The following is a 144179-nucleotide window of genomic DNA, read 5'->3' as shown; positions in this document are numbered from 1 at the left end:
CCACAGCCATCACCACCAGGCAGTGAGACCGATGTGAAATTACAGTGTGAGTGGTATGGGCTTGCAGAGCCTTGGTGGTTGCAATCAGGATGATCACTCAGAAAATCTAAGGATTTTCTCTAGAGAGCACAGCCAGGTCACAGTACTGCCTGCTTTTTATTAATGACAGCAGCATGCCCGAACTTGGGACCCGGACTGAGATCATGGTGAAAAAACACTACGTGGAGAACCCAAATAGAAACAGAGATTGTTCTTTGCCCCAGGGAAAGCATCTTTCTGATGGAGCTGTACAAATTCCTATATTTCCCTGAATGTTTTTTGGGGTGGTTGCTCGTGAGTGCAATGCCCACTCCAGATCTGCAGCTTTGTTACAGGCATTGTAATGTTCATACCAGCCTTTTGCATTTGATGTTGCTGCTCAAGATTTTAAATGGAAGTGGCTCTTTCAGATGCTGTCACTGAATTTCAAACGGAGCTGCAGGATTTGGCACTTCTACAAGGAATGAAGTTTTGGAAAGATGTCACATGCATCGGTGAATACTGAACCAGGGAGAAGGTTTGAGAAATGTGTGAAGAAACTGTGTTTTCCAAGTTAAAGATGCACTTTCAAAGGACTTGTGGAATCCCTCACTTGAGACTACCCATGAAGGAGAATGGGCTCTACCAAAAAACAGGCACTCTCAGAAGGAGCTTATGAAAATACCTTTATTTAAACTTAGAAAAAATGATCAGAATTTGCTAGGCTGCAGAACATAGCCAGGGAAGACCATGAGTTTTGGATGGAAAACAACATAACAGTAGGTCAAGACCAAAACCTAACACCACTGAGGACATGAGGAAGCATGGGAAGTGGAAGTCCTGCAGGTAATAGGATACCTATATTTGAATCCACAATGCACAAATATTAGAGGTAGAATCCACCTCACCTGGCCTTACTTGTGGACAACCAGCTTAGACTTGCAAGGAGAGAAAGGAGTGCTCTCACCACTCAGTCCACCTACCCTGGGGCAGGCGTGATCTGAACTGCCCTCTGTAAGTGTCCATCTCTCTCCATTGACTACCGAGGGAGCCTGGATGCCAACCTTAAATTAGAGACATAATCCTTGGGTAGCTGCATTTGATCAATTGAATTCTACCCTAATTCTCATTGAGGGAGTTGAAACAACATCAGGGCATCCCTGGAGTGATGTAGATAACATCTACAGCATCTATAGCATCTACAGAAAGTTAAACTGGAAGTATAGAAATAGTTAAAAAAAGACCAATTTCCCTGTGAAAAGAGTATTATCACCAAGAATATATCATGATAAAAAAAAATGTTATTCTGCTGAAAAATTTGGTGACAAAGCGAAGCTGAAAAATGCAATTAAGAAAAGGGAGAGCTAAGGTGGTGGCAGTTATAATAAAGAAGGATGATGGTTATAAGCTCAGCTCATTCACTTGTTGCCCCTAAGGAGGCTGCAGCACCTTCCGTCTGGGTTTTTTTGATGTCCAAGACCATTAAGTACTGTTCTCTCACTCAGACCCCAGTATCAGTGGGGTGGGATTCGTCTCAGTCAATTTTAGCTGTCCAAAGTTAGACCATTAGTTTAAGTTAGCTGTCTGAGCTCCCTCCAGTGCCCACAGAGGGAAACAGAGTTCTCTAAAGAACATTCGTCTCCTTTTAATAGTGCTGTCTGAAACAGTGAGATGAATTGCTGTCAGTGTGATCTCTCTCCACTCGATCTAGACACCTTGCTTCTAAACAGCTACATTTAGTTGAGAAGAACCACAGCCTTTGGCTAGAAATCCCAATCTGTCCCCTTCCAGCAGCTGCCTGAGTGCATTGCAGACTCCCCCATCCCCCTGATGTATTTTGCCAGGTTTGACCCTCTGAAAATCAGGACAAACCGCGTTGCAACTTCAGCTTGTATTGTTACTCCAGCTCATATATCTGTGCATCTCATCTGCTTCCTCTTCCTTCAGTAGCTTTTCATTCTCTGCTACAATGAGGTGCCTAATATTAGATGGCCACGATCTCTCACAGTGTGGGAAATAGCACAGCTTTCAGAGTAAGGGTGGTGGCCTCACCCATGCTTTGGAGGGAGCCTTGGTCATACGGTACCTGGAGCTGTGCACGGCTTCCAGGAATAGCTGAATTGTCCAAGGCTAGAAGGGGTGGGGAAAAGCCTGAGGCAGAGGGTGTCTTTCCCTTCATTGTGAAAGAAGGACAAAACCAAGCATCCCTCTAACAGAACCAGTACACTCATTTTACAACGTGACAAGGTGTTTCTAATTGCTTTTATTCATTTATTTGCTTGCTATTTGGACAAGGAAGATGTAGTATCATCTTCTTAATGTCCTATCTAAGCCACCAAGGACCTTTTCTTGAAGACAACCATACAGTAGGTAAGCAGTTCTGTACCCACACAGCTCCTCAGCAAATGCTTCTGGGCTCTGCCAATTGGTGACAAATAGACATTGATTTTCTGATCCAGTGTTTGGTCTCTGGGGAAGCTGAGCAAAGGTTATTCTATTTAGGGACTGATTTGACATATGGCTCTTGGAAGCTGGGAAGTTTCTGTAGGTAAATCGGGGTTTATTGCCCGAGTGGTTCATTCAGGAACACAATTAGGTGAGCACGCACATGCACACTCGTGGAAAGATGCCCATAGGCTTTTCATAAATTATGCAAGTAGCATTCACAAGGTGGTTTTTCCCATAGTTGGTTCAGAAGGAAAAACCTGAATATGCTTTTCATAGCATAACATAGTAAGAAGTTCTTTTCGTCTATCACAAAAAGTGATAGAAAATTGATGTTTGTCAGTGATTTACAGATCCCCAGTCACTGTATGTGTCTGAGACCAGGCCTACTCTTTAAAAGTTTTTCTGATGGTGTTGCATCAGCGAAGGGGTAAAGTTTTACAACCGTCTTCCTGTGGTACATGCAGTTGAAAATGAGGCTTTAACTGCCCTAAATTTTACTCATTGCACCAGGATAGTAACTCCACAGGCTGGAAACCTGATTTTTTGCAAGGAGATCTGTGCCTAATGACTTTTGCCATCTGTTCCCACATGACCTCCGCTGAGATCTTAGCTTTTGGTATGGCTCATGGTGGGGTCCCAAAACTGAGATTTTTCCTCTTCACCTGGGAGGAGTAGGTCTGTTATTACATACCATTCAATAAGGATTTATTCTTGAATTCAATGCTTATTTCGGACTCACCCTAAATGGTGTTTCTACTTTCTTCTACTATTTCTTCTACTTTCGCTCTTGCCCTAATAAAAGGCTGCTGCTGTAGCAGGTGACCTGTTAGCTTAATGCTGACGTAGAACATATATTCTTGTCCTTCTGCCTCGTCACTTCTGGATGTTACAACTGAAACACAAACTCCTGAATGCCCAGGGATTTCCAAAGGCCAGAAGACATCTGCTTGCAATCACAGATGTCTGCAAGTTGACACATGGGAGAAATAATACTGGTCAGTGAGATTCAGAACTGACTCAAATTCTTGAAATCAGACATAAAATTATGCTTTGATGACGAATTAAACAGGGATGAAAGAATTGGAACACAGTTAACAGTAAGAAGTCATGTTCATCATGACGGAACCTAAATAACATCAGCTTTTCTTCCCCTGACCCACACCCTTTGGCAACCTCAGGCTCACGGATACACCACAAAGGATTACAGAATGGGGATGGTGGGCTTGAGTCCACCCAAAGACAAAATGCCACCATGTAGGCACTGCAGGGACACTGGGGGACTCTTACTGAGAGCCAGGAGAAGCTGGGCATCTAGCTTAAGCTTGTTGTCTAGACTGCTCTTTCAGGCAAAGAGCAGAATACATACCTCCAGCATGTAATTCCTCCTGTGTGGGACAAGTATCTAGAAGTGTTTGGGATAACTCTCCAGAGGCGCCTGTTTATCCATAATGGTCATCTGGGCAGCCTAGATCAGGCAATTACATACTGCAGCGGTGAATTTAGGATGCAAGCTTGTGTGTGCAATGGTCCTAAATAACCAGGGAGTCTTTACATCACAGAGTATCATTTCAGAAGACAACGGTTGCCAAATATATCTCCACTATTCAGCCTAGAGTGAAGACACCCAAGCTAACTTGGTTACAGGAACAATCTTGCTGTAGTAGGAAGAAATGCCTGTGTGGGCTCACTTTACTCTGTTTTCAACAGGGAATGTATTACAGCAGCTTTATGGTTTCTGGATAGGTGTGTCTGCATCGGGGCGCAGCATGGATGCAAGCATGAATTGGGAACCTATATGAAACATAAGAGCTGAAGAGTGGTGGCTCAGGGATGCAGTGCATGAAAAAGGGAGATGTGACAGCAGAGATGAGTCCCACAGGGAGATGTGAGTGGCACAAATGTCACCTTTCCTGGGGAAGCCAGCACGACTGCCTTCAAGAAAGGTGCAAAGTGAGCTTGTCTCTCCAGTAAAGCTGGTATTTTCTCTCTCCGTAAATAAAGAGCACGCCGTTCACTTGCTGTGTCTATACTGAACTCCACAAGAAAACATCCTGTTTTTTTCAGCGTGATTCTATCGGCTAAGGCAAATACCTTTCCAAAAGTCATTTATTTCTTTAGAAATTGTGGGAGTGCTTGTCCCTGCTGCTGTCAGTTCCCATCCATCCCTTTTATTGGGCAGTATCAACGCACACTCTTCCAGCAAGGACTGCTCAACGGCACATAATAAAATTGATTCATTACTCATTTTCTTCTTATTATCTTTCAATTGCTCCAGCTCTTGGTACCACTTAAAGTGGACATTAGCTCTTTGTAACCAGTATGTGCCGCTAATGTGATAACACTCCTAGAAGAGAATGCTTTTCCTCCAAGTTTTCATTACATATATTTTAATTTAGTCTTATTACACCATGTGTCTTTCTCATGAACTTCTCATAATGCCTTTGTACAAGTTTGCTTTACCTGGAGGTAGACCACCATGGTAAGCAGTGAGAACACAAATACATTTCTTGGAAAAGCTGGCTCAAGTGATCTGTGGGTGTAAATGAGAAGCCTTTAGTGCTGGGAAGTGGTTTTATTCACAGGAGCTGGCTCTCGAGCTCTCTGGAAAGGAAAAGGTTGAAACCACTAAGAGTGAAACTCAACTTTTGTGCTCCTCTTTGGCATGAAAGCAAAACTGTTTAAACTCCAGGAGAAGTAAGACTTTCTGTTTATAATCAGCCTAGGAAAATGAAGATGGGAGCTGATAGCTTTGCTTTTGGATAGGAGGGAGGATGATTTGAACTTTTGTATGCATTGGGATGGACAAGGCTTTTTACAAGGACAAGTAGTGACAGGATGAGGTGGAACAGTTTTAAACTGAAAGAGGGGAGATTTAGTTTAGATATTAGGAAGAAATTCTTTGTTGTGAGGGTGGTGAGACACTGGAACAGGTTGCCCAGAGAAGTTGTGTCTGCTCCCTCCCTGGCCATGTTTAAGGCCAGGATGGATGAGGCTTGGAGCAACCTGGTCTAGTGGAAGGTGTCCCTGCCCGTGGCAGGGGTGTTGGAACTAGATGATCTTTAAGGTCCCTTCCAACCCAAACCATTCTATGATTACAGCGACAAGGAATTTAACTAATCCTGTAGTTTTACAGGATCTAGTTTGTCTTCTGGAAGGAAAACTCCTCCCAGTTATGGCACTCATTTAGGGTTTAATTCAAAGAGGTTCAAAGCAGTGTAGACCCAGTGCAGCAAAACTCATAAGCACATGTATAATTTTGTGAGATAAAGAGTGACCCTATGGGGAGTCTCTGCTCCCTGGAGTCTGTGGGACCAGGATTTCTTCTTGGCTTTGGGTTGGATTTGGGACTCTTTCCACCTAAAGGTCCAGCCCAAGGGGCCTCACAGACTGCTTTGGTCCTGGGAGCCAGTTTTCCTTACACTGAGACAGGGCATGACCAGTGTGAATACTCAAAGGTGGAAGTTAGTAAGTCTCAAGCATAGATATAACATTTGCTATGCACCCAAGAGTAATATGAGCTTCCCATCCAGGTCTCTACAGTGATTTTCTCCACCAATTACAAAGGGGATTAATACTTCAGATGCAGATATCTAAATAAATCCTAGTTCAGACAGATGAACACAACTTTAAACATTTTTTGGGATCAGCATTCTTTTTAATTAAAAGAGCCCATTGTTTTACATAACATAAAGTCTTATTTATCATTACATTCTTTAGGAGTCTCTTAGGAAAATAATTTCCTGATATCGTTTTTACTCATTCTTTGGATCTTCTGTCCCTTGTCACCTGTAATGAAGTGCTTTAGGAAGGAGTGCTGCTATATTGCTTTCATGTTGTCCATCATCTCTGATAGGGATGGTTGTTATAAAGCTTCATACATAATATATGCCGTGTTTTAAAGCAGCCCTGTAAATGACTGTACAGCTGTAAAGGTTTCTTAACTCAACTATCCCCCAACTACCAGCTATAAAAAGGCATTTAAGCAGATTAACATTAAAACTACCTGGTGAGATGAAAAATGGGGAGGCAGAATGGCCTAATGATGGACGATTGGGCTGTGACCAGTCACGTGGGAAAGTCACCTTTCTATTCCTCCAGCATGCAAGCTCTGGCACTAATCTTTTTTGGAAATTGTTCTGTAAGTGCATGGTTTGCCCTCACAATGGCCATCTTTCTGAGCACACACAGGGAGGATTTTCCAAGCAGTCCAAAGGAAATGTTGCCCCTCTCCCACTGGGTCTGAGTCTGCTCTGGCTCCTTTGAAAATTCTACCTTTGCTGTGCAAATGCCTTTGAATGACTTTGCATGCTGTGTTTCCTGCCTTTGTGCTGCAGCAGAGTGCTCTGAAACAGCTGGGAAATGCCTTTGGAGCCTGTTCTGCCAGGAGATGGGGTCCCATCCATGCCTGGAAAGCCATTTATAGTGGCTCGAGTTTTTGAAAATTCGAGCTGAAAATCAAGTCCATTTTAAAGCTTGTCCTGAGGAAAATCAAATTCCTTCCCTACCTTGGTTCCTGTTGCCACTCAGCAGAGGAGGAACATGAATTTTCTGCCCTGTGTTGTCGCATTGATCAGGTCAGGATCTGTCTCCATGGACATAGCTCACCAGTCCCAACCTACCACTGGGCTGGACACAAGTCATTTTATAAGAATAGAAGAACATAAGAAAAGTCAGACCAAAGGCCCCAGACACTTCATTTTCTTGATTTTCCACAATGCTCATAATAAATTACAACAATTATACATTGACATTTCCCCAGAACAGAATCTCATTTCTTGCTTTGGGGCTGTGGTCTTGGGTACCCCAGAAGCTCTCAAAGGTGTTATTGAAGTATGTAAAGGGTAAGATTAATCTGAAGAATCCACTTGAGATGTTTTCATATGACTTGGATGCCTGAAGTCCCATTATACTTGGTAGATACTTGGCCAATGCAGCCAGTCAAGTCTAGAAAGCAGTTCAGCTCGCTCCTAACTTTGGTACCTGCATTTGCTCAGCATTGCTGTTCTACGGATCCCACTGACCAACTGGCTGCTGGTCTCCATTGACCTTGATTTTGGACACCTGGGGTAGGTTTCGGTGACCTGAACTAGAAGACTTTCTAGAAGATGTGGCAGAAGACATGTCAGATATCCAACCCTTTCAGAGCAGTAGTTGGAGACCAGGTGGGACACCCTGAGACAAATCAAATGGCACTGGACATCTCCATTTGAAACCATCTCCTGACCCACATTGAGGTACTGACGTTGGTGACACCTAGATTTAGGCGTGATAATCTAGAGCTGCATCTCAGGAAACTCGTCAGACTAATTGTCCAGACTCTGTAGCCAGTCAGTGGAGGTAGATAGGCAGTGCAGAACAACCTGACCACAGCCAATATCACTCCCCTCTCTCACTGCCTGCTCTGCCTTGCTCTCCAGAAGGTTTTCCTAGGCCAATTGGGGCTGGTCATGCTAAGAGAAAAAACCTTCTCCCCTGGTTACAAATATGCGAAGCTTGTTTTCTGCTTATCACAGAGTTATGCTTGGAGAAACCTTGTTAAAAGGCATCATTACAAGCACTGGCAGGGTTTGTAGATACGCTTCTTGTAAAGCCAAAGGGAGTCAAGAGCACTGGCTGTGAAGCTTGCATTGTACTGATGGAGGGAGGTGCAACAAACCCAAATAAACCTTTCAGGCTCATCCGTTGACACATTCCAACCATGCAACAGTGACATTCCACTTGCCAGTTTAAGAAGGCATTGTCACATGAGCTTTCATCCCTGACATTTCTAACTGCTTGCTTTTCAAACAGAAAATATTTGCTCTGGCCCTGACTTGTTGGCACCTCTTCCAAAGCCCCCCTTTGTCATGGCTCCTGCTTTGCACTCGTGGTTTATGCTAATGTAATGAGCTGCCTTTTGTGTATCCTGAATAAGTAGGATATTTCATAGACAGTAATGTAATCAATTAATACTAGACTGTGAGCGTGATTTGTTTACCTAAACACTACTTCAAACCAAATGCTTTTCAACAAGCACTTCCTCTTGACAGGACTGGGCAACATCCTTTGGTTTGTAAGGAGGCAAATTAAAAGTCATTGAGATGAGGACTAAGAAGATTTGTCAGGGTAAAACCTTCTCTCGTTTTACAATATGAAATTGTGGATGTTAACAAGAAACTAGAAGTTGTTTGCGCTGAGCAAAGAAAAATGCAATTCCCTCTGTGTGGAGAGACATGTTCCTTTAGACAGAAACTTTTTTCAGAGTACTAGAACTTATTCTTTTCTCGAAATACCATGCCAAGAAGGTTTTACATTTATACCTCACATTTATACCTCACATTTATAATGCAAGGTGGTCAAAAAGGTGGGAGGGAGGAGAAATTTTTCATGTTAAAACATCATAGCAGTTGGCAATACACCTTCTCCAGTGAAGACGCCAAAAAAAAGAGTCCAGTGCCAGTGCCAGTGAAATATTAACTGCATCTACCCTGCTTGTGTCATTTGCTGCAAGGGGAGATCTCCAGCCTCCAGGCCAAGTCGTGTCCATCCAACTCATGGCTGGCCTCTTCCTAAGGCCACTGACCATGTTGACCTTGCATTGGCACTAGGCCATGTTCTCCTCTGGGATTCACACGGCATCTCTCTGGCCCTAAGATAAGAGTTAATTTTCAGTGCAAAATGCCTGAAAATGCAGCTCACCGGAGTGGCACTTAAGTGGCACATCCCTCCCATGGGATCTTGGCAAATTGTACTTGAGTTTGAGGCTTGCTGGGGTAGCGTTGGAGAACCGTGTAGAACAGAGACAGGTAAATTTATCATGGGTCATACTGCCTATAAAGGGAAATCCTTCAAGCAACCTGTGAGTGCACCTGGGTTTCATCTCACAGGGAACTGGTTGGTTCAGTTCAAAAGAAAATCTGGGAGAGGGTTATTTATGGTGCGTAGATGGTCAATATTTATGGTGCAAGAGTGGCAGGAACAAGCTGGGAAAGTAGTTTTTCACAGTACAGCTGAGCCCATGGAAAAGTGGGGCTAGCATGAATGTCAGGAGCTTCTCCTGCCCTGCTCCTTGGCTTCGAGGCAGGATTTAGGAGATGGCCAGATGTGCACACTGGCCAACTGGAAAACAGCTGGACAAACAGCACTGTCCAGAGATCCCGCTGTCATTCCTGGCCTCCAGCCATGCCAGATAACGAAATCAAAAGGGAAATTGCAATATGGTTGGACTGCACAAAATCTATGTCTTATTAAATGTCATCAACTCTCACTGACCATGTCCCATGCCATGTTTTACAGTATCACATCAGTGTCACCATATAAATCAGAGTGGCTGACTCAGATGGCATGGCTGGGTGACTGCTGGCATCTTCTTCTGCTGGCACCACAGGGTCTGGGTGAGGATGTCTGCACGCTATCAAAATCCAGCTTTCTTTCCATGGTTCCTCCAGGGTCTATGGGTGGGTTATGGGAGAGCACAGCCTTCATTGTGCCCAGTGGGCATAGTGGGGTCCAGCAAAACCCAAGTCACTAGTCACAGGGGGTGGTACATGGGAAGGAGTCCTACATTTGGGGCTGAAGTTGTATCTCACTCCCTTTACAGGTTGTTCTGGGCAGCCAGAATGGGTGTTGTAGACTTTAACCCACCTCTGGCTGCCTGACTCTACATGTGGCAGCAGCTACAATTTTTTTTCAAGCTTGAATTTGCTGGGTTTGGCTGCGACTTTGTGACAGACATAAGAGCTGAGACTCTGCATGGTTTCAAAGTGAATGTGAATTTCAAATAGACCAGATGCTGCTATCAGACCAAATCTTACTAAGGCTCCATACAAGCCTGGGGGTGCTTGAATGTAACCAGACATGTCCTGGGCAGGCTTACTGAGAGTCCAAAAGTGGAGGAAAGGGTATCAATGTCATAATAAAAGCAGGGACTTTGAGGAACTGCCTTGAGCAAAGATGTTGCCTAGAAGGTGAGATCCTGGGGTCACTTCCACAGTTGGTTACAGCCTTTTGAATTTCTTAAAAATGTTCCTACATTCCTAAAACCTATTGTTTACAAAAGAAAAACAAAAAGGATTTAAATTCTTAAACACCTCTATGGACCCGGCTTTTAATTTCCCTAGATTTCAGTCTCCAACCTGTACAGTGCTTACTTTCTAAAGGCAAGATTTTGGGGGAAGAGAGGATTATTCCTTCCTCTGGGTCCTCTGCATCCAAACAGCACCAGAGCAGAATCAGGCTCTTGCTCCAAGTGTCTTTTACTATATTTGCCATTGAAACTAAATCCATGTGGTTTGATTGCCCAACAGTCCATTGAGAGCTCCAGGGCACAGTGAAAGCGAAGTCCCACACTGCTAACTGTGTGTAGGGACCTGCAAGGATGACATCTGCTATCTATCCTCTAGCTGCAAGAATGAGAATACATCTAATTTAACAGGGATGTACTTTATTTTCTGTTAAAAAAATCCATCTATAGGGGCTGAAAGCTGATGTGGGTCATCATAACTACTACCTTACTCATCCTCAGTGACCTCCCCAGCCCTGCACACCTCAGTGAGCTGCCCAGCAGCCAACCTTTGCCAAGACTGAAGAATAGGAAAAGCTGGAGAGCAGAAATAACTGTGCTACAGCTGGGGATTATCTGTGCATGCAAGTTGGCCAGGAATATTGGTCAAAAAACTGTATTTTTAAGGCTTGGGGTTATCAGAGGTGCGGGTCAGACCCATGAACATAAGTTGTTTTTAAAAAAGTTGTGTCTTCAGGAATATTTCAGATATTTTTCATTATCTCAGGAGAGAGTAGATCTTGCATAGCTGCAGAGTGGAAAACTGGAGAGAGGAGAAGAGGGATGTAACAGGAGAGGGGCTGCAGGATTTGCTTTGGAGTAAAAAGCTCACTGGGTTGACAAGACTCAGTTACAAGGTACAAGATACCTGCATTTTTCAGCAGTGAATCTCCAAGCAGTTTATAAAGCCAGAGCACTATTCCTCTCTCCCTTTTAGAGGTGGGGAAGCTGAGGCACAGAGGCCATCACTTGACAAGAGGTCAGCCAGGGTCTGGTATCAGTCTAGAGTAAAACCAAGGTCACCTGTAGGTAGGACAAGAACTACCAAAGGGGTATGGTCTGAAATGAGATTAAAAAAATCTACTTCATGAGAAAAAGCTCCATTTCCTTCTTTTATTTTATTTCCTTCTATCTTTTATTCTTCTGGAGCACCTCTCCTATGAAGACAGTCTGGGAGAGTTGGGGTTGTTCAGCCTGGAGAAGAGAAGGCTCCAGGGAGACCTCCTAGCAGCCTTCCAGTACCTGAAGGGGCTACAGGAAAGCTGGAGAGGGGCTTTTTACAAGGGCATGGAGTGATACGATGAGGGGGAACAGTTTTAAACTGAAAGAGGGGAGATTTAGATTAGATCTTAGGAAGAAATTCTTTGCTGTGAGGGTGGTGAGACACTGGCCCAGGTTGCCCAGAGAAGCTGTGGCTGCCCCCTCCCTGGCAGTGTTTAAGGCCAGGTTGGATGGGGCTTGGAGCAACCTGGTCTAGTGGAAGGTGTCCCTGCCTGTGGCAGGAGGGTTGGAACTAGGTGATCTTTAAGGTCCCTTCCAACCCAAACCATTCTGTGATTCTCTGATTTATTAACCCACAGCCATGTCTTGGTCGACAGAGTCCTAGTAAGGAAAGTATTTATACACCTTCCCTCCTGAGCCCTGGACTGAGATACTTAGTCCTCAGCTCATTATGACCTTAAATGTTACCTATTACATTTAATGGCATATTGTAGACTCCTCCACTCATATGCATTCTTATTAAATGTGCTTAGCAACCTGGCAGTGAAGAAATAGAAGTGTCAAATTAAAATAAAAAATCAATTATGCTCTTAGGGGCAGATGGAGATTAAGCTGAATACAATGTACATTTACACTGTTGTGGAAGCCGGGGCCTTTATGAGCAATTAGTGGCATTTCATTCTTAATCTTTCTCCTTCATACAGAAGGAGCCATTATAAGAGTAAAAGCCATCCACAAGCCTGTTTCGCAGTTGGCTTCAGAGAAATGCTTCCAAATGCACCATTTTAATATTTTTTGTTGTTGTTGATCAAAAAATTTACTTATATGCTCTTTTAATTCTTCACTGTTGTTTTGGGGGTGCTGGTGAATGGGGTGTTGGAAGGAGGGAGGAGAAGGTCGAGGGTATAATTGCAAGATTAGTTTTTGTTGCAAGGGGCAATGTTTGCAGAGAAACTTGAGCACAAAACATGTCGTGGATGGGCTTTTGGGCTGGGAATGTGCCAGGACATTTCTGCTCACAACTGACCAGCTCATAAATCTGATTCAGTACCAAAACTGTGGAAGCGCCTGGGCTGGCTTTCGAGTCTGCTGGGCAAGCAGGATGCATGGAGAGCCAGAACGACTCAATATTTTGTGTACCATGATACAGAATGCACTCAACGTGCAGCAACTGCTCTGGTCCCTCATCGGGGTGCTGCAGCAATGACGAGAAATGCAGATGCAAGGCACAATTTACATTTTTTAATAAGACATGAGCTCCTGGTCATCCTTGTGAGTCAGAGGTTTTGGTCTTGTTCTGCCCTTATGGAGACTCCTGTACTAAAGGGAAAGAAGGGAGATGGAGAAATAGAATCATAGAATCACAGAATGGTTTGGGTTGGAAGGGACCTTAAAGCTCATCTCGTTCTGACCCCCCTGACACGGACAGGGACACCTTCCACTAGACCAGGTTGCTCAGAGCCCCATCCAGCCTGGCCTTGAACACTGCCAGGGAGGGGGCAGCCACAGCTTCTCTGGGCAACCTGTTCCAGTGTCTCACCACCCTCACAGGAAAGAATTTCTTCCTAATGACTTGTTTAGCATCACAAACTTGGGCAGAAACACCCCTGTAAGTGAAAGCTATAACCACTGCGCTCTGCTGCCCTGCTTCAGAGGTCTACATCCGTTTACGTTACTGCAGCCTTTCACTGGGACTGCACATCTCTGTGTGAAAACTCAGCTCCTCCTGCCTCAGTTTCCCCAGCTTCCCTTCTCAACATCAGCTCTTAGAGGCTAAACAAGCCAGGATGTGTTTTCCTGCTGAGGAAAAGCCTGCAAGTAATCAAAATAAATAAGGAAGCTGTTAATAAATGGTAGAAATGACCTACTTCTTGATATGGGAGTGTATCTCTTCTGTAGTGCAGGCATGATCAATAAGACTCAGTATTGAACCTCAGCGCTGTGATTTATTGGATATAACATGTGCTTCCTTTTCATTTACTGCTGAGGTGGAAGAGCTATTGTTTAGCACTGAGATCGTGCTTTCTAGGCATTCTTGAGCTGCAGACATGATGCACTGGCTTAGATATTTCAGTTAATGTTAAAGCCAGTCATTGCCTCTCTGCTGAGTAGTTACAACTCTTACGCAGCAATTTCTAGTCAACAAGACAATAAAAATAAATAAAATTTGATAAGTAAGCTGTAATGAAGACTGCTTTGAGCTGTGGAGTTGATGTGTGGATCTCCACGTGCTGTGTGTGTCCCAGGCAGCGGTCTGCAGGGCAGCAGCTGCTGGAGACGGTGGGGATGCCTGGCCCTGAGACCTCCCACTTGAGAGGTGACGATCCCTTCACCACAGTATCCCTTGAGTTGCTGCAGGAGCAGAGGTACAGCAAGGGACAGGCTTTTTACCTCTGCAACCACTGCACGCAGGGCTGGTGCTGCCAAGGGAGAGGTGCAAAGCGGTGTGAGACCATAACCCCGTGAGTGTTTTATGAATCCTGAACCAGTAATCTCATTGCAGGTCACAGCATTTAAGAAGCAGGACTTTTACTGCGAAGTGTAACGAGGGAGTTTAAATTTTGGATTAACTTCACTTATGCTAATCTCTTCTTTAGATCATGCCTTAAACACCTGCCTTCAAAGCGCTCGGCAGTCAACGGTAAATTGGACGAAAAAAGGTATCTTATCTGCAAAATGCAGCCTAAATGTGATATCCCTCTCCAGGAGATGGCACTGTGAAACTAGGCTTTCAGCATCCCAGTGCCAGCTTCCAGGGATCAACTTCTCTCTGAATTAGGGCTGATGAAGAAAAAGAAGACAAAGGTATAAGTGATAGCCCTGGCCCTGAGACACCATGTCAGCCTCAGCTGGCATGAAATAAGGGCCTTATGCTGTCCTTTCCTCTTGTAAAGCTTGAGTATAAGGTGAGTTGAATACTGTAAGACTTAGAAGCTGAAGGCCACGGTTTGTTGTACGGAAGGGAGAAAATGCAGAGCAGCTTCACTGTGACCCCGGGAGCAGTCCCGCAGAGTGGAGATGTCTATGGCAGAGGAACGAGTAACAGAAGCTGCACTTGGCAGTGGCGATGGCCCCAGATGATGTCCCGTCGCTCTCCTCTTTGACACCAACTCCTGTTAGAGTCTCCCTGCTTCGGCTCACTCAGGTTGGATACCTGTAACCATCTCCAAATAACTGTCAAATTCCCCCCAGAAAAGGTAATGGAACAGGCTGCCCAGGGAAGTGGTGGAGTCACCATCCCTGGAGGTACTTAAAAGACACGTAGATGTGGTGCTTAGGGACATGGTTTAGTGGTGGACTTGGTAGTGTCAGGCTAACAGTTGGAGCTGATGATCTTAAAGGTCCTTTCCAACCAAAATGCTTCTACGATTCTATGACTGGATGATTCTAATTCACCAGTGTCAGCTGCACAGCCTTGCCCCTTTCTTCAGCGCAGTGTGGCTTGATGGCAGCATCCCAAAGCAGGCAAATATCTCCCCAAAGTGGAGCTCCTTTGGGTATACACCTGGCTGCTATCAAATAACTCTTGCCCAGTCTGATAGTATTTGTCACAGATGAACCTCCAGAGTCTGAGTTTTGCCATTTTACCTATAAAAGGTTGGCTCAGATCCTACCATTTGGACTATCCGCAAGGCTAATGCCATTTATTCATGAACACGTCTAGACACTGCGTGCAAATACAGATCTCATCTCACCACCATGTTAAGCTTGTGGAGTATTCTGAGTCCTTCAGGCACCTGGCTACATTGGGGCCAGAAATAGATACCCAAATGCACATCCATCTACAAATCCTATAATATCCCCCAGGGCATTTATCTTCCTGAGCCAGGAGAAAAGAGAGAAATTGGGAGTGTTAATGCCATAACAGTTGTGTGTGTGTACATGCTTGTGTCTCTTTGTGTAGGGGATCTTTTTACAACCCAATCTCTCCTCCAAAAACCTGAATGTGCTGAAGACGACAGCCTGGAAAATGGGAGAGGTTTTGTGTATTGATAATCTATCCCGGAGATCAGAAACTGCTGATAACTGTTGTAAAGTAATGGGACTGGCTGAATTTCACTGGGTTGAACATGTTTCTCTTGTTCAGCTATGGAAAACCTGGGGTGTGAACAGTTATATCCTTTGGGGGGGATCATCAGAGGTGAGGGCAGATGGATGATCATCGCAACTTGGGTACTTGGTGCTCCGGTAAATCTCATTTTTTATCAGTGCTATTTGCATAAAAGTATTTTTGTTAAAAAAAAAACAACTTTCAGACGTGAAACTTCTATTCCCAACTTGAAATACAAGTTTGGGTGTCACGCAGCTGCCAACAGATGTGGCATTAAACAGCATGGATAGCAGTGAAATTAATGGAGCCAAGTTGCTTTTAATCAGTTGAAGATACATCCCTGAGAACACAGTGTCACTGAGACTAAAACTGGAGCTAACCTCAGTGTGTTTTTTTTCACCAGGGATTAAATCCATTTTATATCTTGGGATACTATGCTGGGACAATTCAGTATTTCTCAAAGCACTTTCTTTTTTCCCAGTGATGCTCTTAAAGGCAGTATTATAACAAAATCTCTCAGCTATTACCGCAGTTCATGTCCACTAAACCAATTTGTATTCTCAGCTATGAGCAAGATCCAAAGTCTTTGCTGCCAACAGGAGTTGTTACAGTCATCTGCAGATCAGAACTGATATAAATCTGCACCTTTTCACTCATATCTGGAAGTCTTATTGTAGCAGCCGCTTAGAAAAAATTCTGAAGGTATTTTCTTCCTCAGCCTTGACTATTTTGTTTTTTTTTTTTAATCCACCTCTTTGGACACCTTCCACAGAGCTAATTTAGATCACAAACTCTTTGAACAAGGATAATGATTTCTCCTACATCTCTATGTACAGGGCCAAATGCACTGCGAGTGCTTCAGAAATAGTCTCTAAATAAAAATAAAAGAGGGCAGGGCAGAGAAAACTGAGGCCAGGAGGGAAGAAGAAGCTCCAGAGAGGTCAGTGGAACCAAAGCTCCTGCAAAGAGCACTTAAGGGTGAATGGAAATAAAGCCCAAAGGCATCTGGTGTTAACGGAAAGGAGATGGAGAAACATCTGAAATGCACAGTGAGACCCGCTGTGGCTGTGTCCCTAAAATGGATGATGGTAGTGTCACCTGCCACCAGCTTTAGATCAAAATATGTTGCAGCGAGAGGAATCTCAGTGTAACCTAATTTAGAGCAGGTTAAAAAGAGCGAGAACACAGACATCGTGTTTGCAGAGCATCTTCCTTTCAAAAGTATGTTGAAAATCCGAAATGTCACCACACTGAAAATGTCAACCACTTCCACGATCATCTGGAGAAATGGGACTTCAATGCTTTCCTGGCATCTGTTGGGTTTTTGGTCTTATTTTGAAGTTCTGACAGTGTTCCCTTGCTGTTTTGAAATCCCATCCAATCAGAAGCCTGAAAAATATGAACTACTTGATTTGTATGTTTTACAGGAACTCTACTGGAACAGGAGGGGCTGAACCCATCTCCTTGACCTTTCAGAGATGGACCATGAATCGCAACAAGGTGGATTGTGGTGAAGAAATGCACCATCTGCAGTATTTGCTCTTTTCTCCTGTCTTTGGTATCTTCTCTCTGCATCCCAGAAAAAAATCACCTTTCTTCATCTCTGTTGCAGTCCTCACTTGTCTTCGTGCACAAAACCCCTGTGGTGTGCTAATATGCCTATGAGAGGCTGGTGGAAAAGAAAGATTATGGGGAGAGTGGAAGGGAAAGGGGATGGGGAGGTTCTGCAGTGAATCCCCAGCAAGAACCAGTGCAAAGGGTGCTGGTGATTGCAACGGGACAGAGGAGAGCTGGGGCCACACGTGGGAAATCAGTGCCACCGCTCTGCTGTGTCCTGAGGTGTGAGACCACCCCTCCCTGAAGCACTCCCCTGCCTCTACAAGAAGGGATGCTCAGAAGATCACCTGGAAACTTCAAACCTCGGCTCAGGAATGACCTGAGAAAAGCAAGTGGAGACAGCGATGGCATCTGAGTCTGTGGGGTGAGATGCAAATTTGACAGCCCGGGCGTGGGGGAAGACACACCAGCGTCTGGGGTGATTTCACGGTGGAAAGGACAAAGCCCAGGATGGGTTGCTGTCCCACAGCAACGATGCCCCTTCCCTCCGCTGTCCTCCAGACCTGTTGAATATGTGTGCCAGCCCCCATCCCTGAGGATGCTCCAACTGCACCCACCTGCATCCTCAGCCCTCTCAGGGCTGCGGTCCCCGCCTGCCCCCAAGGACAAGGGAGCTGGGGCTCCAAAAATCCCCAGCAAGGAGCATTGTGCAGCCTTTGGGCAGGGCTGCAAGAGAGGGAGCGAAATCCCTGCAAAATACACCCACAGCACCGCTGCTGAGCAAACCCGGGTAGGGAAAGCTCCGGAGTCGGCTGGGATCCACCGGTGGGAGCATCCCAGTAACCCCGGCTGCCAGGGGGGCTTTTATCCCCATTCCGCCCCCGGGGGCTTTTCTGTCATTCCCAGCAGCAGGAGCAGTCGGGGCAGGGGGGATGGGCGGGGGTGTCCGTCCAGCCTTTCCAGCCCTGCATCGGGACCGGTTTTCTCGAAAGGCAAAAAAAAAATATATATATATAATATCAGTAAAATCCCGCAGTGTGGTTGTACGTGCAAACACCCCCACCCAAGCACAGCCGCGCACACCGACGTGCAGCGCAGTTCTGCCGTGAAGCCCCTGCAACTGCTAAATAAAGAAATAACCAGAAAAAAAATAAATAAAAAAATTAACCCAACGTGCGAACGACAGAAAGTTGTGCGTGTGCCTGCGCCGGGCGGGGCGGAGGGGTGCGCACCAGTTGATTTTCCATCTTGCTTTGTGCCTTCGCCTGCTTTTTTTTTTTTAAAAAAATAATTTTCTGCAACGGGGAATAAACAGGTAACGCAGGAGCCCGGCGAAGCGGAGGGGACGGGCGGCTGGAGGGGACGCGGTGCAGTTTTGTTTTCCCTTCTTTCTCCATCTCCTACCCTGGAAGTTTCTTCGCGACACGAAATAAGGGAAGAAACCGAAATAAAAGGGTGCGGGGAGCGGTGGGGAGGGGAAGATGGGAGGCAGAGCTCCCACTTTACTGGCGGTATAAAACGCTTTATGGTATTTTATCGTATTTAAAGAGCGCCCGGCGAGACCGCGTTGCCGCTGCGCGCTGCCCCGCACCGCGGAGCGCGGCGGAACCGCGGCATCAGTTTCACGTGTGGATTTCAGTCCTCCCCTGGGTTATTTAGTCCATTTCCCCGGCGGAGGCACGGCTCAGGGCGCGGAGGCACCGCGGGCGCGCAGCCGGGGCGATGGTGCTTGGGGCTTGTATATGATTTTTTTTTAATTTTTTTTTTTTTTTTGAAACTGCTGAAAAAGGTCACCGAAGGAGTTGGCTGCTAAATTAAAAAAAAAAAAAAAAAAGCCCTAAAAAAGAGCGGCAGGCATGCGCACTGCGCGGATGCCATATTGGAATGAGTGTGCCGCGGGTGCGGGCGGAGGGACGGGTGGGCTCCGCGCCGCGCAGCGCTGCGCGACGCGGGGGTCTCGCCGCTGAGGCGCGGGGGAAAAAAAATAAAAAAAAAAGAAAAACACCCCCCAAAAAAGCCAAACTTGTCCAGGTAAGGCACCGCGCCCGGCACCCCCCCCCCCCCAAGCCCTCCCGGCTGGCATTTCCCTTTATTTTATTTATTGGCTTTCGCACCGCTCGGGTGGACAGAGTCGCTTTTCCCCTCCCAAGATTTATCAAAAAGCTTTTATATTTATTTTTTTTCTAAGCGGGGGGAAGGTGGGTGTGGATTTTTTTTTTTTTTCCCTTTTTCTTTCCAAAGGAGGGGAAAAAACGCGGTGGAGTTTGTTGGGAAGTGTTTGCGTGCGGGTGACGGGGCGGCTCGGGCAGGTCCCCCCCGCCGGCACCAGGACCTGCGCCGGGCTCCGCGGGTGCCGGGGCACCCGGACTTGTCACGGGCAGGGTTTGCAGTGCTTGGGCAATTAACCGCAGGTTTTCTTTTTACCTCAGCGTATCGCATTTTCGATGCTCTCATTTCTCTCTCTCTTCCTCCCCCTCCCCTTTTTTTTTTTAAGTGATATCAATCGTTTCGGTGCTTTCCTGAGAAATACATGTGCGACCTCCTTTCAAATTTACTAGGCTGATGCGCTGTCTCGGAAAAGAGTTATTTTGGGTGTGCGGGTGGGTTTCTTCTGAATCTGAAGGGGAGAGGGGGGAAAAAAAAGCTACTGCAAAAGGCGGAGGGGATGAAAAGAAAAGAAAAGCGATCAGCTGTGCCAAAATGTGCAGCCCTGATCTATACGTATTTTCCCGTAGCGCTCCCGACCTGCGGTAAATGAATATTTATAAAGCTTGTCAGTTCAACATGGCGGGTTAAGGTGTCTTTAAAAACTGAAAATAAACATTTTGAGAGGAGAAAAAGAGGAAAGCCGAGGTGCCGCACGTTTGGTTCAACTCTTCTTTTGTTGCTTGGAGAGGTGCGCTGGTGAATTAAATGGGAGGGGAAGGGGATGGGATCCGTCCTCGGGGTCCCCCCCCCCGCAGGACTCACTGGTGGGAAAAAGTGTAGGGCATTGATGTGTGCTGGGGAGAAACCATGAGAAGGGGCATGCGGACTTCGGAGCCCGGCCGATGTTCCTTTGAATGCCAAAAATTGCAGACGTGACATGAGGGGGGAAAGAAGAAAAACCCTAAAATGCCGAGAGACAGAGCGGTGATTTATTTTGCATGAACAGGAGACGTGTCGTGGGATGAGATGTCCTGTTGGAGCTGTCACGCCTTCCCTGCTCGCCTGGGCGCAGGCAGCTGGCGATGTGGGTTGATTTTTTTTCTTCTATTCTTTAGTAAAAGTGCCCTGAAATTGCCGTGCACGAAAATTTGGGCAGCCAAAGAAGTGGCTTTACTCGTGCGTGCCGCAACGAGCGTCTCTTTTGTAGAGACACCCTAAAAAGCCCACGAGGATAGAGGCGAATCGCAGCTTTTGCAAAGCAAGCACATGAGAGTTTGCGAGGAGTTTGCAGGGAGTTGTTTGTGCCCTTCCCAGCTGCCTTTTGCAAATGTATTTTCCAGGGGAGTGGGGGAGTGAGGCTGCCTCAGAGGCAGGAGAAACTTCCTCGTTCCCGCGCAGGGAGCATTTCGTTACTGCTCTTCTGCGATTGTTCCACCGTGGTTGCAAGATGTTAACTTTGGAGTATCTGTGTTTTGCAACCGTGGGAGGCGATGGGAAGCTCCCGCATCACAGGCTGTCAGTGCTAGGTTGAGATGGAGGAGCCAAGGAGGATCCTGGAGGGGGGGAAGAGAGCTGATCTGCCCCCCCCATTTCCTTGCACCTCTTGGAGATGCTCTCCAGAAACCCACCATGCTTTTATTTAGCAGGAGTGGTTGGAGATGCTGTTTGTACACCTTGTCATGAAGCTTAAAGTTTCCTCTTCCAAAAGGGCTCTGCTCCATCTTTCCACCCCATTTCCCCCCGCCTCCTCCTCTCTCCAGCTCCCAGCCCCTGCCAGGACCAAGCTTTGCTGCTCAGGGACCCAGCAAACTCACATGGCAGAATGTGGTGGTGGGGAGGGCAGCAGAGGAGAAGACTGGGGGCGGGGGGGGGAAGGATTGTGATCTTTTATCAAAATAGCAGAAAACAGCATTAATTATAAGCAGAGCAGCTTGGAAGGCGGTTGTTAAACAATGGTGGGACTTGGGTGGCAAAATCCAAGAGCTGCAGCGGAGTGGTGTCAGGCTGTGGGGTTTTCTGTGGGGTGGGAAGGGATGGAGCCATTGCAAAATGGGAAGCTATGTCCCCCCTCCACCCCCCATGCATCTCTCCATCCCCAAGTGTGCTGCCCCTTGGACAGGACAGCTTTGAAAATCAGTTTGTGCCCCTGGTGCTCTGAGGAAGAAAATGTAGCAGAGTGAGCTGGTGTCTGAGCAGAGAAGTTCGCCTGGTTGCGTGCTGTGGACGGGGGGATGGAGGGGGGTTGCAAAGGTCTCTGCAGATCCTTCTGTACCTGGGGTCTCGCCCCTCTTCCCTTGCTTCACTTTTTTTTTCTTTCCCTTGGAGGGATCTGCTTAAAAATGGGAAAAGCAGCTTAAAATGGCTCTTTCCTTGCAAACTGTGCTTTCTGATGGGAACACCTTGCTTTGCGTCAGTGTTGCTGCTTTCAGGCTCTGCAGCCTGAAAAGATGGCACCAAAGACACCCCACCAAAGATGGGGTGACCTCCCCGCACCTTCTGCCCTTGTCTCTTTGCCAGCCAGGGGACACCCACATCAGGTGGAGCTCTGGTTGCACCAGGCAGACCTCCTCCGAGGACTTTTTTTCCTGCAGTGGCAGGGGGGTGCTGGCCAGGATTTAGTGCCAGGATTTGCTTTTCCTCCCAAGAAGCCTCTAGGTACAAACAAGTTTGATTTCCTTTGCTGGGGGCGAAGGGGGAGCAGGCGAGGAAGGTTTGCTCTCTGGGGTTGGGAGTGTTGTCTGGGGGAGCAGGGATGGAAGTGGCTTGTTTTTTTCTTCTTTTTTTTTTTTCCTCCCCAACAGATTATTTACAGAAGGGAAGAAAATATTCTCACGAGTCTAATAACTTTAGTGCTTATAAAGGATTAGGTCCTAATAACTCCTCTGATAAGATGGAGGCTTGGTGTAATCTGTTACTAAGTGAAAATCTAAAAGCCATTTAAATAGATACAGTAAAGAGCTATCAGGAGAGTAGTACATTGTAAACAACTACGAAATACCTTTTTACTGATTTTACGGGGCACACAGGGTAGTGGGACAGTAGATGCATTATAAGCAAGACTATAATTTCATTTCTATATTGAGGAAACATTTACAAATATTCAACAGATGCTATAAGGATGTTGCAGAGGTGGAGAGTGTGTTTCGCACAGATGTAAGAACATCTGTAGAAGCCAGTATATAGTTACATAGCTGTGATTATGAGTGATAATTGATTGGCTGGACAGACAGTTGATGTTTTAATGAAGCATTTATTAAAACTTTATAGGAGTGTTACTAGAAATAGAATAAACACTGCAACCGTCAGCTCGTTAGACTGGGAATGCTTTTCCCCCCGCTCTTGGCTTGTGCTGTGCTGTGTGCTGCTGGCCCATTAAAAATATATATTTATTCTGGGTCACTGTTTCTGGCCTTTTTGCAGCTGTGGCGTTGCTGGTCTGATCTAACGAGAGCATCAGTGAGGGGATGTGACATTACCATGCTGAAGGACAGGACGTGGTAGAGAGGGTGCTGACATGTTTCTTTGAGAACTTTTTGCTAAATTCATGTTGATATGGGGTAAAGGGAGGTGTGGAGAGCGTCCGAGGAGGTTTTCAAGGGTGGTAGTGGCTGAAGGAGGTGGCTGGTCACTGACTGTGTCCAAGTGACAAAGTAAAGGAGTTGTGGAAAGCTCCAAAACCTGGGACAGGTAACCAAAACTTGAAGCAGAGGAGCCAGATGTGTGTTTTTGAAGGTGCACAGAGAAAATTAACGTAGTGACCACAGGGTCACAGATGACCTGAAGGCAATAGAGGTGTCAGAGGTCTTTTGTCACTGTGAATATTGACACATACAGTGTATATCAGCTGGTGCAAGAGGGTCCTCGGTGCTGAAAATTAAATGCTGTTGCTGTTGTTAATAGCGATGCTATTTGCAAATACTGAGTTTGTTCCATCGCTGTAATGTGCTGGTCCCTGGGAGCAGTTTTTTTTAGAATTAGACTGTTGTGGAGTCTCCTTCTCTGGGGGTATTCAAAACCCGCCTGGATGCAACCCTGTGCAACCTGCTGTAGGTGACCCTGCTTTGGCAGGGGGTTGGACTAGATGATCTCCAGAGGTTCCTTCCAACCCTTAACCATTCTGTGATTCTGTGTAGCCGATGGTACCTTGTCAATATTCAAATCTCATCATTTGAAACTGTCAATCTTTGCACGACAGTCATCTCTGATGGAACCAGTCAAATCCATCCTATGGGTTTGCTGCCAGAAGATTTCTCCTTATTTTCTGTGTCTCAGGTATGACTCCTACAGTGATTAAAAAGGTTTCGGTTGCAAAACAGGGGAATGCAGAAATATGAGCAAACACTCTGTCAGTGACATTTAAAAAAACTCCTGAAAAAGTTTATTTTGAGTTTGGCCTTTTGCAAGGCCTAAACAAAGCATTCTTGAGAGGGTTGGTTTGGAAAATGTGTTCACAGTTACTCCATTTTTATGAATCAGAAGCATTTGCTCTAAAATTAAATTGTAATAAAAAGAAAGGGAAAAAAAAAAACCCCAGGCAGTTCTTGACAGCTGACCAACAGATCATCTCTGAGTAGGTGTGAAGCTTAAAAAAAGGTATGTGCAGAATCCTTGCTATTTTTACTCTCACTCATGATTCTTGCTTTCATGATTAATACTCTTAAGATCACTGGGTGGCTTGTGCAAGCGCGTCCTGTTTTCTTGGGTAAAGTCTTGAGACCCAGTTTGAATATAAGTTATTGGAAATTTTTGTGTTTATTTGCTTGGCAAGAAAGATTAATTCCCTCCTCTAAAGTCCAAGAGGTGACACTATTCTTGCCCCTGCAGTATAGGGGATGAGGCAAGATGACCATGGGCTGAGGCTCCTTAAAGTCTAAGGAGCCATAAGTCCCTTGCTGGGACTTTTGGGTGGAAAGCAATAGCTTTCCTGGATGCATTAAAAATATCCCTTTAAAGAAAGGACAAGCAAAAATAATATTTAACTGGTTCTTGGAAAGTGTTTTGAGCAAGGTGCAGGTGTAAGACCAGACCTGGATGTCCTGGAGCATCTCACATGTTCACTGTGGCATCTCTTAGAGGCCACTTGTGGCATGAAAGGGAATCCAGTTTGTTTCTTCTTAGAGAAATGGGGTGGAATTAGCACCATAAATGTGACTTGCAGGACTCTTCAGTTAAAATGTCTTGCGGAATTTAGTTCTGGATAGACCTTGGCAGGGGTCTGCTGGCTGCCCTCACATGCCCTTGGTGAAGGGAAGGGTCCTCCTCTTCCTCCTGTTGTACCGAGGAGTGTCACGAGACAGCTGTAAGGGCCGGAACTTTATTTTTCTTTGGCAAATCCTGCCAGTGAAGCTGCTTCTGGATGTAAAGCGCTGAGAGGGATGTAAGCGCATGTAGGACTAAGCCCAAATGCTGATCAGCTGTGCTGTTTAAATGAACCAAACAGTGCCAAGACCTAAAATGTCATTTTTCCTAAAAAGTTTTGGAATCAGATGGCAGATGTTTCCTGGATTCTGGTTTGCAATTCGTATGTTTTTTTGGAAAACATCTCCGACTGCTGCAAAGCACCATGACATAGAAGGCAGAACTGATTGCCCCAGGCAGTGGGAGTTTTGGCTGATGAGGGACTCGTGAATTGGGCCCTAAATTAAGTTCATGAAAACAGTGTTTTGTGTTTCCTGCTGGGTGACTTCTATGGCTTGGCTGATCAGTCCAGTTCAGGGGGTCTGACTGATTTTTTTTGATCCACGCGGCTGGTGTTTTGAGATGGTAAGCATCAGATGAGATGTTTCAGGATGATAAGCAGTTGTGTGTGTGTTCAAGTTACCCATCTAAAAGGCTTCCTTGTTTCAACTCCATTTCAAACACGGAGGTGGGAGAAGACAGGGCGTTGCAGGTGGTTGATGTTGCCACTGTGCTTCTTCCCTGTAGTTCTTTTACCTGTTGTAAATGGCATTGGGGGTGTTGATTTGGTCTTCTTCATGGCCCTGATTTAGCTGAAAGATGATTTAGAAGATGCCTAATCTTAAATATGCCATATTCCCAAAGTAGGTGGTGTATGTTGAATTGTTAGCATGGGTAGAAGTGCTTTGCCAAAGCGGGGCTACATCATGGAAATTACCCGTTGAATCATGGAGAAGGTAACAGCCACCTAGTAGGTGACAGAACAGCTGGAAACGAGAAGTACATGGTGACCTCCTTCTAGCCTGGCACCTTACGCTGACATTTATATCTATGGAAAGAGGATATAAAATATCAGTGCTGTGACAGGAGGGGATTTTACAGCTGCTTGGAATGAGTGTCAGTAATGCAAACGCAGGGCAGGGGAGAGGCACCCGCTCGCCTTGCCTGGCTGTTCGGGGCAGCGCTGCGGGGTGGTTTGGGGCCGGACCCTGCTGTTGGCATCCCAGTCTGGGGGGCTGCCCCAGCCGGCTGACTGGGTGCTGAGGGCAGGGTCATGCCACGCACGTGTGCTTCATGGGATGCTGAAGGTGGGGACGTCCAGGGTTAGCAGGGGCGATGGCGGGGGTAGAGGTGCGGCAGCAATGCATTATAGCCCTTGGATATAAACCATCCAGCTCACTCGGAGAAGGGAAATTTAATGAAAAAGTGCTTTTAATTTTAGAGGTTTGATCTAGCTCTCAGTGAAGTTTGTGGCAGGTTTTTACTTTAAGTCCAGCTCCAGGTCCTTAGGTTATATTTACACATAGGGCAGCTGAGAGTGGGATGCGTACCTAAGTCTGTGTGCTTGCCTGTCATCTGCTCTCTTTTTTTTTTTTTTTCCCCCTAATACTACAGGGCTCTATGCTGTAAACAAGTTAGTTGCTCTAATTAGGTTTATTTTACTTTCTGTTATCTTATTTTACTGCTGTTTGTGTGTATCCTGCACTCCAGGGTGTGCAAGGTAGGGAGGATGAGAAAATTGCTTTGTGAAACAGGTTTGTCTCTTGACATAAAAAGGATGAGGCATTCAGCACCACTGCAAAAAGAGAGGAGAGCAAGGACCTGCTGAGTTGTCACGACCTCACATGATCCCTTCTCCACCATGTGTCTTCAGAGAAGTTTGGTTCCTGTCATTCTTCCCCTTCAGGATGGACAATCCAGACCATCCCTGCTCTGGTGTTCCTCTAGTTCACCATTTTTGCATGTTTTCCCTCCAGGCTCAGTCATTTATTTTCTGTGCTGCTGCACAAATGATACTGATGTTTGACTTCAAGAGCAGAAAGGTCAGCCCTATTGAATGGCTGGAGCAGGAGGGCTGGAGGGGACCTCCATGGCTTGTACAGACCATCTCTTGTCCCAGGGTGGGATTAACTGTACCAAGATCTCTTTCTGGACAGATCAGCATCCTAACCCCTCCAAAAAGCTCTTTGCCCTTCCCACAATCTATCCTACTTCTTCACCAAAATCATTATTAGTGATTTCTTCTCATGCCCAAATCAAATGTCCCTTCCTTCAGTTTAAACCCAAGCCTTCCTTTTCTATCCACCAAGAACATGGAAAACAGATTGTACTCTTTCCCCATTCAGCTGTTTCTTATATATTTGAGTATTGGGAACATTCCTAGTTCTTCAGATTAGATGGGATTTGTTTCTTCCACCCCAGAGTACATCTGAACCAACACAGCACTGTTCAAAGCAGTAATTTGCCCCTAATAAAATCCTGTGGGGTGTTCAATATGAAAGAGAAATTGTCACTTGATATAAGTGAAAACATTTGGTGAGGGAAGCTCTCAAATAGATAATAATAATATAAAAAAAAAGGACAGGAATTTGGAAGAAGTGATCCTTCAAAGGTTTCCAACTGGTACTTTGAGAAGAGAGACAGGCTCTTTCTCTAGGAGGTGGAAGCTGTTCCTTGATGTGTTCGATAGTCCTTCCAAATGAGCCTTCATTTGCATCGTGCAGATGCTCGGGGGTGTAAATATTGTGGCAGGCTGCCACTAGCAATTCTGCCTGAAGTATGGTTTTATTTAGGGACCTCTGCCTAGAGGAGCAGACTTTCTTCTCAGTCACAGTGTTAGTCCTGTGCGTCCTTACGTTAAATGCAACGGCATGATTTGCAGCATTGCCCATGAAGTAGCTTTTTGGGGAACTGGAGACTGCATTTATTGCCTTACGTTGCCTGCATGCTCTTGGAGGTGGTCTCTGAGCATTGAAAAAGGTCACCTGCATTGCTTAAAGCAAGGAATGGAGATTAGACTTTTAGACCCAGAAGGGAACTCTGCTAACTTGACTTGAGCTGTAAAAATCAGAGGTTGTGGATGTTGTGATTTGCAGTGTGGCTACTGGGAAGACTGATCTCAGTGTTTATTGGGGCTGGGATCCACTGGGACATTGGTATCTCCAGGCTAGCAGGCAATGGAGGCAACCAGAAGGGATGCAGGAGTGCAGTGTTGGGTCAGAGTCCCAAGGGGGAAAGGAGATGCCATGGAGATGAGTGCTTGAGTGTGGGCAGGATACCAACTTGGTATTTTTTGCCCTAATTCTTGGGTGATGCCTGGTCTCGTATTGTGTTGGGTGGATGAGAGGATGCCTTGGTGGGTCACCTGAGGAGGGAGAGCATGATTCAGGCTCAGTCTTGTGGCAGCCAGCTCACATGCATCCTAGATCTAGTCCCACAGGGCTGAGTCGCCCTTCACCCTGCTCCACATACAGGGTCAGTACCATATGGCATATGAGCATCTCACTTATTCAGTTTGTTTGCTGGCAAATTTGGATGTCTAAAGTCTTAGCAGGAGCTGTGCAAGCACAGGCACCCCCTGAGGAGTTGTTAATCTCATCCGAACTTTGGGTATCCGACTTGGACCACACACATTGTCCTTTGGAGATGCTTTCTCTCAGTTAGCTACAAATGATTGACTAAGTGAAGCAAATCCCACCTGAGGTGGTTAGGATTGGTGGGCATCATTTCTTGTAGTACTGTTTCATGGGGATTTGCTGTGCTGGAAAACCCCAAGGTGAAGTCAACAATGGAGTCAGGACCTAGTCAACTGTGTCCTACCTAGGCTTTTGCTCCATCTGCTCTGGCCTAGGTGCCCCCCGTTTTACCTGATGTAAAGCCATTTGGCGAGGTGGGGAACATTAGTGGGGACATAAAAAAAATTATGTGTTCTGGAAATAGGATGAAAGAGGAGACAACTGGATTTGTCTCAGCTCCAGGATTGGGTTGAGGCAGGGCAGGTCTCAGCATAGTCCTGTCCTGCTTCCTGTCCTGCACCAATTGATGCAGTTTCCTAATTGTTCAGGCAGGTAGACCTGGTCTCTTTTTTTTTCAAAATGGTTTCCTTGATCGCTTTGCAGTGGCTTTTTCAGTCATGGTCCTGCAAAAGGCTTGAAGATGGTAAAGGCTTCATGAAATTGCACATGGTAGTGCCTGGCTTTGAGGGGACTGGATGAAATCAGCAGACGTTTTCACCAGGAAAGTCTGCTGGGGCCACCCCATGTTCATCTTCCATCCAACTTGGCTGGAAAAGAGATGCAGATTCCTTATGTCCCAACATACCTAGGGTTGAGCTCTGGAAATGCAGCGGGCCCTGGAGCTCCCCATGGACTCACCCTCCCACTGGCCGCATCCCTGGTAGGGGCTCTTCACCAAAGACATAGGATCGTGCTGGCAGCCCTTACTGCAGCCCTGCTGTAGTCATCAAATGGCTCCTTACTGAAAGGCGGGACCATCTCAAGTCAATGGATGTTACTGAATGTTGGATGCAGGGGCCAGATCCTTGTGAAAGCAGTGGGATTTCCTCTTCTCCACCATTCAGGACTCAGCAGTACATTGGCACAACTGACGGACTACCCAGGCAGAAGCTTTCAAGGATGTAGGATCTGTTTTCCATCCTCTGTTCCATTAGCCTGCCTTTTTTTATGTCAATCCCAATTAACCAAGCATATATTGGAGGGAGAATGTAAATTTTTCAGGGCTAACTCTAAGGGAGAGCCGTAGGGTGCTGGAGTTGTGTGTGTGGGTAGGGGACCTCTCCTTACAGGGGCTTTCTCCAAAGGAAGGAAAAACAGGGTGGAGTCGACAGGAGATGAGAAATATAAAATGGTGCGAGGATGCCAACATTGGTGCTTATACAAAGAGCCAATGTTGATAGAGATGACAAGGCAGTGTGTTTGAGATAATGGTGCGGCTGAGACTGACAGCCGTGGGAAGAAGGAAATAAAAGAGATTTTTTTTTTTACATTGGCTGGCTTTTTCTGCCTGTGAATTAAGAGTCTGGATCTGAATTAAATACCAGGGGAACGGGAGCTGCGTGGGGGAAGAATTGGGTCGGTTTGAACCACCACTGTGCAGAAACAATGAACAAGGGATCTGAAACCAGGGAATTTCCCCCCTTCCTGCTCTTTCAGATGCATTTCGTACTATTTTTCTTTGTGCTTCTGCCTAGCGTAGTGTCACCTTGAGCCTCTTTTGCTGCTGTTTCCCATCCCCTGGTTTACAGGCTGGCGATGTGGCTTGTGGTCCTCAGTTTGGTTTCCAGTGGACACACGTTTCTTCAGACTGACAGAGAAATCAGGGTACGGCGGTGTGTGCTGCTTGTTTAGTGTTGATGATTGCAGGCCAGTCAGCACGCTACTGTTAACAGGATGGCTGGGGACTCTGTTTGAAGTGTTAATTAGCAGCAATTAATAAGAAGTGAAAAATTAATACCCTATGTCAGCTTTCTTTGCTAGTTAGTTATATCAACACCAAGGCTCAGAGCTATCTTGGAGCTTATGTTTGCATAAGAGTTTGGTCTTGTTGTCACATAGTATTGGGAAAATACTTAAATGCTTTCCTGCCATAAATGATAAACTAGTTATTCCCAAAATAAGAAGATAAGCTATAGCCTCTGACAGATCCAGTTTTCTTGGGATGTGGGTGCTCTCCACGTGACATTTCAAAACCAATAAGTTGTCCATAGCTGAAGCAAAAAATATATTAAAACAGAGTTAAACAAACAAAAATGTTGATGACATTGCTGAATCTGACTAAGAGATTCTGCATTGCCCCGTTTTAATCAAAGTGGGCTCAAGCCCAGCCCCAGACGTGGCCACTGCGGATGCATCCCAGGCATGTTGCAAACACCTCAGACAGGTTCCTACTGGTTTTCCCATCCAGTTTCCCATTTCTGATGGGAAGTTCCCTGACCCAGCAGAACAGGCCTTTCTCATGGGTCTGGTGGCAGGTTCGGGGCTTGACTGCATAAGAAACAGCAAATACTGATGTCGTCTGGTTGGGCACCTTCAGCTTTTTATCAGCTCATGACTTGGTCTTATCAGCATCATAGGAGCGTCAGAAGATTTAACTACACTATCAAGTATCTTATCTTTCTTCTTGGTATTTATGTTGTTACCTCTGAGTTCTGTTTAAGATGATTGATTTGTTGTGCTTAAGTTGATCTCTCTGTTTCTCTTCGTTCTTTGAAATATTTTTTAATAGACCAAGATTACCTTCCATCATTGTCTGGTCCTGGGCAAAAATGGAAGCAGCTGAATCCACCCAAGGTTTAGCTTCTGCTGACACCTCCCCTCCTCTCACATTTAACAAGCTTGGTGTAAAATCCAATTTATTATTAATGATAATTATGGAAGTATTCTCTATCAAAGGAGAAGTGTTTTTTGACTTTCAGTAGAGTGATTGCTTCTAGTTTCATAGTTAATTGAAGCTTAATATACACTGGGGATGAGTGATATATATGTTCTGAGGTTCGCTGCACTCAAAATACTCATAGTATGTAATACACTTCATTCATTATCAAGTCTCATGTCAACAAAGAATAGAGATGAAGTGCTGTAGTGGCCATCGCAGTGGAGAATTGATCATTATTATTTATTGAGTGCTTGAAGTATACTAAGCATTTGCTGAGAGACCAACAAGCATATTGCTCTGAATTGGTTTACAGTCTCCTTTTTTAAAAATATATTTTTCCTTTCATTAGCACATTCCTTTGGGGTGGGAAACACAAATTGCTGATGGGGGTCTAACTTTGCCCAAACAACCTTCAGTTGGGGGTTGTACCTGCCTTGGTAATTTGCTTTTACCAGTGATGCTTTGTGAAACACCCATGGTTTTAGCATGGTTTAATTGCAGTCGTCACGATACTGTTGTGATTGCTCCAGCAGACAGTCCTACATTGGTTCAGTTAATGGATATCACACTTACACTTGACATGCTCTTCATCCTTTTCAGTTCCTCCTATAACTGCTCACACATGTCCATTTCTTCCTCACAATTTTCATTGGAACAGCCTTAAAAACTGGGAATGAAAAATCTACGACAGAACACTCTCCCTCTTTCTATTTTATAACCACCGTATCTGGCCTTCCTGAATATGCCTTCTGAGTAGTAAAAGTTGAAAAAATCCCATAATATTTTTACAATCTTATTACCTACTGCTTTGCTTGGCCTCTTGATGGTAAACTTTTTCTCTACTTTTAGTCACGCTTCTTGCAGAGCATTTGGTGTCGGTGCTGCCAGCATAGTCCTCTCTGTCATGCAGGTCTTGGAGGCATCCACTAATAAGCAGGACCAGTCCTCCACATGGTATATTCTGGACACACACTTTCCCCACTCTCTGTCTTTGCTTTAGAACATGTTGTGTGAATAGCTGGTTCCCTCTGTGCCCATAACCCGAGCTCTTGGTTTCTCTTTTTTAGTCCTCCTTCGACACCTCGTAATTCATCACCATCTTACTGAAAAGCTCACTTTGGAGTTGTTTTTAAGCTACACCTAAAGGTGTATCTCTAGGTATTGCTTGTCTGGTAGCTTGCTGTAGCTAGAAATACGATTCTCATTTAGTCTGGTGTCTGATTCAAGATCTAGTTAGTCTGTATCCCCTTTTTTGTATAATTTTTCCTCCTGTGTGTTTTTATTCCACTCTGTATTTACTATAGTAATTCCTTCTAGGAGAATCTCTTATGCCAACATAACTCAATCTACACCTGAATTAGTATTTGCTACCCTGCATGTTACTAACTGGTGCAGTTACCTTAGGTCAGTCTTCATTCAAAAAACAGTTGTGGCCAGCACTGTTTCATTGAAGTATCTGCATTTTGCATGCTGAACTTTATTTTCTAGAGCTATTCCAATCTTTTCCAAGTGTTTTCCCTTCATTGTTTCCTCTGTTTCATTACCACAAGTCTCCCCCTTTGGAAGTTTGAATATTTATAGAGTGAGATATATCTCACACAGTGTTCGCCATCAAAAAGTTGGAAGTCAAGGGTTGGACTGCTGGAGGGTGGTTGAGTTGACCTTTCCTGCCTTATTTTTTTTTTTTTGGCATGGATTGTGCCACCTTATGGGCTGGTCCTTCCCTCTCTGTTGGTGGTACAGGGAGCTGGACTGAACTTTGAGATGTGAATCCTGTGGATGCTGTTTATTACCTCGTTATCTTCTGTTTTTATTATTTTGTTCTTGCTGTTATGATATTATTGCCACTGAGGTCCTTCGTTGTGGTTCCTCATCCAACTCTAGCTTCACCTTGGAGGAGAGAGCAAGATCAAAGGGTTACAATCAACACGGGATAACTTGAAAACCATTAGGAAAGGCTGAGGGAATGGGTTGATGTAGGTAGAACAAATCACTCATAGAATCACAGAATCACAGAATGTTAGGGATTGGAAAGGACCTTGAAAGATCATCTAGTCCAATCCCCCTGCCAGAGCAGGATTGCCTAGACCATATCACACAGGAACGCGTCCAGGCGGGTTTTGAATGTCTCCAGAGAAGGAGACTCCACAACCTCTCTGGGCAGCCTGTTCCACTCATTGTTTTTTTCTTTTTCTTTTAGCTTGTCCTCTAGGCGCTCCCTGCTGCAGGATGAATTAGGAAGGCAAGGCCTCTTCCTCTGAACCATGGAGACAAGGGCGTCTTTCATCGCCACCATGCAAGAGACCCAGCATCTCTCCCCAGAAGAGGGAACGGGGAGCCCGGCTAATGGCAACAGGGAGCAGTTTGATTCAGGTGAGCTCTCCTTCATCCCATGGGTTGTCTTCACTGTTAACAACCCTCCAACTGATCACTGGTAGAGGTGGGGACAGACATGTTGCCAGGGGAGCATTAGGAATAGCTGTACAGCTTGAAGGCATTTTTTGAGTCTTATGGATTGGGCTGTGTCCCACGGTTGATGGGTTGCGAAATTTGAGCTTTTTTTCTTCTAGATCTCTTCTACACTATGTAGCAGCTATTCAAAACGTAGACAAAAAGCAATGGAAAACCTTTCCTAGGACATCTTATTGTGTTCTTCTAGTTTCACCACCCTTTTTTATTGTGTTGAAGTTTTGTGGTTAAAGAGAAGAAATGAACGTTCAGAAATCACAGCATTTCTCCTTTGGTTTGACCTTCCACCCGCATTTCATTCTCAATTTTTTTGAGTGCTTCAGGTGAGAGGGCTTCATGAACGTTAGACCAGCCAGCAGCTTCACGAACATTAGACCAGCCAGCGGAGAGCTGGTCGCATGTTGTCCTTGTGCTCATGGGTGTGACTGGATGCCCTGTGATGCTCTGGGATGGGCACCTAAAGGTGACGATTCACTGCACTAAATTTGGGCATCGTCATGTAGATACAGAAAAATAAATGCTAGCTTCTGGTGATTTCTGCTGGAATTAGCTGCTTTAACTTCCCATATCTAGCCTTAACAGGAGGAGACTGTATCTTATGGTGAAGTTGCACGTTATGGCTAGACCCAGTCTACTTTCTTTCTGATGCCAAAATGGCATCAGAAAGATCACTCTTTATACCATCTCTTCTCTTGCACCGCCTCTGCTGCCCATCACGCCCTGGGCTGAGTCAGTCAACTGGCTAACCCAGCAGAAAGATAATTCAGAAAAAAAAGCCTGAATAATTGTGTATTGCATCTTTTCTCTTCGGAGATGCTGTTTGTGCTTTATTGGTCAGTGCTGTGCTGAAGTCCTTTGCAAAGCTGTGTCTTTCGTCTGCTTTTCACTGGTTCTCCCTCAGCACCTCAGAAATTTGGCCGCCCAGCCTTTAGTTTCTTCACTTCTCATAGTGACTCAGTGATTTTCCCATTTCCCTGGACACTACCCATTGGAAAGCTGTGACCGGCCTTTGAATCTTTGCCACCTTCACTAATGAGCCGGGAGGGGGAAGACTCGCAGCAATGTAAGACCATGCCAGTTAAACTATGAGCTGTGGTTCTTGAGGTGGCTTTGTAACCTTTTTAGGGTGAGGATGGGCTGTTTTGCACAGCCCCTTGTGCAATGAAACCATCTTCTGCAACTTTTGCCATGAAAATAATAAACAAGCATGGCACAGTTGGCCTGCGGGTTGCCCATGCCTGTGGGCAGCTCTTAGCAAGCAACTGTGTTATGCTTGTGCAATTGAGATGGAAATGCAGGTCGGCTTTCAAGAGTTCAGCAGGGGTAGGGAAAAATGTGAGGGATGTCCTATAAAAAATGCAAACTGGCTGTGTTGCACTGAAAATGTGTCTGAGATGTGGGGTAGTCCATTTGATCTTGCCATGATGCTTATAGGTTCAACTAGGCTCTTAAGATCTGCATGTTAGGTGGGACACAGAGGAGTGGAAGCTCTGCTGTGCTGTGGGGTTGTTAGCCCAGACGAAGTTTTGTTTTTATATGCAGTGGTTCTGGTTGTTTCAGACGGCTTTGAAGGGAAATTGGACGTGCTTATGGAAGAAAGGTGCAGCGTACTAACTGCTTGGAAACCATGTTTGTCTCAAGGAAACTGCAGAACCAGAAGTAGTTGCATGATAGGGACTACCTGGGGGCAAGTGTCACACATGGTTGCCCTCGTCTAATGGATGTCTCTAGACATACAGGAGGAGGCAAAGCATACAGGAAGAGTGCACTGCTCCCTCTGTGAAGAGGAGGATGTGTAGGTATGGAGGGGTTGTGATGAGAAGCCTGGATTCATCCCACCTAAGGGAAGCAGGGCACTCTTATGTTACCTTAGGTAAGAACATAAATATTGCCCTGGGTTCTCCCATAGACATGGAAGAGAAAGAGTCTCCCTTCTATAGTGTGACTCATAGAGATGGCTCCTGAGGGTCCTGTAAAGTTAAACATCTGAATCTGGAGCTGAGGTGTCTTGAAACACCTTACAAAACCTAGTCATCTGATGCTGCCTGTATCACCAGGAAGAGAAAGATACAGCTCCAGAAACAAGTCATCCCATTTTAACACAGGTGCCGGGTTGCCTTTGGGTTGAGTTGCCATCCGGAGCTGCCTCTTTCTGCACACTGAGGATGAAGAAAGCTAACCCTGTCTGGAGCAGAGGGAAACATCTCAATACTTGTTGCTCACATGATGCAGACCCCTCTGTTGAGGTGGGATTCATGTCCTCTAATTTTGTGGACACCTGCAGCCTGATCTAGTCACTGTTGGATCCATTTCTATCCATGTGAGAGAGGGAGAAGCTTCTAGGATGAGATTCAGTTGGCCAACCATAGACTTTGGTTTTGGAATGAGGTGAACTGGCCTATAGTGCCTAAATTTCTCTGGGGATATGGATCTTGGTGACTCTCCCAAGGCCATGCCAGAGGTTTGTGGTTGATCAGGTTCCCCCCCACCCTGCATCGCTTGGTGTGTTAACTGCTAAAGCCTTTCAGTTCTCTATTCACTCAAAAAGTCATGAATGTATCTATGTGCTATAAATGATGTGGCTAAGCAATTTGCAACAAGTACGTTCTCCTTCAGTGAAGCCTGGGAAAAATCTTTGTTTCTGGAGCCACAGGTTTTGGGTCTTTTATCCCCTTTATTTCCCATAGCCAAACCTCGTGGGAGGCTGTTAACAGCTGGAGCAGCTGCATTTTTATAGTGTCAATGCATGAGCACTTTAAAGCCATTGAGAGGCTCACAGATAACGACTTGTTGATTTTATTTGCGTCCTGAGCTTGTTTATACATCACCGTATTATAGGCTAGCCAGCCTTGACTCTTTCATTGCAAAAGAGCACCGAGCCTAAGTACCAATAATTGGAAAGGGAGCTGATATGTAAAATAGTCCTAATGCCAAATTTGTCATCTCGCAGGGTGCTCTGTGAAATGCTGGCATCTGGGGTTTTGCAGCTCTCCAGCAGAGCCAGGACTTTGTTCTTGGAGAGCATGACTTGAGGAGCGACGAACAGATCGGCTCTGTGATAACCGCTTCTCAAGTGGGCGCAATCTTCGTTGTCATATATTAAGAGAGACTTTGCATTTCTCTATCTGCATTTTAATCGAGGGATCTCCAGGCAATTGAGAGAGATCGACAAGAAGTGTCCTCTCCTCCTCAGCAGTCGGGCTTCTCTGATGGATGAGGAGATTTGTGTACAGCCCTGTACGTGCACGGATGGGGTTGGGTCCCTTGGGCTGATCTCATCCCTGGGCCATGTTGTCTCTACTCTGGGTGCCCCCTGCCAGATTTCTAGAAGGGAACAAAGTCCATAAAAAACATTTTGAAAACTTACAGTTCCTTCAGATTCCTTTGTGATAAAACGAAGCAAAATAAAACACTGGTACTGTGATAAATGAGTCCTATGACATTATTTTTGCAGACCTTGTAAAAGTAATTTCCTGATAAAATCTGCAGATAAAACACGCTAGCGGAGTCAGACTTGTGATGTGTCAGAGAGAAATGAATTGACAGGGAGGGAAGGCTGCAGCTCTCACGCTGCCTCTCCCTGGGGTCTTAGAGCCTCTCTATTTGGGTTTAGAAAGGAGTGATCTGGGTGATACTTTTTTAAACAGGTGCTGTTGTGAGCTTTGCTGGACTGCATGTGAATGAACTGGCTGGTGGGGCTGTGGGAACAGTGGGGCCAGTGAGTCTCTCTGTGTTGGCACATGGCAGAGTAGGTCAAGATTATGAAGTACAGGAGAACCTGTTGCATCCCTAACTAGCATCTGTAATGCTAACATAATTAGCATGCTGTTGGCAAATTCTGGAGGAGATTTTGTCACCCTGGAGACATTGCTCCCTGCAAGGGCTGCAGGTTATCATAGAATCATAGAATTGTTTTGGCTGGAAAGGACCTTTAAGATCTTCAAGTCCAACCGTTAACCTAACACTGCCAAGTTCACCACTAAACCATGACCCTAGTCCACTAAACCATGTCCCTAACCACTAAACCATGTCCCTTATATACTGAACTGCCTAAAAATCCCTGCTTCCCCTGCTCTCTGGAATGACTCCTTCCCGTAAGACTACTGAGGAAGGCTGGAGAAAAGGAGATGCTTGCCTGGACTCACCCAGCAGGTTAGAGCAAAAAGCAGTAATAAAAACTGAGAATATACAGAGAGCATTGTGGGCTGAGGGAAATGCCTCATGCTCTGCAGTAGAAGAGAGCCCAGGGCTGACCTGGAAACGTCCTGTTCATGTCAGGTGTTGTGAGGTGAAGATGTCCTTGGCGTTGTTGAGCAGCCCATCCCAACACAACAAGCACAGTTGGGTGCAGAACTGGGGAGGCAGAAGGGAATGCACTTGTAGCTTTTCACCTTTACTTTTCATGTCAGATGTTGCAGACTTTTAGTGGGACGGGGTTTGGTTGTGCTCAGGGTAGAAAGTTGCTTAAGCATTGGAGTAATTTTAAGCCTGGGATGGATAACCATATCTGCCCATCTACTCGTGGACTAGCATACTTTATTTTAGAGGCTCAGCCTTTGAGATCTCTGGACCTGGCTCTTCTCTAAAACATTAACTCCACAGGGTTGCAGACATTAAGGCTGAAAAATTTCCCTGATCATCTAAGTTGCCTGCCTGCATGATATAGATGAGGGAAACTCTTAGCAATTTTTTTCACCAAGCTCCTACCTTGTGGTTAAGCTGTGGCTTATCTTAGAGTCAAGAATGAACAAACCCCTCATTTTGGGTCAGGTATCTCAAACAGAGTCAGTCTCTATGCCTGGAGGTTTTTGTAATGATTACAAGAAACAAAACAAGGCTCATCACTTATTCTACATTGAATTTGTCTATTGTCAGGTTGTAATCATGGAGTTGGGTTATTTCTTGTCTTACTGAGTTGAAAAGTCATCTGGTAGCCACTTTATCACGGGAGTAAATGTTGATTTACGTCTTCATATTTAAGCAGGTTAATTGAGTTTAAGGCAAGGAGTCAGACCTTAGACTTGATGCAGCAGTGTGCAAAGTGTTTAACAGCGATGACAGCTCAGCGCTCCTCTTTGAACTCCCAGACAGATCTTTACCCTCCACCAGCTCTGTCTCAAAAACCCTCTTCTGATCCACTTTTTTCCCCCTCGCCTATGGATGTCTGGCTCCACAGACAGAAAATAAAACCTATGTTTTCTCCTTTTAATAATGAGAGATTCCCATTGCACAACATAATTTTCTGGTCCTGAAAACTGGAGACCTGTAGCAATAATTGCAATAAATTAACCCAGCCGTTTTCTTCATAAAGCTGTCTGGGGAGGTTTCTTAATTCAGTTTGTCATGAGTCACTTTAATTACATCATGACCACGCTGATGAATGTTTGGGCAGGTAAGGGTCTCGCAGAGTTTGCCTGATAAATGCTTATTGCAAAGAGCTCATTGCCAGACTGTAAATATTTTTGCTCTGGGGATGAAACTGGGTTTGCGAGATTGCTTGGGAACAAAATGAAAACAATCAGATTTGGCTGATTTTCTGTAAGTGAAAAAAGATTTATTTTTAATTGTTGCTGTGTGTGTTTCAGCGATGGTTTGAGGCCTCAGCTCTGGTCTACTCAGTGTGATTTCCAGTACCTGAAGGGGGCCTACAGGAAAGCTGGAGAGGGACATTTACAAGGGCATGGAGTGATAGGACAAGGGGAAATGGTTTTAAACTGAAAGAGGGGAGATTGAGATTAGATATCAGGAAAAAATTCTTTCCTGTGAGGGTGGTGAGACCCTGGCCCAGGTTGCCCAGAGAAGCTGTGGCTGCCCCCTCTCTGGCAGTGTTCAAGGCCAAGTTGGATGGGGCTTGGAGCAACCTGGTCTAGTGGAAGGTGTCCCTGCCCATGGCAGGGGGGTTGGAAGTAGATGATCTTTAAGGTCCCTTCCAACGTAAACCATTCTGTAATTCTGTGATTATTGTGCCTTCACTGTGGGGAAGGATTGTGTGGGGCAATGGTGCAGATGGTGGAGGCATGATGCAGGGCCTCAAATCTGAAATGGGGCAAGGACAAGCGCAAGGAGCAAGAAGGCTGTAGCGGTCTGGTGAGGGGTGCTGGGGGATTTGGGGGAAAGCACCTGCAGTCTTGGGGGAAGAGGGAGGCGTGGGGGCCTTGGCTGAGATTTCTGGGTGGAGGGATGCTGAGGAAGGAAAGTACGGGTGGCAGGACTGAACCTGGGGCTCCCCAGCCCCAAGGGTTGTTGGGGTGTTTGCTCTACACGCTGCTCAGCCAACAGAAGCAACTTCTGATATTATCACCAGGGCACTGCTGTAATTAACAGTGCTGGGTGACCTGATTTTGGGGCATGAGCAAGGCCATTGCACTCTCGTGATAGCGGACAGGCAGCCACCTCCCTTGCAGCAAAGGAGTAATCAAATACAAAATAAAAGAGCACAAGTTGCAGTATGACAGGTTTGTTCCCCCACCGCGGTGAAAGCAGAGTCATTTCTGGTTTCAAAGTGTTGGCTGCTGAAGTCACAAAGTCTGCTGAAAGCATAGTAAGAGTGGGTCAAACTAGATAAGCACAGATCTTTAAACCATGCTTTCTGTTTTCCCTTGTGTTGGTGTTTATGCTGGTTGCTAGTCTCACCCTGACCAATTTGACATAACTTTTGCCTTCTTTGGCTGTGTTTTAGGCTGCTTTTCTTTCTTTTTTTTTTTTTTTTTTCTTTTGAACAGATGAGGGCTCCAGCATTGAGGACACAGACTTCAACTGGGATGAGTTCCTAGAGGAAACAGGGGCCAGCGCTGCTCCCCACACCTCCTTCAAACACGTATGTTCTTCATTTGAGCTTTGCTGGTGTTGCATGCGTTCCCTCTTCTTGTTTTCAGGTGGCCTCTGGAGAACTGAAGTGGGGTCTGACCATTTTGGGGAGAAATTGTCCCTCTGTGCATGCGGTAACCTGCATAGGAATGGCCCCCAGCTGGTGTTAGGTGAACTTGGGGTGTTTGCATCATCTGCAATCACAGCTCGGAGCGCTGTGTCTATGCCACTGCCTTATTCTCTGCCTTGGATTCAAATTTTCCATTTTTGAGGGCTTCTGTTGCCCTCCTTTTGCTTATAATGCACTCATTTTTCACTCTTCCTGTATTTTTTCGTCTCCATTCATTGATGTCCATCCCAGCCTGTAGAAATTAATCTCACAAGAGTGCTTTATTTCTGCAAAGCTGTCCTCTTAACGCAAGGTTTACTGACTAGCAGGGTCACTCTGCACTAGAGTCCATCATGGCCCATAGGAAACTATTCTTAGCCTCCTGCATGGAGATGCTGTCTCAGGAGTGTGAGAACCAAATACTTCGGTAGGTGATGCTTTTCCTGGGTAAACGTGGCTCATATAGGCAGCCGTGGTAATTACAGCATGGTCTATGGCTCTGGTCCTTGTTAATGCAAGTAGCATTCGAAGTCTCTGAAGTTTTGACTGATGAAGAAGATCAGAGCATGCTTTGAAGAAAGAACTCCCTCTTCAAGCAGAGCCCATCACATTCAGGGACCTTGTTGTTTGGGACCAGCTTCTCCATCCACCACCAGTTGTTTAATCTCTTCAGCTCTGTGTGTGTGATGTCACATGAGGACATGGGATGGAAATTAAGCTGATGTATGAGTTCTTCATCACAGTCAAGGGTGTGCATGTGTGGCCATGTTGGTAGATTTTTCCAGGGCGTCTTTGTCATACAACCACAAGACTGTGCTGTCAGGGATGTTGAGGCCTAGTGGGAAGGTGTTGTGATGCCTTCATCTGAGTAAAGCCATGACAAGTCATGGTGGTTCTCTGTCCTCGACTGCAAGTCCCATGAGGATGGTACTGCCCATCCTCCTACCTGGCCCGTCAGATACAGGTAGCAGCCTGTTCTGCTACAGCTGCTCATCAGTCGTGCTGGCTCTTCTCTCAGCTTCACTTGGCTGGTCTGCATGCTCTGGAGGATGTGGACATCTTCAGCAGGAAGGGAGGGATTTTAGCTGTGATGCTCTAGCTTGCCTTATACTGAGTCTGTTTGCTGGCAGAGGTGCCCTTTGGGAACAGTGTAGTTCTGCTGCAGCGAGAATAAACATTCCAAAAGAACCTCTTGCTACCTTAAGAGAAGTCTCTATTTGGATGACTGCATTCATGCCATTAAACCAACTTTGTCTCCAGGTGGTTCCTTGACTTGTTTTTGAAGGGGTAAGGAGATGCAATGATGAAAAGCCTGTCTTCCATCTACATCTGAAAAAATAATACAATCCTCCATCCCCTATTTTGCTTCCATTTTAACAACAGCGGAGTATTGCAGGACAAAGGACTGTAAGGAGAATTACAGGGCAATGCCAAAGTTTTATTGTAGAGTTTATCCTTGGTCCAGCAGCTGTCTGGAGAGAGCATCTTGTGCCAGGCTTGGGGCCCTAACCCAAATACCAGATCTAGGTGAAAGTTTTGTGCTTCATGAAACCCTTAAGGTGCATGGAGATGCCCACCTCATCCTGCTGATCCTGCTCATTGTGGTGTCTCACAGCACCTCAGACACCTGGGACTGTCAATGTGAGACAAGTTAGTGCTGGGAACAGTCCTTAGTGACTATGCTTCACAATCTGAAACTTGATCCTCAAAAAACCCTGGGTTGACCAGGAACCTGAAGGCCATTAGAGAAGATTATATTATCTGTCTTGTTTGTTTCCCCTCTTTGTGTAATTTCCAGTTGCACGTCCTTTGCCTCTAGGGTAGCACTTTGGTCTTATGGTGTAAGTGGAAGGAGAAAAGCTACAAATGAACATGTATACGGGATTATTTATGAGGACCCTTAGATCACAAGAGCTAAGATCCTATTTTATGACTATGTAATAAATGTCACAGACCTTCTTCAACCTTAGACGATCTCTAAAGGTCCCTTCCAGCCTCAACTATTCTGTGGCTCCAGGCACTGATGCTAATGGAAGTGCCCACACAAGTAAAGGCACGTGAAATGGTGTTAACTGCAAATAATAAATGGCTTTGGCTGGGCAGCACTTGTGTTGTAAACTGGAGTGAGATGATAGAGGGAGTACTGGTGATGTCCCAGAGGAGCTCAGTGTTTTCTCTGCAGCTTGGCATCCCCAAGTCTGAGAAGTCCTAAGGTGGCCAAGTAGACCGTATTATGTTTATCTTTGGGAGTAAAAGAGGCATTTTGACCTGTCATTTAAATGAGAAGTTACTCAGAGACAGGCTTAAACCAGAGTTTATAATCTCTCTGGTTTCAGTAGGAGATAAGGTACTAAGAAACCTGAAAGACCTTGTCCTTAAGCATCTCATAAGGAGTAACAGGCTACGTTTTGGATGCTCTTCTGAAGACAAGGCTAGCACCTGAACCAGAGAACTGTCATCCACCTCTTCTGTATCAACAACAGCTCGAGATGTCACACTGGCCCTTGAAAGATATGTTACAATGTGCCTACAGCAGGCGCTAGTGTTTAACAGCAGTCCCTGCGGTATCCTAGAAGAGATGCAGTGGCATCTCCAGTGTCCTAAGGCAAGTTACATGTGACCTATCACTGGTGACATAAATGGAAGTGACATCTCCATCAGATGGCAGGACAGTGACCCAAACCATTTGCTTCTTTCAGTGATGGGTCATACCTTATTTACCAGGGTGCTGGGAGAGTGAATCAGTTGAGGCTTGAGCTGCTGGGGATGGATTTAGTGGAAACGCTCTCCTTGGTCTGCCTGGTACAGCATTCAGCCTTCGATGTTTGTCAAGCCTCAAGAGGTGCTTCAGTGTTGTTATATGACTAATTATAGTTGGGCTTAACTCCTAGAGGTGCTTAGTACCTGCCTTTCTACTTTGGATATGTCCTGTGATTTGCCTGATGGAGCTGTGCAGTGGGAAGTGCAACTTCATTTGAGTTACACCACCTTTCTCCCAGGCATTAGTGAGATTTATGATGCGAAGATGGGTACCAGTCCTCTCAGATGTAGTGCACCTGAGGTTACCACAGCTGGAGGGCCTCTTTGGAGCATGTGGGACCTTGCATGATATGCCAGTGAAGTAGGAATGGTCCTGCCCAGACAGATTGTGAAGGAGGTGCTGGGATTAAGGAGCACAATCAACTTGTGCTATCCCAGAGCTGCTCTTTAAGGGCAGCATTATCTTGCTTAGCTGGGGAGGCGGGTCTCCCTGCAAAGAAGAAAAGGTAACACCATGCCTTTCTCATTTTGTAAGGTTGAAATCAGCCTTCAAAGCAGTTTCCAACCAGGGATGAAATTAGAAGTGGCCAACAAGAGCAATCCGGACACATATTGGGTGGCTACGATCATTACAACATGTGGACAGCTCTTACTGCTTCGTTACTGTGGCTACGGAGATGACCGCAGGGCGGATTTCTGGTGTGACGTGATGACAGCAGATCTTCACCCCGTTGGCTGGTGTACACAGAATAACAAGGTCCTGATGCCTCCAGATGGTGAGTTCTGTGTGTTTTGTTAGGGTCATGCTCTAGTATTGGGCTGGTGGTTAATCTCCAGACTTGCAGTTGATCTGGAATGGGTACTCCAGATCCTCAACTGGTGTTGAGTGATGCAGTCAGGGTCAGGTCCCCACGGGTCAATGGGTGATTCACTTTGCCAGTCAGTCTCTAGCAAAGGCACTTTTGCTCTAGTGGATAACAACAGAAGGCGTTTCTATAGGAAGCTGTCTTAACAAGGAAACTTACTGCTAAATTGCAAAGCTGCGATTTTCAGTTAGGAGGGAAAATTGTCCTGTTCTTGTAGGAAGGAAGGATGAAATTCAGAGTGAGAATAAGCTAAAATAAGCAAGATCAGTTTGTAACCAAAACCAGAAGTTGGCTATGCAGTCAAGTGTTTTGCCCTGAAAGTTTAAAACCTTCCACTGACAGATTCTTTCAGCTTTTAATGCCAGTGGTAGATACACACCATTAAAGATAGCAAAATTTGGTCGTCATAGGTTAGGGCATGTCCTGATTATCAGCTCTGAGATGCACAAAAGCTGAGCTGTAGGTTACTGAGTGGCCTGTGTGGAACAATTTGTTAATAATACATTTTGATTCCCAGTGTTAAGAAAAATGGGGGGTTTTTGGCTGCATACAGCAATGGAACAGCTGTGTAGCCTCACCACTACATAGCTCCAAGCAGAGGCATGCTTGTCGCTGATGCTCTTACGTATTCCTACCATATATCCCATTTGTTCTGGATCAGGGGAAGAAGAGATGAATATTTAGCCTCCAGCTTGTGCATTCATTTAAGAAAAGTCCCATTGAGGGATTCTGCTGCTGAAGTTCTTTTTCTTTCTGTTGCGTGTGACCATTGAAAAAAGTATATGTGCCCTTTGTGTGCCATGTGTGATATCTCCTGGTGTAGGGTTGCCCGACTTCCCACTGAAGCGAGCTGTAGACACGGTCTTTGAATCAGAGCTGACGTGGGCTTGTTCCTGCCTTGCGTGTGCCGAACTCTGAGCTAAGCTTTTTTTTCTGGTCTGTTTGAATAAACAGAGGATTGACGTCTTGAAGAAAATATGGCTGAGAAATCTGTTAGCTTAGCACTAGTAAATCAAACTGATGTGAGAAGGGTTAGGTATTTTATTGGTCTCTTAAACTAACTTGTATGACGTGGATTATAATTGATGTTACCAGGAAGGTGTACAGTGCTGTAAACTGAATCTCAAAATGCCAGGGTCAAGGGGTAAGAGAGCTTATCAACTGTTGTAATAGAAAATAACGATTGTTTTGTAACCGGAGGCAACTGCTTTGCATGGAAATGTTGGAATCTGCCCTTCGGGTTGTGGCTACTCTGTGTGAATTGTCTTGCTTGAATGACTGCAAATGTGCAGTGCGTCATACCTCCTTTCTCCTCTGGCTGGGTGATGTAACTGTATAGCAGGGTCTGAAATTTGGGCGACTGCCCTGTTTTGTGTTTTTTTTTCCCCACTCCCATTTTCAGTGAATGAACTCTATTGAATATCTCTTAGTATATTTTTCAGAAAGAATAAATTAAATGCGTAGGTTGTAATTTCAAAAGAGATTTAAGCATTTTAGAGCTTGAGTCGTATTTTGAAATGAGGCATCTAAAGTACGCAGGAGGACTTGAGCCTTCAGGACTTCTCTCACTTGGGAAGGAGAGAGGTCCTAAACGTGCTCGTAAATCGCAGAGCTCCTCTGGGTGTTTGCCCACAGGGTTCAAAGGTGGGTTTCCAAAAGATCATAGCTCCCATTGGGACACCACAGGGAAGAAAGCTGAATTTTCAAGAGTGTCCCTTGTCTTCTGTAGGGAGAACTGAGCTCTGACCAGCTTTTAAAAGTAGCTTCTGAGTACTAGACTTATTGTACGCAGATGTCTGGAGTTTGTCCTGTGCTTAATTGCTTTGCTGATCAGTGAATGTACCTTAACAACCCAAACGTCATCGCAGTGCTGAGAGTTTTAGCTGGTGAAGGCTGCAGGATCGATCAGACTTTGCATTGGTTATAGAGAAGGGGATGTTCTCTATGAACTCTGTGGAGTTTTGCCTTTTTAGCATTGCACGCTATTTTGTTGCCAAACTTTTGCGTTCAGTTCTGGGTTCCCCAGTTCCAGAGGGACGGAGATCTACTGAAGAAAGTCCAATGGAGGGCTACGAGGATGATGAAGGGACTGGAACACCTGCCTTATGAGGAAAGGTTGAGAGACCTGGGGCTTTTTAGTCTGGAGAAGAGAAGACTGAGAGGGGATCTGATTAATGTGTATAAATATATGAGGGCTGGGTGTCAAGAGGAAAGGGGCAACCTCTTTTCACTTGTGCCCTGCGATAGGACAAGCGGCAATGGATGCAAGCTGGAGCACAGGAAGTTCAAGCTCAACATGAGGAAGAACTTCTTTACTGTAAGGGTTACAGAGCACTGGAACAAGCTCCCCAGAGAGGTTGTGGAGTCTCCTTCTCTGGAGACTTTCAAGACCCGTCTGGATGCGTTCCTGTTTAACCTGCCCTAGCTTGGTCCTGCTCTGTCAGGAGGTTTGGACTCGATGATCTCCAGAGGTCCCTTCCAACCCCTAACATTCGATGATTCTATGATTCTTTGGAAGAAACGAAAGCCAGCTTCAAATCGTATGGACCCATTTTCTAAGGGCCTGATTCTGCACATCTTGATTACAATGTGGATATCTGTTTGGGAAGACCATGCAAACAGCATGGCCAGTGCCAGTTATCTGTCATTAGGATTTGATTTTAATCAGGAGCTGAAGGCTTTGGTTAAAAAGCAGATTTGCTAAGAAGCATTTGTTTAATGGGCAAAATACCAGCACTGGGACAGTGCTCTGGTTCTGCTTACGAATCAGATCGGACTGATGGGCACTCATCTTGTAAATGTGATGCCAGACAAGAATGGTGCAGAGACAAAAGAGTTTCATTAGATGGGAGGGAGATGTGAAAAAATGGGCCCGTTCAGTTTAGCAAATCAATAGAGCTTGATTTAATGTTCGTCACACAGAGAGCTTTTAAGGGGCAGCTGCCAAATAATTATTGTTGATGATCCCAATAAAAGGAAGTAATTTAATTTACAGACTGTTGCATGATTATTTATTGGGTGACGTTAGTATTGCATCATGGTGCCTGTGAGTATAATGTCAAGTCATGTTGTGTCCTCCCATGACATCGTGGTGCAGTGCGCTAGAATAGGACTGCTCCAGCCAAATACTTGAGTTTGCAATAAAATGCATTGGCTTCTGAAAGGACAGTGTGAGTGCGTGTGTGCCTGTGAGCTTCGCCCTCCACCCCCTCCTTCCCTGCAGGAAATCAAAGGAGTAAAATTGTAGTTACTTCAAGCTTTGCCATTAATTATATTTTTCTCATTACAAATCGGTGTGTAATTTGAATTGCAAACTCAACTATCCTGGCAGAATAGATCTGTTTACCATTCAAGGCAAAATGAAAATTATTTAAATTAGTTAATATAGAACTCATTTGAATGAACTGGATGTTTATTCATGAACTAGCTGAGGCAAGTGTGAAGCTGTCCTTATGGTCTGTAGCTTTGGCACTGATCAGCTCTAAAGTCACGTCCTGGGACAGAGATTTCTTTTTTTATTGCATATTAACTGTGCTGTAGAGCAGTGGGTAGCTACTGCCTGTTATAGCTGAGTGTGAAATTTTCGTCCTTTCTGACAAGGCCCCTCAGCAATTGTAATTCAGATGAGGAAGGACAACCTGCTTCAAAGTTCATTGACAGTGCCAGGGCTGTGGTGGTATCGTAGGATTTTTCTGTACCATCAGGATGGGATGTGACAGAGACTTTCTATCAGTTAGTTAAAATTTCCCCTTTATATTAGTCTGCATGGAAACAGGGACAGCCTTTATCCTCTCCTGTATCTTACCCAAGCACTGTCCTACTCCTCAGCACAGAGCCGATGTAGTTGTTTTTCAACATCCTCCATCCCTTGGGATGATTTACTCATTGAGCATTAAAAATTAAAGTCTAACTAAACTTCCCCTTACTAGCAATTCCTTTGACTGTGAAAGGAAAAGAGGTCTCTTGCCTCCTTTAGCCTGTTACTTCCATGTGCTGTTTGCCTTTGTTGATGACAGTTGGGTTCATGAACACATTTACCATCGTGTAGAAGAGCAGCGTGGAGAACCTGACAAGCGTAGTAGCTAAATTATGCATTGTGAACCACGCGGAGAGCAGGAACGTCTTTTGATTGACACTTGGGTGTTTTTTGTACAGATTGCAGATTTACAGCTGAGCCAACAGACCCGAATCTCTCCTGGCACTATCTTAATGCATTCTGGGATACGTTAAAGACACTGGATGACAAGATTATTGTGTACACTTGTAATTGCCGAGGTGGTTCTGCTTTAATGTTATTGACAGATGGAAATTCAAATAGGGCATTTCTGTGTGCAGATCCGTGCGGTGAGCTTGAGTCTGCTCGCTGTGTAAACCAGGAGACAGAGGAGACTGGAGATGTAAAGAAATACAGCAGGGAGAGAACCACGTCTGTATTCTGATTTTATAATGAAGTGGTACAGACGGAAAAACCTCTGAACGCTGTCTGTCCATGGATTTGGTGATCAAGATGATCAATTGTACTGTGATTATGTGTAGGAAAGCAGCCTTTACTTCTCTGTTACACCAATATAAGGATTAAAGCAGAAAAGCCTGATCCTGGGGTGAAGTGAGTGCCTGATAACTGGTATTGAGCTTCATCAAGTGAAATATGCCATTAAGGGCGGTGGACATAAAGCATTTTGCTTGCCCAGCCTTTCTGTGAAGGCGACCATCATCATTTGGTCACTATTTGAAATAGGTTTTTGTGTTTCACTCAGGTTAGGTTAACTTTTAGCTTAGATCCAGGCCAAAGGAGGGGTATTTCACTCCGATTCAAAGTGCTGGATCTAATCTTGGGCAGGGTATGGATGAAGAAGGAGATAAAACTTGTGCCACAGCTAGCCGGGTTGCCTTCAAATGACAACTTGGCGGGGTTTTTTTTTTGTATCATTATCTGGATCTATCACAGAGCCAAATCCTGCTCTTTGAGATCACTGGTGTAAGGAAGGGGAGAAGTGGGTCTGGTTGGCAAAGTCAAACTTATGGCATCAGGACTCACCAGATTCTGCGTAGTCAAAAGATAGTTGGCTGTGTTGCACAGCCTATTTGGACCAGTACTATTCAATATATTCATTAATGACTTGGATGAGGGAATAGAGTGCACTGTCAGCAAGTTCGCTGATGACACGAAACTGGGAGGAGTGGCTGACACACCAGAAGGCTGCGCAGCCATTCAGAGGGACCTGGACAGGCTGGAGAGTTGGGCGGGGAGAAATTTAATGAAATATAACAAGGGCAAGTGTAGAGTCCTGCATCTGGGCAAGAACAACCCCATGTACCAGTACAAGTTGGGGACAGACCTGTTGGAGAGCAGCATAGGGGAAAGGGACCTGGGGGTCCTAGTGGACAGCAGGATGACCATGAGCCAGCAGTGTGCCCTTGTGGCCAAGAAGGCCAATGGCATCCTGGGGTGTATTAGAAGGGGTGTGGTCAGCAGGTCAAGAGAGGTTCTCCTCCCCCTCTACTCTGTCCTGGTGAGGCCGCATCTGGAATATTGTGTCCAGTTCTGGGCCCCTCAGTTCAAGAAGGACAGGGAACTGCTAGAGAGAGTCCAGCGCAGAGCCACGAAGATGATTAAGGGGGTGGAACATCTCCCTTATGAGGAAAGGCTGAGGGAGCTGGGTCTCTTTAGCTTAGAGAAGAGGAGACTGAGGGGTGACCTCATTAATGTTTATAAATATGTAAAGGGCAAGTGTCATGAGGATGGAGCCAGGCTCTTCTCAGTGACATCCCTTGACAGGACAAGGGGCAATGGGTGCAAGCTGGAACACAGGGGGTTCCACATAAATATGAGGAAAAACTTCTTTACGGTGAGGGTGACTGAACACTGGAACAGGCTGCCCCGAGAGGTTGTGGAGTCTCCTTCTCTGGAGACGTTCAAGGCCCGCCTGGACGCGTTCCTGTGTGATATGGTCTAGGCAATCCTGCTCCGGCAGGGGGATTGGACTAGATGATCTTTCGAGGTCCCTTCCAATCCCTAACATTCTGTGATTCTGTGATTCTATTTGTGTGCAGGATGTCAGATAGATTGAAGAAATAAATTAACTTTGAGTCAGTTTTTTCATTTTCTTAGTGCTCAGGTGAAATCATTGATGGATGTAGTAGTTAGAACAGATGCTGGGGCTGGGCTACAGCACAAAGTAATGGGATTGAGAGAAAATGGGGCACGGTGGGAACAGGAGAAGTAAGGGGAGATGGTGAGAGAGGAGCAAAGAGAAGAGCAAGCCTTGAGCAGTCACTTTCTGCTCGGGGTGTGGATTTGGTGTCATTCAAAACTCCCTAGGTGCACAGGAGGCTTTTCTGAGGGGCACAGCTGGGGGTGGTGGTGGAGATGTGGCCCATGCTCTTGCTTTCAGCATCATTCTTGGAGGTCACTTGTGTCCGCAAAGCTTGTCCACAGGTTCTTCAGGGAGTGACACAGAGATAATGTTTCTGAAAATAGATGAGGACCTCCAGAGCTTCTCTCTCAGAAAATGCGATCATGGATGTTTGGTGTTTTTTTTAACCAAAGCCAACTTTCCCCTGGTAATCTCATCCCAGAGGAAGTAAAACTTAAACTATGCCTGCAGGTCTGTGTTTACCATGCAGGTAGAGGGATCAGATGGGCAGGGTGGACTTCTCCTTTTATCTTTGTGAGGAGTTGGCTCGCGTCCACCGACTTACCTGAGATGAGTTTGCTTTTCTACTGGTATAATTGAGAGCAGATCTGGCCCCAGTTTAGCTCTTTCACTGAAGGTTCACCTGAAATATTACTTCCTAAGAGCTTGAGGCTGGAGAAAATCAGTAGGCATTCACTGAGCTTATGCTGTTTTACATCAGCTAAGGACTGGGCCCTCGAGCCAAGTAAAATGAAACTCGGAAATCTTCTTTGGCAGGTTGTACTATCAAAGACTGTGGATATTTCTAAAGTAGTGTATAGATTTTTTTTTTAATATCTTCTTTGTCCAATTCTTATCCTCTTATTCCATCAAAACCAAGTTTAGACTAACCTAATGTAAATAGATTGCAGCATTTCTTTATTTTAAATACTGCAAATGACTCCTAGAACAGTGTTTTATGTGTGCTTTTCACGTCGACTTTAGCAGAGTATTAATTATGCAGGGGTGACGTTAGCATAAATAACTAGTCAGCAAATAAATGTCAATTAAATATTCTATTAGCATAGTAGGCAGCTTTATGCATTGGCATAGAACATTTAGCAGATTATACTTAACAAGCATATGAAAAAAAGCATATTTTTTTTCTTTGCTCTCCTAATCATGGCAGAGGGGAGGAGAGGAGGGGATGTAAAAATAATGCCAGCTTTGGCTGAAGTGCCTGGGGTGTTTGATCTGAAATTTGCCCTAGTAGGAGCCATGCCAGTTGACTCCCTTGCCTTTTGGGAGCAGGCAGCAGCTGGAAATCACTGGAGCATATCGTAGCTCGGCATCTCCCCTCCGGCCCCATGTAGCCCCGTGCAGACTCACTCTGAAGAAGCAAATATTTTCATTACAGCACCCACGGGAGTTTTTCTTTCCCTTCCTTGACATGACTCAGATGGCTCAGGCTGGGGTGTGAAAATTCAAGAGTTAGCCCCTTTCTCGCACGGCATCAGGATAATGTTGCCTTGATCAGGAAAATGGTCTTTTCACTACTGTGTGAAACTGCAGATCTTTTGCATGTACTGCTGGCTTTAGTTACTTTTGAAAGATTTAATATTGCCAAATGAGGCCCTTTCGGAGTAAACTGAGTGTAACAGGCCCCCACCTGTCTTTTGGGAATGTAATGGTTGAGCTACTGTGCAAATGTGGCACAGCCTAGTCAGTGGGACAGGCTTTGCAAAAAGTTTGAGTTGTAAACTTCATCAAATGCAGAATTTAATGAGCATCTCCAGATCTGCTGGGCTTGAGGTCAACCTTCTCCATTTTGATTTTCCTTTTCATGTAATTTTTCAGGTCTAGAGATGTAGTTGCAGAGAACCTTGTAGGGATGAGAAGCTGGCAGGTTTGTAAGGTGGGCTCGGAAGTAAATGATTTATCCCAGTGTTTCTGTTGTGAAACTCAAAGAACACTGTGTGAGTGGGAAATGCGAGGTGTGCGCTGCTTAGGCTTTATCTGGGACTGCCGTGAGTGATGGAAGTTATTGAGGGGAAAAATCAATGCTTGGTTAAACATAGATCCTTTTGTTTCAAGTTTTTCAGGAGTGCGGTGGGGGTGGTCCTTTGGGAGTGTACCTACCATGAAGCTCCCAGCCTTGGCTGTGCAATGACCCCGTGGTTTGGGTACATGGCGGTGGGTACTGTCAGGCTGTCTGCTAAGGGGAAGATTTCCCATGGGGTAAAGCCCCATCAGCTGGGGTCACTCTTTGTGCTTCTCTATTGAGTTTTGGGTAGAACTGACTTAGAAAAGGTGTTTTTGCCTTTCACGAAAACCGTAAATGCGAAGCCTCTGCTTTGTTCTCATCAATATCTTCTTTGGAAATAATGTTGGTTTTCCCCCCAAAATTGTCAGGACAGTTGTTTCTGGGATTAAATACCCCAAATGTTGTCTTGAGTTGCATCAGTGCCTTATGGGATTCATATGTGGGTGTTGGTCCCTCCTTGCCCTTTTGCCTGGGTTAAACTTTCTCTCATGAGGGTCTGGTCTCTCCTTGTGGAGTCATCCTGAGATGTCTTCTCCTCGATGCCCTGTGAGGTGCTCTTGTGCCTGGGGAACCCAGCCCTTGTTGAGGATCAGGCACTTGAGAAACCAAAGCCATGCAAGATGGTTTAGGTTTCCAGTAAAAAAAAAAAAAAGCCCAAAGCTTGCACATGAAGTAGGCTCTGTTTATTAAAAGCAAGAAAAGAACACACTTTAATCAAAACCTAATTTTCCAGCAAGAAGCCGTTTCAGCAGAAACGTATCCAGCAAGCCTAGTTTCCAGGGACAACGACATCTGCTTATGCTGTATTTATATTTATTTATTCTTGCAAACAAATGGAGTAAAGGAAACAGGAGCAGGTCTGACCAGACAGTCCGTGGTCCAGTGAGGCAGGGATGCACGCAGTGACTGCGGCCACCAAAACCGCGCGGGACCCTGCGGTGCACCTGAAGTGCCTGCTCAGCATCAGTTTTGGGGTGCTTTTCTTATTGCCTAGGATTATTTGGGGAAAACAGATTTGGCCCGTACCCAAATTAGATATCAGTGCAACTTCTTAGAGGTGTGACAGTTTCACTGATGCAGTTGTCCCCGCACAGTCCTAATGCAAATCCTGGATTTTTGCACACTTATGGGTGGAAAGTACTTTCATTTCTATTTCTGGATATAACCAATCCTCATTCCTGTACTGGACTGAGCTATACAGTCAGTGAAACTAGTAAAACAATATTGCATAGTTTTACAGCTGACACTGAGGATCATACAGCACTGTTTATATTACTGCGTTATTAACCCAGCTTGGAGCATGGGTTTAATCTGTCGGTTGGCTAACAGCCAAGGAAGGGTTCAAGAAGGGGTTTCACTGGTGGAGTGAGGTTTGGTAACAAACGACACAGACATACTGATACTGAAATGAATGTACCTTCTGAGTGCTTTTTCCTTGCTTGGGTGGACTGTCTGACCTACGAGGAATGGCTGAGGGAGCTGGGGTTGTTTAGCCTGGAGAAGAGGAGGCTCAGAGGTGACCTTATCGCAGTCTACAACTACCTGAAGGGAGGCTGTGGCGTAGTGGGAGTCAGCCTCTTCTCCCAGGCAACTAGCGATAGGACAAGAGGACATAGCCTCAAGCTTTGCCAGGGAAGGTTCAGGTTGGACATCAGGAAGCATTTCTTCTCAGCAAGGGTCATTAGACATTGGAAGGGGCTGCCCAGGGAGGTGGTGGAGTCACCATCTCTGGATGTGTTTAAGAAAAGATTGGACAAGTCACTTAGTGCCATGGTCTAGTTGACATGGTGGTGTCAGGGCAATGTATGGACTCGATGATCCCAGAGGTCTCTTCCAACCTGGTTGATTCTGTGATTCTGTGATTCTGTCTGTCCTGACTTTTATTACCATGTACTGTGACCAGTGCATGGTGTCCTCGTCCATAAATGAATGATGTTGCCATCCCCATTGCAAGAACATGGTAAAGCAGCAGGATGGTTTGCAGCACTGTAACGGTCCCTTTTGGGTGCTACGGGGAAGGCTGAACTATTTTAACTACGACTATCCAGTTAACGATTAAAGAAGCAGCACCTTGTGTACAAGGAACAGTGGAGCTGAGGATCAGGCTTATTGCAATGAAAACTGAGAGCCTAATCCCTCTATAAACAGTCTGGAGGGGGATGGAGGTGGGGAAAAGAAAAGCAGTGATTTTCACGGACTTTGACAAGTTATAAATATATCCTGAGTGAAACCCATAGCGTGGAGCTTTATGAAAGATTTAATGAATAAATATTTCATGCCCACATGGTGCTTCTTCAGTAACGCATGCTGTCGGTGAAAAGCAATAAACAAAGAACCTCCTTCAGGGTTTGTTTGGGCTTTTAAATTAAACTAATTTAATCAACTTTTTCAGTCAAGCTTGATATTAGTTAATTTCTGTACACAACACTGTATTCGGGTCTGTTTGTTTTCTCCTGATACCTGTTCTCCTGTTTGGAAGATGCTTGAATATCAAAGAATGATTTGTTTAATCCTGCCCCTATGGTGCACATCTGGGTTTTGAAGGTACATTCTGACTTTCTCCTTATCCTACAGCCTGAGGAGTCAGCCATCCTCTACCATCGCAGCTGTAGGTGTTGTGGGACCCCAGCTGAGGTTTTCATTGTCCAGCAGAGAGATCACTTGAGCACGATGGTCATTTCTGAATGCAAGCAAGCAGACATCTTTTGAGCTTTGGAAGCCTTCTGCACCCGGTTTGCTGCTGCTTGAAGGACCAGAACTAGTCAAAAGTGCTCTGGAATCTGGCCTCATGTGGGCAGCGAGGCTTGCACGCTTGGATTGCTGCACAGATTTATGCAGGGAGGTTGAAATGCTCCTCCAGCTCAGGCTGTTGGCAAAGCTGGGGCTTGGGTTGCTAGTGCCATTGCTTTATGCTTGACTGTCACAACAAATGGCCAGGAGGAGATTAGGGTATGTATTAGCTCTGTGCTCCATGTCTTTGCAATATTTAAAAAAAAAAATTCTCAGAGACCTGATTTTTCCTTGGGAACAGCAGGACTGTGGCCAGTTGATTCCTTCACAGCTGGATCACACAAATAAGACACAGTAGGAAGGTAAAAGCAAGGGTGATCGGAGAGGTAGAGCTAACTTTGGGAAGGCATCTGCGGGCAGGGCTGCTCAGTGAGCTGAGGATCTGCTCAAACTTGGACACTGATACACCTTTGCATGGGGTGGTGGGGTTGGACACAGGTGCACGGAATGGGGCGTTTCTTAGCTTCTTTTGCCATGAAAAGGAGTAGAAATTTGTTTTTTTTTCTTTTCTTTCCCCCCACAACCACTGATCTGGAACTGCTTTTTGTAGTGGGCAGCAAATTTATCCCTCTTGCCTGGATGGAGTACATCCCCTTGAGGTTTGTGCCACACTATGGGCAGTGACAAAACACGAGGGGTTGTATTAGAAACCGAGGAAGCTTTGCTTGTCCAAACCCATGTACAGCTATATTTCATTTATTTTTTTAGTGTTACTAGGCAATGTATGAGATTGTGTCTGTATAGATGAAAGGCCAAGCCCTTTGCACAGCAAAAGGGTTCAACTTTGGCAAAGACTGATGGAGCAAAACTCCTTGCAGTAGTGTTGAGCTGCAATAGCTGACTGATCCAGCCCGAAGAGTTGGCAGAACCAATTTCTGCTGCAGCTCCCGACCTCCTACAAGGAAAGCACGTTTCAATGGGACTCAAGCTCTGTTCGGCGTGCTTGGAGGGCTTAAGATGAGCAGTTGAGACCCCATGACTTCGTCTTTTGCTGCTTGCAATTCTGGTCACAGTCCGCGCGATAGCACTGCAGCCACTGCTGTGACTGAACCATTGGTTTTGGACCTGACATTTAGCACAAGTTGTGCTGGAGGAACAAAGATACAGGAGGAGAAGAGTAATTGTAGCGCAAGGCAGAGACTGTGAATGAGAAGCCATATTTCCAAGGAAATATAGGAGGAAAAAGCTGTGAGCAGACATCAGGCTTTTCTGTGAGTAGAGATTTCCTGAGATTTCCTTGTTCTTTAGTGCAGGTGAAATGGGGTGGATTTTCAGAAGATACCTTTGAGACCATTTCAGGTAAAATCTCCCTTTGATGGTTGTTGCAAAAAAACCCTTCCATCCGTTACGCAAAAGAGTAAAATCCTCCTCTAGAGGTATTTGAGTGCCAAGGGATGGAAGGATGTAGATTATTTTACAGTTAAAGTCCCAATGAGGCTCCTAATAAGACAGTAAGTTTTAGAAGTGCTGGCCCTGTTGCTCTGTGTTGAGCTACGTTTGACATCATCCAACTGTTTGGTGCAAACCATGTGAATACAGAACAAAATGCAGAACAGTTGAGATCTGTGACTTGGTGAGTTGTCACGGAGAAGCAATGTCCTTATTCAAGCAAAGACCCCTGAGCTGTGTGGCTCAGTCATGACTGTGGAGATCTCCATGCCTTGAATATCCAGCAGTGCCTGATTTGAGTTGTTCTTTCACACTCACACACCTCCTGGGTCATGTGCTCTGAAGCTGTGGAGCTAGAAAGCCCAGAAACCATAGGAAAATGGGAAGATTGACCCTGAAAGCATAAAACTGGATGCAAACCACTCTTTTTTTTTGACATGGTCAACTTAACTAATGTCCAGATGAATACATTTTTGATAAAATGTTCTTTAAAAGTAATAATTGAGAGATTCTAAGTAGCCATTCTTGGTAATTGCATATAATTTCCCTTCCCCAGTCTCCCGTAATTTCCCTCAGAGGAGTTTTGGAATGGAAATGCCATCTCAATTGTAAGACTAGGCCTTGGTAGTTAATGTGGTGATATGGCAAGTAAAACATTGACATACTTAAATAATCGCTGTTGGAGACATCTGTGGAGACTTAAAAAAACACTATAATTCATATTCTAATTTGGGCGCAGTTTGGACCCTTAATATCAGAGAAGGAGGTGACTTTCTGTGCGTTGCTGTAGGAGCTGGGAAGGGTAAATAGCACGAGGGACTTGATCCAGAGCATGCCAGAGTTGACGTACATGTTTCTTTAGAGGACCTTTTTTGATTGGATTGAAGGTTAAATTATGTCTATTAGAGCTGAGCAGACATGAGAGGATTTTATGTGCTCTTTCAGGCCAAGGACAAGTCAACATGTCTAGTGCCATGTCTTCAGCGGAGCGTTCCTTCAGATGCATCTAGGGGCACCTCAGATTTTGCTCATGAGGAGCATGCGTATAGTCAGCTCAGGAAGCTGCGAGTGGCAGATGCAAGCGCCAGCGTGATCCCGAGCCAGCTGTGACTTGCACTTGATTTTTCCCTCATTACGCATGATAATGTGGGCTCCCAGTCACCATGGAAGGGGCTTGCTTCCTGAAGCAGGCCATATGCTCCTGAAGCCCGTGGAGGTAGCTGTTACGCAGTGCAGGGATTTAAGTGATGCTCCTATAAAGCATTTTCCTGATGACAATTAAAAATCAGTTCCTCTAACCTTATTCCAAATTCTGGGTCAATTCTGGCCCTTTTTCATGACATTGGAAAGCTTTTGCTCTGAATTCCCAAACTGTTTGTTTCTATGTCTGTGTGCTCTCATTTCTATTTGATTTTGGTCACAAAAGAAAAAAAACCCAACAAGGAAATAAGCTTGAGGACGTGCAGAAACCCTTTCTGATTGATGGCTTATTTTGTGTTGTGAGGCAGAGCATCCAGCTCCTGCGTTTGTAGCAAAAAAAAAGAGCTTTTCCCCACACTGTCACTGTCGGAAATGGATGAAGAAACGAGGGGAGAGTCAGCATTTTCAGGTCGTGGTGTGAAAATGCAGCTACATCCGAAAGTGCTGAAGTTAATCTAGAAGATGTATCCAGGGAAATCTTTGCCAGACTCAGGAAACGATCCTACTATGTGTTGTACAAGTTTTACTGAAGACGCTCTGCCGTGATGAGTATAGAGCCTAAAGAGGAGGGAAAACCTGTAATTCTCCCATGCTAAGCAATGCTAGGAAGGTCACTGAGGAGTCCCTGGCCATGTGAGGCATCTACACCCTGAGCATTTGATTACTGAAGCTACCTCTTCCATAGGGCCTTGCTTTGCTTTGAACCACACTGCTGTTGTCCTTGAACTTGTCAGCCTGCATATCAGCAAGTGACTCCATTTGGAGGCCCCCTTTCCTGTAGAACATCTACAAAATCTGTTTAGAAACAAAGAAGCCAAAAAAACTTGGAGGAAGCATTGTGTGATGAAGATGGGATTAAGAGCTCACAAAACAGCTGAATGAACCATGGTTCTGCACTAAGATTTGGGAGCCTTTGATTTAGCCGTGAAGGCATTTGGGTTCATCAGAGCATCATCATCTCCGGTCAACATGTACCAGAGTGATGGAGAAACTAAAGTTCTAGAATTCAAAGGAGGTTTGGAGGACTGTGGAAAAGCTTCTGGCATTTCAAGTCCTGTAACATTTTGTTTTTCTCATTTCAGATGATGCCATGCATAATGTTCCACGTTGATCTCCGATTCAGATCTAAACTCTTCAAAGTCTGGGGGATGTTTTTTATCCTGGACTTTATAGTTCAAGCCCTTTTCTAGTTTCAAGTGCAGAAAACACATGTTTAGCAAGCGCAAAATGAGCTTTGATGGAGTATTTCTTTGATGATGTTGTGATGATGATTATGAATTTACATCTTGTGCATAGGATGTTAAGCACCTCATGGGGCCTGGCTGTGCTTAGACTGTACCATTAATTTCGGGAAGGATACATGATGAATGTTCATAAGATTCTGTAGGTTCTGATTTGTGCTGCTTACATCACGCAGCCGAGAGGCTCCGAAGTGATTAAATGGGATTTGATCATTAGAAGCTGGCAATACAATTCTGATTAATTACAGAATGTACGGTGAAGTGCGAAATGAGGTGTTTTTTTTTTTTTTTAAACATATGTTTCTGCTTCATGGGGTGTCAGAAGATGAAGTCATGGTGAATGAGGCTTGTTGGCTATTTCCATGATAGCTTGGGAGTGTGCTGGCTCACTCTTGGGTCATGGGGATGGTTAGATTTCCAGTAATGTCCCATGCTCTGGGTATGAACAGTGAGATTTGGGGAGAACCATGGGCAAATCCTTAAATTAGACCTAGCGCGTCCTGCTTTGCTGTTTGTACCTCACAGCACTGTTCCTCACCAACTTGAGCACCGTGACACCAGCCTCCCGCTGGGGTTTCCCCACAAAGTATCCCTCTGCCTCTCGTCTCTGAGATGCATGTTTGCTCAGTGTTGGGGGTCCAGGCTGAAACGAGTAATGACTTGCTTTTTCTTTCAAATCACTGCTTGTTTCTTCAAAAGAAGGCACGGTTTGAGACTGCCAGTCTGTGGCCTTACAGCCAGGGATGTTTCACCTGTCTGTAGTTGTAACACCTAATAATCTCAGATAATGTGAGACTAGACACTTGAATTCTAGATAGGATGTGTAGGGTGACATGAATCTAGACTTGTAGTGTCTGTCTAAAGGCAGAAAAAGTAAAAAATGTGCTTTTGGCTGTTCTCTGGGTCTCATGCATATCTGGTGAACTTGATAATAGGAAAAAAACCTTTAAGCATTAACCAAAACTTCCATCCTTTTCTTTATTTTTAATTGGCATTTCCCACCACTGCTGAGAAAGAGTTGTCTTAATTCATAGAATCACGGAATGGTTTGGGTTGGAAGGGACCCTAAAGATCATCTAGTTCCAACCCCCCTGCCACAGGCAGGGACACTTTACACTAGACCAGGTTGCTCCAAGCCCCATCCAACCTGGCCTTGAACACTGCCAGGGAGGGGGCAGCTACAGCTTCTCTGGGCAACCTGTTCCAGTGTCTCACCACCCTCACAGGAAAGAATTTCTTCCTAAGATCTAATCTAAATCTCTCCTCTTTCAGTTTAAAACCATTCCCCCTCGACCTGTCACTCCATGCCCTTGTAAAAAGCCCCTCTCCAGCTTTCCTGTAGCCCCTTCAGGTACTGGAAGGCTGCTATAAGTTCTCCCTGGAGCCTTCTCTTCTCCAGGCTGAACAGCCCCAACTCTCTCAGCCTGTCTCCATAGCAGAGGTGCTCCAGCCCTCTGATCATCTTCGTGGCCTCCTCTGGACTCGTTCCAACAGCTCCATGTGCTTCTTACGTTGGGGGCTCCAGAGCTGGATGCAACACTGCAGGTGGGGTCTCATGAGAGCAGAGACCTCCTGCTCTCGTGAGGAGAGATATTGTTATTCTTCTGTAGTGTATTAAACAATACAATGCATACAATAAACTGCAAGCATCATCCTCACTAATTCTCATCTTTCTGTAGAAGGTGGAAAAAGTAAAAAAAAAAAAACCCAGAATGGATTTCTTGGACATGTTTTGGTGCTTTTGTTTATAGTGGTTATTTACTGTAGAATGTTGGCATTGCCAGGGAAAAAAGGTAATTGTGCAGTGAAGTGGTTTATGCTTTATGTAAGAACATTGTGTTGCTGTAAATTTGTTGCATTTTACAGAGCTGTCTCCAAAGGATAGCCTTCAGAAAGCAACTGCGGGATTTAGAGGTGAGAAAAGGCACTTAGTATGTGAGATAATTGGATACAGTTTGGAGGTGTGAGGTCAGAGCCTTGGGCACAATATTTATACTGCAATGTCATCCCCTTGCTGGGGGGATGTCTTTGGAGTAGAAGACATAAGAATGGCCCATAAGTTTTAGATGTTGTTATGCCATGGAATCCATTTGATGCTGGCCTATGAGATCCCAAAGAGGGCATAAACGTGCCTCTTGTGTCCATTCTCAAAGGTGAGCCAAGGGGGGAGCATTTGGCATTTGGATCAGAATCAGGTAACCTCCAGACCTCCTTTTCTCCACTAGCTCCACTTTCTAGCATCAGAGAGATCTGGTGCAATGCAGTATTATGTGAAAGATCCCCATACTAGTTAATAACAACTATTGGCATGGTCCAGCATGTGCCCAACAGTGATCAGAGATACTAATGGTATGAACCAAGCTGATGGCTATATTGCAGTAGTTCCGGCTATGAACATGAATGCTAACTTGGATGGGGATTTATCTGGGAATTACTGCATTTTGCTTTATAGACCTAGCTTTTTCCTCTTTCTGCATTTCTCTTCTGGAAATAGTACACAGGGAGCATATGAAGTGCTGTATGTAGTCTTTACCAGGGTGGTGATGGGCAAGCAACACACGTACATCCTCCCCGATGGCTTTCAAAACTTTTAAATCGGGATTTTACAAAGTGTCTGTGCATCTCTGTCTACCTGCAACAGCAAAGCTCTGTGCCTGCAAAGATGACTAAATGCCTTCTTGGTTTTCACCCAGAGGGGCTACATGTTGGAAGCAAATAGCTGAGCTGCTGCCTGCTAAGTGCAGTTTTGTGTAAGGAATCTGGTGTATGTCCCTGTGTCTCATGTAGGCGCACACATAAACTCCTGCAGTCACACTCTGAGGTCTGTCACCTGGGCTGCTTCTGAGTGCTTTGGTTAAGGTGCTGATTTTGCCTGGAAAACAGAGAACTTATGATTATTTTTTTTTTTTTTTTTTTTTAATCTCTATAGGATAAAAATGGATTTAGAAATTGCAATCAAAATACCAGGTTCTCCCCCTCCCTGAATGCTCCCGAACTGCTGATTTGACAACGTGTTCATTAAGACTCCTGGGTCTGACAATTGGGAGTTTGAGCTCTCAGCGCACACGATACACCTCGTCTGTGCATGGAGCATGGCCCTTAATGCAAGCGGAGGGAAAAATAATCAAGGAACATACGTGGAGACTTGGGGTTAAGTGGTGAGAGCCGTGGAGTTTGGATGCTCATTTTCACAGTGAGCGGTCACCCTAATGGACATTGATACTAATGATGGAGGAACCCCTGTGGTTATATGGTTTGTTCAGGGCTTTCAAACGTTGGGCATTGCCTGGCTTTCAGGAATACCTCCCAGGAACTCTATCTGTGTGTGTACATGTCTGAGACCATTTGAGTCAGCCATTCCTGCTTAATTTCTGGTACCATTGTTGATAACAGTGAAATATAGTTACCTTGTACCTAGAATTGAATTGGACATGGAGCAATGTTGTTGCTACGTGTAAAGGGCGTACAGTCTCCGTTTAGGTAAGAGTGAAGGTGAAAAATTTTGAAGAAGTTTGCCCCGCACTTCAAGAAAGATGTTGAGGTGTTGGAGCGAGTCCAGAGGAGGGCAACCAAGCTGGTGAAGGGTCTGGAGGGTCTGACCTACGAGGAACGGCTGAGGGAGCTGGGGTTGTTTAGCCTGGAGAAGAGGAGGCTCAGAGGTGACCTTATTGCAGTCTACTACTACCTGAAGGGAGGTTGTAGCGGAGTGGGCGTCGGCCTCTTCTCCCAGGCAACTAGCGATAGGACAAGAGGACATAGCCTTAAGCTTCACCAGGGGAGGTTCAGGTTGGACATTAGAAAGCATTTCTTCTCAGCAAGGGTCATTAGCCATTGGAAGGGGCTGCCCAGGGAGGTGGTGGAGTCACCATCTCTGGAGGTGTTTAAGAAAAGCCTGGACATGGCACTTAGTGCCATGGTCTAGTTGACATGGTGGTGTCAGGGCAATGGTTGGACTCGATGATCCCAGAGGTCTCTTCCAACCTGATTGATTCTGTGATTCTGTGAAGTAGAAACTGCTTGCTCAGAGTGAAACACACTGACCTTTGTAGTTATGCATCAGGTTTCCTCCTAATTTATTGCATAGGTAACAGAATAAAATCAGCCCTTTTTTACCACATTGGATGCTATGGCAAAATCAGAATAATCAGCTTTCATTCATGCTTGCAGATATAAGAGGACAGATAACTGACCCAAGTCAAAATGTTTGTGTCTGGAGGACCTTCTCCATTCCCGAGAAAGTTGCCAGGCAGCTCCTCTTCCTAATTCATGGCGGTGTAATGAGGATGTTCCTGTTGTTTGCTACCTAGTCTGGATGGCAAGGTTTCAGAATTGTGTTCCAGGCGAAATTAATGTGAAAAAACTTTAAAAAAGAAATAAATAGGGTTGCGCATGGTAAATACTCTGAAAAGTTGAATGCTTCATCCTTGAATACCACCCTATTGACACTGGATGGCTGTTAAAGAAAATTAGCAGAGTCCAGGTCTCTAGGTTTGCTGGTTTTATTAAACAACTCAGAGTTGGACCACCACCGCAGTGAATGGTACCTGACTCAAATTCACTATCGGTTTATATAGAAACTAATAATCAATTACATCATAAACTTTTCATAAGCTTCTGTTAAAATTCTACTAGCTATTTCAATTCTTCTTTTCTTCAATTGTTAGATGTCCACAAAAGTCCATTGTCAGGAGTCCATTGCTTAGCTGATCTTTATGTTCTGGTTTCGCTCCGACTCCGGTCGACACCCCGTCCTTAATGTTCCTGCTGTGATCAGCGTCCCGTCTTGATCCAGGTTGACCAGAGTCTGGTTTCCACTGCCAGCGTCTCCTAAGTATTAACCTAAAATAGCTAAAGTCTATTTAGAACTTTTATTTCTATTAATGTTTATTTCTAAGTATCCTGTATTTCTTTTAAGGTAAAGAAAAGGTTAACCACACATCCCCTTTACTAAAATCATCAGAAGGTAATACTTCTAGGCCTACTCCTGCTTAGCTACTCATTAAGCTTTGATTGATGATTTGTTCAGTCATAGGTCAGGATTACACAGGGAGCTTTGAGAACAATATTCATGGATTGTGAAAGTCCACCTGTGTTTATTCATATAGACTTATATTAATTATTCTATTCTTCATTCTATTTCACCGCTATTGATCCTTGTCTCCCTAACTCATAAGAACTTTTACGTTAATTATGTGAAAATTTCTATAACATGGCCATGGGTGACTTGTAGTTATGTTGACCAGGTGAATGAATTGGTTGCACCTCTGCAAGGCTGAGGGTGGAATGAGATGAGTTTCCCTTGCCTCTTGCTATCTCCCACCAGCGTCTTGCTCTCCCTCCTCCACAGTTCCCGCACTCCCAAGGGAGAGCAGTGCTGCATCCCGGTGGTCCCTGGCTGTGCTTGCATGAAGACTTCTTGTAGCGAAGGGACGTGACAAGTGCAAACAGAGCCGATAAATTTGCTACTGTTCTTTATCTACATAATCTGATTGCAATTGATAGATAATGCCACCAAGATAGAGCAGAGCCGCTTCCCATTATCAACGCACCTCTCCTTTTTATCCCTTTTTTATTTTAAATAATCCAGTGCAAGTAGAGTATTGACTTTAACTGAAGGGAAGTAATTAATCACAGTGCTTATGAGTAGATCATTTACTGCAGCTTGCATGCAGGATGGGTACCTGAGGCCGTTGTACTCAGTCAATCAAGGCAGGCTGATACAGGTTAATGGCACAGAGGTCACCATGCTGTTGGGATTTATTAGGCAAATTCCTCTTCTGATCTTGGTCAGTTAAACTTGTAAGCAGAAAACCAGAGCAGCGGGCTCTCAAGAAGAGTGTGTTCGTTTCCGTAATGTTGCGTTTGGGGTGAAGGCAGCTGAACCTACTGCATGGAAGTGCCTCAGCAGTTGCTGGTGGTGACCCTCCTGTCAGTTATTTCTTGCTTGGCAAAGTGTCTTGCCAGGCTTCCTGAGCTGCCGTGCGTTAATGGAGAGGATTGCTGCAGGATTTTGCATCATTCAAAAAAATAACTTCAGTGTAACAGCATCAACTCAACCTGGCTCCACACACACACTTTTCTCCCACAGCATCCCACATCCGTGTCCTTTTCTTCTTCCACCTGTAGTTCCCACAGCTGGGTTGGAGATGTAGCACAGGCCGGAGCAAGCTTCAAGAAATGAAAAGCAACTCCCAAACCACCTGCTGCTTTGTTATTGTTAAGAAGATAACAGTTAATTAAGGACTAGAGAAATCCGAGGGGAATAGTGTGCATGTCTGTGAAGGACTCAAAGGATGTTGGGAAGTAAAGTCTCCTGTGGACAGTGAGACAGTTTTTTGCATGTGAACTTGCTTGTTTTGACTGAGATAATGTAAGTGGATCATTTCTGGACACCTTGAATGGCAGCAGGAAGGGTAACAGTTGCATTATGCTGAAATTCAGTGTAACTGCATAGAAAAACTGTAAGGGAATTCTTCAGGTGCAAACCTAAAGCATGGGTTCATGCCTTTCTTAATTTTTACTTCTCTTTACTTTTTCTAATCAAGGAGTGCTCTTGCATGCAGAATTGGGTATGCACGGATTCATGACTGTCGAAAGTACAGCATGAGTAGTCTTCTCTTAGGAATGGGAGCAGGTGTTTTAAGTAGCCTGAAAAAAAACAGAGCACATCAAGTATTTTGAAGGCAATTAAAAAATCATGCAGAATATCCTTATTATATGAGGTAGATGATGTGGACTAAGCAGTTAATGTTATTTGAAGTTCACACATTTTCAATTTTATTTGTTAAAAAATTTTAGATAATTAACAGCTATAAGAGCTGGTAGATCAATAGATAGCTTAAAGCAGCATCTCCTAACAGTATACAAGAGCTACACATTCTCCTACAGATATCACACTTCCTTCTAACATCTGTTTATTAGCCTGTTATAAATTCATATGAATGGGACCACAATGTACTTCTGACTCCAGGAATGTATTTTGAGCCTATGTGACTCCAGGAATGTATTTTGAGCCTATGTGTTCTTTGATGCACAGTAGCTTAAAACTTCTGATTTTCATGAAAATCCCTTATACATAATATTTTCTTTGGAGGCTTTCCATATTTAAGACAGGTGTATAGAACATGGTGCCTGAGCTCTGAAGTTGATACCTCTTGATATTTATGGCTGTGTAATTAGGAAATCAGATCAACAGCTTTTGGTGCACTTTTTTTTTTTCTTTTTTTGCACTGCATTTTCATTACTTTGTGATCCGATTCAAACCGCAGAACTCTGCTGGTGTGAGAACAGGATATTGTTTGAAGTTTTAAGTCAGAAAGTTGTTCGACGGTGTCTCCAGCCCCATTTGGCTTTTTCCAGGGAGCCCACAAAAGAATGCAAAACAAACAGTCATTTTTATAGAAAGTGCCATTAAATCACTAAGTAGTTTTTTTTTAATTTATTTTTGATTTATTTTATTTTGGGAACGCCTAATGGGGGATCTTGTACTGGGCTTTGTAGGGTATGCAGCAGCAAATGTTCCCTGCCCTGAAGGACTTTGGGGAGGGTTCAAACGCAGCGTAGACACAGCCTGAGCCCTTTGCTTAGGGGCACAGGAGCAGGGACAGCACTCACACCCCCATCCTGTTTTCACAGCGTCTGGTTCACAACGACATATATAGTTCGGCAAGCCAAATGAAAATGTTTGGATTCAACCATTTTCTGTCAAAATGCTGTTTTATCAAAATGGAAATATTTTGTGAGAACATGTCAGTTTTGACAAATTGTTTTGATGGGTGAAGTCTAAACAAATTGTTTTAGCGTTCTCTGTTATTTTGATATAAAGACATCTCATTTTGACTCTATCATTTAGACCTTTATAACATAGTTATAACATTTGTATGTTAAGACTTTTATAACATATAAATATTGCATCAAATGTGTGACAACTTTAAAAATAAAAGAAAATATCAGTATTTCTATATTTTTGCAATATACTATTTGCCTTTTAAAAAACTGCCTATCTTAAGTATATAAATGTAATATCTGTATATAAACTTTTGAATGTCTTGAATTATTTGTTTAGAAAATTTAATTTTTTATGAGATCCTGGTATTTTAGTTTACTTTATAATGGAGTGACAAAAGTTGCTCAGGTCCTGTCCTGCTAGAATTTCTTCTTGTTAACCATTTTATGTTTATTCCAATCCTAGGAAGGAGTTAAATTTTTAATCATAAGAATAGTTGCCACAACGAGAGTGTTGTCACTTAGCAGATTTATCCCAAAGATTTTAAACCATTTTATAAAGCTGTTTAAGATGCTATTCTTCACAGATGAGAAAATTGAAACTGTTGTTCGGAGGTTGATGGGGGATTCTCCAGTAGAGGTGTCGACAGGTTGCTGGTGATCCTGGGTTATTAAAAAAAACCCCAGTCATGAAAAACATTTTTTCTAATGATTTTTTTTGAGTAAGGACAAAAATGAACATAATTTGGTGTTATTACTTGTCTTGGGCCTTGTTACTGGTGGCAGCAGCTCGGGCCCTCTCAGACGGGCTAGTGTTGGGTCATCGGCATGCCTGCAACCTTGCACTTGATGTGCTCAAATGCTAGGTAGATAGATGGGCATAGGTATTCAATCATGCATTATGTGTTATTTTGTATTATCATGCTTTATGTATTATTTTGAAGTAACGGCACACTACTTGCTTGATGGTCCCTGGTGGCTGGCGTGGTCTTGGCCCACTCAGCCTCATATGAACCCATGACCCTGGGAGAAATGGCTTTGAGAAGAACAGCAACTAGTAGGAGAGTAGATAAAATCCCAAGAATTGGTAATGTGATAATAGTGTCATTGGATGGAGTGCCTGCGACTCAGTGCTTTCATGGGACTGTAAATGTTCTTTTAATCTCTTATTTCTCTGGAGAGGCAGATAAATCTGAACCCATTATACGCTGTGACTGAGGCAGGGCACAGAGATTTACAGGATTGCAGGGGCAGCCCCTTGTGCACCGGGGTGAAGCCCTGTCCTGGCTGTCAGGGGCACGGTTAGTGGGATTACAGGGGATGCGGTGATGCAGGGTGTGCAGTGCTCGGGCCTTTTTCCGCTGCCATTTGTGTGGTTTTCATGGTCAGCACATACAGTGCAAGGGGAAAGGGCTGGTTTTGAGCAGCAGATGGTGAAAACCTGGTGTACGGTGAGCGGTGCTAACGGTAGTTTGCCCATCAACCAGGGGTTGCAGCAGCCCCTGCTCCTCAGCTGCTGCCACAGTGCCCAGGTTTGGAGCAGTCAGGTCCAGCCACAACCCGGAGTAGTTTGCTTGGGAAGATGGGCTGAAAGAGTGAAAGTGAGAAAATGGCAGGGAGTTGAAAGGGGAGAGAGGAATGGGAGTCAGAGAGTTTGGGGGCAGGGTGAATTGAGAAGAGAAAGAAGTGGGAAGAATTATTATCATTTGAGGGATATTGGGTGCAATCCGTTTTTTGATGAGTTCAGCCCTGTGGAAGGGGAGCTCGGTTTTATAACCTGTACAGTCACTTCTGTGGAAATAAAGAGAGTCTTAATCACAGAATTAATGTGGAAGGGTCCTTTTTCTGTCTAATTTAAGAATCTGCTGTAATATCTGCCAAACTAGAAGCTGCTCTCTGAAATGAATATTTTTCATTGCAGGAGGCAGGAAGGCCTTGCGTTTTCCCGCGGGAGACACAAAGGTAATGTGCTGCGAAGAATGCAGCGGAGCAGGGATACTTGTTTTTTACTTTTGCAGGTGTGGATAATTTCACTGAGGTCTGTTAGGAGGAGGCAAAGCCTGGGCTCAGCCTCAGCCAACCCAGCCCGGTGCTTAGTCTGGGAGGTGGCGTACCACTACAACTGCTCCTCAGGACTGGGGAGAGAAATGTGGGATCTTTCTCAGGTCTTTCTGTAGTGATCTAGATCCAGATGGATTTTCCCCTCTGTGCAGTTTGTCCTGCATGAGTGCAATCTGGAGCAGAACTATTGGCTCTGCTGTGGATACACCTTGGCCCAGCAACATGCAGATCTGGACTCTGTTTTGGGCTGCTCTGCTCTAAGGCAGGTGGTTCTGTGGCATTTTTATGGCAGGAAGATGCTTTAAAGCCTTTGGCCTTGGAGCTGCAGAGGTGTGAAATCAACCACCCGTGCCGGCTCCAAGATGAACTGAACCTGATCCAAAGGAAACAGGCACATCTGTGTACACAGGCTGTGGCTCCAAATGGGTCTGTGGTGTCGCCTGCTAAACCTGGAAAGAAAAGCAGTTACAAGAGCATTGGCATTTCGGGAGCATCTCTTTGTTGCATGCCTTGTGTTTGGGCTGTGCTGTGTCTAATATGGTGCAAGCTCTGACCAATGCCTTTTCCATGGTGAATGTTGCTAATACCTGTCTCCTCTCCGTATTATCTAGTGTTTAATCATTCAGTTCAGCTCAGACTGTGGCCTTTGCATCAGTGGAATTGCTAAACTGAGTCCTTTTTTCTGCTACCATGTCTCTACTTCTCTTGAATCATTTCCACTCAGTATGATAAATTTGATGGCAGTTGGCCCCCAGGGTCTCAGACCATTCCACAATCTCATATTGGTCGCTTCTCTGCACAGCAGACCCTGTGCAGGACCACGGGACTGGCACTAAGATGGGTCTGTTACTCATAGTGATAGTGGGACTCTTGGCCAAGCCGTGTCCTTGTAGAACATCAAAGCCTCATGCTCTAGAGGACCAGTCAGTGTGACTATGTTACTGTTGTCTTGGTCAAGCAAGCCATCGCTGCTTAGGATATAATTTCCAAAGTAACCTCTATGTAGCTAGAGTATCTCAAGTGCTTTCTTGTCATTGGGCCTATTTGGAGACCCATTGTGGTGTGGGTGACAGTCCCTTTCCAAGGTGCCATCATCACAGATGAGCTGTTCCTGGTGAGGGAAGGGTGGGTGTGCAAAGAGACAGGTAGCTTTCAGTACCCTGCTTGGAGAGGATTTTATGCATTGGTAAAAGTCTTCCAGTTTTGTGAGCTCCCTGGATTGCAAAGAACGAGGGATGTTTCCTCTTACGCCATCCAGGCAGAAGTACCAGGGACTTTCTTACTATGAAGATTTCTTACCACCTTTTGAGTCTATGCAGCTCAGTAAGAGCTAGGGTGACAAGAGTTAGGGTGACATTAATTGTGTGCTTGTAAATTACTGCTTGTGCCCATCACGCTTTGTGTTGGAAGGAGCTCGTTAGAGTATTTCCATTTGAAGGTTTGAAGGACACGTTTTGTCTTCTGTGGCTTTTGGCTTTTGTAGGAGGACCTACCTCCCTGCATGAAATGGTTCTCTTTGAAAGGATTTGATGAGGAGGTTTCTTTTGCTTTATTTCTTGTATGTTTCCCTTGCCTCCCACGGCACCACAGACATTAGCTGAGATCCCAGAGGTGCATTCAGCGTGACAGGTTCTGGGTGGGGGAAGTTCACAGAGGTCTTCTGTGAAGATAGATCCATTGAAAGGTGGAGAAAACATGGATATCTGACCCCCATGGACCACTCCTGACTCACTGCAGTTGTTTGAGGAAGGAAAAAGTAGCAATACTAGTGGACCTTAGGTCCCTATGGAACAGGATCCTTTGTCCTGTCCACCTTCCCATGTCACCGTTTGGCAACCCAGCTGCAGATGGGCTCTAAAAGCAGAGTTCTTCCAGCCTGTCTGCAGTAGGAGAGGTTCAGTTGGATCTTCTCCTGTAGCTAACAAGCAAAAATGTGAATTAGTGATTGAAAATCAGTGCTTCAGTTCATAGGTTCAGCTGAGTCTGATACACCAGAGGAGCACCAGCATTTCCTGAGATGGATGCTCAGGTTGGGCACCCATGCATTACACTGCCAGCTAATCTCATTTACCCAGCGGATTTTCCTTTGTTTGGATGCTCTTGTTTAACATTTTGCTTGGTCGTTGAAGGCTCTTGCAGATACCGTGATGATTCAGATTTACTACATTACTATTAAAAATTAGTATTTGCGTTGTAGTGTCTTGAACTGTAGTACTGAGAAGGCTGATTGTGCTCTACAGGCACAGAAAAAAGGTGCAAATCCCTCTTCCTAAAACTTTCAGTGTAATCTGTTCTCTCCCAGAGGTTTCCATCTGGTAGTTTATCTACACCACCAAGGAAGAATAAAATAAAGCAAACCACCATATATTAGATTTGTTTGGGGAAAATAGCTCTGAAACCACTCAGAAACTGTGAGTAGCTTGTTTTTTTCAGCTGTTTAGTCTGGAAACAAAGGTCACCTTGGCACTTCTGGACTTTGGAAGCCCATCATCCAGATTTAAATGTGGAGAGGGGCACCATCTTACTTAGGCGTCAAAAAGCAGTGAGTTGCAAGTCTTTTAAAAAGGACAAGGGGTTTTTTTTTGAGAGGCATTAGAAGGGGGACTGACTGACAGACAGCAAGATCTGTGAATCAGGCACCATCAAGACATCTTGAATTGGGCATCTGGAAAAGGAGGCCCCTGAAATCTGTTGTCAACTTTGAAAATCCTATTTTTTTTTCCCCCTCCTGCCAGCTTTGAAAGTTTGAACCGTGTTCTTTTTATCACATTTGTCATTCCTTAGTAATGAAGCTCTGGCATTCAAAATTTGGCTGACAACTTTGTGGGTATGAGCCAAAATGAAGTTCAACTTGCACCTTTCTCTGATGCACCCAGTGCTGTTTGCAGCGAGAGGCAGAAGTCTGATCTAGAGGGGCTCCAGTCTCATTCATTACAGCAATTACTATCTTCTCGCTGGTGCCAAAATTAAGCTTGTTTTCTTTATCCTAACGTAGGTGGACAGGAACTGATGAGTTGTACGCAACAGGAATGTTGAAAGAGAAAGTGCAATGTATAAACCATTTCTTCTCAAGCTATTCCTTCATCTTAAATAATGCAAAGATCATAAATCTCCTGGAAATCATGCAAAAGCAGTGCTGCAAAAGACAGAGTGGTTCCAGGCAAGCTTAAGTATTATTTTATAGAGACTCGAGCCCAGCACTATAAAGTTTGCTAATTTTAAATACATTTAAATGCACTTTCAATGTCATTTAGATCTATAAACTGAACGTATAGTTGAAGTGACATAGGGAGAACTGGCTTTTGGGGAAGGAGCACAACTCAGACATGAGGTCTGATGTATGGTCTGCTGGGCATGGCTTCTGTCTTTGTCTGTGGCCACCTGTATGGATTGCATAAGGTATTTAGGGTATAAACTGAGTATGGGCCAGAGTCCAAGTGTGCCAAGCACCCATGCTGGAAGCAAGCCCAACCATGAGCATGTTTTGTGGCAATGTCGTATAACTGCCTTTGGGCAAACCCAGCGCTCCCCTTTTCGCATTTCTTTATTCAGTTTTTGGCAGCAGATGGCTTGAGGATGCATTTTGAGAAGGCTCAGGTTTGGTCTCCTTGTCTGGAGGTAACGGTGGCAATATTTGTGCCCACGATGCCGTTTGCATTTGCAGTCTGAAGTCCTCCTGCTCTAACCACTGAGACTGCACCTTCTCAGAGGTCCCGCAGCTCAGGTTCTGTGTTGTCAAGGCATTGCAGTAGCTGACCCCCATCTCTGGGAAGGGCTGAGAAGTCACCGAGCTTTTAAAACATTTAGAAATCCCACCCTGATCTGTGTGAAAACGCAGAGTGCTTCAGACTGGATTGCTCTTGGTTGACTAATGTGGTATTTCCCTAAAGTGTGGAGCAAAGGACTCCACTTCCTTTGAGCAAAACATGAGGGCTGCTATCATGTAATTATTCTGGACCTACACTGGTTAATTACAGCCCTTCCTGGGCTCCCCTGTGGGGTAATGGCCTTTAAACCATGTATCCAGTTGTTTGTTCAGATGAAATGTGTTTATTTTCAAATGCTTGTGATTTTTCCCTTCTATAGATGTTGCTATGTTAGCAACATAACTATATCGCTGTTGGTTATCTCACACACAACTAAGATTTTTTTTTTAGGAGAGAAGAATGTTTCTGATATAATTTAAGTCCCACTTACAGGCAGGTGGAATTAAAATTCTGGTTTCTGGGTTTCTAATTGCAAATGCACAATGCTTTTGAAGAGGCATCTGAATCTCTGAAGCTGAGATTTGTTGAATTGCCTTTTGATGCCCAACTTTTACTGATTTCAACAAGAACTGAACCAGAATTTGAATCCCAGCGGCAACATTTATATATTTCAGTTCAAATCTTATGAAACTGTGGACACACATCCCTAAAGTAACACATGCTTACAGTGTTTAGCTTAGAAATTATTCAAACATTTTTTTAAAATTAAATAGATATTTCTGATAAATTCAAGTCCTTATTCTTAGAAGTGTATTGAGTTGGCAGCTGACATACGATGTTCTCAGGGTTGATTTTTGTGCTTTGTAGGGGCAAGCACCTGGAGTTTCTGTTGTCCTGTTGAGGAACTGAAAGTTTGCACAGCTTTTTTTTTTTTTCTCTGAGGTCATTAGTGAATATACAGAGGGACTTTATAAATCGTATCTGAGCCTCTGTGGTAAGCAGGAAACGAGTGGTTACACAAGCAGTGGCCAGTTTTGAATGGGAGAGATGGAGATGATAAGCCATGATGTTGTAAATCACTGTCAGTGGCTACTGTGGAGCAAGACCTTCCCTTATTTTGGGATGTAACCGTAGAATCATAGAATCATAGAATCGTTTTGGTTGGAAAGGACCTTTCAGATCATCAAGTCCAACCGTTAACCTAGGACTGCCAAGCCCACCACTAAACCATGTCCCTCAGCACCACATCTACACGGCTTTTAAACGCCTCCAGGGATGGTGACTCCACCCCTTCCCTGGGCAGCCCGTTCCAGTGCTTGATAACCCTTGCGGTGAAGAAATGTTTCCTAATATGCAATTTAAACCTCCCCTGGCCATGTGCACGGGTTGCCCAAGGAACTGGACAACAAACCAGCTTTTCTCCTGGTCTGGGCTGCGATTGTATGTGAAACTTTAGAGCTGGTAAACCCCAAGGAGAGATCTCTAAAATACATGTGGCAAGTCCACTGCGGTCTGCTGTGCTAAGCATTTCTTTTCTTTCCTCGCCCTCTCCAGCAATCAAAGAGAAATACATGGACTGGACCGAGTTTCTCATACATGATTTGACCGGCGCCCGGACTGCACCTGCAAATTTACTGGAAGGCGTATGTATTAGATTGCAGTTTCTCTCCGATACGGTGTGCGTGCTGCAGCAGTGTTTGCGCTCCCGACGTGTAGGGCTGTGTGCTTGCAGCGTCTGTGTGCCAGCAGCGGTGCCTGATCCAGCGCCGGCCAAAAGTCGGTGGCAACGTTGCCTTGACTCCGCTGGCTCTGCTTCTGTCCCAGTGATGGGTAGTTTGTTTTGCCTTGAGGCTGGAGGGTGGTGCTTAGGAAGTTGGGTACTCAAAAAAAAGGCTGGGTGGTGAAGGAGAGCATTGAGGGAGTCTGTAGGAAGGAGGACACTGCCCTTTAGTGCCCCATTAGATCCACCAAACTGATGACCTGAGCTTTCAGGTCAGGACACAGGTTGGAGAGGGGGTTTAGGAGGTTGATGGGGAGCACTGTCAGATTTATGTATATATGGAGATAGCTCACCCAAGGACAACCCCTCCACCTAAACAGAGCAGTCAGATTTAGCAGAGAAGTTGTGTGAGGTGGCCTCAGTTGTCGGTAGTCAGGAGAGAAGAAGGGGCTGTTTTTTTCAGATGCACCCATATGGCCAAGAGCCCAGTCTGTGCAGCGTATTCACAAGGCGACTTGCACCTGGGGCAGCCTCAGCGTGCCTTGAGATCTTGGACAAAAATCCCGCAGATTCACCTTGAAACTGTGGGAGCAGGGCACCTTCTCCATTGGGACCTGTGCTGCTCTTGCATGGATGCTGTGGGGGCATTTGGAGAGGAGACAACCCATTCTGCAGGAGATAATTCTCTCTGCCCCTCTGTATATAGGCTGGGAGTGAAGGCATACAGGTGTAAGTCCTTTGTGTAAGCCCTCATGTTGGCTTTTTGGAAGCAAGTGTGCATCCAGGCACCGTTTTTGATCATTTTGTCCCTGGTGACTCCCACCTGCCGCAGCTGCATCCTATTTCCACGTGCCTGTGCAGTACGAGCTGCCTGGCAGGGAGAATTAATAGTGTCCCATCAGGGATTCCCCCCCGCCCCAATCTGTTAGCCACACAGCCCTTGCACACCCAAAATAATGCACATCCTCAGGTCTCCTGCATCCCTGTCCCTGGACCACTCCCAAGCCGGTGGTGTCCAACACCCATCTCTGGTGTATGCTGATGCCATCACAAACCTCTCCATTCCTTTCAGGCAGAGAAAAGAGGCAGCCCCAGGCAGAAATGCAGAGAGAGAAAAGATTGCATTGTCTTGAAACAGTTTCTGACCCTTTTTGGGTGTTTTATGTAATATACGTGCTTAGTGCTGTCTGTGTCGTGCAATGTATGTAACCCCCCATCGCCAGATTTGCTGTTCATGAGTGCTGCAGGTTCTTGTTATGCTGTTAAATCAATATGTAGTGATATTTTTTTTACATGCTGGCTATGCATATAAAGAGTTCTTGCGTTATGGTAAATGTTAATATTTCATGCAAGCCAATTATTAATCTTAGCCATTCAGTTCTCGGGGGTAAGTGACAACCCATTGGCTTGAAATTTAGCACATGAATCAGAGAAGCAATATCTGCTTTTTTATAGACAGGGATTTATTATAATAAGTTAAATCATTACACCATTGTTTCATGTTAAAGAATGTTTTGTTGCAATGAAGCAGTTGTATGAGACAAAAAAGCCCATTAAAGTAGATTTCTGTTATATTATTAAATACTGACTCTGCATTTTGCCATGAAATAGTATTTGAAGAGATTATACAGGTGCTTGTAGCTTACATGATAGAGGAGTGGCTTATAATGGCAAATATGTTGTTCTGAGAAATACCTGTTAATCATAGAGCTGATTAACACTGTACATGTGATAAAGTTATAGTTAATTTTAATTACATTTTTTACCAAATTCTCATTCTGTTGCCTGCATTTTTGGCTTAAGAGAGATATGGTCAAAATCGGTTGCATTTCAAAATTTTGAATATTTTCATATTTCATATTTTCAGTATGAAAGAGAACTTTTTTGAAAAATAAGTTTTTTTCCTCTCTTTTTTTTGTGAGTCACCCCTAGAAAGAACCATCCTGGACTTACTCTGATTTACGGAATTAATATTTTAAAAAATACTGTGAAGGGTTTATATTGTTTAATTAAATAGAAGTGGGATGAGCACATAGGAAAAAAACAAAGTCCTTGTTTTTAATATATTTGGCCTGTGCTTAGCATCTCATTTGGGGACCAATGCTCCCAACTCTTGGGGTGTTCTTTAGTACTGCTCTTAAAGCCATGGAATCAAGAAATTGCATAAGAATTGGAACTTGCATTTGAAAAAAAAGAAGAAATCTAATCATTACATTAGTGGAGAAAAGCTTGACAACACAGAGATGCTCATAAGCACAAAACAACACTGAGCCCCAAGGTATCGTTCTGCAAAGCATCTCATGGTTTTTTAATGCCTGCTGTTGGCAGCTTTGCAGGTGTAAAGTTAAGCACGTGTAAATGGCTGCAAAACTGGCATAACAGAAAATACTGTGTGTAAGCAAATAACCTCATCCCCTGGGGTTTCTTCGGCATGGTGGCTTGATCCAGCAAATCCTGTGTGCCTTGGGCTTTGACCTCAAGGCCACTTAAGCTGATGGGAACCTACCATTGGCTTTGGGCTTTGGAATAACCACCACAGACTCTTGCATCCATGGCAGCGAGGAGTAATTTGCTCTACATGCCAATAGGAATGAGATAAAGCTTTTGTTGGGAAAGATCAGTGCACAGAGGGCAATTTCAGGGTCATGCCCAAAGTAGTTGCTTTTTAGGTAAATGCCAATGTCCAGTCCTGTGATTGGTTCTTATCAGCTGCAATCAATGAGAATTTGGTTTGAAATCCTCCAATATAACTGGGCTTTGAGTTGTTCAGGAGCATCCTAAGTGGATGTGCCTTATGAGATGTTCCACCTTTTATTATTCTTTTTTTGTTGTTGTTGATGATGTCGGTTGAGAAATTAGCACAACTGTTGTTTTCTGTTTTACTTCTGAATTTGCACTTGGAAGACATTGGGTAAAATAGAAGAAGAACAGACTGTTTGCTGATCGCTTGGATGATGGTGTGAAAAACAAAAATAATCTTCTGCTGTCATCTGTTTCCTTGAGAAGTCTTCAAATAAAGTTTAAAATAAGGAGTTTTGCTTCTATTCAAACAGCCTCTGCGAGGAAAAAACCCTGTAGACCTCATTACAGTTGATTCCTTAATAGAGCTGCAGGATTCCCAGAATCCCTTTCAGTACTGGATAGTTAGTGTGGTTGAAAATGTTGGAGGAAGATTACGCCTTCGCTATGTGGGATTGGAGGAGACTGAATCCTATGACCAGTGGTTGTTTTACTTGGATTGCAGACTTCGACCAGTCGGTTGGTGTCAAGAGAATAAATACAGAATGGACCCACCTGCAGGTAAAAAGCCTCCTAAAAATACTATCTCTCCCCTTGTGGTGTTTACTGATGGTTTGAGATACTCGTGCAACCCTTTTTTTCTTCTCCGGCATTCACATTGCTTTGGCAGTAGTTTCTAGCTGTAACACAGATGGCACGTGAGAGCCATCTAATTTAGGTTCAAAATGGGTCAGGTAAACTGTATTAAATTTATTTAATAAATTCAGTTTAGCTTAGCTCACTTATGGAAGGAAGCAGTGTCCAATAAAAGCAGCTGCGTGCATTGTTCCACCAAAAGGCAGAGCTGATGGGGATAGTCCAAGGATGTGCCTGCTTGCTCAGCCCTTTTCAGTGGCCTTTAAGTGGCCAGATCTTCCTGGCCATACTGTAGGCATCCTGGTAGTGGCCTCACTGGGAGCCAGTCTTCTGCTGTCCAAATCAAGTCCTAGGTGACACCTCTCAGCATGTAGTAGGCTCCATTTGCTTTCTTCTCCACCAAACACCTCTTGCCTGTTTGTCTTTCCACGGCCACACACATTTCTCTTGGGTAGCAGTAGACCTCTATGAAATTCCTGGGCTGAAGAAAGTGTTTAGGGACCCTCATGGTCCCTCTTAACATATTCTTTCATATTCTGCTGTAACATTGCTGTATATCTGCCAAGTGAGACCTGCCTTGTGTGTAGCCAGTCAGAAAGTGCTTTCAGAGTGCTGGATTTGTCTGCCTGTCCATTTCAACCTGCCCATCAAGGGGTTATGGGGTGTCTATTGCTGGAACATATGAGGATATTCCTTTGAGTGAGGGTAGATTGGTCTTTCAGATTTAAAAGACCATAGATTTTGTCCTGCATTTTCTCCAAGGGACTGAAGTCTTTGCAAGTATATCAAACCAGATTCAACATCAGAAGGTTGCAACTTGGAGAAGAAGCGCTCTAGAGTTGAGAGTAGTGTTCAAACCAGCTTGGAAGGAGGGCGATAGGGACTGCAATTAAGCTAGTCTGAGGTCAGAAACAAAGTCACAAATCCAAGGGCAGGAGAAGTTCAAGGGACAGGAGCCAGGCAGAACAGTCAGGCACAAGCAGGCTAGGCCAGGAGGCTGGGCAAGAGTAGAGTTTAGGGGTCAGCTGGAATCCGACTCCAAACAGTGGGACTGGGTTTGCCAAAAGGAGCAGGATCAAACCAGCAGGGCAAGAAGGAGTGCAAGGCTGAGTGTAGGGGAAAACTAAGCATTACTAAGGTTTAGCAAGCACAATATGGGCTAGGGACCACAGCACAGAGCAGGGGCTGAGAGCTACGTGAAGACTCCTGGAGAAATGCTTGCAGAGGCATTCACTGACGGGTTTTGGGGCTGACTTTGGAGATATGCTTCCATCCAGGCTATACCTCATTACGGGGGGGATGATTACTGTTGGAACGAGTCCAGAGGAGGGCCACGAAGATGATCAGAGGGCTGGAGCACCTCTCTTATGAAGAGAGGCTGAGAGAGTTGTGGCTGTTCAGCCTGGAGAAGAGAAGGCTCATAGCAGCCTTCCAGTAACTGAAGGGAGCCTACAGGAAAGTGGGAGAGGGGCTTTTTACAAGGGCATGGAGTGACAGGATGAGGGGGAATGGTTTTAAACTGAAAGATGGTAGATTTAGATTAGATATTAGGCAGAAATTCTTTACTGTGAGGGCAGTGAGACACTGGAACAGGTTGCTGAGAGAAGTTGTGGATACCACCTCCCTGGCAGTGCTTAAGGCCAGATTGGATGAGACTTTGAGCAACCTGGTCTAGTGGAAAGGTGTCCCTGCCTGTGGCAGGGGGGTTGAAACTAGATGATCTTTAAGGTCCCTTCCAACTGAAACCATTCTATGATTCTATGACTGGGAGGGTGAATTTTCTCCACCACCCAATAATATTGGTCAAAACTTTGTGAAAGTTTCTGGACAATTGGGTTTTTCTATACTCAGGGCATTTGGCTCTGAATTGATCTGACTTGAGTTGGCTGAGTTGGTTGCATAAAGTTGGTTGACTTGACTTCTCTTGGAGTTAGGGATCTGGTTGAACACGATGGCTTAGACTGTTGCATGCATGGTCTTCTTTGGGGCAGAAAGCGTGCAGCATCTGTATTTTTCATAAAACTGTGGCTTATACTTGGGGCCACAACGCTGTTTGCCAAGTCCTGTGCAGCATGGCCCCCATTTGCTAGCTGTTTGCACCTCCAAGCTGCATGTCCCAGAACTACCATTTCCTTTGAGAGATGAGGTGCTCTCTTGGTTAATGCACAGGTTTTGGCCTAGCAGACCTATTCCATCTTTTCCCATGTAGGTGAACAACTTGTCCAGGTCTGTGCCTCATTTTGCCTGTGCTGTGGGTGAAGTTTTTCCATGAGTGTCAAATGATAGCAGAAAGGTAGCCCTCTTTTGGGTAGGTATTTCTGATGTGGCTTCTGTCCCCTGTACCTGATTCAGAGAGGTTACCCCCATACATGCAGTTGTCGTGTTCACAAATCTGGGTCTTGGGTTTAACTTGAGGTCTCGAATGCTTTTTGGAAGCGTGTGTTTTTCTTCACTGATAGGTAGGAATCAATGTTCCCCATCACTTCTAAATTAGATGTGAATGCTGGAAAGCATGAATATTGCTCACTCTGTTACTTTACAGAGTATTTGTGTTACAGTGAAACACTTTTTCATTGATTGTCTTTGAACCCTCTTGGCCTGTAAAGGTTTGGTGAATCAATACAGAAATGGCCCAAATGAGATTTGTGCTTCCTCTGTTTATTCCATTCTCTTTCTGCTCTTTCCTCCTTTTATCCAGTTATGCTTCCTTCTCTGTGGTTTCCACCCCACCACCTTTTTTTTTCCTTTCATTTTTTCAGTTGTCTTGTCTCTAAACTTATTATTGGACTGTATTTGCTGAAGTTATTTATGTTTCTTCTCCTCTCTCCTTGATTTAACTGCTTTTTATTTTTTTTTTCTTTTTCTTTCTCTAGTTCTCATCTGTCTTCATCTATTATCTGTTTCCTCTCCTTCACATTTCTCTGGTCATTCACTTTTTAGTGAACATTGTTATTAATGAATTCAAGGCCCCAGATCTTCTTCTTGACTTCCATTGACTTGTATAGGTGGTCATTACTTTACATCTCCTAAAGTTGTGTGTCATAGGAGTTTGCTGAGAATGCTGAGAAGAGACCCTTTGGGTCTGAACCCTTCCATTTTCTCACAAGTCCTCTCCTGAACATTGCCCATCAAAGAAGGGATCTTCCTTTGATCCCCCCTTCTGGTCTACCCAGTTGTCAGACTCTCTACTCCAGGGAGTAGCCAGTCCAAAATGTGAGTCTGATGAATTTCTGAAGGCAGGAATGCTGGTTGTTCCACTTGTGACATAGCGGACTATATCGGCCATTTGATGTCCACCTAACATCAACATGTTCATAATGTGCAATGGATGAATAAAGCTTATGAGACAGTTGTGGTATCACGTTAAGCCAGAGGAAGAAGAGGGAAAATGCCAAGTAGCTCATCTTAGGGGATCTGTTTCACATTAAAGAGTCTGCAGAAGAAATCTTGGAGCAAGCAAGCAGGCAAGCAGTAGTGAGTTGTCAGGATAAGATGCTGGAGGCAGAGAGCTCTAAAGAAACTCATGGATGAAGATATTGCACCACAAACTGTCAAAGGATGCAATTTCCTAAGAACCCTAGTCCAAGACAGTGTGCCAGGGACACATCCCTGCTTGCTTACCTCCTTCCTGGTGACTTCTATAGAAAACAGGATTTGGACTAGAAAGACCTTTGTTGTGGGAAAGACCTAGTATGGACCATCTTAGGAAAGAGAGTCTAGGCAGTATATTGTTTTTTTACACATCAGGGATTAGATTCACCTGCCATACTATAGGCATCAAAAAGACAGTTCAGCATGAGCTATTGCTTCCTCTTTATGATCGGTGGAGAATTATGATCAATGGATCACTCAGTGTTGGGGCCAGTTCTATTTAGTATCTTTTATCAATGATCTGGACAAGGGGATCGAGTGCAGCCTTGGTAAGTTCGCAGATGACACCAAGTTGGGCAGGAGTGTTGATTTACTTGAGGGTAGGAAGGCTCTGCAGAGGGATCTGGACAGGCTGGATCGATGTGCCATGGCCAATTGTGTGAGGTTCCACAAGGCTAAGTGTCGGGTCCTGCACTTGGGTCACAAAAACCCCATGCACCGCTTGGGGAAGCGTGGCTGGAAAGCTGCCTGGCGGAACAGAATCTGGGGGTGTTGGTCGATGGCTGGCTGAGTATGAGCCCAGGTAGCCGAGGTGGCCAACAGCATCCTGGCTTGTATCAGCAATAGTGTGGCCAGCAGGACTAGGGCAGGGATTGTCCCCCTGTACTCGGCACTGGTGAGGCCGCACCTCAAATACTGCGTTCAGTTTTGGGCCCCTCACTACAAGAAAGATATTGAGCTGCTGGAGCAAGTCCAAAGAAGGGCAACGAAGCTGGTGAAGGGTCTGGAGCACAAGTCTGATGAGGAGCAGTTGAGGTTGTTTAGTCTGGAGAAGAGGAGGCTCAGGGGAGACCTTATCGCTCTCTACAACTACCTGAAAGGAGGTTGTAGTGAGGAGGGTGTTGGTCTCTTCTCGCAGGTAACAAGCGATAGGACAAGAGGAAATGTCCTCAAGTTGCACTAGGCGAGGTTTAGATTGGATATTAGGAAAACATTCTCCATGGAAAGGATTGTCAAACATTGGAACAGGCTGCCCAGGGAAGTGGTGGAGTCACCATCCCTGAAGGTATTTAAAAGGTGTGTAGATGTGGTGCTTAGGGGCACGGTTTAGTGGTGGACTTGGCAGTGCTGGGTTAATGGTTGGACTTGATGATCTTAAAGGTCTTTTCCAACCTAAACGATTTGATGATTCTATGAGAAAAGGGCATGCCTAAGACATGTCTAATACAGGTCAGATGAAATGACATCTTCATAAGCCTGTTTTTTTCCACTCAAGGGATTGAAAGCAACAAACACAGACCTTGTTATCTAACCTTTGAACATCTGAAGCCAGTTGAGATGACTCCTTGATTGATAACAGGAACAACCTGAGACAGTATATCAAAGCTGTTATGAATCTCCTCTGAAGAGATGCTGAGGACACACAGCTTCTCCTAAATCCGGCTGGGTGTTCAGTTGCTATCAAATGAAGATGTTCAGTTGCCCGTCAGTTTTGCAGGTTGTGACAGTGCTTTGCCTACCCTTGACTTGGATGCTGCATATGCACCTTCAGCTTTACTTCCCTTTGTGTCTGGGCTGTGATTTTTCTGTGTTGATCCACCTCTGGGACCTGCCAAGTTGGGTTTCACCTTGCACAGCAGTTTGAGGTCAGTCTTTCAAGATGCAGAGCATCTTATATAAAGGAGAACCAATGGATCCAAATGTCTACAGTATTTTGGGTCTCTTTTCTGAAGCCACCCACATCCTAGCACCCACTTAATGTACAAGAATGTGCAAGAGGGTCCTTAGGAAATAGCATCCTGGCTGTCTTCTCCAAATGGCAACTTTCAGGGGCTTTGTATGTCTCGCAAGCCCTTTTAACTGAGGCAAAGGGGTCATAGTGTGTTTTTCCCCTCAGATGTATACCTGAATCCAAAATAACCCTCCTTGCTAGTGCAAATTGGCACAGGCTGCTTGACATAGAGCCACTGAAGGTCTTACCTTGACCGCTTATGTGGAAAGAGATCGTCTCATTTTATGTTTCTATTTAAAGACAAATTGGCAGTCATTTTAATTACTCACTCCTTGTTAACCTAAATACAAATTGACACAGTACACTGTCTTCAATTACCTGCAACGCTATCACTTAAACAAAATGCTTTATGCTCTTTTAACTGTGCATTTAGTGTCCATGTACTTGCCAGCATAAGCTAGCTGCTGCTAATTAAATGTGCATATGATATTGCTTGCTGGTTATTGAAACCATTGGACATGTCTTTATCTCTCGAAGTTTGTCGAGGCTGCCCAAAGAAGTTGCTGCTTCTTTTCACTGATTTTGGGCAAAGTTGCCCAAAATGCCACTTTCTTCTTCTTTCCTATGCTTCACTGCCGTCAGCGGTAGAAAACGAGGGTCTGTTTTCAGCTTACTGTATCTGGGAAGCATCCAGCAGAGTTTTCCAAAACTCAGAGTTTTTGTTAGTTGAAACAGGCTGACTGCAGCCTGGGGCAAAATCACGTTGTATTGAGTATTTCCCTGTTTGGCATCATTTAAGCCAAAAAGGAGGAAATAAGGTGAGTCATTTCCCTCCCTGTGCTTGAAGCCAATCAGAGCTCCTGCAAGTAAGAGAGAACTGGAGCAACAAGGCTATAAGATAATGAACAGTTAGATAAAGAGTGCGCTTCTTAAAACTTGTGACCACTACACATGCTGTGAAACAAAGACTTGAATTCTATATTCCCATTAATAACCAGACAGTCGAGGAATTAAAAATACAGCCCTGAAAGGTTAACATTTCCCTTTAAGTGTGTTTAAATTCATATGCATATCCTTGATGTCTGTTCTGAAGTAGCGAGGTTTGATGTAGTGGAAGTATAAATACATCCACTTCCAGTGAGTGATTCTGCAAATCCTGTTTTGATAAGGTCTTAAATCTGTTGAGATCAGAGCATAAAATTCTCTTGTACCGTCAGTGCTAGGTAAAACCAGTGCTTGCCGTTTCTTTTTTGTATACATATTTTTATTTCCTCTTTCAGAATGGTAAGATACAGCAGTAAATCTTTGCTAGCTAGTAAATATATATGGTTATTAGATGTACAGAATTTAAATGCAAATTGGGCCAGATTGAACTGTGATGTGTGTGAAGCCAAACTGACAAAAGAAAAACTTCACACTATTCACTCTGTATCAAGGTTCAAGTTTATTATTGAGTAAACGTTCATTTCCATTTTAATAATTGTTGCAATCTGTCTACCTATCTTGTCTCTTTCAGACCATGATATGAATGTTCTGCAATAACTTGTTATGTGCAGGATAACAATATGTTTTCTAGGGCAGAAATAAATCCAATATAATGTTCTTTGTCATAGTATTGTTTCTTACATTGTTCCCTTTGATGATTTGTAGGCATTTCACTGCACTGAACCATAAAGGGCTTGTTAATATAATGATTTAATAATATTAAACCTATTTAAAGAAACTCACTGAAAGCAATGTGAATCTGTACAAAGATGTTGCCTAAATGTGTAATGATGAAAATTCATAAGTGTAAGTCTTTGAATTGGTGTGATAGTCTGGTTTGAGTGTGGCACCAACAAATGAGTCTGGATAGAGATCTAGCTGCGATGTTCTTTCCCACACCTACCCCCATGCATCACAAAAAAACCCAACCCTGCAATAAAAAAATAATGCTTTCCAATGAACAGAAGCCTTGGTAATGATATTTCAGGGTTTGTTCAAATATAACTAATATTGGCTGAAGACCTGAGGCTCCTCAAACTGGAAAACATCAGGTATTTTGAGAAGTGAAAATCAAAGGAGAGCTTTTGTAATTTTCAAGTAATGAGATTGTACGGTTCTTGTTTCTTGAGCAGAAAAAGAAGGACGTGCGTTTTTCTGGGTTTTACTCCAGGATATAAAACACAATCTTCCTCAAATGTGCCCCTGCTAGTTGCTTTTGTGTTGAATTTATCCACGCCGTACAGCTTGGAATATACACACTGTTCATTTCACTTGTACTGTCCGTTTTTATGACATAGGAACTTAAGTCTTTCAAAAATGTTTGATCCCCAGTCACCTCTTGGTTTTGTTGTTTTTTTCGTTGTCATCGCTTTAGATATCTATTCTCTGAAGACTATATCTGAGTGGAAATGTGCTCTGGAAAAAGCCCTTAATGATGCAGCAAATTTTCCTCTTCCAATGGAAGTGTTCAAGGTAAAGGATACACATTTTTCCTTCACTTACGGAACCCATGAGGAATAAATATCATGCAGTGTTTAGCGGCTTATGTTAAACTTTTGCAGGAAGCGCCGTTGCTCTGATACATCACCGTGAAAGGTCACAGGTGAGATTTGTATAAAATGCAGTTTTATGTGCAGACTTTCCATTCTGAGAACTGATTTTTTGCAGTCAGTGTTTTCTAGGGGCTGGGGGTGATCAGCACTGATTTCTCCAACATTATTTTTAATGTGTCTTATTCTGTTAGACCTGTGCAAAGGCATCGCATACAACCGTGAAATTGTAAGGCTATGAATATGAAAGTTGACATAAACTGGACAGATTTCTGTGAACCTTGCACCAAAATTTTCATCTAATTACAAGCCACAAGGCAGAGAAACCTCCTTAAGGGACCTGTAGTGGAAGTGGGAGATAATTTTGCTCCCACATCTTTTTTTTTTTTTTTTTTTGTTCTCACTCTGGTTTTTAATAGTTAGAGATGTGCTTCAGCCCTGAGGCACCAGCTTTAATTTCCCGTCCAAATCTGCACTGCTGTTAATCATGATGGCTCCAGATAATGCTGATTTCTAGCTGTGCCTGTCTGGTTTCTAAGAGTTACATCCTCACTGCGGTGTGATGGGCAGTGTGGCTGTGGGTGCGAAAGGATGCTCCAGGAGGTGTGTTGAAGCACAGCGGTGCCCCACTGTCTCTGGTGTCACCTCCTGCTTGGGGACCTGGTGGACCATGATGCCCTCCCCACCACCGTTCCTGGCTCATGTAGCCTGGGGACGCTCTGGGTTCCTTCCCTTCTCTTAAGCAACATTGCACTGGGACACCCCAAAATACCCATGCGATTGCTGCAGTTCACATGTAGATGTGGCACTTAGGGACATGGTTTAGTGGTGGATGTGGCAGTGTTTGGTAAACCAAACCGTAAACGGCTGGACTCAATGATCTTAAAGGTCTTTTCCAACCTAAATGATTCTATGAGTCTATGATTCTGTAATTGGAAGGTGGCACTCATCATGTCCCATCCTGGCTGGCATGCCACGAAACTGCGGTGCCACCTTCACCCTTTCTGCAGGGACATGCCAACAGCTTCCCATGAAGAATCCAGGCTCCTCGCCCAGCTGAGATGTGCTGGAATTAGCAACATTAATTTGGGAATGCTTTGCTAATGGCCCAGGCAGTGGCTCATTTGCTGGCACTGTGAAAGCTCTGCTGGGCTGGGAGAAGTGGGAAGATTTTGCGTTGGCTTTCGGCATGAATGTGTGTTTGAGAAGCCCTGCGTTGTGGTGGGAGTGGCGTGCAGAGAGTTTTGATTCTCTACCATTTATTTCATGCAACGCTTCAATCAGCAAACTCTATTAAAGTTTGCATTTGCAGTTTCAAGATCAAAAATGCATTGTGTGGGGCAGGGATTAAATCACAGTAGGGAATGCCTAATGTGTAAATTTTATTCCTGTCCGTATGAAAGAGTGAAGAATGTTTCTGATGAGGCTCATAAAACATCCTTTTTTCTTTTAAGTTTATAACTAACAGCTGTTTTGCTGCCTCTTCTCAGCACGCCAGACTTATACCCACTTATTTTAATTATTGCATGAAGGTCATAAATTTAAATTCAGCAAATCCCGGTTGCCGTGCCATGCGGTTGGAGCTTGCGAAGATGCTCCTCTTAGAAGACAATGCAAAACATTGGAATGTTTGAATGGCCCAAGAGGAGAGTTACTTTGGGGCCAAATGTGACAAAAAGGCAGGATTAGATCAACAGGACTTTATTTGTGATGTGAAAGCTGAGCACAAGATGAGCTGAATCCAGTGTCTGGTGTTATCTAAGCCCCTGGTTCTGGTGCTGGGAAGGCAGGAGGCTGAATAAATGATTTGTGTGTGTGGGCATCACTTTATTCTGCGCATTTAGGGGGAATCAACCCCATCTTGTGCCTGTTAATTAAGGAAAAAATATGAGAGCTTGTCCGTGCCTATGAGCATGTCTTCCTCTAGTAATGGCTTAAATGTGAGTTAAGGAAAGGCTTTAGGAGACTATATGAGAGTACACTTTTCTGATCTTAGAAGATAAGCCAGTATTTGTGTGTGAGACCTTCAAGGAGAATCCCAGATCCCAGCAAAAAGCATCAAATCCAAAGGTGTCTTTTTTAAATTTTTTTTTTATTTTTTTTTAAATATTTTGCAAACCCAGCACGGAAGTAATGTCTCTACATGGTGCCCGGGGCTCCATGCTACTGTAACTGTCATGTGTTAGATGAGATATAAAACACGGGGTTTGACAGCTGGCAACTGTTAAAGATCCTCTGGAAAGCTGGAAATGTTTACTTTGGCTGACGTGGTAACTGCACACCAAGCAATTTTATTCCATATTTTCCACATTTCCCTGAAGAAATGCATCACTGATGAGAGTGTGTGCTTGTTCTACAGACATGAGCGGTCCCTAGGGTGAGCACATGCACCTTTGGCTGGATTATGACTTAAATTACTGTTGTCCTTTGAGCTGTGCACTACTGTGGGCAGCGTCACTAATGCACCATCAAACTGGTCCCAGACAGTGGTGCCAGGAAAGCAGACCCGCATTTGTAGTGCAAGAAGTGGCTCTTCTTATGGGTCTGTTAGCCCATTGTTGCTGTTGGTGGTGATGCTCTTTGGTTTTGGTGTGATGGGGTTGGGTTCTGCCTTGGACCTCATAAGCCATGGATTTGAGCCTGAATTACCAGCACTCAGAAGTGTGGCAGAGCTGAACTTGCGTGTGGTGGTCTTCGGCAGCAGATCCAAAAATCCTTTGCAAAAGTGCAGCCCTGATCTCCTCTTGCCATCCAAGGAGAGCGCACCAACCACCAGACCACATGAGCTTGTTGCAAAAATCAGGGAGAAGGCTCCAAATGGGATCTTCTTTTTTTCTGGTGCTATTTTACGCTTGGCCATATGTTGAAAGTGTTTGTAAAATGCTTTAGGATCCTTTGAGAAGGAATGTGATGTTCAGCTGCCAGAAAATGCTGCTATCATGTAGCTACTAAACATGGTGTTTTGCGAACTGCACATCCTGGAATAAGTTTTTTCTTCACAAAAGCTTTTTGCAACACATCAGCTATTTTGTCATTCTGTTCTTTTCAGAAAACATGTTGATCCTTAAAGAAAACTAAATGCAGACAGGATTTTCAAGGATGTTTGAATGGTTTAGGAGCACAAATCCTTCCAAAAGGCCACAACCCAAGGAGATGTGTCCTTTGCTGTTTCTGCTCACATTTCAGGGTGCTGTAGGGATCCCCCATGCTTGGCTACGTACTGGCTGTAAATGATGGCTTAGGCTTAAGAGGACACATGAGAAAACGGCCAGGGCTGTGGGTATGAGTAAGGGTGGTCAAACTGTTACCAGGGCCTGATTTCAAGTCGAGTGTGACAATTTCAGCAGTTTGCTTCAATGATGGTATAGCTGGTGCTCCCTAAGAGAGAGCCTTGCATCAGGAAGCCTTGCATCAGGCACCAAACACAGCACCTTCTAGCCCCAATATTTATGAATCAATGCATTTTTTTAGAGTTAAAGCCCTGTAGTTTGGGGAAGGTGAATGTTGGGCACAGATCATGGGATTTAGTTTCCTGGAGAGAGGCAGATAGCATCCTGGGGATCTTCTCTGGCATCCCATTATGCTACCCCTGGTCTCCTGTGCTATATTTGTGAGTCCCATGCAGATGTGCTCGATCCTCAGGTGTCTTTCAGCTCACCCCAGACACCTCTGGTTGGGCAACTAAATCCTACCCAGGGTTTGGGGTGCTCATCATCTTTCCATAGATATTGCTTATGGGCATCCTATTCCCAATTCCCTCCGATTGCTATAAAGTGGGTCCTGATGACTAGCTTGGATGGAGCTGTCACCAGCCACATCGCTAACCCAAACTCTGTTAACTGCTTGAAGAGCACAGATACTTGGGAGGGAGAGGTGTTATTGAAGACAGGTGGCAATTCCTGATTTACAGCCTTGGGTCCCATTCCTCTTGTCTCCACCCTCTGGTCCTCCTTTCCTAAAGTTGTCGCTGTTTTTTTCCAGCTCAAAATTGTTCTCTCTCTGGCAAAAAAAAGCTCTACACTATGCCCAGCCCAGTGTGCCCCTATTTCTAACTGGAGCTTTGGGATGTTTCCTGTAACCAGTAATAGTATTAATTAATGGTAAGACTAATGACATGGAAGGAATCAGTTGGGACAAGTCTCTCCTAAGGAGAGTGATGGAGGGACCATCCATCACCTAGGCAAGAGCTGTCCCCTGAAATTCAGGACGGAGTGTTGGTTCTAGTTCTGCACTCAAAAGAGTGAAGACAAGTATTAAACTCCTTCTTCCTCTCTAAAATATAATTTTTCCATCAGGTGAATTGTGCATTTTAATTATAAGAGTAAGATGGACTATTTCTCCAAGACTTTGATTTTTTTTTAAAAAAAGGAGGACAGCATCTCTCAAAAGTTAATAAACCCTTTGAGTGTTTTAGGGTGTTTTCTTCCATTATTTGGTATTCTGGAGGAGTTTAAGTGTAAGATAGAGAAACCCAAGGGTTGCTTTCTGCTCAGAGATGATCCTGACCTGGCTATATGAAAAGACTTGGAGTCCAACAGGGTTTTTCTGTCTTCAGCTCCCCTAATAGATGGGCACGTGCTGATGCAGTAGCTTAAAACAAACGTGCTTTTGGTTTCACTTGGAAGCCAAATCCCAACATAAGCAGTCCCCAGCCCCTTCATGCACTGATGGCTTGGCTGGCCCTCGCTGCGCATGCTGTGCTTTAATAACCTGTGAGTCGCCATGTTGTTTGCAGGCTGCCAGATTATTTATACTCCATCTGTTCTTCCCCATCCATAGCACTCACCAGCCGTTCTCCTGACTGCTATTGGTGTGGTTGGGAGAGGTGCATGGCATTGCGATCCCTCTGTTGTTCAGCTGCCTTTTGACCCACTCCTGTCTCAGCTCATTAAAGCTATTTATCTTTGTAAGACCTAATAACCATCATCAGGAGTATACCGCAAAGGTCTTTACAAATGTAGCTGCCTTCACAGCTCTTGGGAGCAAGGATGTCTCCAATATAAAAGGTGCCGCTCAGACGAGATGGAGTCTGGTGGTACCTCTGTGGACCAGGGAAAAGTTCTAACCTTCCTGCAGCTCACTCCTGACCATGGGCTTTGCAAGGAAGCGGGTGGGGAGAGCACGCCAGGGAGGTGAATGAAGACAAGCCCCGTCTGAGATGCCCCGAGGGTCTGTTTGGCATCACCATATGAAAGTCAGGGTTGGAAGAAAAATGACGGAGACAGTTCAAGCAAAGCAGACAGACTGAGTGGGAAACGGGTCCCTCAGCCTTCCTCGTCCCTCTGGCTGTACTTTTAGCATGGGTGGTTTTATTTCTCCATTACATGCCAGGGTCTCTCAGGATGGTAAGGTTAGCAAAAGGGACGATCCAGTTTACTTACTGCATCCAGGCTCGGTGTGGGGAAGTTTGTGCGTGACAGCCTGAGCTCTTGCCTCCCGCGTCCTTGGGCATGGCAATGTTTTCCACTGAGAGGGGCACCTACAACCACAGTCTGCTCCCCATGTAAGGGGTGGGTGATACCTAGGAGTAATCCATCTAAAGATGGATGATTTTTCTCAAAGAAAACAAAAGCCAGCTCTGATCCATAGCTGTTTTGCAGGGTGGTTGCAGCCCACACTGTGCGCTGGATTTCTTTTGATCCTCTCTCCTGTAACAAATCCCCACTGATTTCTCAATAACGATTACTGCTGTGACGTTACTGAGGGCAGACTCAGTCCAAACAAGTGCCTCCGAGGACTCAGTCCCTCTTCACGGCCGAGGTGTGTATTTAGGGGTGTGAAAAAACACCCCTACACCAAGCTGTGCGGTGTGGTTGACACGCTGGAGGGAAGGGATGCCATCCAGAGGGACCTTGACAGGCTTGAGAGCTGGGCCTGTGCAAACTGCATGAAGTTCAACAAGGCCAAGTGCAAGGTCCTGCATGTGGGTCGGGCAATCCCAAGCACAAACACAGGCTGGGTGGAGAATGGATTGAGAGCAGCCCTGAGGAGAAGGACTTGGGGGTGATGGTTGACGAGAAGCTCACCATGAGCTGGCAATGTGTGCTTGCAGCCCAAAAGGCCAACTGTGTCCTGGGCTGCATCACAAGCAGCATGGCCAGCAGGGCGAGGGAGGGGATTCTGCCCCTCTGCTCTGCTCTCGTGAGACCCCACCTGCAGTGCTGCATGCAGCTCTGGTGCCCCCAACAGAAGAAGGACATGGAGCTCTTGGAGCGAGTCCAGAGGAGGCCATGAAGATGATCAGAGGGCTGGAGCACCTCTGCTATGGAGACAGGCTGAGAGAGTTGGGGCTGTTCAGCCTGGAGAAGAGAAGGCTCCGGGGAGACCTTCTAGCAGCCTTCCAGTACCTGAAGGGGCTGTAGGAAAGCTGGAGAGGGACTTTTTACAAGGGCAAGTAGTGACAGGATGAGGGGGAATGGTTTTAAACTGAAAGAGGGGAGATTTAGATTGGATATTAGGAAGAAATTCTTTCCTGTGAGGGTGGTGAGAGCCTGGCCCAGGTTGCCCAGAGAAGCTGTGGCTGCCCCCTCCCTGGCAGTGTTTAAGGCCAGGTTGGATGGGGTTTTGAGCAACCTGGTCTAGAGGAAGGCGTCCCTGCCTGTGGCAGGGGTGTTGGAACTAGATGATCTTTAAGGTCCCTTCCAACTCAAACCATTCTATGATTCTCTGAAAAGAGACACCGATGGTTTCACTTTGAGCGCTCAAGTAGGCGTTCCCACCTGTGTTTTCCTTTCCACTTGACTTTCCCACCTGTGAAATGGGTACCCATGCACGTGACACAACCAGGATTCATCAGCCAACGCTTGTGGAGTGGTGTGACAGTCCTGAATGCTGCAAGATGTGAAAAAAAACAAATGAAACATGCACAAAAATCCCCAAGTGGATGCGTATCTGTCTGTTTTACCTCTGCCACCCGTGTTTTCACCGCGCAGGCGAATCAAAGCAGGCGCGGCGTGGGAGGGGATCTTTGCCCTAATGCCATCTGCGGTGGGCAGAGCCGTACGGAGAAGGTGTATTTGGATTTAGACTGGCTACTCTGCAATGTTGCTGTTTCTATGGTAACTATTTTTTATTCAACAAGAGTAGCTTAAAATCTGTAGGGCTAAATTCGATCCTAGGCAGAAGCATCTGTGGTTTTTAAGGGGCTCTTCAGTCGGTGCGGTTCGTAGATGGCTCTCATGCTCGTTACTTCAGGGTCACAGTATCTCTAAAGCCTCCCTCCCAGCACCCTTTCCTCTTCATCCCACCCCACATCTCTACATTTTGGTCTTCCTGCGACTGCACTTGTCAAACCAAGGGACAATTTGCTTGTGTTGTGTCTTACCAGGGGATTTCTGTCTCCCTGCAGAGAGTGTGTTTTTAGGGAAAATTTCTCCGTGTTTAGCAAAGGAAGTTGATGAATCGCAAACAAGACTGATTCATCTGCAAATAATGCAGAGGATTGCATTTGGGAGGGTTTCTTTATTTTTTTTTGCTCAATTAAAAAACAAATGCCAGATTCCTGTAGAGTCAGTTTAAGCACTGCTATTACTGTGTTTGTGACTGGTTACCACACATGAGCTTTGTGATTAAAATAAGGCTATTAGAAGCAGCCAGTTTCTTGGAGAATTAGAGAAAACACTGGGGGAAGCGATTTCTTTAAAAACAAAAACTGAATAAAATAATATGTTTCCAGTCATACCAGATGGGGCCCACTTCTTCTGTGTCTTTTAGTAGGGTAAACCAGGAGAGATGTGACTGAAGGCAACAGCATTTCACACTGTTACAGTTGGTGAGGATTAAAGGAGGCTCAGGTCAATCAGTTATTAAGTGCTCAGTGTTTCTAATCAACCTCTCAACTTTGCAACTTTTCAGCATTCAGGCTTAGTTCTGAATTTTGCACAAAGTTGCAGTCTTACAAATGGTGTGAATCTGACTATCCTGGACCAAAAGCACCCTGAGATTTTAGGGCATTTGAAAATTACAATTCAGATTAGAGCCTTTTCCTCTTATCTATACACTGTGTAAGATGCTGGGTTTAAAATGAGATGGCTCCAGTGTCGTAGCTTCAGCAGAATGGGCTGAAAATAAGCATTTCACAATCTGAAGGCGGTGCCCTTCCTCGGGTTTGTGGACACAACTAGAGCAACCAGCCCATACCATAGTATGGCTTCTCTGAATGTCATGGGCAACAGCAGCTTAGCCCAGTCCTCCTGCTCTGTCTGCATTATCCAGGGCACTGTAAAATTACCTGAGCTCCACCCTTTGGTGGCCAGAACACTTCTGTGACATGACAAATTTGGGTTTATTTACACGTAAATGGCATTTGTTGGGTAGAAATACTCATAAGCCAGATCAATCAATCAGTCAGGTTGTAAGAGACCTTTGGGATCACCGAGTCCAACCATTGCCCTGACACCACCATGTCAACTAGACCATGGCACTAAGTGCCATGTCCAGTCTTTTCTTAAACACATCCAGAGATGGTGACTCCACCACCTTCCTGGGCAGCCCGTTCCAATATCTAATGACCCTTTCTGAGAAGAAATTCTTCCTAATGTCCAACCTGAACCTCCCCTGGCAAAGCTTGAGGCTATGTCCTCTTGTCCTATCGCTAGTTGTCTGGGAGAAGAGGCTGACTCCCACTCCGCTACAACCTTCCTTCAGGTAGTTGTAGACTGCAATAGGGTCACCTCAGAGCCTCCTCCAGATTTAGCAAGGTATTTAGGTACCAGAAAGGGCAAATTACTATGAAGATTTTGAAGTATACCTTTTTGAGTTCAAGACCTAAGCCAATGCTTAGTGACTTTATTATTAGGATTTAAGCATGGTCATCCACACAGGTATGTCCCTAAAGCCTATCTGCATCCTTAAGAGTCCAAATACTTTTGTAAATCTGTTGGTGGGTCTCTTTTGGAATGACATTTAGGCTCCCAAGTCACCTGACATTTTTGAAACCTGCACTGCTAGTGACTCGTTAGCTATGAAGGAGAAAATTATGCAGCTATCTTAGTGCCTAAAGAAGAGGGTTGTGAATTAGGAGCGTGGGTCTCCTGCCAGCACCATTGCTGACTTTTTATTTGACCTTCAGACATTCCAGCTTTCAGCCCTGCAGGTGATGCTGGTTGCGGTGAGCTGTTGCAAAGCCCATCCTTTTTGCAGAAGGGTTGCAGAAACACGCGCCGTACGAAGGCAGAGATGATGATGCAGATGCGTATCAAAGCGGGGCTGTCTTTCAGGTGGCCCGGAGGGTCGCAGCCTGTGCACGCTGGCAAATTTGCAAATACATACTGCTCTAAAACTGAGTGCGGGGCTGAGTTTAATTGCTGCTTGGGGTTTGTAGTAAGAGCTGTGACAGCCCTGGCTTTTGCCGGTGAGTTTGGACTGTAAGTGACAGACGTTCATTCAGCGGAGGGTTAAGCAATTTTCCATTCATTACCCGTGAGCGCCGTTGCAGGCTGTAATCCATCATGTTAGAGATTGTGACCCTTTGAATGAGCGACTGTGGTGCACGTACCACGTTAATTCATTGTACTTTCCGTGGTATGATTTTTCACTTTGCTGTAAGGGACTCTTCTGCATCCTTGTGGGTTGTTGATCCCTCTCCAGCAGTCAGAGGGTATTTCCATCGCCCACTCGGGGCTTGTGAACCCTGGGACAGGTGATCTGCTGGTGTTGGAGCGAGTCCAGAGGAGGGCAGCCAAGCTGGTGAAGGGTCTGGAGGGTCTGACCTATGAGGAATGCTGAGGGAGCTGGGGTTGTTTAGCGTGGAGAAGAGGAGGCTCAGAGGTGACCTTATTGCAGTCTACAACTACCTGAAGGGAGGTTGTAGCAGAGTGGGAGTCGGCCTCTTCTCCCGGGCAACTAGTGATAGGACAAGAGGACATAGCCTCAAGCTTTGCCAGGGGAGGTTCAGGTTGGACATCAGGAAGCATTTCTTCTCAGAAAGGGTCATTAGACATTGGAATGGGCTGCCCAGGAAGGTGGTGGAGTCACCATCTCTGGATGTGTTTAAGAAAAGACTGGACAAGTCACTTAGTGCCATAGTCTAGTTGACATGGTGGTGTCAGGGCAACGGTTGGACTTGATGATCCCAAAGGTCTCTTCCAACCTGATTGATTCTGTGATTCTGTGAAATCCGTGTGGTCAGTAGGGCTGCTCCTGGGAAGCATTGTCTGCCAGTAGGAGTAAAGGTTCACCATGCACAAGGCTATAAAATGTTCCAGCTGGTCAAAAATATTCTGCCTCTTCCTGTCCATTTCAGAGAAGATTGAAACTCACTTGGAGACGTTGCTAGAAAATAATGGCTGGTGACATCCTCGTTGATGGCTTTGAACGCCGTGAAATAGCATAAAGGGTCGGACTCTGCCACCCATAATCATTTCAGGCATTTCTTCTGCTCGGCTGCGGAGCCTGGCAGGGACCAGGGGAAAGGCTCACCCCTCCAGTCCTCTTCTTGTAGCTACTTTTATTAAACAGGCGTCTTCCCTGTCAATGTGAATAAAGGGAGGAGAAAGCAGTTCATTATACAGTGTATCACTTTGAGTCTAATACTAATTAAAAGCTTTGCCTTCACTTCTGTGGAACCTATTCTTAGAAATTATGTAAATTAATTGGAGTTTTGAAGAGGAGCATATGCCAAATCCTAAGTAATTCCCTGCTGGCTGAGGCAACTCCAGCACTGGAACCAGAGAACGACATCAGGATCCTTTTTTTTCCTTTTGTGGCTGCAAAAAACTAAGGCTGCTTCGGTAAATTGTGATGCCTTTCTTTAGCAAATATACAAGAGAGATCAAATATCCAGACCCTGACCATTTGCCAGAGGTACAATACAAAGCCTTTTTCTCCATGAAAGCTTTTCCATCTCAAAAATGACATTTAACACAGACAAGCTTTTTGCTTCCGCAGCTCTTCTCCAAACAAATGTACGTTCCCGCTTCAAAGAGGATTTTGACCCTCAAAAGGGAGCTATACCCGAGATCCCATGAGCTCCCCTTGTGAGTTCACTCATGCCGTTAATTTAATGGGGAAAAGATATTTACATGCTATGCTGAATGAGAAAGGAGATTTGATCCTTAGTTACATAGTGTGTGGAGAAAAGGGGATAAGCTTTTGAAGTAAAATAGCTTTAAATATTATGAGAGCTTTTTTTTTTTCCTACTTGGTTATTTTTTTCCCTTTGAAAAAGACCAAAAGAAATAGAAGGAGAAGAACCAAAGAAACAAATTGAAATAAAAATGAGAAGCAATATGGTTTGGTCTTGATATATTTTGGTCTCAATCAACAAATCACTTAAAGTTGATGAAACTGCTTGCATGTTTAAAGATAAACATGATTAAGTACTGTGATGGATCTTGGCTTATTATGTATTGAAGCTGAATACGAGCGTGAATTGAATCCTGGAACTTTTGGTGGGAAGATGCTGCAGTGTAAGCGTGCTTCCAGATGTACATTTTGCAAAGTTGCCTTTTCTTTACAACCTCACCCTAAGGATTAAGAGTCGCTGGGTGTGGATCCTCATTCAGGAGGAGGCAGCTGTCCAGTCCAGATGCTTTTTGCCTTTGGAGGTTTGAAGTTCAGTGCTGGTGGGGTCTCATTTTTTGCAGCCATCATCTTTTCCCAGTTGAAGCCTTTTTTAGTAGTAAAGAAGGCGATTTTAATAACCTGTCTGTCCGATGCATTCCTGGTACTGTGCAACCTCTTCGTACAAGGAGACAGATTCTCATCCCTGGTTCAGAGTTTTATTCGATGAAACATTCTCTGTATAAAGCTGCTAGAAATGGGTCTCCTGTCGGCTCTGGGGCTTTAGTGATGTGGAAGCAACTGCCAGCAAGCGCAAGTCTGGACTCGATGATCTTAAAGGTCCTTTCCAACCAAAACAATTCTATGATTCTAAGCATGGCTGATGGTTGTGCGGCACTGCAGGACCCCCAAACTCCTGAATGTCTGCTCCTTCTTCAGCCATTAGTTCACTGGGCTTTGGGCCATTATTGCTAAATCTTCCGCATCAGTATATGCTTCTCCTGCCGTGAGACTAAATCCATTATGATTTTTGTTTGACTGCTTTTTGGTTCTCACAGAAGAGGCTCCGTAACATTGCAGGTTGGTAAGATGAAAACAACAATTCATTTAGCTGTGGTTGGAGCTTGTAAAAATCCTTATCTCTAATGGCACCAGCAATGTAAGATCTCAAAATAGAAGTTGTTAAGTCTGCAAGCGAAGACAGTTCTTGGGAAAAGAAAGCACAATGACATTCTGTCACGGTTTAAAGCTGGGCTGGCGATTAAACCTGCGGCAGATGCCCTCTGTTATCCCCCCCCCCTCCCCCAGAGGGAAAGGGAAAGGGAAAAGGGAGAGAGACTTCTGGGTTGGAAAATTAAAACAGTTTTAATAAACTATAATAATGAAAAAAAAGTATAATAATAATAATAGAAATAATCAAATATATACAAATATATATACAAAACCAAGATTGAGCTCCCCTGAAGTCAGCCACGTCACCACCAGCACTGCAGGGCAGGCTCCGGGAAGGCCCAGCCTGGGCCTCGCGACGGTCGAGAGCTGGATTCAGGAACGCACGGATCGGGATCGGGGGCAGCAGGAAAACAGACGGAGTCCTCCCTGGACACCGGCCATAGCAGAAAGAGAGCGAGACCCTCGTGATCCCCCCACTTTATACCGAGAATGACGTGTATGGGATGGAATACCCTCGTTGGTCAATTTTGGGTCACCTGCCCTGTCCGCTCCCCTCTGCAGCTGCGACCCCCCTTCGGCTCTTCACTCGTAAGCAATGAGGAATTCAGCAGTGACCTTGGTTTCTCTCAAGAATAAGTACAGCAAGAGCCTTTCTGCACAACATCCCTACCGGTGCCTCAGTGATAACTACAAACTTCGAGCGTTATCAGTCCTGGAAGCAGACACTGTCTGCAAAAACATGCAGTTAGTTTCAGAAAATGCAGTTACTTAGAGGAGACTTAGCTGAAAGTAAAAATCACTGAAAGGAAAATCGGCCTGGTTTAGGCCAAACCAGGACACATACAACTTCGGATCAATAGAAGATCGTTTTAGAACAAGAATACAACATGTAGCAATGAATATAGATGGGAATGACATTGCTAACCACTTATTAGATAGCAAGCTTTCTCTGTGTATTTTGGAATTGTCTGTATGCATGTGTTAAATATAACATCATCTCTTTTTATACTTGTATTGGCTAATGCACAGATGGTTTAAAAATACTGTAAAATATTTTTATTGAATGAACGCAAAACATGATCATTACTCTGGAATTAGGATGCTGACTTGTATACGTATTAGACGGGGGTCAGGAGAGATGGAGTAATTTGATAGAAGTTAAACACTAAACTGGTGGAAAATCAGCAAGTTGAACCTGGGTTGCTTCTGAGTTTTGGGACTGCATCCTGCTGCCATCCCCAAAGTTGCTGTGTGCAGCCCTCTGGGTGCAGCCAGGTTTGAGCCCAGCTGTAAGTGTTGTGGTGGGCATGTAGTTGAACACAGCTGCATGTTTTCCCACCAACATATTCTCTTGTTGCCCACATCTTGGGTCCGAGTTCATTGTCTGGGCCCTAGTCCACCACCTTTAGTCTCCTGGCTGGAGGAAAGACCCTCCCATCTTGCAGCACATGGAAACCAGCCCAGGTCCTTATTTTGGTGCCCTGCAGGAGCCAGATATCCATCAGAATAAATCAGGGCCGTCCTGAGCTGTTTGCACCCATGCTGTGCATTGCCCTGGGGGACCTCAGGTTGAGTCCTGACACCTCGGGACCTCTGGTTGCTCTCAGATAGTAGTGGCTGTCAGAGGGGAAAGAGGCTCTGCTCAGGGGAGATTTTCAAGTAGCCATTTCTCAGACAGGTCCTCATTTTGGTGAGCATGATCTCCTTGTTGGCTAAGTTCAAGTTAGATGCTGCTGCTGAGATGGATGCACATTGTGCTTTAGATACGATGGGCTTGCTCCTGCAGATCTGTCCTCTAGGAGCCAGGCTGTCCACTCTCTTGCTGTGGTTGGCTTGGCATGAAAAGAACATGAGACCAGGAGCACCCAGTTGGAGCTGGCAGTCAATCTGGTAATCACCTAAGGGACAAAACCCATGTGGACACATTTAAAATAGATTTTCAAATGTATCAGCCCCTCCTTGGTGGATGGCGCTGACACACTGTGCGTTCCTCTTCCCTGTCTCTTCCCGCAGGACCATGCTGATTTGCGAAACCACTTCTTCACTGTGGGAATGAAGCTGGAGGCGGTGAATATGAGGGAGCCGTTTCATATCTGTCCTGCATCAGTGACCAAGGTGAGCTCCCAGAAAGGAGGGCTGAAAAGAGCCTGATTAGGAACTTCTAAATGTGTGATTTGCACCACATTTAGGAAAACTCAAGAGTGTTACTTCATTGGCTGGAGAACACATTAAGAAGTATGTTGAAAATCCATAGATGTTCCCAATTAATGAACTGTTTCTGTCCAACAAGCAGCACCAGATGATTATACATGCACTTAGATCCGATGGCGATGAGCATGTCTATCTACCACTTCTGTGTGGAAAAAGGGGATCCCTCTTTTAACCCTGTCTCCCCTCCATGCATATGTGTTTTCCTGGCACATCTTGGAAACTTTTGAAATAAAACAGCTGGGTGGAGGGGGTAGCTGGATATTCAGTCCACACTCTTGAAGGCAAAAGAGAGGAAGGCTGGGGGGTCTCTAGGGTCTTCTCCAGTCCCTGCTCAGCTATGGGCACACCAAGTGACCCTGAACCCCAGCACTTTCCTTTGCCTCAGTTTACCCATCTCTAAACTCAGGCTTTGATCTCTTTGGTAGAAACACTTTGAGAAAAAGTGTCAGGTGAGAGCAGGTTGTTTTCAGGAGCAGTTTGATTGCAGAGTCTGGCTGTTTCAGCTTTCCATGTTTCCTAATGTTACAGCAAAGTTTAACTTCTGATTTTGTTTTCTTCTTTTTCACCCCTCAGGTTTTTAACAATCATTATTTACAAGTGACCATTGATGACTTGAGACCTGAACCCAGCAAAATCTCAATGCTTTGCCATGCGGATTCCTTAGGGATCTTGCCAATACAGTGGTGCCTTAAAAACGGAGTCAATCTCACACCTCCCAAGGGTTCGTATTTCTTCTTGGTGATCTGCAGGTTTCCTCTGAAAGCTTACCTCTTCTTATTGCCTTTAAAACCATGATGCTGTTCACTACAGAGCATCACCCTAAGTGTCTTGAGCCAGAGTAGGTGTCTTGAGTCACTGGGGCTGTTCTGGCTCATACCACCCTGCAAACATCTCTGCAAATGCATCTTGCTGGCAGATTGATGTCTGTGTCCTTTGTAGTCTGCAGCAGCCTGCACCAAAGCCTAATGAATTCCTGTAAAATGCGTCTTAGCGATACTTTGTGTGTGTAGGGGGTAAAAGTCATATCATACTAGAGGCAAACCAGGCATCTCCCTATAGCATCCACCTTGGTACAACACCGAGACCAAGCAAAGCTCTTAAATCTAAATGTCTAAACTAAACTCACAGCTGCCTGCCCACGAGTGTGTAGGCATTTCCTTATCTGTCTCAAAAAATCCCAGGTGAGGGCAAATTGCGAGCAGTGTTCAGGTCAGAGCCAGGAGAAACAGCCTCCAACCGTGCTATTTCCCAACTTTGTAGCAGTGCAGTTAATTACTTGCAATTTCAGACAACCACCTGCGGTGCCCTAGTAATATTTCTTCACTTGTAAAATGTGTTGGCTCTCTGGAATTTTAGGTTTTTGAAGCTGGCTGGGATGTTGACCCTTTGCCAAAAACTGGTGTTGCTTGGGAGAAAAAGAAATGCCTCAAACAAAAAAAAAAAAAAAAATCCCACTAAGTTTTGCATGCGCAGATTTGTCTTCATTTTGGAAAAAGTATGCTGCTGCCAGACCCAGGGAAGTGAAGGATTGTTCTCTACCAGATTCAGAGTCCTCTTACGTATATCCAGAATGTCTCTTCAGCACATGTAGTTTGAAATTCCCACCGCAGTCCTGGAGCCCTGTGTGTGCAGCTGCAGTCAGTCCATCCATGATTACTCTGTTGCCTTTACCGAAATAAATGTGCTGTCTGGATGCTTTAGCTCCCTGCTGCTTAAATCCAAGTGTAATGATAACGTCTGTAAGTGCTCACTGCTATTGGCTGGAAAAGTTGCGAAAAATGAAAGTAAATGGAATGTTTTGGTTTTTCCACCCCAAATTCACATGCAGCTTCCCCTGAGCTGGCTAATTAACTAAAGTAGGCCGTAGGCCAGACATTTCTCTTTACATGGTCATGGCCTAATAATTTCCAATCCGTGCTGGCACAAAGCCTGTCTGAGATGGTGTTTTATGGGTCAAGTGCACGCAAACCCACTTTTAGATGTCAACATTTTTAGAAGTGGGTGTAGCATCTGTCGGACAGATATTTCTCAACTTGGCCAGTAAAGTCTAAGGGGCAAGTAGGTATCTGGTGGGATGCCTGGTGATTAGGGTCCACCTGGGCTCCTGAGAAAGCGTAGGAAGTCTCCCCTGATTCCTCTGATGAAAATAAAGTTTGCTTTCTGCTGTTAGATCAGAAATCCTGGAGGGAAGCTATTAAAATAAAGCATAAAGCAAGTGGCAGATAGATGCATGCTATATATTGCTGTATCTCTTATACTCTGTATGAGGGCTGCATGCCCAAACTGCATCTTGGCACCTTCGGTGTCAAAAACCTTTTCCATTGGCAGCCATGCTCTTTGAGTCACTAAAATATAATCAGGCATTGGAATGATTTATTTTTTTTAAAAAAAGCAACAAAAACCCACAAACCACCAAAAAAGAAAGCAGAGGGAAAGTGAAAAGCATCCAGACACCCATTGAGGGAGCCAGTCTTCTCTGAGCAGAATAATACCAGCTTTGGATAAAGAAATAACCAGGACTGATATCAGAGGGCTGCAATGCTGCGAAAGCGAGGAAGGCTGTGGTGTGAGCTGGCTGCTGATGAGCAGGTCTGCAGAAGGGGGAGAAAATCCCACCATTCACACCTAAATCACTGGACAGCTCTACCTGCCCTGGGGTGTCCAGAATTGTCTCTTCTCACATGCAGATTTGACCAGCCTCCTGCTTCCCCAGCACTCACGTGTTCCTGACCAACGTCACTCTCAACAGAGAATATGTTGGCAATATTTAGTGTTGCCCAAATGGCTCTCCTTGTTGAAAGGCAACAAGTTCCCATGAAGCAAAAGATAATAGTGGAAGAAGTCCTTTTTCTTTTTGGGCTGTATTATATTGTTGACAAGGAGGTTCTTTGATTTTAAGATGAACTGATTTTAATTCATCAGAACAATGTACCAGGTTGGCATATTTGGGTTCAGAGTCCTTTATTTCTCTGATACCCATTCTCTTGCCTTTCTGCCCATCAGGCCTTTGTTGAAGCCAAACGTACAGTAGATGATTCATGAACAGGAGGTGCAAACATTTGCTACTAGAAATAGAGAGCAGTATTTTCCTGTACAGTGCCAAAAATGAATACCCATTTGCTGCTGCCGTATAAACATTGAACAAGCGCTGTTTATATTTATTAGAGCTGGATTTATAGACCACTTCCCTTTAGAGTCACAACCATTGTTCCTTTTTATGAGCTATTAGGAGGGGGAAAAATATTTCAGTAGTGCTTCTAGTTGTAAGGCTTACTAAGGAAATGCCAATTCCAAAACCTGCAGTACATTTGTATTGTTATATTTGCTTCTGGTTAAACTGGTGGGCTCTTCCATGCTGAGAGTCAAGGTAGAAAACACAATGAGTTTTTACGTTTGGGGAGCAGCAGGTGAATCACGCAAGCAAAGCTTTGAATGTTGTTACTTGGGCTGAGCCTTAAAGCATAACAGTACGTCAATGCCACGTGCTAATGAAGGTACTGGTTATAAGGTACCTCCCCATGTGCTAAAGGAAGTAGCTTATATCGTGATGCTTCATGAAAAGGCCAAACAATTGGCTTCAAACAAGTCTGGACTCAGTTCCTGAGTGTGGTCCTCTTGGAGACATCCTTGTTGAGCTGCTGAAGTGAATTATGGCAAACTTTCTGCTTGCCCTCCCAGGTTTTGTTCCTGCTGAAGTCTACAGCAAAAGGTCTTTGGTGCATGGCCAAGCCAACAGGTGGTTGTGTGCTGGCAACACAGTTAAGTTTTTATACCTCACTGAAACATTGTCAATGTGCCTTTTCCATCCACTCTGGCAAGATTTTGCGTAGCTTGCAATTAAGATTCAAAACCTGTCCATGAGGGCTTTAAATCGGAGATGAGAGAATGTTCAGGGTGTGGGCAGGTTTTTGGGTCCCTGAAGGCAACATGCTCTTGCAGCTGGGGTGGACCCCAGGCGATTTAATGTAGACAACTACACTGTGGCTCTGCCCTCCTGAGCCCATCACCCTAGCTTCTTTTGGAGTCAGTGGAGAGTGAGAGGGACTTTCACAGGCAATTCAGCTCCTGCAGGAGGACAGACAGATCACCTCTAGATCTGCCTGTTTCTCCGTTGACTCTTTAGGGAACGCAGGGTGACAGGCACGGCATCTCCACTGCAAACATCTGTGTGTGATCGTATGAATCCCCTTCTGACATGAAGTGATGTGCACTTCTCCTGTTTTCCGTTTCATTTTATGAAGCTGAAAAGTATCTGGCAAACAAATAACTGGAGAGAAAAAAAGGTGATGGAGAAGAAGCAGGAAGAAAATACTGTTGCAGAAATTGGTTGTTAAAAAACAGTGCAAGGGTATTTTTTTCGTATGAAAAATGAACGTTCTCTATAAGTAATTGCCCTTTTTTACTTCCCTGTGCATGTTTATTTCTAGCTTTCCAATTTTTATGCACTTTCATGCCCCACAGAGACAGGCATCTTAGCTCAAGGCTTTATCTCATTAATTTGTCATGTATGCAATCATTAGGATTAGAAGTTCATCTTATACCAGATACTTGCATCTTAGCAGGATGCTTGGGACTTTATTTTCAAAATTTTTACCTCCTTTTTTGGATCGGGGTGACTGATAGCTCACTCCACTCAGTATTCCAGTCCTTTCTTGCCTACAAAGTATTTCACAGTTTTCATTGTCATAAATGATTCATTCCCATCTGATCTTGAGTGTCCCTTTTTGACTAACAATGGAAAAGGCATTAAGGAATGTTCTGTGAAATAAGGCCAGGCTGAGAAGCCAGGCAGGGAGATTGAAGGGAGAATTTTGCCTTTAGTTGACTGCTGAAACTTTCCAGTGAGAGCAGTTTTGCAATAATGTTATTAGAGTATCGACAGTATCATCACAGGGACCTGGATAGGATTAGTACTCATTGGTTTCAAGCACTGCAAAAATATAGACTGAGGCAGACAAAAAAACCCCCAAAAAGCAAATAAAAAAACCCCCTCTCTGTCCCAAGATTTTATTGCCCAAATAGCCAGGTAAGAAGAATGGATGAGCAGAGATCTGTTTTGTTTCTCTGTGATGGGACTGTTTGAGAGATGCTCATATAACTCAATGTTGCTTCCCTTTTTTTCGTAGAAGCAGAGGCTGAAGGGATCATGTAGTTGCTGAGACTTTAGTCTGGGAGCTGGGAAATCTGCGTTCATTTTCCTGCTCTGCTCCAGATTGCTATAAAGCCTTGGATAACATACTTACTATGATGGGATTCAGCTCACGTACGCTGAGCTGCTGGGAAGTCAGTGGTGGAGGGTACATCCATATCAATGAAGAGAGAGGAGAATTTATCTCATGCTTTGAGAGAGAACATGGATCAGCTTCTGATTGTGCTAGTCCTCTCCCTGTCCACTCCTGAGGGACCCCTTATGTCCATCTCCATGTCCCCATCTTTTAGATAGCTAAAGGAAGGAGAAAGAAGTCCATGACTAGCCCCACCTGGAAATTGGGGACAGTAGCACTTCTGGGTACTTACATGTTTATTAAAGTCTAGGAGATGCTCACAGGAAAGGGAAAATAATGAAAAAAAAAAGTTTTACTACTTTTTAATGAAGGCCTGGAGTTTTCAAAGCAAAATACAGAAGGTGTGTGAGTGGCGCTGGAGAAGTGTTGGCATTGGCTCTCATGGTGTGTAAAAAGGCATCCAGAGAACTTGCCTGCTGATAGCGCACAGTTCACTGAGGCGGGATGGGATGCTGAAACACAGATGGTTGTCTGCTTGGGGCCCATTTTGTGCTCTCTCTCTGGTGTGAAGTGGTGGCTGATGGCACTTTCTGTTTTGTCATCCTGCAGGTTACTCTGGCCAGGACTTTGACTGGGCAGACTACCAGAAGCAGTGTGGAGAGGAGGCAGCGCCTCACCTGTGCTTTAGAAATGTAAGTTCTCTTTTTGCCTTTGTGTTGCTCCTGTCGATCCATGTGAAACAAAATAGCTTGCACAGAAAAGCTGCAGCAAGGCTTTGGGAGGTTCCCTCAGACCACCATGAGTCTGTCCTAGGAAGGAACCTGGAGAAGTGTTTCAGGCCTTTATCCCTAAAAGAGAAAAAACTGTTATCTTACTCTTGTCTTTATCTGATTCATTTATATTTCCTGCTCTTCATCTCCTCTCTGATTTTGTATAACACCTAGCACAAGAAGGATCTCAACTGACCATTACAAGTAATTCAACTGCTATTAAAAAAAAAATAAACTAGGTAAAAAAATTGCATGATATCATCTGGCCCTTTTCACTTTTTGTGTGTTTTCTCTGGTTCCCAGGGGGCTACCTTTAACCAAACTAAATGCGTTTAAAAGCTAAGGTTGAAACTGTTGAGCTCAGAGTGTGAGAAGAGTGATTAACCCACATGGATGCTCTGGTCTTTGGGACAGTTCATGTGCTTCCTTGATATAGCAACAGTGATGTGAGAGTGAGCAGCACATCACTATGCTGGAGGCCATCAACATCCAGAGCTTTGGAAATAGCCTTTTGCAGGCTCTTTTCTGTCAACGACAGTCTGGCGTGACTTGATCTGACACATATTCATCACTTGGTGAAAGGCAGATGTAGCCTTCTGCCTTTTCCAATGACCTGGTGCTCTTCACGCTCCCATCAACTGATGGAAGTTGAGATCCCATCAATAACTGAAAATCTGGTGGTACCTAAAATGAGCGCAGAAGAGTTTGCAAAATAAAGTGGTGTTGTGAACGGTGGACAAGCAGGTTCCTCTAGGAATTACAGAGCCTTTCACTGTACTTAGAATTCACAACACTGGGGGACAAGGTGTTTGTGAAAAGCAGAATGGAGACAGTCTCACAGAACACCAGCTGTGTTTTTGCATGGCCTTCTTTATCTGTGGTGGCCCAAGGGTAGCTGGGCTTGGAACAGACCTTTGATGGTGAACTGATGAATTTGAACATGTTTTGTTGATGAACTCAGAAGACCTGTATCATCAACAGAGTTTGATCTGGGAAGCAAATCAGAGTTAGGATTTCTTTGCCCCATTTATTGTGCCATCCTATGCAAAAACCTTTGCCTCAAGGGGCTTTCAGCAAAGATTTCTGAAAGCGGTGAGGGAAGCTGGACAAAGCTGCATCGCACCAATAGAGTGGGACAATTGTCACATCTCTTCTGCAAGCACCCTCCCTTTTCTTTATATTTCTTTTCGTTTTGTCAAGTAATAGATCTGTGCTCTCAGCACTGGCAGCCTTGAGGATAGTCTCTGCGTAATATCCTTCGAAGATTAAATCAGGTCTAAGCACTTTTTTTTTCCTCTTTTTTTTTTTTTAAGGAAACATTCATCAGATGAGCATGTGTCTGTTACTCTTTCACTCTTGATAACACAGTTCTTTGCAGAGAGATGTAATCTCACTGCTGTTGCTTGTGCAGCCTCCCTGGCAGGTCGGTCCATTTGTTTCATGGCTGTGAGTGTCTCTTCAATAGAAGCTGTATTGCAAGCACATCTTCCAGCTAGTGCAGCCAGACGTGGTGCTGGAAGTGGATATGCTGTAACTGTTTCCCCAGGGGGGATATTTAACAAGGAGAGGCAGTTATGAAATGGATTGACATGACCAAATGCTTAGTAAAATAAACTCCCAGCTAACTGTTTTGCCATTGATTCTGTATAAATTAGCCTCCAGCCCTGAATTGCAATGAAAGGAGCCGGTGTGATGATAAATGACGTTTCCTTGTTAGGCAACATAAAAGGCATTTAAACAAACTCACCCTGCTTTTCTGCAGTCCTGGCCAGTGGCAGCTTTTACACGGTGAAGCTCATCTGTGTGCTGAGCAAGGCTTGCGACAGTTCAAGCAATGTTTGAGACTAGCAGCACGTTCTTGGAACGCCTCTTGATGGAAAAAAAAGACCAAATCCAGAAGTTTTTAGTCTCACAAAGAGCTTGCAGTGATTGTTCCAAGGTGAAGTGCCCATGGTCCTTGGTGGTGTGCAAATAGTAGAAGGGTTGAATTTGGGTCTGGCTTCCAGTTGCTCACATGGGGTTGCTGGATGAGAGATTGGTGTCATTTTTAGCCAGTGACAGTTATTACCCATCCTATATTAGTAGCCAAAATCTTGGCTAAGAGGGGGAACCTTTTTGTGCTACTGTATGCAAACAGAGAAATGCAAGCACTCACAACTGATGTGGTGCAGAACAGGTAGGACAGAGGACAGAAAAATGCAAGGAAAGGAAGCGGTGGCATGGCCACAGGTATTGCATCAGTGCATTTTAAGGATAGTGGTGGTGGCGATATTGGGAAGGGACTGTGCATAAGTGAAAGGAGAGGGAACACTGGAAGGGACAGAGGGTGAGGATGAAAGCGTGTGAGGAGTAGCTTGAGGCTTGGCTTGTGGAGAAGGTTTTGGGGAGGGTTGTAGGATCTTGGGATTCCCTTGCACTTGGTGTCACCTGCCACAGCTGTGTAACAGGTTTGTTACGTTAGGGCTGAGCCTTCCTGGCTTTGACAGGAGCAGGAGGCACTGGTCAGCAGCCTGCTGCAGTCACATGGCCAGGCCAACCTCAGACTGAAGCGGTTTGCCAAGGCATACATTAGCCTACAGCAGTGGTACCTGAATGATTTGAACTGCAGCTTCTCTCAGGCTCCCAAACTCTTAGTACAATGGGGGATGCTGCTTCTCGAAAGCTCATGACCCCACATTTTGGTCCTGTGTTTCTTATTTGGAGTGATGACCACTCATTTGGGGATCATTGCTGTAATATTTGGCCTGACTTTGCCTTCACTGGAGTGAGAGGCCAGTGGGGGCCTCAGATAACCTGTGAAAGAGCTGCTTCTTTGGTGCTGTATTTAAGTATACAGGGGTACTGCTGTAGCAGTAAACACAACTGGCTCCATCTACACCCACCTGCAGCTGATGGACTTAGGTACCTTAAGTCTACAGAGAAGGACCTTGTTACGTTGAGGTTAAAATACTCCATGAAGAAAAACATACTCGAATAGGTAACTCAAATTTCTCCAGCCTCAGTCAGCCTGGGCAACTAAATATGTGAAGAAGTTTCTCTGGTCTCAGGCAAGATGGATTATTTGCTTTACAAGGTTTCTCTCACCTAGCAAGGTGAGAGATGCTCAAGCACAGCAGATCTGGGAACCCTCTGTGTACTATCCCATCAACAATGGTGGACATCAAATGCATCACTAGCAAGCATTCAAATACACTTGGAGCTGCTGTGGAGTAACCTCTTCCCAGTCTCTGAGAGTTAGGGACTGGCATAAACCATGAAATACATTGCTTCCTGATTTGTTGCTTTTTCATATGGGTGTCCAGGGCAGCTCCATTTTCAATCTGGATGCCTTTGTATTCTTCAGAGTCTCCTGCACTTCCAGTGAAAAGCAAACCATGCTAAATTTATGATTCCCAGTGGACAGCCTAATTAAAGTCATGCAGTGCTGACTGCCATGCTTCAGTCTTGGTCCTTGACTCTTTCAGACATCCTTCAACCGTGGCTTTACTAAGAACATGAAGCTGGAGGCAGTGAACCCCAGGAACCCTGCAGAGATATGTGTCGCTTCTATCACTTCAGTTAAAGGACGGTTAATGTGGCTTCACCTTGAAGGTATGTGCTGTAAAGGCTTCGTGTATTTGTGTGGTTCACTCAAACACACTCTTAATTCTGTCCTTCATTCTCTGCACAAAACTGCTTTCTCCAGCCTTTCCTTTTTATACGTGTTGACCAATGATATGTTATAAAGAACTATCTTTACCTGCTCTCTCCCTGAGGGAGCCACAGGACCTTCCACCCTCCCATCCATGTGGACTCTATCAGCGTGATCTCCATTGATGATAGAAACCTCCTCACTGCCATCATGATAGACCTCCATCCTGGGAATGGAGGTCTTGCCTCACTTGTGAGGCTGAGACTTCCACTGTCATTCCCAACACACTCTCGTGGGTTCTCCTGTCCCCTTGCAACATCCTTCCTTCCTTCCTTCCTTCCTTCCTTCCTTCCTTCCTTCCTTCCTTCCTCCCTCCCTCCCTCCCTCCCTCTTTCTTTCACTCCTTTTTTTTCACCTAGATCCATAAAACTTCTGCAATATACGCTGCTCCTCACTCTGGCCATTGCATGCTTACATCCCTTCTCTCTGTGATTGTATAATTCCTTTCATTGATCTAAGAGAGCTCTTGCAGGCAGTGACTCTATAATAGAGATGTTAGAAAGCTGTCATCCCATGCAGAACACCACCACTGTACAAGCAGTATTAGGAGAGCGCTGAAAAACTAGCAGAGCTTAATACCGTATCAAAACTTCCATTTCTACCTTTCTTGAAATGAGGTACAGTTGAGCTAATTTTTAATGTGGTTTTGCTCTTGGGATGTTCTTTCTCAATCTACCTGGTCAAGGACTTCTTAAGTAAGTGTAATTCTTCTTATTGTAAGAAGGGTTTCTTATTGTTGCTTTAAAAACAGTGTTATTTGTAAAGTCACCGAGAGCAGAACGCCGTGCTCATATAAGTGTTTTGATGGGCACTGTGATAAAACATAAAGTTGTAGCATGCGTCATTGTCACAATGTAGTTTAATTTTTACCCATCAAGGTAACACGCTGTTGTTTGAAGCTACTGGCTTCATCTATAATGGATATAAGAGCTTCAGTTTCCCTCTGAAACCAACAGTAATTGGGTCAGCATCAACTACAAATGTAATGTGCTGCTCTGCTTTCTTCTGGAGAACCATAAAAATATCAAAGGCACTTCTGATGGCCCATAGTCCTGCCCATCACCAACTTCTGTAAGATCTGTGCTTCTGCCTCTTGATGAATGCATACGGTAGATGTGCTGTCCTTTGTGCTGCCAACCCTGACACAGTTAAAAATCAACATCTTGCTGGAACCCTCTACCATGATGGTTCAGGGAGACACGATGTTAAAACGCCTCCACCCCTTTGCCTGCAATCACATGTTGATAGGTAGATACTGTGCAGCTCTGCTGATGCATTTCTGATAGATGCCACTAGATGTTTCAAGGTGTCCCTGAGAGATTGGGCTGATGAAAGAGGAGCATCGCTTAAACACTTGCTGTGTACAACCCCAGGAAACAGAATGGCATGTTATCTCAGTGGGCAAAGCAAGGAAAGCAAGGTGCAGTCATATTCTGCAGCTCAAGGAGCAGTGCATGTTTGTGATATCCCAACCTCCTAACTGGAAGAAGGAATGGGGAGAAACAAAGCTTGCGCTGGGCTGTGGGTTGCAGAGTTGTGTTGTGGAGAGCGGAATCAAAAGGAAATAGAGCAAGTCTTTCCTTTGCTAAAGTCAGTGACACCTGCTTGCTCCATGGGAGCTCTGTAGCCAGGAGGTAGGAGGGAGGAAGGGAGTCACCCATGTCTTCTCTGGTGGCCTGGGGGGTCAGTATGCTGGGTCATAAGTAATTCTCCTGAAGTGCATTAAATCTGGACTGCTGTCAAGATTGTTCCTGCAAAAGCAGTGTGAACCCTCATTCCGAGAGATTAATGCAAGTTTATTTTGTCCCTTCCAGGGTAAAACAGGTAGGAGAGGGTTAATGGGAGTACAAACCATAGTTGACCATACGATTTCAGGAAAGAACAGAGGAACAGGAGTTGTGACAAGGGGTTCTTGCAGAACTCCCATGTGAGATGAAGGCTTAAGCCTGATCTGCATAAAAAGTCACCTTCCTTCCTCTGCAAGATGTTCAGCTCTCAGTGTTCTGGGGCTGGAAGACACTGGAGGCCAGATTGATGCTAACTGTATTGCTTCATCATCACCTGGCACATCACCTTCAGCTTTGTGCTGCACTGATTATAATAAACCAAGAAGTATATCAGCAACTGACAGTGCCATTTGTACAAAAAGAGGAAGGAATCAAAGCCCTTAAATTTAGTAAAAACATTGTCAGGTAACCGAAAGTACCTCATCCGTGCTAGCAGCTTGCTCTAAAACATAAGAAAGGCAAATGTTCTGTGGTGTTTAGCTCTACAAAAGTAGCGTTATATGGTAGACGAGGCTTTCCCGATGCCTCTGTGATAAATCCCATTCTCAGAGATCTATAACTCAGTTGCTACCTAAAGAGAGATTCCTCCTGACCTAAAGCTTGGCAGGCCAGATCATTCATGCTTCTCGTGTCTTTGCTGCTAAGCCTCATGGTTTGGGCTGGCTAAGATCTATGGAGAGCAGAGCTGCAGGTGTGTACCCGAATGCAGCAGAGGTGGGGGATGTAGGAGAGCTGGGTTGTCATCCTTCTCCCTTCCTGATCTAGAGCTGTCACCCCAGGTGGTTTGTCTCCTCTGTGATTACCTCCAGTGTACAGAGCAGATACGGCTTGGCGTCTTTGCTTTTGGTAGAGCTGTGTGTGATGGCAGGTTTTGTTTTTTTCATCTGAGATAACTGGTTGCCTTCTGACTCCAGGTAGCAAAAGCTCATCTGCATCCTGGTCCGGGCATGTGGCAGATATTTTTGTTAAAGAGCTGGAGTCAATGCTTGTTTGAGATACAGTTCTCACTAAGGCTGTTGTCAAATTTACACCCGTCTGGTCAAGGAAGCTGGCCCATGTTGGCAACTCCACTTCTTAAATGGCCAGGTGCCTTCACTTTTATATGCAGATTTTATGGGGTTTAGGAATCCTTCTCTTTTTTTTCCCCTAAGCTCTAATACTTTCAAAAGGACTTAGTGTTCACTAAACTCTTGCACGCTATAGTGAATAGGAAGTGCTTTTTCTTGGGTCTTTAAATCAACTAGTCCTCCAAGACGCTGGATATAGGCAGGGGGAGGGCCACACACTCCCACCTTGCTCCTCTCCCTCATCTCTTTCTCCCTGCCTTTTACTCTTTTAATTTCTTAAAGGATGTTTTTTACAACTTGTCATAAAAAAAACCCTGTGTGCATCTCCTTGTCTTTTGAGTCCTGATATGTAGATGCTTTACACTTGTTTTATATCTCAGTACCAGGAACAGAATGATCTGTAGTAAAAGGAAAAGATGCAAAAGACTGCAAAAATAAAAAGAAATCTTTGCTGCTGTTCAAATACATTACTACAGTATGCAGTGTTACGCTAAAACTAAGCATTAAAAAACCCCAAAACTCTGCTTGCAGAGTTGTAAAATAAATGTGGCTTGAACTATGCAATGCTTTTTTTTTTTACTCCATTAATACACTATTGTTTCTAACTGATTATTTATATTCTGGTAGCAGCAAGACTCCCCAACTACCATGGGAGCCCATCGCTGAAGACCTCGGGTCCCACCATTTATCATGGGCACGCCTGAAGCTTTCACTGTTGCCCTCCCAGTTTCGCTGTTTGACAGCCCAAACTGCAGCCATAAAACAGGACGCAGCAGTTAAGCAGCGTCGAGTTAGACATGAGGGAACATTGCTTAATAAATCACTCTCTGTACAGTAGCAAAACTTCAGGGTGAGCATTTAATGAGCAGCAGTATAGTTCCCCCGTGGTGGAAAAGAAGCAGAGGGCTGATCCGAGGCTGTGAGCATCCCATCACTTTCTGCTACTTTATTACTCATCATCTGCATTGTTAATTTTTACTGGTTCATTTTAGATTTTAAAGCTGAAGGTTTCTGGCGTGAATTTATACAAGTAATAATGCACACTCTCTGCACAGCCTAGGAATTTGAGGAAAACCCTTTTGTTAATCACTTCTCCATGGAGCTTTTCCATAATTTTCCCGTTGAGAGTTTTCCAGAGTTGCTGCTCTATTCTGCCCAAGATTTGTAGCAGGAGATGGAAGTTTTCCTCACGCTGTTTCCAATCTCCCTATTCCCTTCCATTTGTCTCATGGACATTTCGTAGTCTGAGAAGATGACAGCATAAAATGCAGCAAATGAAACTAATGAATCTCAAACAAGCTGTTTTCCACTTACATGAGTGAGGCCAAATGAAGCAGTAAGATGCTGGAAGTGAAAGGCAGGGTTATCAATTGCCAGAGGGAAGAAGCAGTGCCCTGGAGGACAGAGTAGCTGTGAATATGTCCTACAAGAGGAACAGTGGTGTTGCAGGAGAGCAGACATGGTGCTTCCTTGCTCGTCAGGGTGGCCGCAGCTGTAAACTTCAAAAACAAAATGTTCGTGTCGCATCTGTTGTTGCTTGCAAGCAGGAAAGTACATGCAATCTGTTTATTTGGTCAGAATAACAGCGTAGAACAGTTACGGTAATGAAAATAGTGGATTTTCCCAAATCTGGTGAAATTTCAGTGGGAACTGTGTTCATCTCTTGCTCTGTTTAGGGCTTGATCCATAGCTTGCTCACTTTATGCATGTCTTGCCACTGACTTCAGTTCTCACATCAGTTCCTTGGCTGGGTTTGTGGTGTTAGGTAAAAATGTTTTACCCACTGGAGGGTGCAGCTTTCATGAGGCTCAAACTGGGCAGTGACCTCTTGATATTTTCTTGTGGAGGGAAATGGTTTTGCAGGGAATGCCAGCTGCTGAGACCTTGCATTGAGGCTCAGCTGCTCATGTGGGCAGGTTGTGTCCTGTATCATGTGCCTTCATCCCATCCTCTTCCCTTCGCCATATCCTAGTGAAATAGAGACTATATCTTCAATGTGTAATGTGTGAACATGATGCAGGGCACAGAGAAATACCATGAAGAGATCCATGAATCTATGCAGACATCATGATTTCATTTTTAAAATTATTTCCTCCAGCAATGTGAGCACCAGCACCTATTTTTGCCTATTTTCCTGCTTCCTTTGGGTTTTCATACAGCCACACACTCTCAAAGTGCAGCAAGTTTATTACTAGAGACAAGATTGATCCAAATGCTGCACCTCAGCTTTGATGCCATTCCCATCACAAACTTCAATTACTGTTTCAATTACACTGCAAGCCCTTGATGAACATTCATTAGTGGGAAGTTCCCCGTAGTCATCTAGCTGTGCGCAGTCAAACACTGCTGCATTAAACAGGAGGCAAAGATGCTGTAACAGATGCAAAGGCGAGGATGCTGCAGGGGAAGCTGCTGATCCTTTGATCTCTTTTATTAGGAGATCATCTCATGCTGGTGCTGGAGCTATAGGTCCTAGGGTGGAAATGGCAGAGGGGGGTGAAAGTTGCTGGCCAGGCTGTGCCAGTGCAGATGGACTTGAACTGGAGTAATTAAATGGTGTCTTGACTCAGGACCCAGAGTTGTTTTCAAAAGAACTCAAAGCCAGCGGGAATATTTCCATTTGCTGCAACGGGCTTTGAGTGTGACCCACATAAACCAAGGCAGGAGAGTGTCTTCTAAAAGAGGCATAATAACCAAACTGGAAGAGATTTGCTTTAAGCAGAGATTTGCAGTGGGGTTTTGGAGTCAGTATTATACCAGAGATCTTAGCACATCTGTCCCACTGGGGGTTTTTATACTGCCTCTCCCTTGTTTCATGTGCAGTGAGGAGCCCTAGGAGAATTCATGGCATCTCTAGACAGAGGAGTGGTCATCAGGGGTCATCTCCCACCCTTAAAAACAGTGACTACAGAAAAAAGCTTGAGGGAGGCATTGGGGCATAAAGGCCCATCACATTAGCTATCATCCTCTTACAGCCCATGTGCACTCTCTTACCAGTAAGAGCAAGCACCCAGCTGGCCTTCTGCTAACTTGCTTGTGCAACTCTACAAAAAAAACAGGGGGTCAATCAAGCCATCTTGTTGGGGAAAGTCATGCATGTTTAACCTTACTGGCCTTTGGCTGCTGCACTGCACACCCTTAGAGTGCTCTTAATGGGGATTTTCTCTGGAATCACATCGCACTGTAAATGCAACAGCTTTATCATCGCTGTCTGTGCAAAATTGAAGATGAAATGATGCCTGATTTTGATGCAGGGAAGCAGATTTATTTTTACGTGTTCCATCATTTGCTTCCCTTGGTTCATGATGAATACTCGAATGGCTCTGAGCTCGGTATTCCCGTGTCTCAATTACATTATAAATTTGTGTTTATAGGTTTACAGATGCCCTCTCCAGAGTACATAGTTGATGTAGAGTCTATGGACATTTTCCCCGTTGGCTGGTGTGAAGCGAATGCTTATAACCTAACTCCACCACACAAAACTGTTTGTAAGTACATGGAAACCTCAAGCAGCAGAGATGTTACATCAACGGATATATCAGGGAGTTTGTCTTATGTCTATAATCCAGTTCTTGAAACTACCAACGTTAACTAGCAGACTGGTAACCAGGCTGTAAGTGCACTGTAATAGTAATAAGTCTAATTAGTGACCAGACTCTGTAGCACTGGTATTATGCAATTTGTACTTGCCTGTGTGATCATTCCACCTGAAAATGGGATTGTTTGCACTGGGAAAGGCTGTTACGTGGTTCAGGGTTGCACAGTGCAGCTTGTGGGTTTGCGATGGGGTTGTCGGAGTGAAACCAGGTTTCGTTGCGCTGAGCCAAGTTCACTCGGGCAGCTGAGTGGATTAGGGACACAGGACTTCAAATAGGAAAAAAAAAAACCAAAAAATATAGGGTGGAATGGACATAAAGAGGCCATCCAGGTGCTCCCTTTCCAAAACAGAATCTGCTCCATCTAAATTAAGAAATGTTTGCTGGCCTCCTGTGATGGGGTTTCTGCCCCTTCCCAGGGTATCTATCCCGTTATTTTACTGCCCTTATCAGCTCAGAGATTTCCCTAGTGTTTAATTTAAATCTCTCTCAGTACAATTAAGCCTGTAGTGTTTTGTCCTGCCTCCAGTGCCTATTAAGACCAATTTCTTAACTTTCCATCTGCATTTGAAGGCAGTTCATGAGTGCTCAGTGGCTTGGTGTTGTTCTCCTGTTCCTCACAGAAACTATCCAACCCTGATCTCAAGCCGCTAGATGAAAAATTAGCCTCGCTGTTTATATTAATTAACATCTGAAAGGCAAATTTTAAAATGTGTCAGCCCTTCTGAAGAGTTAAATATGCTTAAGTTAAAAATCAGGCAGCCAGGGCTTAATTTGGGAGAATACTGCTATGGCAACATTATGCAGCCTTATCGCAATTTATAGCTAGGGATAAATTATGCTGGAGGTAATCATGCTTGTAAAATGTAATCTTATCCATATGTGTTGCTGTATGGAAAAATATTTGTGTTTTTATTTTAATTTTTTTTTATACTGATCCCATAAAACACGATATTAGCATTCCAGGGGAAAGATTAAATGTATTATTACATCTTTAAAGTAGGTTTTAATGATGTAGTGACTTACTTAAAAAATACTAAGAAAAGATGGCGGCAGTAATTAAATACCATTTCATTGTGTTAGGAGTCATTTTATAGTCAGTACATTTATACAGCTTTTTATGCATTATGGGTGTACTTTATAGGACAGAAGAGTACAAAACTATTGGTTTTTTCCTTGCTTCATTTTTGCAGTGCGAAGGAAGAGAAGAATTGCAGTTGTGCAACCAGAAAAGCAGTAAGTTTTTGTTATTTAAGGTGATATTTGTACCAGGATGCATCAGGTCTTCCAGAGGAGACAATACACATCAGCTGAGTGACTTTGCTAACTACTGCCCAGATACTGCAGCAGAGTCCGCAAGGGGACTCTTTTAAATCCAAAATATTTGTAAGCATATTAGAAAGACTTTATAATAGATTTTTTTTACTAGGTGGGACTGTGTAGCCAGTGTCTGATGGCCGGTAAGGGATGCTTATGGAAGATGGACATGTACCAGGAGGGCATTTCCCTATCTAGCCCTTGCAGTTTCTAGAAACTAGAATTTAAGGGATTTAAGTGCGAATATTTGCCACCTGAAGGGCTAAAGCTCACAGACCAGAGTATATTTTTGGAGGAGGGGTGGATCTGACTCCTTCTTCTGCAATATGCTGGCCCTGGGCTATGATAAACCACATGGAAGCAGGGTTGCATTTGAGGTATCTCCATTTCTCGCTCCATGCAGGTGCTGGTGTATCTCTTGGTCCAGCCTGAAGGCTGGTTCTGCCCCTTAGCCCCGTCTGACACTATTAAATACACCAAATTGCTGTTTAACAGGTTACCATCCACAGTGCCTGTTGAGAAAATACCTCATGACCTCTGCCCGGTTCCTCAGCCAGACACAACAGGTAAGGCTGCTCGGCACCAGCAGGATCCTTATTTCAAGGACCCGTTGCCTGTGTGGAGGGGGGTGACTCCAAAAAAGGAGCGAGTATGTCATATGGGTGGGGAGACAGGGCCATATCCTCAGGGGCTGTGAGGTGGTGTGGACCCACCAACAGTGTGAGGAGTCTCTGATGGTGAGGGTCTGGCCCTCCACGTGTGAACTTCATGTCTTGCTGGGGTTATCAGAGTTTCCCTGCAGCTTGCCTATTTCAGCTGGTGATCTTAGGGCCAGCCTAATGAAGCCCTGGTGGAGATAGATGTGACTTTTTAATTGGCATCAATGACATTGCTTACACCAGGACTTAATGGCTCCCTGTGTTAGCATCGGGGCTGTGTGGCATGGCTGCTACTTCTGCTAAAGGCAAATTTTTCTCCCCTTTAGCAATGGCAGGAGGCTCTGCGAGTGCAATATTCATCCAATTAATTGCATAGACTCTGCAGGAGGGGCAGGATTTAACTCACTTTATTTCAGCAGACTGCAGGACACACATTGGCATCTGAGCCGGCATCCCAGGGCCCTGTTACAATCAAATGGGGAGAAACAGGCTCTTTTTGAGTATGATATCCAAAAAGTGGATAGCCACTTGGATGGCACATGAACCACATCTAAAAGTACGTACTTCTCTCCATGGGCTATAAAGGACCCCAGAGTGATTAGCTCAGACAAAGGAGACAACTCTGTAGACCCATGTTGGGTCAGGGGGATGGTACCTCAGTGCTTACTGTGTTGGATGGTAGATGAAGAGGGCTTTGTGGAGCCGTCCACCTGATTTTTCTCCCTGAGCTGATTCCCTGTCTGTGAGAGGCAGCTAGAGTGTTCCCTTTCTGGCAAGTTGCAACTGAGTTGCTCACTTCCACCTGCAGTGTGAGTTATGAAAGAGCCTCAGGTCATGTTATGAATGAAATCCTTTCCTGATTCACCTTTTAGCAGGGTGTGCAGCCAGAGCAGTTGCTATTACAAGCAATTGCTTTTCCCATATCGAACAGGTTCGAGTAGCAGAGGCTTCTCCACCTTCTATCTCAAGGAAGACTTTTTGTGACTCCTTTACTCTTCTCCCCTCCTTCCCACGTCTAGGAGGAAGAAGAAGGGCCCTTGATTTATTGTACAAAAGTGCCACACGCACATCAATGCTACTTTCTCCTTGCAGGCACCATCAATGGAAGATACTGCTGCCCCCAGCTCTACATCAACCACCGCTGCTTCTCAGGTCCATATTTAAACAAAGGCAGAATAGCAGAGCTACCTCAGTCTGTCGGGCCTGGCAAGTGCGTGCTGGTCCTCAAAGAGGTACGGCTCAGCTATCTTTTGGGGGGGCTTCAGGGGAAAACATGGGTCATGGGTTGCCAGGCCCAGAATTTGAAAAGAAGGCACCTAAAATTGTCCTGGAGCTCTGCAGTGGTTTCCATAAGTCAAAACTGCAAGCTGGGAAGAGAGGGTAGGTGTATGCATTGGGGGTTTTAATGGGAGAAATGACATTTTTGAAACATGGGGAGTCCTGTTAGTTGGGAGGAATTTTCATCTAATTGTGGCTACTGTGCAAGCAAATTAATGTTCTGACCAGAGCCGTCCCCAAAGAGGACCTCTGTGCTTGTTGCTGTCAACTTGTTTCTCAGCATCCATGATGCCATTGGACCAGCAGATTCAGTGTGGGTGACACCTTTGTATGTGTGACCGTGGTATGGTGGGGCCCAAACCATCAGGATCCAAAGTGAACAGGACAGAAGGCCAAGCAGGGGTGTGTGGGATGTGCTGAGTGGAATCTGTGGTGTGCCCAGCTCTTGCTGAACGTGGGTGGGTTAATCCCACACAGCAGGGATGGCAGAGCATCACCATCTGTTCACTTCGTGCTGACCGAATCAGTGCTTGCTTTGGGCCAAATCCAGAGTGTTGAATGCTTGCCGTTGACCTCAGAGAAGACCTAGCTTGTTTGAAAAAAAAAGCATTTCCTATGCAGATTACAGTGCATATAGGATGAGAGGCAAGATGACTACAGGTGAGAGACGATAGCAAGATGGTACTGTTGGATAAGCCGAGTGCCATTGGTGCCCTGGGCATCATTTCAGTTTGACTTGGGACTTCTAGAAATTCAGATCTTCCAGCTTTCTTGTCTGTACATGTATGAATCCCACTTGATGTGGATGCAGAGGCATATCTGAGCTCTCTCTGCCCTGGGCGGAAAGGCGTGGGAACTTCTAGGTCTCCGTTTGTCTGATGTATTTGTGAGACCCTCAGTGCCCAGCTCAGGATGTTTGCAGTTGTCTGAAATTAGATGAATCCCAGCCCTCAACAAAAAGAGAGATTCCTCCCAAATCACCCACCGCTTTTGAAAACACCTCTGTACTGTACTTCAGAGTGTCTCCTGTATCCCCATTCACTTCCTCATCACCTATGTGCACTGCTTTATACACAACAGCACTGCTGGTTGTCTCCCGTGGTTGAAAGCTGGGCCATGAAGAGAGCTCAGTAATCCAGCTGCCCGTGCAGGTGGGAAACTTGGGTCTCAAAGCAGTTAGTCAAAAATAGCCTTCAGCAGAAAGCAGGATAAAATGGTTGCAGAGCAAAAGCTGACAGCTGCCAAATTTGAAAGCAAGTCCATAGCGGCTGGCTGACGGGGAGCGTTAGCAATCTGCTGCTACTTGAAAAACAGGCAATGAAAAAGCAACATGGGGGAAACACGAGGCATGCACAGTCAATACTTATGCTAATGTTGCTTCCACCTTTCCTCCTGGAATTTGGATTTTGAAAACATAAGTAGTGCAAAGCCTCTTCCAGGTCCTCCCCTAGTATCCTGGGGCTTTGCTGCATAGGCTAACACCAGCTTCTCCAAATTCCTCAAGAATGGGACCAATTACCAACTGTGGAAACTAACCTGAGTTTCCTACAGAAAGCCTGTTGTCTCTTGCTCTTCCTCTTTACAGAATTGCTTGCTGAAGGAGCAGTGTCAATGAGACATGGGCATCTTACTTTTGAAGACATGAATGACTTCCCAAGGAGCAGGGCAATGGCAAAGGCCCAGCATTGGTCAGTCTTATTTTGCAGATAAATTCAAGCTCATTCTGGCCATGGAGACCAGGTCCAACTTCTGGAAAGAGTGAAGAGAAGACATTCAGGGTGTTGCTTTAGGGGAGATACACCTGGTTCCTATGAGCTGCTGCTGAGATTAGAGAGGTACCAGCAGCTTAGAGAGCTATGGGCAGAGGGGAGGATGGGTATACCCAGCACCTGGAGGAGGCAAGAGGTGGCAAAGAAGACATGCCTGCATTGAGATGAAGATCTATAGCAGCTGCCAGGGCACCCAAAAGGACTGCAGAGCTGATTGGTGAGAACAGCGCAGGAGATATCTCCTCCAGCCCAACACCACAGCTGCAAGGCTTTGCACAGCTGAAGAGCTCGCAAAGGTCCCCATCCCTCCAAACCCAGTCTCGGTGCTGAGCTTGATGCCTTTGTCTCGCTTTACACCCACTGATGATGTGGCCCCGAGAATTCAAATACATTATAATTATCTCTCTGTCACTATATAGGAAAATTGTGGGCCATTGTAAATTGTACATCAATATAACTTGTCTGGAGTAGATAAATTATACATGGGCTTTACTTTGGCAACACACAGGGGAGGATGGGAAAGAGAACTCAAAACAACATCTACGAAGGAAGAGCGGAGTCAGTAGCAGTCTGGCAAGAGTTTTTTAAATCACCCTGGTCTCCAGCCATAACTCACTGCCTTTAGAGACTCTCTAGTTAAAAATCTGTGCTCGTCAACAGCCAGTTCACAGTGGGCAGGAGTCTCTGTGACGGAAATGCTGCTGTGTTTGGCACTGATGGAAACCCTAAACTAAACACAGCTGAACAACCAACTCCTACCCCATTCCCTGGCCTGGATTACCTCTAAATCTAGAAGAGAGCAGATGTCTTCTCCCCACTAGCACAAGGTGATGGGAGACCTTGCTGCTGGCTGGGTGCTGAGGGAGTAGCTCCCTGTCCTCTACCTTCCTCCACGCTCAACCATGAGGGATGTAACAAAAAATGCAGCACAACTGGAGTTCATGATGCTCCTCAGCCCTTTTTTCCTCCCAGATCTTGTCCTTCCTTTCCTCCATCACTAATGCAGTGAGGCAGCATCCTGGATCCAGCTCCAGACAAACTGGTGCTACCAGCACAAACGCTAATAGTGAGATAACTGTGGGTCAGTACTGCTTGGTTCTGGATTAAACAAGGTTAGGAGATACCCTTATAGTGTGGAGTAGGGGCATCTCCTTCCATTTGAGTAGCCTGGGCTGTTCTCACCTGAGGTGTTGGGAGAGAAGCAGCATGGATAGGTTTGCTTTTGTGCAGCACCTCTTTTCCAACAGAACAGGCATTTCTTCTGGATTCTGCCTTGTTACTGCATCCCCCTGATTTCTGCCCAATTACTTTGCCCTGGTGTTGGATTCAGAGCTTGTGAGCTCTGCAGGGAGGAAGCTGCTAAGGTGCCTTCCAGAACGGCAGCCCTTGAGCAAGATTTCCCAGCAAAATCTTGAGAGCAATTGCAACTTATTTGGTAGTATGATCAAAAATACTGATTTTAATTCTCTGTGTGTTTGTGTGTATGTATCCTTGCATCCATGCAAAGCCTTAGATGAGTGACAAGTAACTCTTGTGCTATCTAGTGCCAAACTTATTTTTAAAGCCTGGCTGTTAATTATTCCTGGTGCCAGCACAAGTCTCTGCTGAGACCAGTGGTTTATTGTGGTTTCTTTCACCTCAGGAAGCAAGTGAGGTGGTAATGCCTGTTGTTTAACATCAGCTGCGAAGCATGTCTCATTCCTGAGATACTTGTTTGGAAAAGAAGTTGAAACTTGGAGCCAAATACAGTGGAGACATCAACTATTGCCGTCCAACAGCTGCATCTGGGCTGAAAAATAGTGACTGTATAGTAGCTAAGATATGTAATAAATGCTAACTTTAAGTTAAATTAAAATAAACACATTGTCAGATTTAGATTTAGTTCTTGTGTCAGAATATCTAAAAAGTATTTCTGAACAGTTCTTCCATCTATGCCAACTTGCCACAGCAACATTGTGAAACAAAATGAGATGTCTTTTTAAGACTTGAGATGATCTATAACCCACTATATCTTAGGGAAATATGCTGTAAAGATTAATTAGCCTCATTGCTTACTGTTCTTACTATTTTTAAGACACTTTACTCTTTCTCTATTTAAAAAGAAAACAGACTTAAAGGTAATGTGACTGTCCAACTGGTGCAAACAGGAGAAACCAGCCAGCATTTGTGAAGGAAGGCTGTTGCACTCTGCAGCTTGAATTTTTTGGAGCACAGCATGACTTCTTAGGAGAAATTTGCATAATTAAATCATGGTGCTCAGAAAATTAAGCAGCTTGTACTGAGCCTTAGGTTTATGATTGAGCCAGGCTGATAGCGTATCTGATAGTGATCAGATGCGGTGTTGGAATATCAGAAATCTTCTACAGTCTGCAAAGATGTAAACTACGTTTCTACATGAAGGTTCATTAGCATATTTGGACTTCAGCTTATCTGTAGTAGTTCCTCCTACTCAGGATCTGGTGATTTGTATTTTTGAAATGTCATGGACTGTCATAAGCATGTCAACACGTAAGTGCTACAACCTTGACTATGACAAAAGCTCACTTTTAGATGCTTGGTCATCTAATGAAAGAATCCCAAAGAACTCTTTTTTTCCCTTATCTCTCTGTCCCGCAGACACATCATTATTCCAAGGAAAATAAAATAACTTTGTTGTCCTGCCTGAGGCTAGCCTGGGAGTCAGGGTCTCTCCTGTTAGGTAGGAGAGGTGCGCTCACATCTTAGATGGAGGAGGGAAATTGAGTTTCTCCTCACAAGGATGCTGATCTTGAACAGCAGAAGAGGTATAATGGTATTTTGAACTGCACCTTGTCAGTGACACCTTCTGAGAAAGCTTCATCCAGGGTTGGGACCACTAATGAAGAGGGGTGGAGAGATGGGAAATGTGTGAATACCAAAAAGCTACGATGGGAAAGAAAGGTGCTGAACTGCCCAGTGGCATCAGGCATGCTCAGAAAAGGGCCCTTGTGCACTTGAAAATCTATGACATGGAAGTCTTTATAACTAAGATGTCAGGTGCTTATAAGGTTGGGTAGAGGCTTGTGAGGGTGCTGTGTGATCATGCTCACTGGTGTGACTCCAACCTACTTGACTCTGAAAATCCAGACTTCATCAGTATCAACATAAAACCTCATAGATGCATAGCAGCAAAGGCTGGTGTTGTCTAATGCCCCCCTCTGCTCCAAGGCACCGCTGGCTGCACCCAAACCATTCCTGATAAAAAGGGCTGAAAATAAACTACAAAAATCTCAGGCTGGTCACACTCCAGCCAAAGGGAATTTAGTGAATCAGAACCACGTTTGATGAGTCCTGTATGGGTGAAGTGACTTTCCATCTCCAGAGAAAGTTGGAAACTGGAAAGTTGGAAACTGGTCTAGGTTTCTTCACTGTTTTTGCTTTAATTCTACTTAATTTTTCCACAAAAAACAGTGTTCTTGTTTCTCTCTAGTGTTTTGTAGTGTGTGATATAAAGGGATAATGTTGTTAGAAGATAACACTGTTAACATGGTGGTGGACTCTTGCTGTAGGGTAAAGTGCCAAACCCAGTGACTTATTTGAGTTACTAGAAGAGTAAAAGCCAAAGCTTTAAAAAAAAAAATTCTTATTCCTTTAAAGGGAAATGCTTGTTCTTACAAAACACTCTTTTGTAAATGGAGTTTAGAAGTTTACAGAGTCCTGCTGATGACAAGCCAGCTTTGAGTAAAGTCCTGGAATTGCGGGTGTCTTTGCAGGGCTGGAGTTGATTAGGTGTCTGGGATAATGCCCAGGCAGTGCCACACTGTTATTTGCAGGGTCGCATTTTCCTTTCTTGCTCATTTCCTAGCTGTTCTGACAACTCATACAAACACCGTCATCCTGCTAAAGGAACAGGGCAGCACTGTGGGGATCGGTCAGCAAGAGACGCTTGGCTTCTGCTGCTGGCTTTCCCACCGGCAAGCAGGGTGGGTGTAGAAGTGTACTTAAGGAAAGCTTTCCCAAGAAGCTCCTGCACAGGCATTAAATAACTCCCTGGATTTGCTGATCAAGAGGGGAATGCATCTGCTGAGCTGTGAATGAGCGTGGGAGCTACCCAGGCACTTGATGTTTTTTGAAAACCCCCCTTTGGCTTCCTTACGTTGGGTCTCTGTGTCAGAAGCTGGTGCCCCATCAGTTCGTATGGTGAGTAGCAGGCAAGAAAAGACGTAGATGAGCAACTGGATGGACTCACTCAGAAGCTTTCTTTTGTTCTCTTGGGAACCAGTATGGCTCCGTTACTAGTATAGTGGGTTATGTGATGAGATAGGAACCAGCTGGAGAGCTGTGGGTAAATCTATGTTGTCGTTTCCCCTTGTGTGAGGTAGGGAAGTGTGCTCCTGCCCTTCCTCATAGAGTGCTTTGAGATGTGCAGATGATGAGAGCTGCGTAAGATGTTGGTGCTAGTATTAGGCATTGCTTTAGGTGTCTCTAATTGCACTTTTTTGAAGAGTGGCTCGAGTAATGCTTCCAAGACCCAATGATAAATCAGATTTTGCTTCTAGGAAATAACCTAGCCAGGCAACTCAAACCACTGCCATTTTACATGGTATTATGCAGCATTAAGTGAAGCCCTTGCCTGAAAATAGTTCATCCTATGAGGTTTTCAAAATACTAGAAAATCTTCAGGTTACTGGATTAAAAAAAAAAAAGCAGGAAAAAAATCCCCCAAACATAAAGACATTCCTCTTTGCAATATAATCTAGTCAGTTTTTAATTTCTGATGAACCACGTTCATTGGCGCTGGGGAAACTTAAAGCTCAACATACTGAAATGATTTGCAGGCCCCCAAAGAATTAAGAACAGGCATTAGGTAAAGAGCTAAATCATATCAAAACCAATCCAGACTCACTATGGGGTCATTCATGTACATACAATACAGAGTGTTCAAACACACGGTCTGGTGCTGTTAAGAGATTTGTTTTTCTTGTATTTATCTCCTTAGGCCAATTGCAGACTATTAAAGCTTGGATTCCCTGAGCCAATAGTAGGAATCATTTTTATTCTCGGAGACTTTGGATTAAATGGATTGTCACATGCATTTTGTTGTACAGAGGGGGCACACACTGGTTTTCAGGCACGCCTCCTGCAAACTCTTTTTGTGTAGACTTCATTAATATTCTGTTAATACACTCAAGGCACAGCACTCGGATGCTTAAGCATATTGCTGACCTCAAGTATGTGAATTTCCCCTTTAGTGTTCAGTGTGTAACGGTACACATGATTTTGTACCTGGTTGAGCCATCAGAAGTATTTTCATTTTATATTAAATTGAGCCAGTATGGATGCAGGGAATGGAATCTCCTTTGGGTGAGAGGATCTGCCTGAAAGAAAAATACTGATTAATAGATTTTTGGAGTTAGCTAGCAGCATTTACTGCAGACACTGATGTGTCATCTACAATATACTTGGCACATTGATCCAATCTGGGACCTGTTCTCATTGCATCTAGCACTTGCCCTGTGCAGCCTTGGACCTAAATTGACACCTGAAAGCTGCTCCTGCCTATTCAGCACCTGGGATCATATTCGATGTGGTCAAGGACTACTTTTAAACCCATCAGTGTTGTCATTTTTGTCTCTCAATAGGTTCTCAGCATGGTGATCAATGCAGCTTACAAGCCAGGGAGTGTTTTACGAGAACTGCAGCTAGTGGAAGACCCTCAGTGGAATTTCCAAGAGGAAACACTTAAAGCAAAGTAAGTCTTCAGTGTGTGCTCTTTTATTTGTGAGGCTTCAAAAATGGAACTGACTGGGGAAAAAAAAAAAGAAGAGAACAAAAGTTTTCTTCTATTGTGAGAGTTTTACTTTTCTAATTACCATTTTGCTTCATTGACTTATTTGACTCATTCTATGGCAACTTAAGAAATGAAATATTCACCTGAACGGTTCATTTCTATTGTCTTTTCTCCAAGCAGCCATCCAGATTTTGATGAAAAATGCCATGTTTATTCAGTGAAGTCCTGAGTTTTATGATAAGCTGTTCCTATAAGCTTGGCTATTATTGAGTTAACTCAATTCCTGGCTTTCTAAATGTAGGAGAGTTACTGCTTTTAATATAGAGCCTGTCACTCTAATGAAGAAAAACCTGTCGAGAACAAATTGCACAGAAAAAGTGCAAACAAAATAACAGGGACACGTTTTTAAGCAGGAGAGTGATTAGGACAAAATACTAACAGATCTGAGATTCAGGTCAAGATTTGAGGCTTTTCTAGAATATATGCTTCAATTCTCATCTAAACAACACTTAAGAAAAGTGTGTATCTAGAAAATACTCAGTTTCCACTTCCAACTTTAAAAGTTACCCATTTATGTCTTCTTTATGTAATGGGCACTACACTTAGGATGTATTTCAACATCCATTGTCCCTCTAAAAGTGGGGAATCTCACCTAAGCTCTCTCCAGAGTCCCTCCAAAGAGCAATTCTTCCCACTTCAAGATGGATGTCAACAAATAGTTCTTTGAAGACAGCTCTCTCCTTTCACTGACTTGGTCACCTTGACGTTTTGAGTACTGAAGTCAAATGCAGTGAATCTCACCCTTTGTGCTGAACTCTGTTACTCCTTTTCAAATAAAAGCAATTTTCTCTTGGTTATTCGAAATGATTGGCTGTCAAATATGGCAGTATTGATTGCTATTGTATTTGATCTTTGGCCATGCAGATATTGCAGAAAGTTCATGTGTGCTCTTGTTGAGAGAGAGAATTGAGAACCTTTTATTCTGTGTGCTCGGAGAATGCTTTTCTAAAGCAGGATTGCAATCAGAAATGAAAAGCTACTAGAAAATCCTCTTTTTAATCTGCTTCTTTTGCCCATGTGGAAAGTCATGGTTTTGTGTTTGTCAATTGAAATTTTTTGGATGGAAATCTAAAAGTCATGCTTGTGCCTGCAGATTTACATTAAAAACAAGTCATCATCCATGACCTGGTTTTCATTGATTCCAGGCTCCCACGCCTTGTACTAGCAAATATCAGATAATGCACTCCTACAGGTGCTTAGCAGTTGTGAAATCAAGTTGTAATGCCCCATCTTAATGCCCTAACCTGCAAACACTTGAGCTTACAGGCAGTTTTCCTATTAGCAGTATCCAAAGTAGGACTTTGTTGGGATTTCTGCTTTGAGTGTGGGGATCTGGCTTGTGCAAAAGCAACAGTATCTAGTTCTTAAGGCTGCTGCAATCCTTATTCTTAATGGAGACAGCCTGGAAAACGTTTAACTGACTGTCAAGTGCAGGGATGTCTTGTCCTTGGTAGTCAGCTATGTCTACAGCCCAATGCACTGAGACCCCAGGCAGCTTGCTGACTCCAGGTGTGCTTACACCAGGAAGACCAACTCAGTTATGAGAACATGGGCTGCTAGAGTTTGTTACTCATCCCTATCACATCAACCACTTATCCTTCCTCACTGTGGCCTGATGTGCTAATCATACTGTAATGAGCACTTCCATCTCCGTTACCAACTCCCATGCTTCTACCCATTCGTTTCTGTGTCTGTTTCCTCCTCCCATCTATTTAACTGGGCAGCCAGCCTCTTGGGATATACCTTATATCCACATAACCTGCCAGATAAAAGTATACCAATGCTTTCCAGCAAGAAGGTTTTGTGTTTTACGTTGGTCAGCCAGTCAGTCTGTGTACATGTTCCTGTACGATGACTGCTCCAGGAGGCAGCAAGTTCAGCTCTTCAGTGAGTCAAACAGCACCTTTCAACTTTATCAAGCCACAGAATGGGTCATTGTAGGCTCAGAGCTGGACAGTATGTTTTGGCGTGACTTCTAAGAATAGAAATGTATTCTCATTCAGTGTGGCATTGTCCTCTGGCTCCTGAGGAGACAGAGCTCATGGGGCTGGACAGCACCTTGTTGCTGTAGCTATCTGGCTTCTGAGGCTGGAGCTCTGTTCACAGAGTGGTGCTGGCTGGTCATACCAGCTTGCCTAAGAGTGGGTGACAAAGGGTTGACACGCCCTAAGACTGCTTGGCTACCCTGGGACTTCCTTCTTTTTTCCTTCCTGAGTTTGCCTGAGCTGCTTCATCAAGAAGTATACTGGTGTTTTAATTGCATTTGGTTGTGCAGAAGCAGAAAAGAAAACATGCTCATGAAATCAGATACCCTGGGATGCACAAACAGCACATGACACGTTACATCAGGTATGACAGTCAGTTGTGCTCCGGAATCTTAAACAGAGACCGTAACGAGCAAACGCCTGTCTACACCGACTTCCAGCTACACTGGCTCCCAATGATGTCTTGCTGCTAATGATGACAGCTCTACAGCCAACTGGAGCGTCTGTGCTGTAATGTGACATGTCGTGTCACCGCCTTCCTTCTGATGTAAACTGACAACTCCTTGGATCCTAACAATGTTGTTGTTTGTTTGCAGCGACGGCTGCAGTAGGGTAGAGCAAAGGGGAGGGAGGAGGTTGGTGACGAGAAGGCTGTTTTTCCCACTGGCCCAAATGCCAAATCACGCACTGCCAGGAATGCATTATCTCAGTCCTAGGGCAACCTGCATTTAGTTTGCTCTGCTGTCATGAGTGACCAGTGCAGAATCAATTACACTAGCCTTGCAAAGAAGATAAACAATTTAGATTGTCCAGAGAGATGTGTCTGCAACGCGTGATGTCAGTCGCTTCCCATCAGCACTGCTGGCTCTCTGTGAAAATAGTCAGACCTGATTTATTGGTGATGATGAGTTAGAAATGTCAGGCTGATCCTCTGAATTCCCATGAGGGCCAGCTGAAGCTGTTGGCATTCAGCCCTTATAGTTTTGATGCTTTAAGTTCAGTGCCTACATCTAGATTTGGCTTCCCAATTTTGCATAAAATGCTTGAGGGACTTTATGTTTTTTAAGACTTTTCTAAGGGCTGTAAGTGAGGCTGTTTGGACTTATAGAATCATAGAGTCGTTTTGGTTGGAAAGGACCTTTAAGATCATCAAGTCCAACCATTAACCTAGGACTGACAAGTCCTCCACTAAACCATGTCCCTAAGGACCACATGTACACATCTTTTAAATACCTCCAGAGATGGTGACTCCACCACTTCCCTGGGCTTACCCATTTTTGCAGGACTTCGGACATAAACAGTACGAGTGCGTGCAGAGTTATCTCCTGGGTCTTGTTTGAAGCCCAGTTAGTCAAAATGAGAAAGATAAGTATATGTGGACTCTTTCATTAAATGAAATTTTGAGAGCTGCCCAAATCCAGTAGCTGAACTCTAGGAATATTAACCCCCCATCACAGACACCATTGTTTATTTATGAGGCTGCATTTCAAAGAAAGTCTTTTCACTGCAGATGCTTTAGAAGACTGCCTTTCACTTGTATGATGCTGAGGTGTTCGAAGACTTCTTTGTCCCAGCCTTTGCTAGGAAGGGTTGCTCTCAGGCCTCCTAGGTCCCTGTTACTCTTTGAGAGAGTGAAGTGTTATCCACAGTAGATGGAAAAAGCTAGAGACACTATAAGCAAACGGGATGTGCACAAGTGCATGGAACCAGATGGGGCGCAGCCAGCTCTGCTTGAGAGAACTGGCCAATGTCATTGCAAGGCCACTCGCTGTCATGTTTGAAAGTTGATGATGATCATGGAGGTTTCCAGATGGCTGGAAAAAGGCAAACGTCACACCACTCCTCAAGAAGGGCAGGAAGGAGAATCCAAGTAACTACAGGCTGTCAGCCTAACGTTCCTAGGAAGTTTATTAGGCAAATCCTCCTGGAAGCCATTTCCAAGAACATGCAGGACCGATAGGTGACTGGCAAGAATGAGCACGGATTTACGAAGGGTGGTTTGTGCCTGGTGTGATAACTGGTTTGGTGGTTGAGGGAAAAACAGTGGAAGTTAATTATGTTGATTTTAGCAAGACTTTCGATGCAGTCTCCCGTAGTGTCCTTATAGCCAGGCTGTGGAAATGTGGATTGAATGTGTGTGAGATGAATGGAAAGGTGACTGGACAACTGAACTCAAAAGTGTTGCAATCAGTGATACGAAGTCCCAAGTGGCAGCCAGTTTTTAATGGTGCTCCTCAAAGGTCAGTACAAAGCTACAGCTCATATGATCTGGTTCATCTTTCCACATCAGCTCTCCCACATACTTCCTGAGGCATTGCAAGGGTGAATTAGTGTGACCAGGTGGCCTTCTGTGCCAAATAGTGAAGATACAAGTCATTAGGACAAGTGGGACGACTTAAACTCTTTTCTTTCCGTAGTCAGGAGGAGACTTAATGAGACATGTCCTTATAACCAAAACAATTCCAGGGCCCTTTCTGAATCCTGTCTTCAAGAGTACAAAATATCACTGGATGATTAAATAGCTTTGGAGGAAGATAACTACAACATTTTTATTGATTTTACCTAGACTTAGATTATTTGCAAATCCTTAGTATTCAGGATACACTGAGTAGCTTCAAGGGTGTCAGGGTTTTGATGAAAACTGTAGTGTTTTCTGTCATTGACAGTTGCAATGGCCCTTACAGGTGGGGTCTGATTCAAACATAATTAAATGGATCTTAGACAATTTCTGCTGTTGTACTGCTAAGTTGCTCCTCCAATGCAGAGAGACTTTGGCTGTGTGCTGTGGACAGCTAGTGTTTCCTGGAGATTTCTCATGTTTGGCAGACTTTAAACTAGTGAGACAAATTGGCAATTTCTTGCAAACAAACAGGAGTTTTTGATCCCCAGAAAGGAAATTTAGGTTTTAGCCACTGAATTATTCAAAATAGTCTCAATGATTGCCAGAATTGTGAATGAGACCTTTGAAAATGAGTGTAGTCTCAGTGTTCTTTCTGTTTGAAGTGGCTTCAGCATGAGGCTTTTCACCTCATCACGCAATGATCCCTAGCTGGAGCTCCTAGAAGACATTTTGTTCTCATGAACCTCTGATCTATTTTATCACCAAAGGCGCTTTGACAGAAGAATGATATTGCCAGCAAAGTGCTAGTAGCTTAATATTGTTGCTCATGGATCAGCAAAGATCCTCGGTATATTTTTCATGGAAATAGTTTCAGCTGTAAGAGTTTCTCCAGTTTTTGGGGTCTGAGGGCAGAGAAGGGGGGAGAGGAAAGGAAGATTTCTTTGGCTTTAGCTGAAAAAATCTTTTTTAAAAGAATCGTGATTTCTAAGAAAACTGAAAATATTATGCTTGACATGGCTGTTTTCCAAGTCTCCAGTGCTGCCATGCTGTGCATGCAGGTTACTTGCTGCTTAAAAGTGGTTGGGAAGATAGAAGTCTTAGTATGAAAACATCAATAGGAATATCAGTAGTTGGTAATTTTGTGAGCGATGCTAATGGAAAAGGGATTTTTGATTATATCCAAAGGAGCTCTTTCCACATGGCTGTCCTAGAACAGTTCAGATTACATTTGGTGGTGTTTGTGTTAAAAATCTTTAGTGTGTGAGGAATATGGAAAATATTAGTAGAACCCAGTTTATAGTTGAAAGAGGTGCTGCCAAAGCCAAAATCATGTAAAAAAATATTACTACGACCAGTACTAACACCTTGGATTATTGAGACTGATTGCTGCAGTCACGTTGATCTCAATTTTGCTACACTTTCTGTTAATTGCTATGTATATTGCATTCAAACCAGACTGTGAAATCAGTCAGTTGTTCATTTTCCTGGTTTCATCTTTTTCTTTCACCAGGCACTTTAGTACAATGGGTCCTTTCTGGGCAGCCAAACACAATAGGAAGCACACAGCTAGAAAAAGTCAGCCATCCTTGAATAATGCCCATCAGGCAGCTTTCTTAGCTTAGAAGATCAAGAGGCAATTTGATTACGGCGCTTTTTCAGGGAAACAAAACCAGATGCAGTCTTTTCATCCTAGTGTTGAAAGTCAGAACAAGGACAAATAAATGTAAGTTAAATTCAGACATATCCAGACATAAAATGAGGCATACGCTCATGAGTTATCTGTACAGGTGTTCCCGCTGCCAGGATTATTCCAGTGTGGAGACCCTCGAGAAGAGGCTTGTGCTTTTCTGGAAGTGATGCTTTGGTCCAACCAAAGTTGTTGGGGTTCAGGTGAAGGTAACACAATGAAATTCTGCAGCCTGTCACAGGAGTCAGGCTTACTGACCTGATGATCTGGGCCGTCATTAAACTTAATGGCTCCCGCAGAAGTAATAAGGGCAGGAGTCTTTTCAAACACATTGAAAAGAAATATAAAATGTTTATAAGTAGATACATTAAAATAGCTGTGGAATTTGTTCTTTTAATATTAAGTATTGCCAAAGCCCCTTTAGCTAGCCTGCCTGTGCAGCTGTTTTATAGGGAGGCTGGGATAACAGTGCTCTGTATCTGGAGGGAGCAGTTTTTCCATTTTACGTCATCTGTCCATGTCTGTCAGGGTGCATGAAAAGTTGGCTAATTAAGTCATTCATTCATTCATTCAGATGAGTGAATCCAGGATTGTCTTCATGACCTAGAGTCCTTGGTCAGGCACCAAATGGGATATCAGAGCCTGGTGCCTTGCAGAAATGCTCATTTAGGTTATGGAAGAGTTTTCTGTTGAGGTGGTAGTTTGGATCACGTTTTTTGCGAGATGAGGATAGTTGGACTGGGCTGTTCTCAGACACAAATTTTATTTGGGTACCCCTCTATAACACTTCATGTACCGCAATTTCAAACCCTTTTCCCATACCCCAGTGTTTCTAGAAAGAGCTTTTGGGAAGGGCAGCAGCAAAAGGTGGTTTCTCAGTTGCTTTGTGCAACTCGGTAAAACCTTTGGAGAGGGAATAGGGTCTGGGCACACGCTGCATATTTGAACTCTCTGGCCACATCTCCTTTGTTTCACCACCTTCTCCTCTTCCTCTTCTGTGTCTGACTATCAGCAGCTGATTCCCTGCTAGGGAACTGTGGGTCTTAATATACTCACAAATGCTTTGTCTCATTTTTCCTGATGACTGTATCTTTGTCTTTCATTGCCTCCCATCCAGTAATCTTTCTTTCACTGTCTCTCCCTCTTTTTCTTTTGTGTGTGTTACTTTGCTCTGCTCTAAGCACATTTATAATGCCTTAGCACTAGGCGCTCACATGATTGTCTCTTGTGTTGCATTCCTCAGGACGTGTAAGAGATGTTTTCAAAACCTTATCTCACTCTTCACAATAGCTTGGTGCTGCTGTTTAATAAATTATGGGGATAATTGGTTTTTCAGAGTTCACATCTACAATGTATTACAGCAGGGATGTAACTGTATCTTTTTAGCCATTTATCGCTCCGAAACATTTCATATAAAACACTGAAATAAATGTTTTAGTAGCACATGGATAACAAATTTAAGACAAACATTTCATTGCATATTTCTGCTCTAAGCATTCCCTGTAGGAATCAGTTTTTAGAACCTGTTCCCGCAGACCTGTTAAACAACTCAATAGACTCCTGATTAGTTCCTTAGGTTTTGTATTGCCTACATCTCATAGCGGTGAAGTCTTCTGGTCCCCGTGTGGCAGGTAGTACAGTGTCACTCAGATACTTCTACACAGTGTGTGTATCCCAGTAACCACAGTTGGCACAATGAAACTGTGGGCTTCTTGTGAGCTGGAATGTGATATGAGAGCTGTCTCCAGAAAGATGGCAATGGAGAAGACCAAAGGTGTATTGGCAGCTTATAGAGACAGTCTCCAGAGCAGCCCAAACACAGGGTGGTGACCAGAAAGCTCTGCAAGGCGTGTAACCTTCTCATCACGGATCAATACATGAAGAGAGATTACATCCCTCTTCCCAAAACTTTTCATCAGTTCATATAGTATGGGCTTGCTGTCCTGTGTAGTATCCTCACCAAGCCTGCTGTGATTTTCTTGTCTTTTGCCTTATCTACAGGCATATTCAGTCTGCACATGCGTTCCTCCCCAAATCATGTCCACACCTCTGATTCCAGGATCATTTCACCCTGCCTTTCCTTCCTCAAGTCCATCTGAAATGGAGACACTAAACCAAGTAGACCTATTCTGCCTGCCTTCCCAAGAGAGACACTCTCCCAAAAGTCATTAGGGAAGGTATCTCCCTAACAGAGGAGGGTCTGGTCTGTAGCATCGAAGGACATCGCTTGATTGGTGACATGGGGTCTCGTTGAACTCTCTTCTAGATACAGAGGGAAGACATACAGGGCGACTGTTAAGATTGTGCGGACGTCGGATCAGGTAGCGGATTTCTGCAGAAGAGTCTGTGCAAAGTTGGAGTGCTGCCCCAACTTGTTCAGTCCTGTTCTGGTGGCCGAAGTCTGCCCGGAGAACTGCTCCATTCATACTAAAACCAAGTACAGTGAGTATTAGCCAAAATGCTTCTTGTTGCTAGCTGAGAATCAGAGCAGTGGGAGACTGTGCATGAGCTAGTGATGAAGAACAGGAGTTGTGTAAAACATTAATTTTGAGTAAGATTCATCTTGTCGAAGAGCAGTTATTTAGTCCTGACCAGGCTACCACAGGGTCCCTTAGTGTTCTGTACAGAGAAGTAGGCATCTCCAGAAAACTGTCCATCTCACTCTATCCTAATATATCTGTTTGAAAGTCATTACTCTTTGGGAGTATTGACTTTTCTTCATATGTAAAGTTAATATAAGGAGCACATAAAAGGAACCTGCAGTGGCCAGCTGAGATTTAAACTGCTACATCTGAGGCACCTTCATTAGGGGAGATCAATCCTGGTCCTACTCAGTGAAGAGTTTCTAGCACACGCACCAGCACAGGCCAGTATCACAGTGCCAAGGTGCTGGAAGGAGTTCGGTAGCATTAACTCTCTCTGCTCAGGGTGTTTAGTATTTAAACATGTTCCTACCTATTCGGGAAGGCTGACGTTAGGTAGGTGTTCAACACTTTTTGTTGTCAATGCTACTGTTAATATTGCCTCTTAAACAGGTCAGGAAAGTGAAAGTGAGTGCTGTCCTTCTTCCACAAAGGTTGCAAGACACCAATATGATTGATTTCAACTAACTAGCTTCTGTTTGGTGTGATAGTAGAAGGAGAAATGGGCTCAGGGAGATATTCAGATCACTGAATATGGGTTTCTGTAGAAGGCTACACCTGAGCTAGATTCCTAGCTCCCACTGGTAGCAAACTGAGAGCTGAAGGAGTACAGCTAGGGGAGCTCCAGCTGAGATTGTCTCATCTCAAAGTTCATGGTTGTATGTAGCTGGATGAATTGTTCCTCAAAACTCCATTGATTTGATGAAAGGCTCAGTTCAGTTACAAACTTTGACTTGGGTGCTAAGTGCCATTTTAGTTGTCCTGTGATACAGCTGGTGAAGGGCAGAGTATCTGTCAGCCCCAAAGGATGCTGTAGAGCATGTCAAAAAGCATCTAACACAAGCACCTAACGTAAGGTCAGAGGACTCTCACATCCTTAATTTCAACTTGGGCCATGAAATAGTTGAAGGTAAAAACCCATTCCTTCATGCATTGAACAAGCATATATAATTTAGGATAGCTGGCCCTCTCCACTCTCTGCTGAAAACATTAGCAACTGAAAGTGTATCTAAGACTGTTAACTCATGCAGAAGGGCACTGGATCAAAGCTGAAACATGCTGGCCGCTCTCTCCCTCCAAATCACTGCTCGGCTTAGTGGGAGCTTTGCCTAAGTACATATTGTAGGGTTAAATTCCGAACTCCTCACTCGTCACCAATAAATGTGTGTACATAAGAGCTGTAACACCCTGCGCTAGTCTAAGATGACATATTTACACTGGACATTTTTTCCAAATCACTGTATTTTTAAGTTTCTCGTAAAAGTACACCTAGAGTGCAGTACTGAGTCAGTAGCAAGAAGCAAGCCAAAGTTTCCTTCTCTTGATGGTTAAAGTTTTTAATGCGTATTTTGTTTAATTTCTCCAGCTTATTATTATGGGAAGAGGAAAAAAATCATTAAGCCACCAATTGGGGAAAATAACAACATGAAAAGTGGACATGTCAAGCCAGCCAGACGCAGAAAAAGGAGGAAATCCATCTTTGTGCAGAAAAAAAGGAGGTCATCAGCTGTCGATTCGAATGCTGCAGGCTCTGCAGAGGTATGTGTTACACTGGGATAAACCAGCAAAAGCCCCTTGGTGCTTTTTTTTGTCTCCCCCATCTCCATCTTCCTTTTGAGGGACTTCTCAGCAAACCTCAACACTTCCGTTTTCCATTTTAAATCCCTTCTTGCTCCTCTGTTCTTCTAAGGTCAGACTGGTTTTATTGGGACACTTTGGGGACTTTTACGCTTGTCCATTCTAGGGTTAACAAATACGAGTTTTTTCTTCCACCTTCGTAATGGTCACTAGCTAATGTACTCTCTAATATTGTATCTTTGTTTTCTTTTCTTCATTATAAGCCTGTAGGCAGACAGATGAGCGTGTCAGATGCTTTGTGCAGTATCTAGCAGAGTAAAGGAGGCCTGTGATCCATGTCTAAGATCTCTAAATGTTACAGTAAATAAAAATAACTCTTGGGCTGTTATGGGCCATATTTATTTTTTTCATTAACCGTTCATAATATTTTTGGTCCACAACATCAAACAATAGGTGTTCTAGAAGCTTTAGAAAGCAAGGAAATAGTTTGTGTCCCAAATATATGGTATTTGAGGCCTCAATCTCTCCAGTATGCTCTGTGATATGATGGGATCCCAGCTTCAGCAATGATTCATGTCCAAATACAACCTGGAACAGACTTAATTCTGTGTGGACCACTCCTGGGTTGTTTTCCCATGATAGTAATAACAAAGTTCATGTATGGTTTCCCTTCCTCAGCTGAATGCCAGTGATTGTTGCTTTGTGCAACGTGAAATAAAACTGATTTACTTAAATTCCCTCTGCTTCAGCTGGAGGGGGATATTTTAGGAAGCTTTCAGTTGATTGCTTGCATTTTCATGACTTGGTCCTCATTTAGGTGCAGTTCTGCTTCATTTCCTTAGAATATACCTGCTTCAAAGGAATTTAAACTGAAATAAACTCATGTTAAGCCTAAATCAACCATTAGCCAAGTTTTTCAACCTTTCAGGCAATATAACTAACTTTGTCTAAAATTGCTATTTCACTGAGCATATGGCTTGGATGCACACTCGCTCTTTGATCAGAGCTAAGCTGTTGAAGCCATTTGGGCCACTTATGTGTACATAAAGTTCAAAATACACAGTTTCCGTCAGTTGGTGTGTGCTTGCAAGCTCCGTGTGACAGGAATAGCAAGAATCTGGTATAATATCCTTTAAATGGAAACTTGTGCTTCACCCTCAGCAGTTAGGTGTTGGGCTGAAAGCAGAGAAATCTGGGTGAAATCGTCTGTCCTGGGTTTTACAGAAATGCCAGATAAGAAATCAAGTACAAATAACACTTGTACATATAGATATTTTTAAAAGACACCAAAATTTCCTTGCTTTCAATACCAGTGACACCCATGACAATTAGAAGCAAGGTGAAGGTTTAAATTCAAGCCTAGTTGTGATTTTATTTCATCTCAAACAACCTGAATTTCATTTTATCCTTTGAGTATTTTCCATTTCCCCTTCTCGTGTACATCTACAGTGCCACAAGGTTTGAGATGCCAGCCCCACAGAGGAACATTTCATACCAGATAAGTTATTGCTGTTGACCTTTTGTTAGAAAAAGGATTTGTCCATCGTGTATTTTTTTCTTCTACATTTTGTAACAAATCTAAATTGAGGGCTAATCTGCGTAGCACCATAATGAAAATGAGATAACTCAGTTAAAATAAATGTTACCCTGGACTGGCATGGGCGCAGCCAAGCAGTTTGACCCAGTGCCTTTCGATTTGTTGCTGTATTAATCTCCAAGCCTGGGTGCTCTTTCTCTGATGGTCCTTGTGCAGGAGAGCGAAGAGGACGAGCCGGACGCGATGGAGGACGAGACGGGAAGCGAAGAAACCAGCTCAGAGCTCCGGGATGACCAGACAGATACCTCGTCTGCCGAGGTCCCCTCCGCCAGGCCCCGGCGAGCGGTCACGTTGCGGAGCAGCACCGAGTCGGACAGACCTCCTCCCACGGAGAGAGCCCGACGGAGCCGGAGACCACAGCCCCACTCCTACGGTGAGGCGGAGAAGTGCACGCAAGTCAAGGAAGTGAGTATGCCCGTAGGCTTTCGTTCCCAATTAACAGCAATATTCTTCCTAAATTAACCTTCAGTGCCAAGCCTTCCTCCTCTGATGAGGGCATCCCTGCCCTGGTTCTCCACACAAAGTAGTTTTCTTCATGAGAGCTTTTGTTTTATTGTAGGAAATCAAGCAAGAAGAAGAAGAGGAGCTCATCCTGGACAGTAATCCGTTGGAGTGGACCGTGACGGATGTTGTGAGGTTTATTAAACTGACTGACTGTGCACCCCTTGCCAAAATATTTCAGGAACAGGTAGAGGTCTTCATGTAACTCTTCTCTTTCTGTCTGTTTTGCTTATTCACATCACAAAAAAAAAGAGCAGCACATACCCCCTTGCTAGCTAGGCCTGGGGCTCTGACAAAGAGATTATGATCAGACTTTAGGTCCCCTCAGACCAAGCTATAGCACAAATTTTTGGCAAGGCATGGAAACACTTGGAAACTTGAATCAGAGCCTTGCCAGCTCCTCAGAGAGACCAGAAATACCCCAGCTGAAGTGCTTGTGAAAAACAGGAGTTTAGACATTTCTTGTTCATGGCAAGGCCCACAGCACCATCCTGGTGTCACGCAGGCACCTCAGTATACCAGCAGATAGTGGTTATTTAGTACCTTAGCAAGCTGTCTCTCTTGGCCGCATGGGTTCCACCCTGTTTTAAAATACTGTCTTAGGAATCAGAAAACTGCTGCTTGAACCCAAAACTGTCTGCCTGAATTTTGTCACTAACACCTAGGTGCTTCAGGTATGTAGACACGTAATTCCCATATACATCCCTCTGAAGATCTGGCATTCAGGCCCTTGGATGGCCTAATTTTAGGAGATGCCAAGCATTTCCCCAGTAAGCAGATAGGTTTGCAGGAGCAGAAGCTGATGCTCTTCATCTCACGTCAGTGTGAATGTGTAAAATTTACATAGAAACAGCCATTCCTTGGCTAATGAGTAACAGCCACTGCTGAAAGTAAAGGGCAGCACTAAGAAATCATAGGTAGGAAGAAGCAAGTGTGGTTAATTAGGCCATAGCTGATGGCAGTCAGTGGTACGGCCAACTGCACATTGAACTATCTCTGATTATTCACCATGAATAACTCTGTACCTGAGTACAGCTGCTGTAACTGGGAAAAGCTGAAGTGCAAGTCTAGAGCAAGGCTGAAACACTCCATAGCAAGATGCTGTAGTCACTGCATTGCAGCATGCTCCGACCATTTGTTAATCAGCCTGGAATAACTCCAGGGCTTGAAAGCCAACCTTGTCTCTCCTTTGCCAAAGAGTTTTATGGGGACTTTAATCAAACACAGATGACTGGAGCTTTTCCTTGTGATTTGCAAGGAAGCTCTGGTGCAATGGGCCATACCATCGAGCTTCAGTGAAGGAAGAACCTGAGCCGTGGACGGTCCTGATCAAAGAAGTGCTTAAGGTGTCCCAATCCTCCTTGTGTTTAATGCTACCTGATCAGGGCCGTCCTGGGGAGTTTATGTTGCCTGTGAGTTACAGTGCTTTTTCTGTGCTTAGACTCTGATCCTCCCAAAGGGGTGAAAAGCAGTTTTGTAGCCTGCTCGTCTGCTTCTCAGTCCGTTAAAGAATAAAGAGGACTTGAGCTCTTAAGACGAGGATCATAAAGCCAACAGAAATCCCTAGTAAAATGGCTTTCATCTAGGGTGCTAGTTCATGGAGTTTGGTGCATGAATACGCCTGAGGGAAGGATGTGACCTCCAGAGGTCCCTTCCACCCTCACCATTCTGCGATTCTGGGGCATTAGAGATTGCAAGGGCTCCGGGTGGTCCAGGCCCCTCTGTCTTGGCTGTTTAGCAGCTGATGTGGAACATGGCAGGTCCTGGGTGGACCAGGGGACACGCCATGGAGCAAGGCAGACATAAACCTGTGCTGAGCAGATCACGGGCCAAAAGGGGTGAGGGAAGGGTCCCACTTAGCAGTGGGACCAGCTTCAGTTTCTCCATTCCACTCTCTCCTGGTGTGCTCTCTGCAGCCTCCCCCTTGCCTCAGTTCCTCAGACATAAAATGGGACTAATTAGACCTCCGTGGACCCTACAGAGTTTCTGTAGAAGGTTACCCAGCATTTCAGCAGCTGGGAGGCTTTTCCCAAACTGGGAGCAAGGTGAGAGCCTATGAAGACACATTAGAGAAATTCTGAAAAAGCATCAAATATGCCAGAGGAAGGAGATGGGCAGCATCAAAATGGGAGAAAAGGGCAGAGGACAAAACCACCTTTAATTTTTGGGGCAAACTTCCCTTCTTGCTTCTCCAGACCTGGTTATGCTTTCTGCCCTCCAGAGTCCACAAACAAAAAAACATTTTTTCTGTCTTTTTCTTCCCCAGGACATCGATGGCCAAGCCCTTCTGTTGCTGACACTGCCCACGGTGCAAGAATGCATGGAGCTGAAGCTTGGTCCAGCCATCAAACTGTGTCACCAGATCGAGCGAGTAAAAGTTGCTTTCTATGCACAATACGCCAACTGACTGCACTTCTCCATTTCTTTCTGTTCTCCTTCTTGTTCCCTCTCTTTTTTAACATTTCAACTTGTTCAAGGGTTTTTTTTTTCCCCTCTTCATTTTCTTTTCCAAGAACACATGGAATTGGAAGCACTGGGAATTAATCTGTAGGGAAGAAAAAAAACACAACAAAAAAATAGCAACAAATTGAACTAATTTTCTGTACTTGTAAAGCACACTGAAAGACTGCTGGCATCTCTCCTCGTGAGCCTCACCAACCCGTTACGCAGTGGTACAAGGCCAGCATGGATCAAATGGTTTGTCAGTCATTAAAACAAAGCTACCGATGGCAGATGCATTCCCGAGGAGAAGGGTCAGACGTTTCTGGATGATGATGGTTTGTCTAGGTCAGTTTCTGGACATGAACAATTCTTTTAGCCAACTCTTAACACACTTCTTTCGTATTGAAATGTACATGATCATTTGCAGCATTAACTGGGGTTTACTGCAGATTTGATCTTAGTGATCAATGGGCTTTTTTTCTCCCGCCTCTCCAGTCTTATAAAAGGAAGAAGTGTTATACCAGTCATACGCTGTTTGTTATTCCTGAATGATTTATAAAAGAGGACTCAACCCACGGTCTCTGCGTGGTATCAGACAAAGCTGCAGCGAGCTGGCAGGGGTGTTACAAGACCCAGTGTGCAGTAACGCGTCCTGAGCTGCGCTGAAATGTCTCTGTGGTGGGACCTGTACAGTATTGCATTCTTGTACAGGAGCATGCATGAAAGCTTTCATAGTCAAGCCCATCCTCTTAAATCCAAGTCACTTTAAAGGCCTGACTTTGAGCCCCATGGGGTGAAAAAAAAGGCTATTCAGATTTAATGATGAGACTATTGAGTGAATGCTGGTTTCATTTGCACCTTCATGAATTTGGTTGCTGGTGGGAATAAAAAGCATCAATATTTTCAGGCTGCATACGCCGCGGCGCTTTAGACCAGCTGAGGATCTGGCCCAACACAGTCTATATAAAGCCCCCAGACTGTCCCAGTGCCACCCTGGCTAGTAAAACTGAGGGCTTGCTTCATGCTAAGCAGGGTAAGCACCAGAGAGGGTGAAGAAATGGGTCGGAAACCTTGGGTTTGCCTCAGTTGTATTTATAGGGGAAGTATTTCCCATTTACTTTGCAGGGATATATGACCCTGTTAGTCCCACCTGTTGAGCCTGAAACTCAGTAGAGGTTGGAGGCATCACAGTGATGTAAAATTCTCCCAAAAGCAAGAAGCAAACTGGGACCAAGTCTGAATTTTGCTCTAACTTTAAGGTGCAAGTGAATCCCTCCCTCAAAAAGTGAATTGGATGGTTCGTGCTGAGTTTTGCCTGATTTCATAGGAAACCACTGACTTTGGCAGACCTTTGTTCTGAAAACATAACCAGACCCCTGTTCCCTCACCTCAGGGAACTCAGCTTGGAAACTGTACACAGCTCTGTTACAATGCTGTGATGCCAAAGCCCACTCAGTGAAGACCTCTTCAAAAAGAAATGCCATTTTTAGCCCTAAATCTGAAGGCAGTGCTTATGGCCAGATAATCCCCACCTCAAGCACTTACCGTATGGTGAAAGGAGACTTGGATCAGATAATCTTGCTGACCACTCTGTGCTCAGAAGAACCTACTGACCAACACCAGGCTATAGCTGCTGCTTTCTCCTTCATCAGTTTTCTCCTTAAATTCTTCAGATTAATGAAGGAAAGCCTCAGAAATAAATATTCTGGACTACATCTGTATCTGGCCTAGGGCATGTGTTAGGCAAGAAGTATTGACTCAGTTTGCCATGTATCACTGGGGACTTTCTAGTCTGTCTTTCAGCGACTTTCCTGATTTGCCCCTAAGGAATGTCATGGGTGCAGCCACTGCAGGCTGGGTCAGATCCTGCAAACTCGTGAGACTTCAAAAATTTTCTTACATGGGAGATCAGCAGGACTGGATCTGTTCTCAGCTGTAGTCTTGTACAGAAGACCTTGTTGTTCAAGTTTTAATCAACTGAAGGGAAGAGAAGCAGTCACCTCTCCATCAAATGGTTTTCTTTTGTTTCTCAGAAATCCAGGAATAGGATTCTCTAGCGGTGCAGACATCAGAAAACTGTGTTTTAGACTGGCTTTCCTACTGACAGTAGCAGTGGACTGTGTCCATGCAACTGGTTTGATAACTGCTTTGGATCCCTCCTAGGGTCCCCTAAAAACATTGTTTCTTGTTTCATCTCTGAAGACAAAAGGATTGTGCCCAGCAAAATGAGAGCACAGCTGAGAAAAACAAGGAGGGTGCTTCTCCCAGCTCCTCACTTCAGCCTAGTCTGTCCAATGGCTGGTATAACGTCTCTCAGCAGGAGACAGCTCCCAAAAGACTGCTGTCAGGAGAACCGGCGCAGGAGGACATTTCAAGGAAGGGAAGCAGAATGGCTGTTTCCTAAACAGCATCCCAGCACTGGTCCTTTACTTACCACATCCACCTTCTTCTGAGCATCCTTCGCTGCTCTGATGTTCTTGGGAGTTTCTGGCCACTGGAATTTGTCAGAGATGTTAAACACTTCCTGGGACATGTTGCAAAAATGTCGTTGCTTTCTCCATCGACCTTGTAACTGTAGGTATTCCTATGGCAGCTAACTACTCATGGAGGCATGGATGGGGAGCAGACAGCTGCAGACTCTGAGAGCAACCAGCCCTGATGTTGGCCAATCAGGGAATGGGTGAAGCATTGAGCCCAGCACATGGGAGTCTTCACTAATTGTTCAGGGAAGTTAAATCGTATTTAAAACTCACCTATTAAAC

At 44.6% G+C, this 144179-nt stretch overlaps 1 protein-coding gene across 1 annotated transcript; it reads left to right on the top strand.

The window, feature by feature from the left end:
• The first annotated feature begins 33319 nt into the window (after positions 1 to 33319).
• On the top strand, positions 33320 to 141382 carry SFMBT2 (Scm like with four mbt domains 2). The gene is made up of 20 exons (XM_068401827.1): positions 33320 to 33428; positions 40247 to 40341; positions 43736 to 43976; positions 73894 to 73982; positions 77113 to 77359; positions 85117 to 85214; positions 99479 to 99580; positions 100250 to 100397; positions 105511 to 105593; positions 109136 to 109262; positions 115591 to 115704; positions 117006 to 117048; positions 117625 to 117695; positions 118881 to 119020; positions 126436 to 126545; positions 134924 to 135099; positions 136666 to 136838; positions 138631 to 138879; positions 139034 to 139162; positions 141242 to 141382. The coding sequence occupies exons 1-20, from the start codon at positions 33320 to 33322 to the stop codon at positions 141380 to 141382; spliced, it is 2685 nt and encodes an 894-aa protein (XP_068257928.1).
• Positions 141383 to 144179: the final 2797 nt, after the last annotated feature.

Source organism: Nyctibius grandis, chromosome 5, assembly GCF_013368605.1.
Source record: "Nyctibius grandis isolate bNycGra1 chromosome 5, bNycGra1.pri, whole genome shotgun sequence".
NCBI classification, from domain to species: Eukaryota; Metazoa; Chordata; class Aves; order Nyctibiiformes; family Nyctibiidae; genus Nyctibius; species Nyctibius grandis.
The sequence above is the reverse complement of the archived record's forward strand: the minus strand, read 5'-3'. Positions and strand labels throughout refer to the sequence as shown.

What these genes read in the sequence shown, in the direction of transcription:
- SFMBT2 (XM_068401827.1), top strand. Translation starts at nt 33,320, where the DNA reads ATGGAGACAAGGGCGTCTTTCATCGCCACCATGCAAGAGACCCAGCAT. An exon ending in TTCCAATGGAAGTGTTCAAG is followed by an intron (nt 85,215 to 99,478) that starts GTAAAGGATACA and finishes CTCTTCCCGCAG; the next exon opens with GACCATGCTGATTTGCGAAA. An exon ending in CTCACCTGTGCTTTAGAAAT is followed by an intron (nt 105,594 to 109,135) that starts GTAAGTTCTCTT and finishes TGACTCTTTCAG; the next exon opens with ACATCCTTCAACCGTGGCTT.